The sequence below is a fragment of the Azolla caroliniana genome, unplaced genomic scaffold (genome assembly GCF_043228905.1).
Source record: "Azolla caroliniana isolate FFs.n. ecotype wild unplaced genomic scaffold, voAzoCaro1.0.p SCAF_7, whole genome shotgun sequence".
NCBI lineage: Eukaryota > Viridiplantae > Streptophyta > Polypodiopsida > Salviniales > Salviniaceae > Azolla > Azolla caroliniana.
Genome location: NW_028230442.1, coordinates 19,035,915 through 19,180,093, shown reverse-complemented (window position 1 = coordinate 19,180,093; position 144,179 = coordinate 19,035,915). Strand labels below are relative to the sequence as shown.

General features: G+C 40.5%; 6 protein-coding genes and 3 non-coding genes across 10 annotated transcripts; 3 read left to right on the top strand and 6 right to left on the bottom strand.

Annotated features, from left to right (window-relative positions):
• Positions 1 to 29,711: 29,711 nt before the first annotated feature.
• LOC147862206 (uncharacterized) lies at positions 29,712 to 33,779 on the bottom strand. Its single transcript, XM_087321965.1, has 6 exons — positions 33,422 to 33,779; positions 32,996 to 33,321; positions 31,209 to 31,429; positions 30,868 to 31,096; positions 30,277 to 30,693; positions 29,712 to 30,193 (listed from the first exon to the last, which is right to left on the bottom strand). Exons 1-6 carry the CDS (start codon positions 33,762 to 33,764, stop codon positions 29,891 to 29,893), a joined length of 1,839 nt encoding a protein of 612 aa, XP_087178091.1. The 5' UTR covers positions 33,765 to 33,779; the 3' UTR covers positions 29,712 to 29,890.
• Positions 33,780 to 74,512: 40,733 nt separating this feature from the next.
• LOC147862205 (pentatricopeptide repeat-containing protein At2g39620-like) lies at positions 74,513 to 78,335 on the top strand. Its single transcript, XM_087323109.1, has one exon. The coding sequence runs from the start codon at positions 75,252 to 75,254 to the stop codon at positions 78,063 to 78,065; it is 2,814 nt and encodes a 937-aa protein (XP_087179235.1). The 5' UTR covers positions 74,513 to 75,251; the 3' UTR covers positions 78,066 to 78,335.
• Positions 78,336 to 78,854: 519 nt separating this feature from the next.
• LOC147862204 (uncharacterized) lies at positions 78,855 to 81,381 on the bottom strand. The gene is made up of 2 exons (XM_087322943.1): positions 81,273 to 81,381; positions 78,855 to 81,126 (listed from the first exon to the last, which is right to left on the bottom strand). The coding sequence occupies exon 2, from the start codon at positions 81,082 to 81,084 to the stop codon at positions 79,069 to 79,071; it is 2,016 nt and encodes a 671-aa protein (XP_087179069.1). The 5' UTR covers positions 81,085 to 81,126; positions 81,273 to 81,381; the 3' UTR covers positions 78,855 to 79,068.
• A 2,920-nt stretch (positions 81,382 to 84,301) lies between these two features.
• On the bottom strand, positions 84,302 to 88,053 carry LOC147862203 (uncharacterized). Its single transcript, XM_087323007.1, has 7 exons — positions 87,399 to 88,053; positions 87,134 to 87,250; positions 86,153 to 86,331; positions 85,711 to 85,804; positions 85,214 to 85,291; positions 85,009 to 85,110; positions 84,302 to 84,926 (listed from the first exon to the last, which is right to left on the bottom strand). Exons 1-7 carry the CDS (start codon positions 87,864 to 87,866, stop codon positions 84,792 to 84,794), a joined length of 1,173 nt encoding a protein of 390 aa, XP_087179133.1. The 5' UTR covers positions 87,867 to 88,053; the 3' UTR covers positions 84,302 to 84,791.
• Positions 88,054 to 97,319: 9,266 nt separating this feature from the next.
• Positions 97,320 to 100,106, top strand: LOC147862202 (uncharacterized). Its single transcript, XM_087322697.1, has 2 exons — positions 97,320 to 97,685; positions 98,957 to 100,106. Exons 1-2 carry the CDS (start codon positions 97,536 to 97,538, stop codon positions 99,953 to 99,955), a joined length of 1,149 nt encoding a protein of 382 aa, XP_087178823.1. The 5' UTR covers positions 97,320 to 97,535; the 3' UTR covers positions 99,956 to 100,106.
• Positions 100,107 to 103,367: 3,261 nt separating this feature from the next.
• LOC147862201 (protein kinase family protein) lies at positions 103,368 to 107,502 on the top strand. 2 transcript variants are annotated; one of them, XM_087322891.1, is made up of 8 exons: positions 103,368 to 103,647; positions 104,527 to 104,644; positions 105,405 to 105,463; positions 105,552 to 105,616; positions 106,465 to 106,558; positions 106,796 to 106,876; positions 107,021 to 107,132; positions 107,290 to 107,502. In XM_087322891.1, exons 1-8 carry the CDS (start codon positions 103,402 to 103,404, stop codon positions 107,382 to 107,384), a joined length of 870 nt encoding a protein of 289 aa, XP_087179017.1. In that variant the 5' UTR covers positions 103,368 to 103,401; the 3' UTR covers positions 107,385 to 107,502. The 2 variants fall into 2 exon arrangements, with proteins under 2 accessions (XP_087179017.1, XP_087179019.1); XM_087322893.1 differs by lacking the exon at positions 104,527 to 104,644 and having other exon boundaries at positions 103,368 to 103,657.
• A 2,552-nt stretch (positions 107,503 to 110,054) lies between these two features.
• On the bottom strand, positions 110,055 to 110,157 carry LOC147862200 (U6 spliceosomal RNA). Its single transcript, XR_015530060.1, has one exon. It is a non-coding gene; the product is annotated as a U6 spliceosomal RNA (small nuclear RNA).
• Positions 110,158 to 117,108: 6,951 nt separating this feature from the next.
• LOC147862199 (U6 spliceosomal RNA) lies at positions 117,109 to 117,211 on the bottom strand. The gene has a single exon (XR_015530063.1). It is a non-coding gene; the product is annotated as a U6 spliceosomal RNA (small nuclear RNA).
• Positions 117,212 to 121,577: 4,366 nt separating this feature from the next.
• Positions 121,578 to 121,680, bottom strand: LOC147862198 (U6 spliceosomal RNA). The gene has a single exon (XR_015530059.1). It is a non-coding gene; the product is annotated as a U6 spliceosomal RNA (small nuclear RNA).
• Positions 121,681 to 144,179: the final 22,499 nt, after the last annotated feature.

The following is a 144,179-nucleotide window of genomic DNA, read 5'->3' as shown; positions in this document are numbered from 1 at the left end:
TCTTTCCACTCTCGCGTGGAGCTCTTTGAAGACGGATAGCACCTAATCCTTCGTCTTCAACGGTGAGGCCCACAGCTTCCGGCTGTGGTCATCTATGAACGTCACGAAGTACTGCGATCCGGCATGTGAACGTCACGAAGTACATCAGTATGCACCAACTCCAGTGGTGCATTACGTCTCATCGGTGGCCTCGATCGGAAGGAGGTCCGGTTTTGTTTACCGGCCAGACAATCAGTGCACTTCTCCAAGTGCACGTTCTTTACTGGAATGAGGTTGTTGTCTGCAAGCCTCTTCATCCCCTTCTCGCTCATGTTTGTGCCACAACTCACCAGCAGTGTCAGATGCTACGTTCACTTCCTCCGGGCATAACCGAGCATTCATCAGGTACAACGTGTTGACCTTCCGGGCCCGAGCCACAATCAAGCTCCCTTTGCTGAACTTCATAACACCGTTCCAGATGCTACACATGTAGCCTTCATCATCTAGCCGACCGGCTGATATTAGGTTCGGACGAACCTCCGGAACGTGTCAGACATCCTTCAACAACATCTTGCATCCGGTTGGTGTTGTCAACCACACGTCTCCTGTGCTGACAATTCGGCATGTACCTTCATTCCCCATCCGGACACAGCCGTGATCACTTGCTGAGTAGGATGAGAAGCATTTCCGGTCCGGGGTAAGGTGGAATGACGCTCCGAAATTGACCACCCAGGTCATCTCGTTGCCGACAAGGTTTAGCTCACTCTCCTCGGTGATGAGCATAAAGTCTTCTTCACTTGCCGCGATTGCCGTCGTTCCCTTCTGGTCCGGCCCCCTCCGGCCCCCTCCGGTCTTTACCGTTCCAGTCCGGTGTCCGCTTCGAATCGGTATCGTCGGTTTCCTTGTCTTTTCGGAAGTGCCGACAGTTCTTCTGGAAGTGTCCTGGCTTGCCGCAATAGAAGCAGGTAGGCCTCCCCCTTGACTTGGACCGTATCCCTGACTTCTCCCGGTTCTGGGGACTACGGTTCCTTTGTCTTCCGCGTTCCGATTCGGTAAGGAGCGCTTTGGAGTCGGAGCTCGTGTCCTTATCTTTCCGACGCGCCTCCTCATCTAGCAAGATCGACTTCACTCTTGCTAGGGATAACCGTTTCCCTTCCGGCCCGGCGTTGCCCAAAGTGACAACCAATGTCTCCCAGCTATCCGGGAGGGAACTGAGCAGGAGTAGCGCTAGTACCTCATCGGCGAGAGGTACTTCCAATGATGTTGCCTGGTGTATCAGCCCCTGGAAGGCATTCATGTGCTCCGCCATGTTGGAGCCATCTTGGTACCAAAGTCTTACTAGCTTCCGGAATATCGAAACCTGGTTAACAACATTTTTGTTCTGAAACATAATGCCGATCTTCTCCTAGAGCTCATGAGCCTTGCTCACTTCATTGAAGTTGTTGTATAGACTCATGTCGATGAAGCACCGTATGTACGCCGTTGTCTTCATCTGCATGACCTCCCATATCGTGGCATCGATTTTGTCCGGTCTCTTGTCCCCAAACTGAACCGGCAACCAAAGATCTTTGACCACGAGCATGTCCCTCATCTTCGACTTCCACACTGAATAATTGGAGCCGGTGAGCTTGAACATGCCGCCCAAAGAATCGTCCATTGTTCTATGTCGGTTCGCTCTGATAACACTTTGTAAGAAAATACGCGGAATAGTCTCCGGTTACAACCGAAGAGTACAACACTTGGCCACAACCAAGCTTAGAATCAAACATAGAAAAAACGGGAATGAATGCACGACACAATGGAGAGAAGAGTACACAGGATGTTTACGTGGAAAAACCCAAACTAGGGAAAAAACCACGACAGTCCACTGATTGCTAATTATCACTATGTAACAATATACAATAGATGAACGCAGAGGCAACGACCTCTTGTTCACTGTCTTCGCCATAGGCGGCGGTTACAACAGAGATACGAACTCTTCGTCTCTTTCTCTCTCTCTCTCTCTGTACACAGTTGCTCTCTCACAATCGCGACAACGACAATGGCAAACTCTGCACTAAGTTTGCCCTAAGTCATATTTATACTAAAATGACTTTTCGGCTATTTACAAATATAGCCCCGATGGACTCTCAAAAACATATTTAGGAATATGTCCCTTCATCCGGTGAGCACTCCTCACCGGGCCTGCATCATCCGGCGCTTGCCGGGCACTCGTCATCGGGTTCTCACCGGGTCTTCCGTTTCCGGGTACTCCTCATCCGGTTCTCACCGGGTCTTCCGTTGCCGGGTACTCCACATCCGGTTCTCACCGGGTCTTCACCATCCAGAGGGACTTGTCTCCCAACAGATCTTTGTAGAACCCAAGGTAACTACTCGCATCAACCCTCGATGGTATGAGACATTCAGGAGGTTTGGGTCTATCTCATGTCATTTCTAGGGGGTGGGTAGGTGGTTTAGTACCCCTCTTTCCTTTCTTTGGTCCATAATTCTTTATGTTTTTCGTACTTAATTAGTTAGATTCTAACAAAGGGTTTGACATAACGGTTGGGACTAGGATTGGGTTGTTTGGTAAGTCCAAACCATGTTTGGGATTGCCTCTTGTTTGGAGTTGAATGAGTGCACCACATTCACCTAGGTCTTCTAGAGCTTGAGTCTCCATAAGTGGAGTTGTTAGGTTTGCTTTTTCCAAGGAATCATGCTTTGGCGGGGAGCTTTTCCAATTGCTTATGCAATTCGTGATATGAATAGATTCATTAGGTTCACTTTTTCAAAGAAATACTACTTTAGTTGAGAGCTTTCCCAATCGCCTATGTACTCCATGATATAACTTGCTCCAGGTCCACTGATTCTAGGTTCACCACTTCCCTCCATATTAAAGGTCATAAACCATAAAGAAACCATTGCAACTAGTCAAAATTGTGCATGTTAGTAATTCGTAACATTAGTTTTCGATATTTAATAATCTACTCTTTGAGTTTCTAGAATTCTTATTTCAATTATCTCCATTCACGCCATAATTTACACAACTCATTTGGTGGGATGATGTAGTTTAACATCCTCTAATTAACTCCCTTGAATCCTTGACAGAACTCTTTTCCTCCGCCAACAAGTACCAATTATAGGTGTCTTCACTGAGGAATCGATTTGCTATATCCATCCATGCTTGACATTGAACTTCATTGAGGATTGGGATGTTTTGTAAGTTCCAATCATGTTTGGGACCGTCAGTTGTCCGGAACTTACTAAGGCACCACAATAGGCGTCTTCACACAAGAACTTCGGCAAACCACCTTGAAAGGCTAAGAGTCTCACTAAGGATATGATAAAATGGAGTAGTTAGTTCCATATTTATATATGAAGCCAAATGCTGCTTGATTGTCATGTAGGTACCTATGTTGTTAGAGCTAGATCCTAATGTAAGCATATGATAATGATATAATAGATAGATAGGAAAGAGAGGAGAGAGAGAAAAAGGGTGCTGATCCACCCGACCACCCCCAAGCGAAGGGATGGAGATGGACTCGAGCCTTGATCGACGTCCCCTACTACCACGGTGGCATCGAGTCGTACCTGGTATTGGTGCGCTCACTTCAAGAGTTGATCACCATGAGGACAGAGTCTCGACGTAGTTGATAATGTGTCAAATGAGGGTTGTTAGGCCTCATATCTATAGCTAGACCTAAGGCCCCCAGGCAAGTTCACACTTGACCTGAATGGGTCATCCCAATCCCAAGGATTAAAAGTGATCCTTCCCTTCTTGACACTCTCATTTAACTCTCACACTTTATCCACATGTATAGAATAATATGGTACAATCTTACCACGAGATATTATATGGTCATGCCCATAACACACTCCCCCCCTCTTTAAAACATTACACTCTTGCAATGAAAAGTTAGGGAAGTTAGTTCTAAGAGTATTTTCTCGTTCCCATGTGACATCTCTTATAGATTTATCCATCCATTTAATTTTAAATTCTAGGATTATTTTAGAATGCAAATTTTTCGTTTTAACATCGAGAATTCCCTTTGGTACATGTAGTTTAGAAGGTAATTCTTCAGAAGTAACTAGAGTTTCAGTTGTGACTGTATTGTCGCCAAAACCAAGAAGTTCCTTTAGACGACTTACATGGAAAATTAAATGGATTTCAACATCATCAGGAAGAGAGAGACGATAGGTTGACGAACCAATGCGTTTGAGGACTATAAAAGGTCCACAAAACTGTGGGGCTAACTTAGCGCTCTTACCTGTAGACAATGTCTTAGAATTGTGAGGTACACGTAAAAATACCTTATGTCTAGGGTTGAATACACGAGGTTGCCTATTATGATCGGAATAAAAACGTGCTCTATCTTGAGTTGTTTTTATATTATCTCGTGCAATATGCAACATATCTTGCATATCCCAAAGAAAGTTTTGCGTACTTCAAAACTCATCATGATGTATATTAACATCAATCAAGGCTCATGTCTGAAAACCATACATCAACATAAAAGGACTATATCCCGTTGATGTATGTTTGGAGCTGTTATAAGAAAACTCCAAAATTGGGAGATAACGTTCCCATTTTGTTGGCTTTGCATCAATGTATGCTCGAAGCATGTCCTCAATAATTTGATTTACTCGTTCTGTCTGCCCATCGGATTGAGGATGATTCGTGGAGCTCATGCTCAATATAGTTTCTAACTTCTTAAAGACTTGTGTCCAAAAGTTGCTAGTAAACTATGGATTTCGATCACCCAGATATCCATCGGTAACCCATAAAAATGAAATAACTCATCAACAAATTGGTAAGCCAATTTAGGAGCTGTTACCGTGGTTTTAGTAGTAATAAATCTAGCCATTTTAGTTAGTCAATCAACCGCAACCTAGATAACATCATGGCCTTTTTGGGTGTGAGGAAGCCTAACAATAAAATCCATGGATATACTTTCCCACTTATTGTTGGGAATTTTTAAGGGATGTAAAAGTCCAACGGCTTGAAGTCGCTCGACTTTGTTAACTTGACATTGGTGACATTTAGTCACATAGTTATGTATGTCAGGACGCATCTTAGGCCAGTAGAATTGAGTGGAGATGAGAATGAGCGTGCGATGTATTCCAGGGTGCCCTACTGAGGGTGCATCATGGCACTAAAACAGAATTCTCTTTTTTTGAACTCAACTAAATTTGGAACACAAACCTTCCCATTACGGTAGAGTAGACCATTAACAATGTGGACAGATTCCTTTGAGGTTGTGGTGATGTCTGTTCCATACTCAACTCTTGCCCAATATTTTCCAAAATAATTGTCATCAAGATGCTTTCCTTGAAGGTGATCATAAAGATCTGATGTTATTTTAGTGAAGCTAAGCATGTTAACTTCACAGATGCAACTCAGTGCATCAATGACAGTGTTCATGGAACCTTTACAATATCGTGTGGAAAAATCAAAGTCCTAGATGAGATCTGCCCATCGTGCCTTACGATCCTTGAGGTCTTGTTGGTCACAAAAATATTTCAAGGATTCGTGATCCGTAGTTACCACAAAACAATTTCCATAAAGATAATGGCGCCATGACTTTAGCGCATGGATAATTGCAGAAGAATTCTTTTTCTTGAACGGTATACCGACATTGAGTAAAATCAAGTTTCTTACTCTCAAATGCTATTGGGTTACCATCTTGATATAGGACATCACTTATAGCATAATCACTTGCGTCGGTTTCAACCTGAAAAGGTTTTGAAGGATTTGGTAAAAGATGCGAAGGAGCCTTGCACACATGGTCCTTGAGTTCCTTAAAGGTGAGGTCTAGTGTAGCATCCCATATAATAGGTTTTGTAGACTTACGCGTTTGAACTTTTAGAAGATCAGTAAACAACATCGTTAATTGAGAGTAACTGTGAAGAGATTTTCGCAAAAACGCGACAAAACAAAGGAATGATCGAACTCCTTGAATATTCTGAAGAGTGGGCCAAAGTTTGACTTTCTCGATTAGAGAAGGATCAATTTCAACTCCTCGTTTGGTTATGAGATGTCCAAGATAAGTAATTGATTTCTTGAAAAACTCACATTTTGAGATCTTCGCGTAGGATTGCTTGTCGTGCAATGTTTCTAAAACAAAGCGTACATGTTTAACATGTTCTTCTAATGTACGGCTATAAACTAGAATATCATCCAAGAAAATACCGACAAAATTTCCAAGTTGTTCTCGGAAAATCTCATTCGTTCCTTGTTGAAATGTCGTTGGAGCATTGGTCAAACCAAAAGGCATGACCAAAAACTCGTAATGGCCATAGCACGTACGAAGTGCCGTTTTCGGAACATCTTCCTCACTTATACGAATTTGATGGTAGCCCGTATGAAGATCAAGTTTCGTAAAATATCGAGCTCCCTGGAGACAGTCAATCAAATCTTCAGCTCGGGGAAATGGATATGAATTCTTGATCGTCACTTTATTCAAGCGTTGATAATTAATACACCAAGTGCACCCCATGGAGATTTACTATAACGTATATAACCCATTTGTAAATAGTCCTTGAGTTGCTTAGATACCATATCATCTTCAGATGGACTTAACTATATGGAGGTATACTTATTGGCGCAATGCTAGGTACAAGATCTATACGATGGTCTATATTACGTTTAGGAGGTAACCCATGTGGTAGTTCACTCGGAAAAACATCATGAAAATCATTTAAGATATTATCGAGTTGTTGTTGTTCATAATATGATAAATGACTCGAGACACTATCGATATTATAAACGTGAATGTTCAGATCAAATACACAATAAAATAAAGAAGAACAAGACAACTCAGATATTGATGGAGAGGAAACAATCGAAAGAGATTGTGTTTTTACACATTGAATAAATGAGTACAATCGTTCAGTACAAAAGTAATTGAATGGTGAACCTAATCAATAGATAAAGAAGAGTTTAAAGTGAAACCATGGGAATCAGAACAATTAGCTGTGTCCTTGACATAACTATTTAGCTATGCAAAAAGCTACATGTAATTTGCATATTTTGGCAGTTTTAGGGATTATTAGAATGTGATCTCAAATAAAGGCCAGCTAAAATATGGACCATAAATGGTAATACTTTCATCCCCATAATAAATGATATGTATATGTAAGATTGTCCTACTAAAAATTAGCTATAAAAAAACTACTTAGTTGTGGCCATTTTAGCTACATGTTACCTGTAATAGTGTTTCCATTCACATGCTTTCACAAATGATTAAAAAGCCAGGGATAACCCAGTATTACATCAATGGTACAAAGATTCATTACATGGAAATCTATTTCTTCTACATAAGTATCAATATAAATTCCCAATGAATGAATCGCCCCATTTATGTATTGTACTCTTCCATCAGCCAAGTGCACCTTATAGGTGTGATCACTTACGGTGGGTTGGATTCCCCATATTTGAACCAAATGATCATTCAAAATGTTATGTGAGCTTCCCGAATCAAATAAGAATTGTATTGGAGATCTATTAATATACCCGTTTGCACGTAGTAAATCATTGGGTCCCAATACATAGTGAAGGAAAGAACATTTACAACTACTTAAATGATGTGTATAGACCTCAAGGACATCAAGAATCTGATCTTTATGGTTTGCAACTTTGGTTTTGTTGTCGTGCTCTTTCCGTTGGAGCTTCCGATATTGCTCTTTCGTATCACCCTTCTTTTTGTAAAACACGCAAAAAGGATTTTGTCGCTTACGATCGCAATCCATGAATTCGTTGGGTGTCTTGCGTTTCCCAACAAATAACGCTTGCTTAGTCTTGGGCACTTCGGGTTTGTTATGGTCCTTCTTCGAAGGGTGTTGATAATGAAGAACTATTTCAATGGCCTTTTTTCGAAGGATTTTGGATCCTTATCGTGCACATCCAATGATAGTTCGAATTGGGGATGATTAACTAATTGCCCCTTTGTAGACTTGAGTTTTGAATTTGGGTTCTAACATGGTGAACATAATCTTCTAGCGAGGAAAACTTTCGGCTAGAGAGGTTCATTAATGCTTGTGCTGCCTCGGTACGAGGTGGAGGTTGCAGATATTGACCCTTAAAAACTGTGACAAAGTTTGTCCAGGTATCGGGCAATTTCCCCGTAGTGCGGAGCCCACGCCACCAAGCGGCGGCCTTACCCCTTAGTTCTTGACCGACATATGCAATCTTCGTACTACCTGGCTTGGGATAGAGCTCAAAATGAGACTCCCATTGGCCCAACCACGTGCATATTGCTTCTTCGGTTCTTTCCTTTTTTTCTCCCGTAAATGGCTTTATGACAAATGATGGTTCACCTTGACTCTCATCGGGTCTATTAGTATCACATTGTATACTAATGACACATGCCTCAAGAGCACTATGAGATTGTCGAAGTTCGGAAATCTCATGCAAGGTAGAATTAAGGGAATTTTGTATTTGTAAAAAATACGACTCAATGGGGATTGGCCTAAGATGATTTCCTTGAATTCCTTCTGCTTGGGCGAATGCCATCAGATTGTTATTATGAGCCATTGAATGATAATTTCTAGTAAAGAAATAGGATAAGGTCAGACAAATAGTCATAACATCATGTTGTGATGTAAACATATCATGGGCAAATATTAATTGATATCACGATCTCACGTAATACAACACGAAATCGAGGTGACCGCCAAGGATAAAATTTTTGTTGTTGTAAAAGGATGGTGACTACGCTATTCTCACAAAAATGTGAGGACAACCACCAAGATCCTTACCCCGAAAGACAACCATCGATCAATTAACATAACGTAACAAATTTCTAATATACACACATATATGTTGATGACATGTATACGATTAAATACGTATACGTGTAATCACATATGTATATATAAAAGAATCATTAACCAAACATAACCCAATCAATGATGTAAACGAGATACGTTATTGAGGCATATAGCCTCTATGCAGCGCGACATCCAAAAAGACAAGAGTGAACGTAATATGCAACAAGGTATTGACCTCTTACGCATAGGACACAAATCACATATCCAAAATATAACAATTGAGGTATTGACCTCATATGCATACGTTGTCGCGAAAATTTGCGGGTAAGTGTAGAAACTAGGCGGGACCAAGGAGCCAGTGAGGGAAGAAGGGTTGTCCATATCGGTTTCCGGATAACTTTGCCGAAGCAGTCCCTGGACACGTGTCCAAGCCGGAACGGTCCCCGAATACGGGACGGTGAGCGCACGGTGTCGTGAAGATTTTCGGCAATAGTGTGAAAATCCCATAAAACGTACGAAATCGAGTATGAATCACGTAATACAATAATTGTGAAGATAATATTTTTAATATCTAAGTACAAAATGATGGAGGTTTCGAATGCACTTTATTACACGAGAAATGGACAACTAAATGTCAAGATATGAGGGTATAAAGTTTGTGAAAAGAAAAGAGAAAATTGTGAGATATCCCACATAGGCACGACAAATACGGCTCTCATCATATATAAGGTGGAGCAAAAGATATTATCTTTGTGTCTATGTGTGGAGCATAGAGAGTTCAAGGTAACTTGAACTAAGAGTGGAGGTGGCTAGCTACTCGAAAAGGGTTTTGGCCAACCAAAACCGGACCGGCGATGGAGCCGGTGATCCGATGGCATCCGACCGCAATCCGGTGTCGGCATCCGGCGTCGGCACCGGTATCCGGCGAGGCACCGGTATCCGGCGAACCGGCGTCCGGCGACTAGATAAAATAAATATATAAATATATATACATATTTACATATACAAGGAGGGCAAGTATGGATTCAAACCTTGCACCTCCAAGTTAGGAGTCAATTGGCTTACCATTAAGCCATGCTATTTAGTTGAAATTATATTTCTATCATTGTACTTTTACATGTAAATTCTCATACATGAGAGCTAAAATGAGTGACATGGTTAGCATGCACCACATGTAATACTTAAGGATTCTCAAAGCTTGTATCGACTCTAAATCCTTCTGGTCCAGAACCCCGGCGGTTCCGCCTCACGATCCGCGCGTAGTGACGGATCTTCACGACATAATTAAGTGGTGAACCCGACGTGAAAGAGGCGGTAGGAAGGATCAAGTCGAGATTAATACTTGGAGATGGCGTCCTCAAGCAACCAAGCAGGAGAGCTCGAAAGGATGATGCTAATCGTCGAGCAAATGATGAGATCTCGGGACAACGACGCGAGCGTGGAGAAGGCTGTCGATCGTGTCGTAGAGCTCGAGGGCCAATTCGATGGAAGGAACGTTACGAAGTTTCTTGATGCATATAAGAGGGAGATGAATAAGAGGGACGTGTCCGAGGCACGTCAAATCGCAAGCTTCAAGAGAGTTGTCGCCAACAACATCCAAAGACGCGTCATCGAGCTTCAAGAAGGTAAGACAACATGGTCCAAGTTCGAGAAAACGATACTAGCGGAGTTCGTGACTGTAGACTCAACGAGGATGACTCGACATGCCCTGATGAAGTGGATAGAGAAGAAGAATAAGAAGATGAGTGTCTCGAGGGTGTACGACGAATTCGACCAGATGTTTAGTCGTCTCCCCAATACGGACCAAGTGTTGCTTGAAGAGGACAAGACTTTGTACTTCTTGAAGGCCGTGGACATAAAGGATAGACGGGAGTTGGGGACTCTTCTCGAAGATGATACCCAAGCAAATGGGCTCGTAGCGGACTGGATCGCGGTGAAGTGGGCATGCAATAGGCTCGACAAGCGTCGCCAATGGGTTGATGACACCGACTTGACGGGACCGACTACCACGGAGAAAGCAAGACCGCCGAAAGTAGCTGAGCCGCCGAGACAAAGTAACGTGGAAGAAAAGAAGATTGATGAAGACATCATTGAAGAGCTAGCGAAGAAGTTCGAGAAGGTCACGCTAGCCAACATGAATCGTCGGGGCCCTAAAGGAAAAGAACCCTTTAGATGCGTGTGGTGAGATAGCATGGACCACATGAGAAGGGATTGTGCGAACCTTCGAGAAGCGATTCGACAAAATATCGTATACATAGAGGACAACATGATCTGCTCAAGCGAGACTAGAAGACCCCTACGGGTGAATTTCGGAAGAGGAGGAATGAAGAAATCTATGGAGGATGCCGATGCGACTCATGTGGATGCGATGCACTATGTTGCGTCGGCCGGAATAAGAGTCGGGAAAGACAAGACTGAAGCTGCTAGAGCGGGAGCAAAGTTTTGGACCTCCGTTCTCGAATATGAGAAGAAGGGAAAAATCACATTGAACGAGGTAGAGCTTGCGGACCGAAACGTGCAAAGCATAACCGGGTGGTCGGATCCGGTGGACGACAACACCATACTCGCAGAGGTGATGTGCGACAACCACAAGGTGTTCGTCGAAGAAAAGAGAAAGAGAATAGAAGAGTAAGGCCCATCTAAAAGACATGAAACAAGGAACGCGAGAAAGAAGGACGATGCGGAGACGAGTCGACCTTTACAAACGGAGGAACGAAAATCAAGCCGAAAAGGGGAGCCGAGCATACGAGTTGAAGAAACGGTGCGGCCCGTGAAGGTTGGTGTCGAAGACCCCGCTCGGAGGACAAGGACCATACCTACCTATAAGCTAAGGTCGGACATAGAGCAGACGACGGACCTAAAGAAGATTCTCGAAGAACGAGTTCTTGATAGTCACGTAACTTGGTCCTTGAGGGAATTGCTTGGCATTACAAAGGAGTTCCATGACACGATCGTGGACCTTGTAAAGAGAAAGAGACAACAATCAGACGAGGAAGAAGAGAAGCCGCAGAAAGCAAAAACGAATGCCATAACGATGGCAAGAGACGAAATCGATGAAGATATGGTGGACAGCCACTACACTCGACCTCATTGGGCACGAGCGACAACGGAGACGCCGGTGAAGATCTGGGAGAAGAAAGAGACCGTCGTAGCCTTGATCGACCACGGCTCGGAGATCAACCTCATGTCAACCGACTTCTACAAAAAGGGAAGATGGCCAATCAATACAAACCACGGATGGAAGATTCGCGCGGCAACAAAGTCTACGGAGGACTTGTACGGAGCTTGTCCCAATGTCAAAGTCACGATCGGGGATGTGGAGATGGATCAACACTTCTTTGTACAAGAATCGGTGTCGCATCCTGTCATCCTAGGGCAACCTTATATCACATCATCTCGGATGGAGACCAAAGTGTTCGATAATGGAGCAGCCTTCGCACGAATAAAGAGTCTTGACAACCAAAGATCGGTCCAATTCCTAACGGTGCGAGCCAACCATGAAAGGAATCGAGATAGTCTCGGAGGCGAATCCTCGGATTTTTAGAGCGGACTATTGAAGCATGGGGCACAAATAGTCCGAGCAATCACAAGACCCCACAAGAAAGAAGAGTGCGTGGATTGCAAGGAGAAGCAACATGTGTCACACCTAGTGGCGCATGTAAACTAGTACTACCCGACAAGAAGCACAAGCACTGGACACAAGAATTCGAGAAGATGCTGAAAGAAGAGAACATAATAGAAGAAGGGGAGTTCGTGACTCATATTATGGAAGAAGCCTCATTTAATGACACCATCGGCGAAATCGAGGACGTCGTGGACTTGAGCTATCTTCACAACCAATGCGTGATTTCGGTTAACTCCGTCAACATGTACGCTATCATCGATGAATACCGTCGTGGCATCTCGATGAAGGAAGCTGACATCAACACGAAATATAAAACGGTGGATAAGAAGATCAAGCCAGTTGCGGTTCTGCTACCGGAAGATAGCTGGCAAAAGATGAAGGAAGTCGCTAACGATCCAAGCTTAAGAGATCCGAAGAAGATAGGTCATGTCTTCACCAAAGAGACGAAGGGGAAGCTACGAGTTGGAAAGGAGAATTTCCTTCTCCCTAAAGAGGACCGAATGTTTCGCGATATGCTTGAGAGACATGGGAAGGCTTTCGCATTCTTCCCACGAGAAATCGGATGCGCCGACCCAAAGGTTATAGAGTCGATGGTGATCTTCACGGTGCCTCATGTGCCTTGGAACTTGAAACCGATACTGGTTCCGAGAGCACACCTTCCGAAGCTGATCGAGCTCTTAAAGGAGAAGGTGAGTATGGGAATTCTAGAACCGTCGAATGCTCCTTATTCCAATAGGTGGTTCACGGTGCCGAAGAAGAATGGATCATTGCGATTCATCCAAGATCTTCAACCCGTCAACAAGGTGACAATTCGAAATGCCGGAATCGGTCCGAGCGTGGACGAATTTGCCGAAGTGTTTGCGGGCCGGTCCATCTACTCCATTGGCGATCTCTACTCCGGATATGACAGTCGGGACATTACAACCATGAGGACTCCGATCGGGCTTGTGCGAATGTGTACCTTACCCCAAGGCGCAACGAACTCGGTGGCTCATATGGTGAATGCCATGAATAAAGTCTTGAAGGATTGCATTCCGGACATCACGATGCCATTCTTGGACGATATTCCGATAAAAGGATGTTCGGATGAGGAGAAAGATGAATCGAAAGATAAGGAAGGTTGTAGAAAGTTTGTTGCGGATCATATGAAAGATTGCGAGAAGGTGCTTCAAAGGCTTGAAGATGCGAATTTGACATTTTCGGGAGAAAAATCCGCATTCGGGCAACCAGAGATCTTGGTGGTAGGACACTTGTGTGGAGCATACGGCCGGAAGCCCTCGCCATCCAAAGTGAACGCAATCCAAGACATGAAAGAAGAATGCGAAAACCAAACGGAGGTTCGAAGGTTCCTTGGAGCGTGCACGTTTTATCATATATGGATTCCTCACTACGCTCATGTCGCCGAACCGTTATATGGACTACTAAAGAAAAGAATAAAGTTCGAATGGTGAGACGAGCACACAGAGGCGATGCGAAGATTAAAGAAACTGCTTCTTGAAGCTCCGGCACTAAGGAAGGCCGACTATGCCGAAGGGAAACCAATTTACGTGACCGTAGATACGAGCCCAACCGGAATCGGGTGGGTCATCAATCAAGAAGGTGAAGATAATGCGCGATATGCCGTCCGGTTCAGAGCAAAGGTTCTCAGCGAACGGCAACAAAGATATGCCCAAGTCAAGCGGGAACTTTGGGGTATTGTGTCGGGAGTGAAGACGGACAAAGATTGCCTGATCGGGTCAGAAGTGATAATAGAGACAGATTGTCTCCCAATTCTCGGAATGGTCTCGGGATGTGCGACCCCAGATCTTGCTATGCTAAGGTGGATCGCCTACATCAAGTCTTTAAACCCAGAGATCCGTCACATCGCAGGGAAGAAGAACGCCATGGTTGACATGTTGTCGAGGGCAAGATTTTCAAATGGAAATAACATGGTTTCGGAAGATGAAGATGTCGCCCTCGACTTCTTCAAGATGGCTCGATTGTCGGCGGAAGACCAGGACATGCAAATCTTCCACGCCTTCAACGAGAATGAGTACGAAGGAGAATGGTTACTCATCGGTAGATTCCTAAGAACATTGACGACAGATGCTTCGTTGACAAAGGAGGAGGCCCTACGAATCCGAAAGAAAGCTTACCGATACTTCTTGAAGGGAGGATTCCTTTGGCGACATCCAAAAAGAAGGACAGGAATACCACGACGAGTGGTGGTAAAGAAAGAAGAGCAAGAGACGCTGATGACCGAATTCCACGAGAGTGCTTGGGCAGGTCATAGAGGAACATGGGCGACATTCGAAAAGTTGAAGGAGAAGTACTGGTGGCCAAGCATGTACAAAGATGTACTCCATTTCGTGTCCACATGCGAAACTTGCCAAGTATATTCAAATATATGTCATCGTGATGAGTTAAAGCTGACATACCCACTCACCATACACTTCAAATGGATGGTGGATTTGGTCTCGATGCCAATGGGAGTGGGACAAATGAAGTACTTAGCGTTGGCAAGGGAAGACTTGACAAATCAAGTGGAAGGACGAGCCTTGACAAATAAGACGACTTCAGCCGTTTGTAAATTTTTACTTGAAGATGTTGTTTGCCGATATGGATGTGTAGGGAAGATAGTGGCCGACCGAGGGGAGTTGGACGCGCACGAAGTGACGGAGCTCTTCGAAAGACTAGGCGTGAAGCTCTCCCTCACGACTGCCTACAATCCGGAAGCAAATGGGAAGATCGAGCGAGGGCATGGACCTATCGTTAAAGCCATCGTACGGGCATGCAACAGTCGAGTCGGGAATTGGCCACGACTATTACCCTATGCCTTGTGGGCCGATAGAACGACACATAGCTCGGTGACAGGGTATATGCCGACGGAGCTTATGTATGGACAAAAGCCGATTATGCCCATCGAAAGGACGATCGCCTCATGGGTAGCGATACCATGGGAGAACGAGATGAGCCGAGAAGAGTTATTAGCGGCGCGGATAAGGCAACTTGAAAGAAGACCTGAAGATTTAGAAAAAGCGCGAAAGATGATGAAGGCAGCCCGAGTAAAGAACAAAGTTCGGTTCGACAACACGCATCGACTTCGTCCCAAGAAGATTGAAGAAGGGGATTGGGTTTTGGTTTACGACAGCACCCTTGACAATCAACACAAAACAACAAGGAAGTTCACAAGAAGATGGTTCAGGCCGTATGTGGTGACAAGTGCCAACGATAATGCCACATACCACCTTGCGGAACTAGACGGATCAAGGTTGGCCGTACCCATTGCGGGAAAAAGAGTAAAGCTTTTCAAGAAAAGACAAGACAAGGATCCTGACCTCGATTACCTCGACGATGAACATAATAGGCCGGATGAAAATGAAGACATGGAGGAATCTAATTGATCATCGTAGCCGAAATCTCACTTCTTCTCTTCTTGGCACGTACCGGAGGACGTGTGGTTTGGTGGGGGTGGATGTCGTGAAGATTTTCGGCAATAGTGTGAAAATCCCATAAAACGTACGAAATCGAGTATGAATCACGTAATACAATAATTGTGAAGATAATATTTTTAATATCTAAGTACAAAATGATGGAGGTTTCGAATGCACTTTATTACACGAGAAATGGACAACTAAATGTCAAGATATGAGGGTATAAAGTTTGTGAAAAGAAAAGAGAAAATTGTGAGATATCCCACATAGGCACGACAAATACGGCTCTCATCATATATAAGGTGGAGCAAAAGATATTATCTTTGTGTCTATGTGTGGAGCATAGAGAGTTCAAGGTAACTTGAACTAAGAGTGGAGGTGGCTAGCTACTCGAAAAGGGTTTTGGCCAACCAAAACCGGACCGGCGATGGAGCCGGTGATCCGATGGCATCCGACCGCAATCCGGTGTCGGCACCGGTATCCGGCGAACCGGCGTCCGGCGACTAGATAAAAACATATTTACATATATAAGGAGGGCAAGTATGGATTCGAACCTTGCACCTCCAAGTTAGGAGTCAATTGGCTTACCATTAAGCCATGCTATTTAATTGAAATTATATTTCTATCATTGTACTTTTACATGTAAATTCTCATACATGAGAGCTAAAATGAGTGACATGGTTAGCATGCACCACATGTAATACTTAAGTGCCAAATGGCAAACATGCAATTTATGCATGTCTTGTACCCTCACATGCATCATATGCATGAGAGCATCTATAAAAGAGGGAAGGGGGAGGAGAAAAAGACGGTTTTTTTTATGAAAATTAAGAAGAAGAAATTCGTTATCAAATCAATCGTGTAATCTCATCTTCTCTCTTTCCCAATCTATCTTAAGTACTTTCTCGCCAAAGCTTGTATCGACTCTAAATCCTTCTGGTCCAGAACCCCGGCGGTTCCGCCTCACGATCTGCGCGTAGTGACGGATCTTCACGACAACGGGCTCAGAGACGTATATTGTTTCGGATCGGTTGCCAGATAGTGGCGAAGGGCTCACGGGGTCACACACTCCGATATGCACACGCAAGCAGGAATAGAACAGAGATAAGAATAGGACGCAACGAACACAAGACGAACAGAAACAATGCGGAAATTGCCTGAACACAAGGAGAGACTCAACAAATACGAATGATTAATAGAGAAGACAAGAAAATTACAACCGGACGCGGCCGACAAAGGAGTTTCGAGCTTGCTACAGGCACACATACAGACGATAGCGAGCCTCCGATCGGGAGCACATGGGTTACCAACGCGAAACAGAGGCCTCACACACAACGATAGAGATAGAAGTAGAGAATGGTGTAAACGGAAATCTGCTGAGCTCGGTCTGACAACACTTCGTCCTCCAAAAATCGTTGCCCCCCCTTCCACGATCTTCTCTCCCTCCTTTTATAGCTCAAGTAGGGAGAGGGGAGGGGTCGTTACATCAAGCTGTTAAGACATCCACCTCCCGTCCTTGATTCTCTACCATTAATCCCTATTATTTCTCTCTATTCGTGCGGGACTTAATGTACCCATTAACTACTCTACCTAGTACTTTAAATACTTTACTCATATTTACACTTATTTGTACACAAAGACATTTTCATGTGCATCCGTGCACACCCCCGTTCACGCACATCCAACCCCTCTTTCTCCCTATGCTCGGAATCCTCCACGACAATGTAACATGTGTAAGTGAACGTAATACGCAATCGAGGTATTGACCTCTTACGCATACGACACAAATCATATATAAAATATATGGCAATTGAGGTATTGACCTCATAAGCATACATATGTACGTTTTATACAACCAATCGATTACCACTACAACATATTTTAATGATTGAAATTAATACATAATGACATAAACATGATTAGAATGGGAGAAGAAAGAATAGAAAAAGAAAGAAAGAAAGGAATACCAAAGTTCTATTGTTGCTATGTTTCTAGATAAAGCTTGACCGCACATCGATTGATCACCATACAACAAAAAATAACAATCAACAAAACAAACATTAGGAATCAAGGCTCTGATACCAATTGTTAGAGCTAGATCCTAATGTAAGCATATGATAAGGATATAATGGATAGATAGGAAAGAGAGGAGAGAGAGAAAGAAGGGTGCTGATCCACCCGACCACCCTCGAGCAAAGTGATCGAGACAAATTCGAGCCTCAATCAATGTCCGAAACCACCATTATGGCATTGAGTCGTACCTGGTACTAGCGCGCTCGCTTAAAGAGTTGATTACCACAAGGACAGAGTCTCAACATAGTCGATAATGTGTCAAATGAGGGTAGTTAGGCCTCATATTTATAGCTAGACCTAAGGCCCCCAGGCAAGTTCACATTTGACCTTAATGCTTTGTCTCAATCCCAAGGATTAAAAGTGATCCTTCCCTTCTTTACACTCTCATTTAACCCTCACACTTTATCCACGTGTATAGAATACTATGGTACAATCTTACCACGTGATATTATATGGTCATGCCCATAACATATGTATTGTTGTTGACCATGCTAATTTAATTCAAACCCTAGGATAGTTATTGTTCATCATTTATTTATTTATGGTAAATTAGCTATTGTCCGCTGGAATAGTAACCGACGGACAGGAGCGCAGAAATATAGAATATAGTAAAAACGTAACGCATGTAACGGTTCACACGGGAAGCGTGAACGGCTAAAAGACCTTGTGTATATAAAGGGCAGAAATCCTTTGTAAGAGGTAGCGTGTAAATTTGGGTGCATAGAGTGTTATCTTAATAGAGTACTATCTTCTCTGATTCCTGTGCATATCTATGGTTAATCTAATTTGTCTCTGTGATTCTTGGTGGCGTATTGTAATCGTAAGGGCGTAGGCATTGTCTAAGGAGTTCGGTTGTAGCTGTCTCCCTTATACACTATTAGGATACGGGGGATGTATCCCATTACGTATTACGGTACGACGGTACCATTCATTGCAACGCAGTCACTTTGAGGTCTAGGTCGAAGGATCGACCGTAGACCGTGTTCCTAATCGGTAACACTTTTGGCACGCTTGGTGATCTGTGTCTTCTCACAGACGAACATCGACGAATGGATGTTTAGCCGTAGACGTCCCAGAGAACCAACACGACAAGACCGACCAATCACAAGGTCCATCACACGCCAGGCAGAGGAATGCGCACTGCAAAAACCTCGCCTCAGTGACCTTAGTGATACCTGTCGGGACCATAAAGACGTTTTCCCACTCACCAAATACCTCGGCGACAAGTAGGAAGTGCTCTCACCACAGAAGCACTGTGGTCTTTCCTTGACTGCCGTAGCGTCCAACATGGCCTTCTCTGATCCCCGCTTCATCGGCGAAACCGACGCCGCAACCCACATTCACTTGTTCCTAAATGTCTGGAATGCAAATCACATGGCTTAGAGCCTTCTCGAAGAAGTAGCGCACCAGTCCAAAATGACAGAGTTCGGATTAACCCTGGATGGGAGAGTGGCGTTTTGGCATTCGCAGATGGATCTACCAGCAATCACGACCTTCGACCAACTGCAGTCAGCCTTTCTGCGTTTCTTTCATCGGAGGGTGCCACAATACGAAATCCTCGGGTAGTTTTATAGAATTAAACAGTTGTCGGCCGAGACTGTAGCAGATTTCAATTTACGCTTCCAAAATCTACAACGGAAATTAGAACGGGACCCGACAGAGGACGAGGCTCGGGAGACATTTCTGGCAACTTTACGACGACCGATACGGACGATGCTCAACAACAATAGCGTGAAAGGAGAAACAACCGATATGGTCATAGAACGAGTGCTACAACTTGAGCTGGACGAAGAAGAGGAAAGGTTTTCCATGTCCTCATTACGGCAAGCGTTACCTCAAGACGAGGAACGACATTTTCGCCAAGCAATCCAGTGCACGATTTGCCTCAATTCTGGGCATTCTGCAGTGGAATGCAACATGCGGATCCATTGCCTAATCTGTCACTCGAAAGCACACACGGTCGAGCAGTGTGAGTACAATATTTTGAACAGATCCACGCCCACAGTACGAAGCGTGGAAATACAACGCCCACCTCACCGTAATGAGCAAAGGCGCCAAGAAGAACGACCCTGGTATACGGATCGGAACCCACACGATGACTAGGACTACCGGAATCGCCGGAATAACAACAATTCCGAGGAAGAAGAGCCGGAGGACGAAGACTACCGAGGCAACCATAGATATAATAAAGGAGGCCAACGCAACGAGAATTACCATCCGACGAAGAAACGTGGTAGCTTCAATGGGCCTCGCGGGAAACATCGTCAGTATTGGGACCAACGGCAGTACGACGAAAGTTCGGATGATGACCGGCAACAAGAGCTGCACCGGGACCAACAACAACCACCGTGAACGCTCAGAAGAACGAACCAAGACTGGGAGGAGCAAGTCACACTTGGGGATTAGAACACGCCACCAGCTGCCAAGAAAGGCAAATCTAGCGTCCATTGTTTCGTTTGCCAACAACCCAAACATTATGCCACACAATGTCCACTATGCAAGGGCAAGGGGCCCGCCGTCAATACGATTATGGCAGAAGTTCAGCAAGTCACGACAAGACAACAAACAAAAAATGTTGATTGGGCCGCGCAAGATGAGATTCGTCAGACGGCCCAAGCATGGGTCGAAAATGCGAATGCGACAAATACGGAATGCATGCGGCAGGAGTCCGCGAACAATTTGGGGCCATTGGAGGAAAATGTGATATCTCCGGATCCCATATGGCAAGCACTGGCAGGCTGCGAGATAACACCGACCATGGAGAAGCTACTTCAACTAGTCCCACAGTTCCGCTAGGCCGTGGAGGGTCGCATAACAGGTAGACCTAGGGTAAGCGTCTCCGCCAACTTTACGGACACTAGCGCCGGACCAATGGTGGTGGATCACCATAATCCGGCTATTAAGTTGATATTACACGGTTAGGAAATCACAGGATGCGTAATTGACGACGGCTCTGGCGTCAATGTAATTAGCGCGAAGACATGCGAACAATTGGGAATTTTAGAATGGGAAGCCAGGCCGTGGAGGGTCGCATAACAGGCAAACTTGGGGTAAGCGTCTTTGCCAACTTTACGGACACCAACGCCGGACCAGTGGTGGTGGATCACCATAATCCGGCTATTAAGTTGATATTACATGGTCAGGAAATCACAGGATGTGAACAATTGGGAATTTCAAAATGGGAAGCTTGCCCATTTTGGCTTCACATGGTGGATACCCGCTTAGTACGGCCTTTAGGCTTAATACGCAAGTTAGGCATTATTGTTGGCGGACATAACTTCAACGTCTCGATGGCAGTCCTTGCCCTCGACGCCCCAGGAGCGTATCCTATGCTACTTGGCAGACCGTGGCTTCGTTCAACGAATATCAAACAGAGCTAGCAACATAAGTGCATCAGCTTTCGACGTGGACGCACCAAGGTTCGCGTGCCAATAGAGGAAATGGCGGCACAACCCAAGGGCATAACACCGTTATACGTGGAAGATATAAATATGATGGTTGGGGTGGATGATACCGAATTAGAAGTATACCTCGATGAGCACCCCCGGATCATTCTGCTATTCGAAATCGACATCATAGAAACCGCGGCGGAATACGCCACGCCCACTACGCTCCACGACGAGGCTTACGAACCAGACCCAGAGTCAATATTAGAGTTAAGCAGAGCACGGGCGATGTTTGAGAGGGAAATGGAAATTTCACGACGAGTCGCTACCTTAGCCCTAAAAGAAGTGAACATGGGTACAACGTCAGACCCCCGATTCTTCTCCATCGCAAAAGAATTACTGCCGGATCAGAGAGACGCAATGATTGCAGTACTCAGGAAGTATAAAGATGTGTTCGCTTGGTCCCACGAGGACATGAAGGGATTAGATCTGAAGTTCTACCAACATAAGATCAATTTAGTGACCGGCGCGAAACCGGTCCAGCCGCGTCGATACCGCATGAACCCAAATTATGCGGCTCGCGTAAAAGCGGAAATTGACAAACTCCTCACGGCCGGATTCATTCGACCAATCAAACAAGCCACATGGCTAAGCCCGATAGTAGTCGTACTAAAGAAAAATGGCAAAATACGTGTGTGCGTGGACTACCGGAAATTGAATGCCGTAACCATTACAGACGCGTTCCCTTTACCTTTCACCAATAACGTACTGGATGCCGTCGCAGGGCATGACATGTACAACTTTCTAGATGGCTTCAGTTGGTACAATCAAGTATGCATCCACCCTGACAACCAAGAGAAGACGACATTTGTCACGGACTGAGGAGTCTATGTCGCGGTCGTCATGATGTTCGGGCTAAAGACGGCGCCGACTACATTTCAACGGACAATCACGGAGATTTTTGGGGAATATATACTTGCCTTCATGCATGTCTTTTTAGACAATTTTGCGGTATATGGGACAACAACCGAACATTTTACGCATCTACAGCTTTGCCTGGAGCATTGCCGAATTGCACGCTTAAGCCTAAATCCCACCAAATGTGCCTTCGTCGTCACCAACAGAGCTCTCCTCGGCCACCTAGTCAGTAAGGAAGGGATAACAGTCGATCCGAACAAAATCTCCGCGATTACTCATGCAAAAACATTGACAAATGCGAAAGCACTCAACTGGTTTCTGGGATAAATATGATGGCACAGCCGGATGATACGCTATTTGGCGGATTTCGCCACACCATTACATGCTGCCGTTCACCGTACTCCTTTCAAATGGACAACAACGGAAGAGAAGGCGTATGATGCGCTAAAAATAATGCTAACGCAGGCACCAGTCGTACGGCCACCAGTTTGGGCAAAACCATTTCACATGTTCGTGGATGCCTTGGATATAGCAATAGGTAGTGCGTTAATGTAGCTCACGGAACCGAATTGGTACTGACCAGTGTACTACACTAGTCAAAAACTATCAATGGCTGAGCGTAACTATTCCACAACGGAACGTGAAGTGTTGGGTATGATATACAACATCAATAAATTCCGGCACTATTTGGTAGGGCGGAAATTCATGTTTCTTGTGGATCATACGACATTGCTATATCTGGTGGGGAAACAGGCACTGATGGGAAAATTGGCAAGATGGATGTTGTTGCTCCAAGAATTCGACTATGTAATTCAGCACCGACCGGGGATGCAACACGTGGTGGCGGATTTCTTGAGCAGACTAGATAATGGAGAAATGGCGCAAAAAGATGACGACGACTTTCCGGATGCGGACATTCTGTGTATAGCAACTTTAGCAGAAAGAACAGAAAAGACTTTTCCGGATCGGTGGTTGATTGAAATGACCTACTTTCTAACCACGGGGTTACCGCCACCCCAATTAAGGACGGACGAGAAAAAACGGCTGGTCGTACGGAGTCGTAATTTCTGTTTAGTTGAAGACATCCTATATGACAAAGGCAATGACAACATCTAGAGGCGCGGAATACGACAGGATCATAAGGTTGCAGTTTTACGAGAAGCCCATTGTGGTACAGCGGGAGGACATTACGTGGGTGATGTTACGGCCCGGAAAATCTGGCAAGCAGGACTTTGGTGGCCGACTACACAAAAGGATGCGTATGAATATTGCAAACAATGCGATTTATTCCAACGACTGGGCCAGCTCACGGAGGTCGCAAGAATGCCACATCAACCGGTGTTGCCATTGGATCCTTTCCAAATGTGGGGGCTAGATTCTGTGGGACCCTTTACCCCGGCAGCTGCTCGAACAGGTAATAAGTATATCCTGGTGGCTATGGATTACTGCACCAAGTGGGTAGAAGTGAAACCACTATGCGAAAATACCGCGATAGTCACGACGAAATTCCTTTACGAACATATCTGGTGTCGTTTCAATTGCCCTATCAAGCTCATTCGTGACCAAGGGAGTCACTTTCTGAATACAGTCATCAGCGAGCTGACCCAACACTACATTATGGTTCACAAAAAGAGTATGCCGTATTACCCACAAGCAAATGGCTTGGCCGAATCCACGAACAAAACATTACAAACTATCCTCAAAACGATAGTCAATGAGAACAGAACAGATTGGGATACCAAATTGCACAACGCGTTATGGGCTTATCGAACCAGCTATAAGACTAGCATACAATCCACGCCTTTCAGGCTAACATTTGGGCTAGGCCATGGTGCATGTCGAATTCCAGATACCCAGTTTGCGGATTCAAGTACGAGCCCGGCTGCCAGAGGGCAAATCTGAACAAATACGACTACAACAAATGCTAGAACTAGGCGAAACAAGGTTACGCAGTATGGCCATATTGGAGCAGGAACAACGGTGGCGCAAAGCATTCGTGGACCGGCATCGACATGCACGTGAAAAGGATTTTACGGTTGGGAAAGCGGTATTAGTTTTTCAAACACGCATGGGGCAAATGCCAGGAAAATTAAGATTCCGCTAGACAGGCCCGTACTGGATAGTGGGAGCGGAACAAGGCATGTTTCAACTTGGCACTTTGGACGGGGAAGTGTTACGACAAAAGGTGAATGGGTTTCGCCTTAAACCTTACCTGGGACCTATGCCACCTAACCCATTCCCCACCGGATAGGCCAAAGCCGGGCAATCCGTGGAGTAAGTATAGGGCCCTACTTGTACTATAGTGTAAAAATAATATTGTATGTAACCGTTACAAAAGGAAAAGAAAAAGAAAAAGAAAAAAAAGAAAGAGAAGATAGTGACGTTATTAAAAGGACTTAAGGCATGCACAAACTTCTAGGCCAAGAACACGCGGCACCACGATGGCTCACCGACCAATGAACCCTAGGCCACAAAAAGAAGAAAATAGAAGGTTTTCTACACAGTGCAGAAACCAACCTTCTAATATGGTGGGCAGCACGGAACAACAAGCAGAGCCCCCTACGATAGCAGAAAGTGAGACTGTTGATCAGGAGGAGCCTCAACCCCATTCATCGGAGCATACGACTACGACCGACACCACGGAGGAAGTTACGAACGAGACAAACCCTCGACCTACCGAGAGCCCGCCGACGGTTGAGCCAACCATAGTAGAACAGGACGAGCTAGCGGAGCCCAGACCGCCCACACAGGAAGCCAACGACACCATGGAAAGCCCTATCGAGCAAGTACTAGAACCACGCAATGACGCGCCTACGGACACTACACCATCCCCGGACCTGGACACCGGGGTGGAACCAAACATCCGGGCCATTTTGGAGGAAGATTGAAGGGGTGGGTCCGACGTGCCATGGCATTGTCCCACATGCGTGACAGGTGTTGTCCGCCGGAATAGTAACCGACGGATAGGAGCGCAGAAATATAGAATATAGTAAAAACGCAACGCATGTAACGGTTCATGCGGGAAGCATGAACAACTAAAAGATCCTGTGTATATAAAGGGCAGAAATCCTCTGTAAGAGGTAGTGTGTAAATTTGGGTGCATAGAGTGTTATCTTAGTAGAGTACTATCTTATTTGATTCTTGTGCATATCTGAGGTCTAGGTTGAAGGACTGACCGTAGACCGTGTTCCTAATTGGTAACATTAGCTTTCACACTTTGACCTAAAGCTATGTCCATAACATAATCCCATCTTCAAGATATTGAACTCTCGCAACCAGAATTCAAGAAATTTTGGTTTGAGAGTATCAAGCTCTCCCCCAAAGTTTTATCCATCCAGTTAATTTTGAATTCAAAAGATTGTTTACAGTGTAAATTTTTGGTTCTTGTAGTGAATTTTTTTTCTAGTTCTTGAATGGTGATCATGTTATCACAAGAACCCAAGAGTTATTTTAAACGACTTACATTAATTATAGGGTTAACTTTGTCACCTTGTAGAAGATCAAGTTGATAGACTAATGAACTTATACATCTAAGGACAATAAAAGGTCCATAATAACAACGAGCTTAGTTTAGTACCCATGCCCATAAATAAAAACTATTCAATTACTAGGCACACGTAAAAATACCTTCTACCCATGCTTGAATATGTCATGAAGTTACTTATTATGGTTAACATAAAGACATGCTCTATCTCAAGTCATTTTAATATTTTCTCATGTAGAAAATAACATATATTGCATATTCATGAGGAAGTTTTGTGTCGTCTCTAACTGAGCACAATGAATATTTACATGTGGCTGAAAACTATACATCAACATAAAAGGACTATATCCAGTTGATGTATATTTAAAGTTAGTGTAAGCAAAATCAAGCATAGGAAAATCTTGTTCCCATTTACTTGGCTTGTTTGGTTTTTTCATTTGATTGAGGGTGATGAACATATGATTCAAGTTATGTTTGGCGTAGTTTCTCGTTTTTTAAAGACTCAAGCCCAAAGTTTGTTAGTAAACTTAGAATATCTATCATTAATTATATAATGGTGTGGTTGCATCACACTCTAGCTCTGTGCCAGATCACAATGAAGCTAGCGGCAACGATCGCATCACATCAATGACACATGGCTATAATTGCTTTGGGAATGTAAGGTTGCCCAATGGAGACCAAGAAGTCATGGGTTCAACCCCTACATTCCATAATGGCATCTAGTGATTTTCTCTAGCTTCGTCATTGTGTAATTATCCCCCACTTGGCTTAATATAGCTTAAGCTCATTAGTGTACAATTCTATCCCCTCCCATACACACAACATTACTGACTTTCACATGTATAACGTGTAATGTAATATTACTGGTAGACTCATAGGTCATATTTGACATCCGAAGATGATAAAAGATTCTATCCATCTATCTAACACACACACACACACACACACACACACACACACACACACACACACACACACACACACACACACAGAGTATGAACACACACACTTCGTGGTTAGGGTGTGTTTGTGACTAGTTTGCCCATGTTGGTTTATTTGGCTATTTTAGTACAGTGTATGGTCTTTGGTGTATAATTGCCTCCTCTTTTACATAGGCACACATCTTCATTTGATCTATTGTACTATAATGTCATCCACACACTACCAACTCTCTTTATCATAATTAGACAATGCACATAATACTATGCAAACTAATTCCCCCCCTTTTTTTATTAGTGTGTGTTTATGTATATATTTGTGTCTAGTATACATTTTCTTGCCATATTTGTGCCTATCCTTGTGACTAGCATGCATCTATTGGCGAGTTTGGCTATCTATTCCTTGTCTATGCATATAAAAGACCTATATACTCGTATGTTAATGACTATAACATTCTAGGAACTCTTAGCATACAAATGTAGCATATGTAGCATACAAATGTGTGCATGCATGTATCCATACTCATTCAAGAAATATTTGCCACTTATCCCCCACAATAAACTTGTACAAATAGGTTCCTAAAATATGTGACTACAAGACCAGAGTTGGTGATGCTTTTCAACATACATATAGGTACGCACTTAAAGATATTGAGCTAGAGAAAGAACAAATTTAATCGTGAATATGTGAACAATATGGTTTATATGTAGATAACCACGTTTTGACCAATGCTTCCTCAAACACATACACCCAAATTGCACAATCATACAAATTGTGACCCTCAAATGCTTTTTCCATGGATAATTTCCCTCCAAACTATACATGAGAATAAGATGTGATTTCATATAAGCCACTTTAAAGCTTTTTCACATATTTCATGTATACTAATTCTCGAGTTAAGGAGAATTTAGTTGGAAGAGATATGATTTGGAAACCTTTCATAAGTTGGTCTTTTGACAAATTCCACTTCATATGAGAAACATCATTATTGTCACAAGAAAAATATCATTATCATTCTTTGCTCTGCAATCCATGCTGTTCCAAGCAACCTCCGAAAATCAAATGCGTGCACTTGAACTAGAGTTGTGATGTTTTCGACACGTAGTGTGAAACCACCCTGAATGTTCGTGCCCATGCACCTCTCCTTTTCACAAAGGCGTCTGAACTTTCATGTCTTTCGGGACCCTTTGTGGGGTTGTTCTCGTGTAATTTCCCCTAATGAGTATACTAATTGGGCGCTCGTGCATTCAATGGACGTGGAGACCCTCAATGGGTGCACCAACCCTCTAGAGGCACGTGGACATTTTAGGGGGCTCACATTCATTCTAAGGGTGCATGAGAAATTGAAAGGGATTCATGGATTTCCATTGATTTGTTCATATCCTCCTCTTCGAATGCCTCTTTCTTTGTCTCTTCCTCCCCTTTCCAAGCAAGAAGAACTCTAGTGAATAACCTGTAGAAGGTGATGAAGAAGAAGTACCCGCATGCCTTTAGAATGTCAACACAATTCCACCAGAACTCCCATGTATCTCTAGAAGGCCAACGTGCCTATTTGAGGGTTTACACCCCCATTGAATGCACGAGCACCCATTGGTATGCTCACTAGGGGAAATTACAGAAGAACAACCCCATGAAGGATCCCACGAATGTCATAAGAACCTCGCCGACAACATTACGTCCTCCACGGTTCAAGGCCCTCACTATCTTGCTTGAGTAGCACATGCACCTGTGTTTACAATATAAAATATAACATCTTAAGGATAATGTAAAGTAATATTTAGTGGATAACATTTGGTTTCATGTGATTCTTATGTACTCCAAGAGCAAAAAAGCAAAGCTTCAAATCATGAGCATAATTTCCTTGATAATTTTGAGGTTTAGATTACTTAACATTTAAGTAGGTGTGTGTGTTCTTTTCTCAAACATTTATGAGAACTAAGTGCTTGGCTCATGGCATTTGCTCAAATAAATGGATCACTACTGAAGTACCAATTATACAAGAGTGAGTGGTTATCTAAAATATTAATTCATTCCATATAAAGAATCATATGGATTATAATACAAGAACATGTTGAGTGTGTATTCGCACATTAATATTGTGGATCAAATTGTTTCTCTACAATCATTGATTAAAAGTTCACAATTCAAGGACTGTCCCTAAAAGGGGACAACTAGGGTGAACGGTTAAACCCATAAGGACATGGATTTATAGTGCAAGGTGGGGCTCAATACAAGGACTGTCCCTAAAAGGGGACAACTGGGGTGAACGGTTAAACCCACAAGGACATGGATTTATAGTGCAGGGTGGTAGCGTGTTCCAATGTGATGGGTTGAGACTAGGTACAAATTCTGAATTTTTCGAGGAGATTTGGCTTATGGTGGCATGTTTAACGACTTGGCACATCTGGATAAGGCGTTGTAAGTTTGTTTTTCAACAACAAAAGCTCCCATGTGGGGAGATGATGTTAAATATCTGGTTTGATCTTGTGGCTTGGTTGCGTAGTCGGTATGATTCGATTCAAGGGGAATCAGAAGAAGCAAAAAGGGCAATGTCAAAGTTCTTACCGAAATGGAGCAACTCTCCCATGCTAGTCAAATCTTCATTGAGGCCTAAGTGGAATTACCAGGCACCTTGGTGGTTGTTTCCACCGATGGCTCCCAATATTGTACATGGGTTGTAATTATGTATGTATAGCTGACACAAGCGTGTGTTAGTATAATCATCTTACCTGGATAATGTTGTTAGAAAAGAGCTAGTTGAGAGTTGTGGAGTCGGGGTAAAATAGGGTTTATTTCAGTTTTGTTTGAGTTAAGTATTGGTTGAGTTTTTTGTTGTTTTTGTTTGATAGTTTTGGAGTTGTTCCTCCAAGTTGTATATGTTGACCCCATTGTGGATTTGGGTAAACTCTATTGTATTCTATTTGCTAGCTAATGTGAAGTAGTGTTTTTTTTGGAAAAAAGAAAGTTCACAATTGGATTTATGAAAAAACATTATCATTAAGGGCATAAAGAGAAGATCCCATGTGTTATATTGTCATAGAAACATAGAAAATATGATGTATTCAAGAGGATGAAGGTGTGGCTGAAATATTGCCAATGTTTGTGTGTAGAAGTGATGAGGAATACATTGTGGCCTTGCAAGATATGAGGCATTTAGTGACTTAATCAATTGAATTACATTTAGTTGCATGCTCATATTTAAAAAACTCGAAAATAATTAAGGTTAGATTGATATGATAGAATGGAAACTTTGGGGTATGTACTCAAGGATATGGAGGAAATCTCATAAATGATTATTGACTTAATTTTGGTCTTCGTCTCTTCGTCATAAGGTTACTACATGTTTCGCTAACATGTCTTCCAATGTCATTCTAGTAAGTTTGAGGGCTTGTAAGAAATTGCGATCATTCAACTTTCTATCAATACTACACAAAATTAGAGACATGAGGTCCGGAGGACAGTTATATGTCCAATTTCCTGTTCTCCAATCAAAAAGGTATGCCGAAAGTAGATGGTGGCCATAATTGGCTACCCATTCGATTGATGAAATCACATAGTTCACCTCCTCTTCTGACATGTTGTAACTAAAACTTACACGCGTCCAACTAGGTTTGAGCCCTTCATATCCCTAAAAATAAATTATCCAAATTATCGTTGGTAAGTTAGTCCCCATATTAACCCGGAACACGAGATATCTAAAAGCACACAAACCTTTTTTATCCCAGCCCGTATAAATAAAGATGTCTCTTTATCAATGCCTAACAAGTAATGTCCGTATGGTCCAGCACAAGCACAACCCCCACGAGACTGAATTCCAAACAAATCATTGAGAAGTCGAACCACAAATCGACCATGTAAAGGTTCGGAATTGTGAGGGAGAACATAAAATGAGAGGATAGAGGCCCGATTGTGCATGCTTGGTGTTGGGGCTTCACCTAATATTCTTATGTTTGGATGATTGGAAAGTTGCCGCATGGCTTGGTTTATGTAGAATGATTCGACTTGTTGGATGGTGTCAATTCCAACGAATTCTTTGACCCAGAATGTGAGGGCACACCGGATCTTCCCCAGAATCGGAGGGGTGCCGGCATCCTCCCGCGCTTCGATATCGTCGTGGTACAAAGTGTCCTGATGATGAAAGACGTAAGTGATGAGTGGTGAGTCAAAGGGCATGTGGTGTTTGACTTGGGACATACACACTAGAAGCGACAAGGACCGCACACACACACATATATTGGCTTCACCACTACTACTACTAGCATATGGATGGAAGGGTGGTTCACACACACAACTAACTATTACCTCTTCGTCAAAGCCGTTGACGTACGACACCGTGCCCCCTCCTGCCGTAGACGGCGCCGTTTGTTGCAGCCCATAGAGGGCGCGGCGCATGAGCAACAGCCCCGGTGTCCCCGGCCCCCCCATCATCTTGTGCGGGCTCATCACCACAGCATCATAGTACCCCACATCATCCTCCGTTTCGGACAATGCCGAAGGCCGCGACTTCATGTCGATCCCTTCGTGTGGAGCTATGCAATGGGGGTGCATTCATGGGGTTAATGAACCAACCGGAAACAACATTCTACTGCTTAACGAATACACAAAAAACATGAATTGTATCAATGGTAGGCAGTCAAATTTACCCTGCCGCAAAATCGAAGCAGGCGAATGCACCATACTTGTGAAGGAGGCGAGCCACGGCTCGGGTATCGGTGAGGAGGCCCGTCACATTGCTGCATGCCGAGAAAGAGCCCAAAAGCTTCCTCTTAGGGCCGTGCATGGTGGAGTACCTCCGGAGTGCATTCTCCAGCTCCTTCATATCGATCCTACCTTCTTGGCCACCATCAGCAGGGATCTCTATCACCTACATATTGAAATGCGCCGAGTCCGAATCATCAAACAAAACAACCAGTGTCCACCAACAATGACAAGATCCGATGGGCAAGCTACAAGAAGTAATAGCTAATACAACAAGAAACAATTAAAAATAGCAACCAAACACATGAGAGTTTTAGGTGGAAACCCCAAATCAGGGGAAGAACCATGTGACCTTTAGGTTACAAAAACTTCAACCATAGTATGTAATATACACATTCGTCTGCCCAAACGTTCATTTCATACGTTTGCAAAAGAATGTGTATATTATCCAAACATTCTTTTTTTTTCGTAAATCAATGTTTGTTATTAAAACAAGATGATAATAGAACCCTTTGCTATCTTCACTACATAAATAGTGATACTTCATAAATAGTGATAGTGCAAGGGAAACCCTCTCTAAGTACTGTAAAACTAGATGACGTAAGTCCATCTCCTCTTGGGACAACGTCCCCTTACAATATAGCTGTGAAAATTGCCAAATCAACTTCCCTTTCATCCTACGGAATTGTTTAGGGTTTAGGGTTCTTTTGTTTTTATTTACTTCTTTACTTTTCTTTTGCTCAGAGAGGGGCCGACGTTCTACATAGCGCACATCTTCTCCCCCCATCAGTTTGTGCACATCAGCATGATACCAAGCTCCCTTCCTCTCCCATCCAGCCTCGACATCCTTCTTGCATTTGTTTGTAGAGCTTCAAAGCCTTAGACACTTAGTTTTGTTTAATATAAGTAGAGCATAACGTTCCACGTAACCCACATCCCGATGAGGCAAGGAAGAGAACACATTCGCTACCTCAACTATATATCTCAACATTTCCTATACATACATATTAACTATGGAAGAGCCCATGTGAACATCATAGCAATAACCATTTCGGTGAGCATGCTCATGTATCTTCTTTCCTTCCTCAAGTGAATCTATGGTAGCACAAGCTTTGAAGAGGGAAACAAATGTATAATGGGTTGGTTGAACACCATTGCCAATCACAGATTGATAAGCGTCAAGGGCAAATTGGCCTTCTTGGTTCTCTATATATGCAGATATGATGACGGTCCATGTGAAAGGATTCTCACAAGATAACTTTGTGGATATCTGGTATGCATGGTTTACATCTCCCACATGTTACTAATGTCTTCACTAGGAGTTGACCCATGTATGCATTCATATCAACATTATGAAGGACAATATCGGTATATATATATATATATATGATTAGCATGATGAACTAATCAGACAACCGAGATTTATGAAGATTAAGCATTTTGGATCCTCATTACTAGAATTTATGAAAAAAAAGCATATGGCTATTAAGAAAGTAATGTGAAATTTGCAATGTCGTTAACTTTGTTACCTATAGAAAAAGTTTTACCTTATAATAAAAAAATGCATCCAAAAGTATGATATTTACCATACATTGAGGGTGTTTACCATATTCGAATGATCAAAAGATACTGGAATGTGAATACACATATGGTACATATGGTTAACTACGTTATAGTTAGCAGTTAATATTGATGGTATACCACTCTAGTTAAGCTAATTTATATATTGTACCTCTGCCAAACTCTGTCGCCAGGAGAGGAGATTGGAGTGGTGCTCATAGGGGCCTGTGAATACAACCCATCGTTGGATACTGCTAAAATCACTCTTTTCTTCTTCTTCTTCCAAGCTTCGAAGGACATGGGATCGGAGGAGTGGGGATATAGCAATGCCAATTACTTCCTGGAGCCGCTTGATGGCTGCGGTGGCGCCGGATCCACAGAAGAGCAACACATGCTCGGCCTCCGACCCGCCCAACTGCTCGCGGACGTAAGACCCCGATTCTTGGACCATCCGGCTCGTCACGCGGCCAACGTAGCTGTCCTCGGTGTGGGTGTTCCCTAGTGCCCCAAAATTAAGAAACCAACAAGGATTAGATTAGAATGTAGCCCATGATCTTAATGATGGTGATGATGAGATCTCCCGTTTCGATTTGATTACCGTAGAACGGGAGGACGTTGCGCAACATGAAATCCTCAAGGAAGTGGAGTGGTTTCCCGCTTGCGGTGTGGTCGGCATACACCATCTTGTGCCGGCCGAATGGCGTGTCCACGTGCGCATCACGCCCAATGACTTGAGATCTCAACCATGCGAGCTTCTCGTGGGCGCCCCAACCCGAGGGGGGCCACACCGATCCGTCTTCGTGCTTGAACCAAGAGCCCGTGCGGAGCAAGGAAGCCAAAGCTTGGTGGGCATCGGAGGAGGGAACATTTGGAGATTGGGGGTCACAATGGCGTGGAGACCCTTGTCGTTCAGAATGGAGGAGTCCTTGCAATGAAGGCATGATGAGTAGTAAAGTGGATGTGGTCGTGTTTCTTTAATGCAATGGGGGTCAAGTAGCAAGCAGTTCATATTCTTGTGAGTACACTCTTGATTCATAGATATACATATTGTAGCTAGCATCTAGAATGTCCACTTTGACATTTTGTTGGCTTTTGTGGCTACCCACACTTGATTGATGGATATACATATTGTACCTAGTATCTAGAATATCCACTTTGACATTTTGTCGGCTTTTGTGGCGACACACTTGATTCATGGATATACATATTGTACCTAGCATCTAGAATATCCACTTTGACATCTAGGATATACATATTGTACCTAGCACAAAAGCCGACAAAATGTCATGCAGCATGTTATGTTAGGTTGGGACTTTGGCCGGCCAATGTGTGGGACAACCGAAAGTGTTTCAGGCCGGACTTTCCAAAAATCCAGAGTCTACCATGTTCATATTTTCTCTTAACCGGCTATATAATTTATGTAATGTGTTTTAAAAAACGATTTTAAATCTTTCCTTGCCCTAGTCTTATTTGCGAATCGGTGACGGTTCAATTTCGGCTTAACCGGTTTGGCATTGTCCAAACCAAAACTGGTTTGGAAGTTTTCAAACTTGAACCAAACCGGTAAGGCTAATCCGCATTGGTCAAACCGGTTAAGCCTAAGCTGGTTTAGGAACCGATTTGGACAAACCGTTTATCCTTAACTGGTTTGTAAACATTACCATTCCTTTAGCTCATTGATCACAGCTCACCCATTGCTAGATCTCCTTCTGCTCAGGGCTCATTTCTCACCGATTGAGAGATTTCCTTCAGATCATTGCTCACCGACTCGAAAGCTTAGTCCATTTATATCATATTTCTCTAGGTTTTCTAATCATGTAGTAGTAGTAGGAGAAGATAAAAGAGTGATGAATGAATGAAGGAAGGAAGGGAGGAAGGCTTTTATCTGCAGAATCTCCTATTGGCAACCATAATTCTTGTAGATTTCCCAAGCATGATGCAAATGATATATATTTTTAGGTGTGGTTTGGCCAATGGATTTAGCTAAGAATGATGCCAAATCCAATCCTACTAACACCAGCTTATTTTACTATTTTTATTTTCTTGTGTATGAACTGAAATGTGAGTAGGTTTGGATTGTCTTACCTATGTTTAGGGATCTTGTTATTGTGGAACATTAGTATTATCTGTTAATTCAAGGCATTTCATAGACCTAGCACCATGCTGAATTGAGTTGAATAATGTGAAGTACTTTCTTTATTTGGAGTGCTTTGAACTCAAAAGGTATGGGGGTTTGTGAGCTTTTCCATGTTAAACTTTGGGGATTCTCTAATTATGGAACATGCCAAGTTATTTTATAAACTCTCTCTTGATGGTGGTTGATAATGTAGATAGGTTTACCATATTTCTCCATCTCTTCTCTTTGACACACATTTGTCTTGTTTCTAAGAGTTAATGAGGTAGTCAGATATCTATCGTATTTGTTACAATAGCTTATTGATGTGTTTTATCCAAGTATGTCGCGCTACTTATTGAGGATTGTTTTAGTCTTTCTTTTTGCACAACCATTACATTCATTCAATTTCCACTGATGCAAACCCTCGTATTTTGCTTATAGATTTTTTTAGTAAAGAATTTTCATATTGGTTTTGCGATTGAAGAATTTCACGGTGATTTGAAGCATATCAAAAACCACCCCCAACAAAGCCGAGACATTGGATTTGATTTTTACGGTTTACTGTCTCACAAAGTAGTGGAGAGTGAAATATTGGTGCTACTTCTTAATGGCTTCCCTTGTTCTTTTGTTCAAAATGGCATTTTGTAAGCTTAAGAATCAAACTCTATGTTAAAAGTTGACCTTTACATACATAGTGGGGCCTACAAGTATCCATTATGGGAACTTCTGTAATGGCACTATGGAGCTCAAATCTACGACATTGACGCATGTAGTGAAATCATCAAAATCAACTCCCATGCTCAAGTTTTCTACACACACACACACACACACACACACACACACATATTGTCAATGATAGATATATTGTACCATCAAAAAAGTCCATTTGAGATTTTGTGCTCTCTCTCTCTCTCTCTCTCTCTCTCTCTCTCTCTCTCTCTCTCTCTCTCTCTCTCTCTCTCTCTCCTTTCTTCAATGAAGTGAATGAGGCTAGTAGTGTTGTAGTTGGAATGAGCCTTTGGGGAAAACTTACTTATTGTCAATGATATATAGCTATACATGGAACGTCTAGAATTGCACATGGTATTATGTCTCTTCGTTCTTTTTCGCACTTTAAGTTTTGTCGGTTTTTGTGTCATCTTTTGTTGCTATCCTAGATTTATAGCGTCTTCCAATCATTTATGGCTTCTTTTGCTTAAGTTATGCCTTATTTTTATTTTTGGTGTCTCCCTCTTCCCTTCTTCCATTGCCTCTTCCTCTTTGAGACAACCATAACACATCAAATGATGAGAATGAGGGTGTGCACATGAGGGTGCCACCAAGATGAGGATGATATTTCAATGGGCTCAATGTGAGGATGAGGAATTCGATGAGGGAATCCAATGGAACAAATGTAAGGAGGTTTTGGGGGTCAGTTATTAAACATGCAACCAAGTTAAATTGGACCACATAAGGAACCCACGTAAAACATGTGCACCTAGAAAAGTGTAGAGATGAGTTTCTATATTAAATTGTCCGCATGTGCTTTTCATATGTGTAGCCTTTGTGGGCTTTTGTGTCGTCTCTTGCATTTGTTAAATCTCAAGAGGTTTTTGCTAATTCTGAACCTACCCTCATTTGAACATCACCTTCCAAACCACACAAATTTTTGATAAAGTGTTTGGAAAGAGCAAAAAGCTTGAACAGTCGCAACATCGATATCATATATGAGCACGTGTTGCTCATCATTTGATCATTGTCTAGAACCGGAATGTATTGTGTCTATGTGCCTTAGTTCTAGAGATCGGCACACAATGAAAAACAACGTGTTCAAATCAATTGTGGGGGAGTTCATCAAACGCTCATTGAGCATAGAATGGAAATAAATGATTCAATGATTTCCATTAATAGCGAACAACTAGACCCAAAATATTTAACAAGAAATTAAGGAATTTTGTTAAAAGAATGTCAAGTAAAAAGTATATACTAAAGCATTACAATCCCTTTGGTACTTAGTATGATTGCTTGGCATTGATTGGTAATGTGGCTAAGGTGTGTCGTAAGCCACCTCAAGGCCTAAGTCATTTCACATTCTACTTCCACAACCAAGTCTACTAAAGTTGGCCCATTGAATTTGAGCCAACCCAACCACCCATTTAAGTTTGGAGTACATGCAACATTCGAGGCAAACATCACAACTGAACCATTATCAACCTCGAGGCACATTAATGTGGCTCAAGGCATATGGATTGTCAACTCCCAACATAAGTATGTTTTTTCATGTCTTCAGTGCAATGATAATTGTGGTATGTATAAAGGAACGAAAAATTTTCTAGCAACATGTGGTAGTTTAATCTCCGAATTAATTGTCATTGAACACATCCCACTTGCACAATGAACCAGGCTTGGCTTTGACTGTGATCTCTATGATTGATGGGGCACTTCGTGTATACAATATTATAAATTAATATAGTTATTTTTTCATAAATCTCTAAATTAGCTCCAATAGGCTCATGATGTAAATACCATTGAGACATAAAAAATGTTATCAGTTACTCTTTCTTTTCAAACTCTTTAACCATGTACTCGTTTAACTAACCAAGCACTTTTTATACAAGCCCTGATGAGTGGGTTGACACTATCAGTACATTAATGCTCATGAATGAGCCTAACACTGATTAACCTATAATAGGTCTATTTACTAAAATAGGCATATAGGCTCACTAATGGCCTATCGAATTCCATCTGATTCGGCTTTCGGCTTATTTAGCCGATTTGGGCCTAGTCAATCGACCTATGTCCGATCCGGCTTTCAGCTTATTCAACCAATTCGGCCCATGTTGAGCTTGTTCACTCAACACTACCCCTCAAGCTCAACTTGAGGTTCCAATGTGTCGGCTCCAGTCGGTTCTAGCGTCCGGCTTCTCCAAGTGTCTTCTCGCCTTGTTCGCGCTCCTCGTCCGGTTCGGTTTTGTGTCATACAACCCCTCTGGTTCAACGCTTCTCGACCCATCTAGTTCCGTGCACCTCGACCCCTACAGTTGGCTCATTTGCTCCTAAGTCCCTTGTCAGCTCCATTGTCGTTGTGGCATTAGCGCCCGTCCACCCGTCAGCTCTAATAGGAATAGTGCTTGGTCACAACCGAGTCTTAATCACACAATGGAAGAAACAGAAAACAGAAATGAGATGACACAGAATGTAATGTGGAAAACTCTAATAGGCAAAAACCACGAGATCCCACAGACTCCAACTATCACTATGAGAGGAAAGATACAATGGGAGACTCAGAGGCAACAACCTTAAGCTTTATCTTCGCCAACCGGCAGTTACAACAAAGACCTTTCTGTGTGCGTGTGTGTGTCTCTCTCTACAATAACAATTACAATAATAATCATACATAATAATATTGTCCTAGTTATATTTATACTTATATAACTTTGGGCGATTTACAAATATGACCTCAACGATCAGGTCTAAACATATTTACTAATATGTTCCTATTTGTTGGTTCATACCGGCTGGACTCCTTCCATATCCATCCGATCCGGTATTTGGATACCTTTCAGATCCATCCGGTCCGGTTCCTTACTTCGTTCCGTCTGATCCGGCTAGTCCGGTTCTCATCTAGAGGAACCTGTTTCCCAACAAACTCTCCCTTCACCCTGGCATGGGATATCTCGTCAGTCTGATCCGTGTCCAACACACGTCCAACTTGTCGGCTGACATAACCTTGGTCAACATGTCCGACCCATTCTCCTCCATATGGATCTTCATCAGCAAGAACTCTTTATCTTCTACCTTCTCTCGGATCCAGTGATATCTCCTCTGGATGTGCTTGGTCTGGGAGTAGTAGGCCATGTTCTTCGCGAGGTGGACGACACTTTTACTGTCGTAGTAGGGCCAGAATTCCTCATGCCAGATCCTAGCTCTCCGATGAAGTCCTTCATCCAGATTACCTCTTTTCCGGCTTCCACGACTGCCATGTACTTTGCGTCCATTGTCGACAGTGCAACGGACTTCTGCAACCTCGAATGCCAAGATACAACTCCCCCTGCATATGTCATAACATATCTGGATGTAGACCAGTTGGTATCTACATCAACTGACATGTTTGAATCGGTGAAGCCTTCTAATAGGGGTTTACCGGAGGCGAATCAGAGGCACATGGTCGAGGTGCCTCTCAAGTACCGGAGTATCCACTTGACCGCGATCCAATGTTCTCTTCCCGGATTGCTCATGAACCAGTTGACCACTCCGACTGCATATCCGATATCCGGTCGGGTACACACCATTGCATACATCAGGCTTTCGACGGCAGAGGCATATGGTATCTTCATCATTTCCAACTTCTATACCTTTGTCTTCGAACTGTCTTCCGGACAGTTTACAACTTGCCGAAAGTGTCAATCCGACCGGCTTCACATGCGCCATGCTGAATCGTTGGAGCACCTTTGTCACGTACTTCTCTTGGGACAACCATTATTAATAGTTTCTTTGTTCGGTCCCGGATTGTGTGCATCCCCAATATTTGTCTCGCCGAACCCACATCTTTCATTGAGAAGGTTTTGTTCAAGGCCTTCTTTAGATTTGGTCCGGTCTGACGATCAACATGTCATCCACATATAGCAGGAGTATCAGGAAGTCACCTCCATCGAAATTCTTCACAAACACGTAGTGGTCGGCGTGCGTCTTGTGGTATCCTTGGTCGGTCATGAAGGAGTCGAACTTCCGGTACCATTTCCGAGGAGCTTGCTTCAATCCGTATAAGCTCTTCTTCAACCGGCACACTAGGTGCTCCTTCCCTTTCTTGACTAATCCCTCTAGATGTTGCATGTAGATCTCTTCTTCGAGGTCATCGTGCAGGAACGCCGTCTTGACGTCTAGCTGCTCGACCTCGAGGTCCATACTTGCCGGTGTCATGAAGAATGTGCTTCATGATATAAAAATGTAGTTAAAATATTGTATTTAGTAGTATTTGAGAGACTTGAACCCACACCTTTATATACGAAGTACAACATACATACCACAAAACTAGGCTATTTATTTTTAAAGGTATTGTAAAGAATATGCTTCATGATATAAGAATGAAACTAAATATTGTATGGAGTAAAATTGAGAGACTTGAACCCTCAACCTTGTATACCAAGCACAAGGTATACACCACTAAACTAAGTTATTTGTTTTAAAACATATATTTCCATCATTATACTTATCCTATATCTATTTTCATACACGAGAGCTCAAATGAGCATGATGGCTATCATGCATCACATGAAAGTCATGCATTGCATGCATGCCATCCTCCCACACATTACCATATGCATGACAATACTTATATATAGAGGGGCAAGGAAAACAAGAGGGGATCAAGAAAAAGTGAGAAAAATAATATGATCAAACAAACAAATTAGCTCATTTGGGAAGAGGCTCGTGGTTTGAAGTTGGAGTCAAGGGTTCAAATCTAGAATTCAGTGAAAGAAATGTCGCATCTTGTGATCAACATTGTAACTTTGGTAAAATATTGTGTTGTTAATATAAAGCTTGTTCTTATAATACATTTACACTTGTAAAATCATACATTGTCTCTTATCTCTTATCTATGCTCATCTATCTCTCGCACATTACTTCTAACTCTTGTTCTTCCTATCCTTAATCTTTCTAACATTGTTGCACAAGCCTTCTAAAATATATAGCCAACTCCTTTTAACTTTAGTCCCTGCGACTTCGCTGCACGAACCACAACTACCCCAACACATTTGGTGAACCCGACATGAAGGCGGCCACAATTATGTGTTTTGGAAGTGTTAAAAGAGTTTTCAAAAAGATTTGAGCAATTAAATGTTAGGGATAGAAACATAATAATGCCAGATAAAATAATATTATTTCTACAAGCTACTAATATTAAAGACAGGAAGGACTTGGGAATGCTTTTGGAATATCATAATAGTCCGAGTGGACTTGCCGAAAAGTGGGAGGAGGTGAAAAGGGCTTGCGCCCATTTCTGTAAAAGAAAGTTATGGTTTATGGAGCTGCCAGAGAGGAAGGGAGACGAAATGGGAAATGACTCGGGAGAGAAGAAAATAGAAGATTCACTCTTGCATGAGTTGGTGAAAGACATGAAAGACTTGTCGATCAAAGTGACGAAGCTAGAATCGGGACAAAGCTGAACTTCGTCAAGGCAAGGAGGTGGAATGGTCAGAAGGTGTATGAGGTGTGATAGTATCGACCATCAGAAGAAAGATTGTCAAGAACATAGGGATGATCTTAATCATGATAAAATCTATTATCAAGATGGTAAGATTCACTCGATAGAGACTCGACAACCACTTCAACTCAACTTCAGGTGAGGTGGAGTGAAAAAGCTAATGGAAGATGCCGAGAGAGAAACAACTCAAGCGATACAATTTGTCGCAACATTAGGGTTGCATGTAGAAGACTCGTATGGTGGATCTGGCTTTTGGTGAGAAAGAAAGTTATGATTTATGGAGCTGCCACAGAGGAAGGGAGACGAAACGGGAAACGACTCGAGAGATAAGAAAATAGAAGATTCACTCTTGCATGAGTTGGTGAAAGGAATGAAAGAATTGTCGATCAAAGTGACGAAGCTAGAATCGAGACAAAGCTCAACTTCGTCAAGGCAAGGAGGTGGAATGGTTAGAAGGTGTATGTGGTGTGACAATATCGACCATCAGAAGAAAGACTGTCAAGAACATAGGGATGCTCTTAATCATGATAAAATCTATTATCAAGATGGTAAGATTCACTCGACAGAGACTCGACAACCACTTCAACTCAACTTCGGGCGAGGTGGAATGAAAAAGCTAATGGAAGATGCCGAGAGAGAAACAACTCAAGCGATACAATCTATCACAACATTAGGGTTGCGTGTAGAAGACTCATGTATGGTGGATTTGGCTTTTGGCAAGATGTGATGGATTATGCAAGAAAAGGGAAGGTTTGAGTGGATGAATTAAAAAGAACAAGAGATGAAATACGAAACTTTACTGGATGGAATAATCCAGTAGACGCACTATCAGCATTCGCCCAAGTGAATGCACAAGAGGCAGTAGTGGAAGAGAAGCGAAAGAGAGCCGAGGTTGATCCGGCAAAGAAACATGAGACACGAGAACAAAAGAGATGGGATATGGAAAAGGGACACGCTTTCCCTGTCTATCTTTGCTAGGCGATTTGCTTGTTTCTAGAGCACCACTTGTTTGGCAGGTGGATCTAGAGTGCCAAAGAAAAGAAGAGAGATTTTCCGCTTCCCTCATGTATGCATCAGTAGTCCCTGTCTATCTTTGGTAGGCGATTTGCTGGTTTTTGTGGCAAAGAAACATGAGACACGAGAACAAAAGAGATGGGATATGGAAAAGGGACATGCTTTCCCTATCTATCATTGGTAGGCGATTTGTTGGTTTCTGGAGCACCACTTGTTTAGCAGGTGGATCTAGAGTGCCAAAGAAAAGAAGAGTGGTTTTCCGCTTCCCTCATGTATGCATCAGTAGTCTTGTCTATCTTTGGTAGGAGATTTGCTGGTTTCTGGAGCACCACTTGTTTAGTAGGTGGATCTAGAGTGCCAAAGAAAAGAAGAGTGGTTTTCCGCTTCCCTCATGTATGCATCAGTAGTCTTATCTATCTTTGGTAGGCAATTTGCTGGTTTCTGGAGCACCACTTGTTTAGTAGGTGGATCTAGAGTGCCAAAGAAAAGAAGAGTGGTTTTCCGCTTCCCTCATGTATGCATCAGTAGTCCTGTCTATCTTTGGTAGGTGTTTTGCTGGTTTCTAGAGCACCGCTTGTTTAGCAGGTGGATCCAAAGTGCCAAAGAAAATAAGAGTGGTTTTCCGCTTCCCTCATGTATGCATCAGTAGTATGGCCTCCAGGTCTACCATCTTTCATTTGGACACAATTAGAGAGACCTTTGGTGACGATGTTATCACGCCAACTCCGAAGCAAATCGACAATACCACATGACATTATTAGAGCAGAATTCAGTGTGCTCCCGATGTTAGTAGAAGCAAGATAGGATTTTCAAGTGGTAGTTTTTATTCATCGGATACATAGCCAACCACAAGATAGGATATCACGTCGAGCCTTTGAGGCATCCGATCCCTACATGCGTCTAGAGACACTAGCTCTTTGTATAGCACTGTGGTGAGTTGGTTCCTTGCAAAAGGGCATAAACATTTTAAATAACCTACCTCCCCTTAAGTACAACAATGGGACTGATCAAACTCTAATCTCAAGTCCGTAATAAAGTGATACGCCAAGAAATATGGCAAATTTACACTTGATATAAATGGATCGCCCCACGAGAGCCACTCCCATTAAAATGTTGTACTATAAGGAACACTTCTTGCACTTCTCTAAGTTAGGTTTTATTACACGACCAAGATATCTAGATACATTCTTATCAAATGCACTAAGGGTGGTCATTGGACAACTTAGGGTATCATCTCACCAACTTGAGATTGAGAATGGTCGGGCTAATAGAGTTTCTAGAGAGGAAAGGTTATGTAGGTTATGCCACATAGAGATAGAGGATGAGTATCACTTCACATGAAAGTGCCCAACTTATGCCAAGATACGGGCGGAATACCAAGACATATTAGGACCCTCTTCCGCCCTCTCCAAACTATTAGATACCCCGGTTGTAAAGAGACTAGGTAGGTATATCTTAGATCTAAAACAACATAGGGAGAATAAATTACAAAGTGTTAACCATAACCCTTTTACTATTCATCAACATGTAACTAGTGTAATTTTTCAGGAACAAGGGGAGATGATGAATGTGGATACACTTACGTCGCTCGGCCTCTCTGTTGAGGAAGCAAAAATGCAAAGAACAACCAAATGCCCTCGGATGTTGGGCTTCAAAACAAGTCGACATGGAGTAGAAAAGATTAAGAAGATAAGGGAACGTGAGCTATGTCGACTAGAAGCTATGGTTGGGGTACCTTTTACATTGGGACCACGAGCCACATCCACATCGAAACCCTTTGACCTCCCGCTTCTCTTCAAGAGACTTGGATGGAAATGAAATTAGGCCTAGTATAACATCATTTTCATTGTAGAACATGTTTTTTATATAGAACATGTTTGTTATTTTACTTGAACTATTTAGCTTAAAACTCTATTTTTATCTTATTTTTATTTTTATTTTTTACTTTCGATGAATGGGTAAATATCCCATTTTTTGTTGTAAACCATTTGTCTCATGGGCCAATTTTGGCCTTCGAAGACGTTAATATATTTTTCTTTCTTTCTTCCAGTCTTGAACGAACGAACGAATGATCCTCACACAGTCTTTTCTCTCCTCTTTACCACTCTAGTACTAATTCTCGCTGCCTCTAGTACGATTCATGACAAGTGGAGTGCGCATCAACGAGGGGGGGGGGGGGGGGGGGGTCTCTTCACTATTCGCTGGATAAAATCTAGAAGGTTGGCAATGACAATATTTCAGTTCGACTGAAATCTTGGGTTTGTTCCAAGACTTGAATTTACTTGGATTCTTCAAGGAGTTGAGACCAAAGATGTTGTTGAAGTCAGATAACTACCAACCGCAAAATACAAAACCAAACTCTAATACCAGATGTTGGAGACTAAGGCCTTCAATGCAGAAATATCAAATGCACTATGTGATGAACATCAACAAGTTGACAACAAAGATTAGAAAGGAAACTTATCAAAGATCAAGATCATGAGATAGAATCTAATAGAGAGAGACAGAGAGGCACACAATGTAACTGTCTTATTTCAAACGTGACAATACAAGAATTGTTACTCCCTTCTAGAGGAACACACTCTCAATTACTACTTTTGAGTAACCGGATCAAGGTATTGCGGTAAGGGGGGAAAGAGTTTCGGGTCATCCCGTCGACTGTGCACTCAGTCGAATACAACAGCTAGGGATAACTTTGCTCCAAGGACTACGAGATATCTCACTCTAAGGATGCCCACTCATCTGCTCCATACGACACTCAGAGACACAGATTGATTCCTATATACTCGCAAGGAACACAGGAATAGGGACCCTGTCGAATTGGCTATAACTTATTTAGGGCACGCAACTACACAATCACACGAGATCAACACACCTTATAACACTAATAGACCACATAGGGTTTCCCCACAAGAAAGAATAATATATCGATGGTACAATTCTGTTACTAATACCAATTGACTTTTTTTTTTAATAACACTTTTATTATAAGTGGGAAACCTCAAAGTGAGGTGAAAACCCACAAAGAATAAAGAGAAATATACAAATGTTGATTAGACACTAAAGAGCTTAGAAGCACTCAAAGTAATGATTGTAAATTTGTAGTGTAATGTCTCTAAGTTGCAGACAATCAAATAGAGATTGCTTGAGGGATTGCTTAAAGAAGCTAACTTACAAGTACAGATCGATTATCAGTATAGCTCTCTATTCTCTCAGAAATGCTCACCCCTCTTGTACAATTTCTTGTCTAAACACACTGCCACACCCTCTCATTCTTTCACACAACCCTTATATAAGATTCCATGCTTCCTATTTCTGGGAAGCATGGTCAGTTACAATCGTTTCCATTATTGAATAATTGGCATTATAGTCACGCCCCATTCGACCCTTGGTTGGCTTCACATGTTCGGCTTTTTGTGCTTGGCTTCCTGTCCCCTTTCACACCTTTAGCCGTCTTGTCTAGCCAACAAAACCCACTTGTTTTTTAGTTCCTTCTTTCCCTCTATCAACTCATAATCATGGTTCTCATGCAAGGATTCTATCTCATCTTGCATGGCACCATAGTTCTAGCCATATGTCTCAAACGTGTCATACTCATACGTGAATATTCGTATCATACTCATACGTGAAATGGCTCCAAGTATGATTGGAATCCATTCATCTATATTTATTTTATTTTTATTTTTATTACTTTAATTTTGTTTTTAAAATATGAAAAATAAAAAATAAACAAGATTTTTATAGAAAAAAATCAAGACCATAAATTCATTGAAAACTAACAAAGTAGCATCCAAAGTTCTAAACATGAACTAAAATTTATCCAAAGTTCAAAAATGAACATTAACCTAGAAAGTAGCTCTAAATTCATAGTACTAATAGTTAATCTCATCTCTCTACTCTTGAGGTGCATTGTCAATGTTAACATCTTGCCTATCATCATCATCTTCTTCAAAATCCTCATTAACCATAGTTGCATGTTGTCTTTGCAATAGCAAAAGCCTATCATCTTCTTCTTCTTTATTAATCATATCCAATGTCACTTCTATACGGCTTGAATCTCTTTCTTTGACTTTCTTTAATAGACGATGGTTGGTATGCAAGTATACTAGCTTCTCTATATGATCATGACTCAACCTATTTCTCCTCTTAGTGTGTATCAATGAAAAGGTACTCCAATTTCTCTCACATGGAGATGCACAAGTACCTTGAGAAAGCACTCATATCGCAAGTTTACTTAAATTTGGGGTTTCTCCTCCAGATAATTCCCACCACTTAACACCATCTTTCATTCTAGTAGGATCATTTGAAGGTGGAAGTTGAAAAATACCCTTCTCTTTAGTTTTATAAGCATGATACTCATCTAATAAATTACCTTGCATCTTAATGTCACCATTTGCATATCGCATAATGGTGTATATCCAACAAGCATTCACCACATTATCAAAAACTTGAACATTTTCCTACCAAATTGGATGTAAGAGATATCCAATTACATGTAATGGTGAATGTAACATTTTGCATCTATCCATGCATAATCCTCTAATTTCATCAAGCAACATGTTATTGATTCCTTGCATTTTATTTATTTCTTCTATCATTCGTCGTGTACATTCCTATATCAACCCCATTGTTGCACCTTCTCTTTCCACAAATCGCAACACTTTTAAAATTGGTGAGCATATTTCCACTATCATCTTTACATTTGACCAAAAGGAAGCATTCAATATTATTGAAACTACTTCTACTTGTTGCGTTTTAGATCCCTTCCATTGGCACCATTCTTCACTAACTACCATTCTTCTTAAACCACTATACACTCTATCATCCAACAAATTTGGTAGCACAATGAAATTATAAGCAAACCTTGTAGTAGAAGGCTTCAACAATTCCTTTTTACTAAACTTGTGAAACATTGCAAGCACATATAGCTTTCTTGTGAAGAACGTGGTAACCTTCAAGCCTAATCTCAAAGCATCATTAACCCAAGCACATTTTCCTATATCCTCGAACAACAAATCAAGGCAATGACATGTGCATCGAGTAAAAAATATCATGGGCCACTCTTTCTCTATCATATGTCCCGCTGCCACACAATTTGATGCATTATCAATGCATACTTGCACAACATTTGTTGGGCCAATTTCAAGAATGGTAGCTTTTAGAATATTAAAGATATACTCCCCCGTTTTACATTCTCCACTTGTATCCACGGACCTCAAAAACACTGAACGAAACATTGATGAAGCTAGAACATTAATTATTGGCCTATTTCTAGTATCTGACCATCCATATATTTTCCATTTCTCTTTAATGCATGAAAGTTTATCTTCAACAAATTTTACTTCTTCATCTAAGTGCCTCTTTCCCAATTGGAAAGAACTTGGTGGCTTATATGACAGACCAGCCTTTGCAATTGCTTGAACCATATCATGAAAAAATGAACTATCAACCTTAAGATGTGGAATATCCTCTACAAAAAAGAATCTTCTCACTGATTCATCGGCAATTTTATTCAAACTTTTTTGCCAAGAGATTTGTAGGGATCCACCAGTATTCTCAATTGTCAACTACAGATGAAGATGACATGTCAACTACAGATGCACAAGTAGATGGCACAACATTGGCATTAGATGTACTTACATCGACATTATTCTCACTTTCTGCAATAGAATTTTCATTAGCATTAGTATTTTCATGAGCATCAACATCCGATATCAAATTTTTTATCTCATCTTTTATTGCTCCAGTGACTTTGCGGCATTTATCCACACCTTATCCTTTTAGCCCCAAAAGATGGGCTTTAATTCGGTGTGGACCACCAGCAAATACATGCTTGCAATGTTTGCATTCATTTATATGCATTCCTTTATCGTTTCTCTTCAAGACAGTAATGTGGTCCCATAAAAAGCTCTTTGGTTTACCCATACTACAATCACATTGATTTATAAATCAACAATTTAGGAAGTGAGCTAATAAATCTACAATCTACAATCACGTTGATATGAATATATAAAAAAACATTAGAAAACTACAATTACATTGATTTAATAAAACTACAATCACATAGTCGGTATGACGAGCACTTAATTCATTGTTCTTGATTTCAGTTGTTTCCTTTTGAAGTGCTTTTCCTTCTCGGAGTTTATTAAGTTCTATTCTATTTCAAGCAACATTGCCTCAATGTAATTCATTTCTATGTCACTTTCTATGTTACTTTCTATCTTATGTTTCAAATTTCAATATCAAGATTTTCAATGACTGAAAGCCAAAAGGTTCAATGGTGATTATCTCTCTCCAGAGGCCAAATTTCAATTAGATGAAAAACGTGAACAACTAGTTAAATTCTCTACATTATTACGAATCCTATATGGCCAAGAGGTATCATTTTTTAGCACATTAAGACCTTCTCAATCCCATGCAAGACAAGTCACAAACCTACGATAAAGATGCATCATGCAAATTGTTGTTTCTCTTCCTCTTTCAATTATTCGATTAAAAAAACCAAAAAAAAGGGTAGTGAAGGGGCGGGGAAGGGCGGCATGTCTGGTTTTCTTATCCCTTGAATGATGCATCCATTATTTGAGAAAAACATGCATTTGTAGTATGTACAACCTCAAATTAAAGCTGATTTGCACATACAAACATCCATAATTCCATAATCCCATTTAGTGTTTTATGAGTTCTTGGGTATTTGTTAGGTTTTGATCTCATGCTCATTGATCAATGGACATTGGAAACACATGATTTAACAATTGTATAAACATTAGAAATACATGAATTTGACAACAATTTACCTTCACGCTTCCAAGAAGAATCAAATGGGACAAATTGGTAAGGCAGCAGGTTGTAGGCGGGTGAGCAGTGAAAAGTAGCACTGAGCACTGAGGAATCAGGAATTAGGAATCAGAAATTAGAAATTAGAATTGATGGAAGATTGCGCCCTGTTCTTTTCGTCCTTCACAAAAATCTGATTCTCACGATTTTCTCCTCACTACTCACTCAGAGCTCTCGATTCTCAGCTCTTGACTCTCAGTTCAGATTCACGAACACTCAGATTCTCAGACTCGTCACTCCTCACAACCCGTCAAAAAAAAAACCCCAAAAAAACCAAAAAAAAAAAACAACCAAACGAATATCGCGTTGTCGCGTTGTTACGCGCGTGCGTGGAGAAAGGCGGGACCACGGTGTCGTGCCTTTCGGCTCCAGATCGTTGCGTGAGTCGGGTGGGAACCGCTGGGGTTTTGGACTAGGAAGAGGAGAGTTTTAAGGCTAATAAGAATATAAATATGTTGTAAGAAAGAGTTATAGCAAACTCGTGAATCCCACGAGTGTATTGTATTAGATTAATCAATATGAATATAAGAATATAAACTTCGGTTGAAAGAGAATGATATAGAATTCTCGTGAATCCCACGAGTATAGTTTATTAATTGGTGTTTTTTAGAAACATATCTAGTTTCCAAATATTTTTCACACGCCTATTACATTGTGCTCCCCATCCTTATGTAGTGATGGGAGAGACTAAGCATAGCTACATGCTTTTTTTTTCTAATATGTTCATGCACACTAAATGTGCATGTGATGCTTTTCTAATCCTTGCTTTTATTTGCTAAATATAGTGCTCATGCACGCTAGATGTGCATGAGTCACTTTTTAGTTGCTTGCGTTTTTCTATAAAATATTCACGCACTCTAAAAATGCATGATTTACCTTTTAATAAAGGTAGGCGCAAATAAAGAACTTATAGTTATTAATCTATTTATAGAGCACTAAAGATAAGGTAGCATAATGGTAAAGTTGAGGTTTAGCTACGTGGAGGTACAAGGTTCAAATCTTGCCCTATGCACGTGATAAATATCTTGATATTCTTATTTTATTTATTGGTGATAAATATCTTGATATTATTATTTTATTTATTTATATGTAATTAAATCGGTTATATTATTTTTACTTTTTCACGTAGTGTACGAAATACACTACGACAACGGGGGTCTTGGACTAGGGAGTGATGGGGCGTAGGAAGTCGCGCTTCACCGTCTCTGGGGCATCCCAGAAGCACACCGGAAGCAACCGAAGAGAGAGAGAGAGAGAGAGAGAGAGAGAGAGAGCGCGTTTAACACCGACTCACGCACACACACTCGCAGGCCAACCCGACACCAACGAAGACGCGAATATACACAAACAGACGCAAACGTATATATATATATATAAACAGAAGAATACATTCCCGACATCGAGCCAGACCGGGGTAGGTTACAGTAGTCGTCAGCTGCCAAGCCGCCGGTCGGGGAGCTCACGGGCTCGTCCCGTCGAGCGGGGTCTTGCGCAAGAGATGAGCTGAAGCAAACCCTAAGCGAACACGAAGGGGGAGAAGAAGAAGAAGAAGAAGAAGAAAAAGAAGCTAACTCTAAACCTAACGGTATACCCTCTAATGCAAAATGGGCAACCCTTACACAAAGGGTGTTCCCTTCCTTTTATAGAACAAGGAAAGAGATGCATTACAATGTGGGACAAATCCCGACTTACATGGGATCGTCTGTCCCGACTTGACTACTCTTCGACGCCATAAAGGCGCCCTTGATATTCACACTAAATGTACACGGGTGCGTACACACGTTGCACCCCACCGATGTAGCCAATGTTTCCCGGTTTCCGCCTCTGGCCGAAATTCTTCACGACAGCGTACGTTTGCAAACGTTCGCGTACGTCCAATAAATTGGACGTACGCGAATATTAGGAACTATGCATGACATTATACCATTCCTAGCCATGTGCATCCAACTTTGCTTCCTCAAAGCATTCCGGCTCCCCTTCATCAGTCTGTAGGCCATATTCTCTAGCTAGATATCGAGAAGGTGCCCTTATTCTTCTTAGGGGATATCTCCTTCCTTCAGCAGTCGGCTCCGGTTCAGCTACCTCTGTCGGCTCATCATCTAAATCAGATTTTGCTACATCAATCAACTGTCGTGTGCCAGTCCGCTCAAGTTCGGCTGCATCAGCCGACTGTTGAGTGCAGCTGGTTGTGTAAACCTGGAGTTGGTAAGTGTTGAATCAATGACAGTAATCGGCTGGGAGGACGACCCTAGTTGTTGTTGTTCCCATACCTTGATCGTCTTGTCCTCCATAAAGAATATGTCCCTAGCCAAGTGAGGTTAGATGCCAAGAGCCTTGTGTGGTTAATACACTATGCATAGAGAGTGTTGTTTCCAATCTCCTCTTGTATTCTCTTGCGTATAGTGGAATCTTTGTTCCCGTGGTTCTTTTCCCGTTTAGGGTTTCCACATAAAAAGTTGTGCATTGTGTATTTTGTCCAATTGTTGTTTTTTCTCCTTCTTTGTTCCGAGTGTGATTTCCCGCATACCTTCAGCAGATTGACGATTCGTTATCCAACAAACTGATATCAGAGCAATACATGAAAGATGGAAGGAGGTTGGAGTGGCTTCCCAGGTATGATAGTTCTAAATTCTCAAAAGGAAATTGGAGTGACTGGAAGATAAAGATGGAAGACTTCTCATAGTCAACAACCTGTACGAGCCAATTGACAAAAAAAATACCCACGAGGGTATTAGAGTCTAAATGGAAACTTCTCAACAAAAAGGAGGTGGCCACCATTAGACAGTGCGTCAATATTAGTGTCCTTCTACATGTGGCGAATGGCACAAATGCCTACGAGATGTGGCAGAAGCTGTCGGGTTTATATGAGAGGAAGAATGCCCTCAACAAAACCTCTTTGATGAGAAAGATCATGAGGTTGAAATACAGGGACGGGGAAAGCATAGTGGAGCATGTGAGCAAATTCATGGGGTATGTGAATTGTTGAGAATCAAGCTCAACATAGTGCAACATGTGAACACACCTTTCGAGAATCTATGATTACTCAAAGGTCAAGAGTCACACCACTACTCTCTACACATTAACTATGTGTCATAGAATCATATTCTATGACACATAACTAATGAGTTACATATTCCCCATGACTATGAAACTTCACATTCCCCAAGAGAGAGTGGTTGTTGTAGTTAGTTAATGAAGAGAGAGAGAGAGAGATTATATATAAAGATGCTGACTATGCAACATGGGAGCATGCGGCAAGCCGAGTGATGTATTGATTGACGAAATGTGTTCACGACTACATGCTCGGCTACATTCAAGAAGCCGAGACGCCAAAGGAAGCGTGGGAGAATCTACGAAAGATTTTCGCCACCAACACAACCGCAAGAAAGCTTCAACTCTGCCAAGAGTTGAACAACATGCAACAAAGGGATATGTCCATCATGAGCTACACCTTGAAGATCAAGCAGCTTTGCGACTTGCTCGGCTCGATAAGCGTCAATGTGGACAATGATGAGATGGTGCAAATATACCTCGGCAGCCTTGCACCACGGTTCGGCGTGATGAGGACCGCCGTATTAGCACAAGAGAATCCGCCATCCTTCTTCGATCTTCAATCCATGTTGTTGGTCGGAAAAAACCATGTTCGAACAAGGAGCAATGCCTCGGAAGGCCACATGCTTTACTCACACTCAATTAGAGGAAGAGGATGCGGCCGTGCAAGAAGAGGCTGATTCGGCCAAGCACGAGAAGGACGAGGCCGTACTTATGAAAACAACTCTCAATTTCAACATCAAGACAGAAGCCATCGAGGAACCTTTGGAAGAAGGGGGAGCTTCCATTCCGGTCCGAACCAATAAAACTCAGTCTAATGCGGATATTGCGGAAAAATCGGTCACCATGAAGAAGAGTGTCGTAAGAAGATGCACGAGTCGACTTCCACTAGCCGACAACTCACCAATTACGCCACCAACTCTGACTATGACAATCACGGCAGAATGTTCGTGATGAGACATAGAGCAAATTCCTTCCACTAGCCGACAACTCACCAATTACGCCACCAACTCTGACTATGACAATCACGGCAGAATGTTCGTGATGAGACATAGAGCAAATTCTATGTCTGCTTCTACTTCGAATAACGCATCTAGTTTGGAAGACGTATGGTTCTTTGACTCCGGTGCCTCGAACCATGTGACGTCTCAACAAGAATGGTTCCGAGAACTTCGAGAGCCGGAGCGACCCGGCTATGTCGAAACCGGAGATGACACTATGCATCCAATTTGACACATCGGCAATGTCCCATTTGGCAAAGAAGGTAACCAAACTTTTATTAAGAACATCTTGCATGTACCAACCATTACGAAGAATTTGGTCTCCGTCGTCCAAATTGTTGAGCAAGGGATGCAAGTACGATTTAATCAAGGTGGTTGCTTCATTGAAAAAGAGGGCCGACTCATCGCTCGCGGACGAAGAGAAGGCCGAATGTTCATTCTCGACTTGCACGAGATGAAATCAGCCATGTTCGCAAAGGGCACGAAAGTCGATTCCAACATAGAGTTTGGAACAAGCAGATTGGTCATATCAACCTCCAAAAGCTCAAGGCAATGCAATCGAAAGGAGTCATCATCGGGCTCCCAACCTTCAAGGAGAAAGAGACCACGGGAGAGCGGGTAAGTCTAGCTAACGAGCGAGCGCAAGAGAGTCACGCGTAGACCCAAACACGGACAAAGACACTGAGAACGAAGTATGTTAGGTAGAAAGAGTTCTATTAAAACACAGGTGCACGGTGTTGTGAGTGGTAACAGCCGGATCAAAGCCGGTGATGGAGTGCGGAGCTTGGCAAATAGCCAGGTACCAAGAGACATCGGTGCGCAGAAGGTCGATCCCCAGGTCGGGAGCACTCGGGCGTCTGACGCGAGCAAGGGGAAGCCTCTTCTTCCGTGGTCCGTCCTCGGTCTTTCTCTGTGTATCCTTTCCTCTCGATGCCTCCCGCCCTGAAGACAGTCAAAGGTTGCCCCTTTTATAGCACAAGGAGTGATCGTTACAAGCATTCATGACCCGTCACTTTTGTCCTAGATTCTCTCCCCTGATTCACTCTCCTCATAACTCTCCCTACTTATGCGATGTCTATGCTCTAACTACCTAGTACCCCTCCTTATACTCATGCCTAGTACTTGCCCTATTTAATTCCCTCAAGGCGTGCACTCGCGTAAACCGGTGTTCCTACGCGTTTCACCTTGTTTCTACCTATGGCCCGGAATCTTCACGACAACGTGGCCTTCATCGATGACTTCTCCAGGCACACCTGGATCTACCCCATGCAACAAAAGAGCGAAGTGCTTGAACACTTCCAAAAATTTATGAATGAAGTCGAGAATGCCACGGGCTAACATGTATGATGTCTTCGGTCAGATGGAGGCGAGTACTTCTCCAACAAATTTTCGGCATTTCTACGGAAAGAAGGAATTCGGCGAGAGTTTTCATGTTGACATACGCCACAACAAAACGAAGTCGCCGAACGAAAGAATCGGCACATCCTCAAAGTAGCACGGGCCATGATGATCAAAAAGCACCTGCCGAAGTCGTACTAGGCAGAAGCGGCTAACACGGCCGTATACTTGATGAATCGATGTACGACATCGGGTGTGCACGAACTTACTCCACACGAGAAGTTTTACGAAAAGAAGCCAGACCTATCACATGTTCGGATATTCGGCTCCATTGCGTACATGCACATCCCCGACGAGAAGTGACAAAAGCTCGACCCGAAGTCGGAGAAATGTATCCTCGTAGGATACTCACTGGAGCAAAAGGGGTACAAGTGTTATAACCCCTCAAGTCAGTCATCGTTTTCGACGAGTCTACATCTTGGTACACACCAGAGACAACTTCGACTCCGATTCCACTCGACCCGGAATCCGCCAAAATAGAGATAGAAGCCGGAGATTGGCTCACGCACATGTTCGAAGAAATCTCGATTACGACAAGGCTTAGTGGGCCACAAGAGCCCCCCAATGATCAAAGCACATCTCAGCCGAGTCTGAGTATGAAGACGATCACTTCGACGGCAACGAATCGACTCACTCCCTCGATAGTGAGTTCAAAGGCCTTCACATCTAGACAAATGGAGCGAAGAAAGCCTTAGTATCGGCAAACGAGAAGCTCCACCGATCCACCCGTGAAAAAAACCCCGTAAGCCGATTTGGCCACAACGATTATATGGCGTACCAATATGCCTTTATGATGAAGGTAGCAACAGTACAGGTGTCGGAAATCTTTTCCGAAGCCGTGAAGGACCCGCGATGGGTCGAAGCAATGAACAAGGAGATGCAGGCACTTTGCAAGAACAAAACATGGGATCTCGTTCCCCACTTACCGCACAAGAAGGCGATCAGTTGCAAATGGATCTACAAGGTGAAGTATAATGTTGACGGATCCGTAAACCGCTACAAAGCTCAACTCGTAGCGAAAGGATACGCACACACAGGGAGTCGACTACAAAGAGACATTTGCCCCAGTGGCAAAGATAACGACTGTGCGAACCGTAATTGCATTTGCAGCGGCGAAAGTGTGGCACCTCCATCAGATGGACGTAAAGAACGTCTTTCTTCAAAGCGAATTAGAAGAAGTATACATGGTACAACCACCCGGCTTCGAATCGCATACTCATCTGAAAGCCGTGTGCCGACTCAAGAAGCCACTCTACAAACTCAAGCAAGCACCATGTGCTTGACATTCGAAGTTTACGCAATATCTTCATCAAATCGGCTTTCAAATGTCGAAATCTGACAACTCCTACTATGTATGAAACGACTCTAGAAGCTCGATTGTCATCATCCTATACGTGGATGATCTGGTCATTGGAGGAGAAAGTTTAGTTGACATCAACAAGGTGAAATCCCTCCTCTCCAACAAATTCAAGATGACGGACATGAAGGAACTTCATTACTTCCTAGGCATCGAAGTAATCCGGATTCCGACTGGCATTATGATATCTCAATGACACTACATTCTCAACTTATTATACAAGTTTGGGATGGCAGAGTGAAAATCTATGGCAACCCCTCTCAATCGAAACCTCAAACTAGATGCCGACTCCGGCACAAACGAGTGCGAGCTAACTCAACATTGACAATTGATTGGGAGCCTCATCTATCTCACGATCACTCGACCCGATCTCAACTATCCGGTCGGCCTCCTTAGCCAATTCATGAAAACTCCGCGAGATATCCATTTCGATTGTGCTAAGCGAGTATTATGATACGTGAGCGTCACAATGGATTACGGCATCCTCTACGCATCGGCCACACCAATTCAACTCGAAGGGTACACAAATGCCGACTGGGCCGGCTATAGAGCTGATCGCAATCGACCTCCGGATTTCTCTTCTCACTCGGTAGCGGAGCAATATCTTGGAGTAGTAAGAAGCAGCCTAACGTCACACAAAGCATATCGAAGTGCACTACCACTTCATTCGGAGATCTTGATCTTCTACACATCAACACGAATCTTCAAACAGCCAACATCTTCACCAAGTAGGAGCCGACAAGCTTCGGCAATTCATGTCAAACCTTGGATTGACAATCCCTGACTTGCCAAGCTTGAGGGGGAGTACAAGCGAGAACCAGATACCGTCCGAACCGGGTACGAGCCGAAGCGGACACCGGAGATCATCCGAGCCGGATCTTAGCCGAAGCGAATATCAATCAAAAGGAACCAACCCGAGTTGAGCTTGAGGGGGCATGTTGAGAATCAAGCTCAACATAGTGCAACATGTGAACACACCTTTCGAGAATCTATGATTACTCAAAGGTCAACAATCACACCACTACTCTCTACACATTAACTATGTGTCACATAATCATATTCTATGATAGATAACTAATGAGTTACATATTCCCCATGACTATGAGTCTTCACATTCCCCAAGAGAGAGTGGTTGTTGTAGTTAGTTAATGAAGAGAGAGGGTGACTATATATAAAGCACCCTCCTCATACTTCATACTAAGTCGGTTGTGACTCCTTGTAATGCTACATTTTTTTATCTCTTATTCTCCTTGTGAATATACATCTTCTTGAGTACTTCATTGTGTTCTTATCTATCTATCTTGTGTTTTCTCTTGCATAGAGAGTGTTGTTTTCGATCTCCTCTTGTATTCTCTTGTGTATAGTGGAATCTCTGTTCCCGTGGTTTTTTCCTCGTTTAGGATTTCCACGTAAAACATTGTGCACTGTGTATTTTATCCATTTGTTGTTTTTTCTCCTCTATTCCGAGTGTGTATTTCCTGCATATCTTCAGCAGATTGACGATTTGTTATCCAACACTTCTGACATTGATGAGCCTTCGATTCATCCATCCTCTCTAGTTCAAGTCCTTGGTGGCTCCCCTCAAGTAGCCCACGTATGCACGTGGCTTCGCAACAACGTGTATCCCCTTATTAATCTATCTTTTGCTACTTGTGTCACCGAAATTTTACCTGAACAAGCACTAAAAGTGACTCCAAGATCTGACTACAATCTCAAATTATCTATAAGAGAGCATCAGGTGACATTCAATCCTAACCTAAACATATGTGTGGAAGATAAAGATTTTAGTTTTCTCTAGATTCACTTGTACTTGTCCTCTTTGTGTGCAAACATTTTCAAAGGCATTAAGGTGCTTTTGTAGGCCGTGTTCAAACTTAGAGAACTAAACTATATGGTCTACATAAATCAAGAGATTGATTTGCACACCCCTAGGTCTACTCCGTTGCATTCCTTACGAGTAATAAAATCAATAATCTCATCAATGTCTATCCCAAAAAGTGTATGTGATAGGAGACAACCTTCCCTTACACCAATGATGCTAGTGAAGCAATTGGATAGGCCACGTGGACATCGTACGCACGCAAATACTTGCTCATATAAAGCACAAATGGCCCAAATCATGTCATCTAGTATTTCCAACCTTTTAAGCCTATTGAAGAACCACTCTCTAGGGACTGTGCCAAAGGCTTTGTCAAAGTCCACAAAACAACAATATAATTTCCTGTTGCGAGTCTCGTCTAGTCAATTAAGCATCTAAGTATGAAGATATGGTCAATAGTAGAAAAGGCTCATCTAAAGTTGGCCCATTCATGTGCTTGAAGATTTAATATCTCCAAATAATCGTTGAGCTCTACTTCCATCACTACACCATATAGTTTAGCGAGCATATGACTAACCATAATATTCCTTTGCCCATCCCTTACGACATGTCATCTTTCACATTTCCTTGCGATCATATACTAGGGTAATAGTACCACCAAGTCGACATACTTTAAGCTGTCTATATAAGTCTCTACAATCTTCATCATACCATCTATTTTGTGGGACCCTACTCCACCTTGCTTGGAGTGTTTCATGTATCAGAAACTATTAATCGATACGGTGTGAAGGATGTATGTGAGTTGTGTATTAATATTCTCTAAAAGGAAGGAAGAATAAAGAGAGGAGAAATGAGCTCGAACATATCAAGAGTGGATGTCAGAGAGCTCATGTGTAAAATGTATTGTGGTGTGAAGGTTGGTTTTGCTAGAGTTGATGGCATTGGAGATATCTCTCTGCAACTCGAAATATAAGAAGTAACTATGGTCGGCACAAATAGGGCTTGGGGCCACCCGAAAAGAGTTAATTGTGGATAGCCTTATGGTGTTTTATTAGATAGTCCATTGTGCTTTCCCATTCTCCATGCAAGAAACATGTGAGCTCTTTCGAGCCCGACCACTTAAATTGCTAAACCATTTTAATGATCATCGGGTGCCTACTTTCAAGTTCGAGAAGATGATGGCCAAAGCTTGTGGCATCCACATCTTGTTCTTTTGATACAAGTGTGATGCATATAGCACAAGGATCAACACTCACCATTTCTAGGTTTTTATCCATTTGAAAGATTGTGCACTATTGGGATGGGTTCCCACATCAAAATCCCCTACAAGGATGACTTCCCCTTGAGAATAATATTGAATTATGTCACCTGATAAAGGTTTGTATGGTTTAGAGATAGATAGATAGATTATATTATCATCTTCAGAGGTCAAATATGACCTATGAGAGCAAAAATATTACATTCTTTGAAGAGAAATGCGCGGAATATCGTTTGGTCACAACCGAGTAGTAAATCACTTCTTCCGGTTCTCACCGGCTCTCTTCCTGTTCTCACCGGGTCCTCCTTATTCATCACCGGATCCCATCCGGAGAGACCTATTTCCCAACAATCTCCCCCCTTCACTCCGGTATGGGATGTCTTGTAAGTCCGCTCCGCTTCCGGCATGTGTCCTGCTATGCCCAAGATCGTCCGAATGGATGTCATCTTTACTACCGGGGCAAAGATCTCATCGAAGTCCACTCCTTTCTTCTGTTGGAAGCCCTTCACCACGATTCGGGCCTTATACCTTGGTGGATTTCCGGTGTCTCCCGGTTTCAGCTTGTACACCCACTTGTTCCGGAGTGCCCTGTTTCCTTTCGGCAACTCCACCAATTCATATGTGTGGTTCTCATGCAGGGAATCCATCTCATCCTGCATGGCACTCAACCACTTGCAGTTGTGAGTGTCTCCCCTTGCTTCTTCAAAACTTTCCGGTTCCCCCTCATCGGTTAGCAACACATGCTCTGCATCCGGAAATCTTCGGGGGGCTCTTCTCTCCCGGAGAGGATATCTCCATCCTTGGTTTCTTACTACTGGTTCTTCCATTTGTTCCGAATTCGAATCCGATTCGGGATCTTGTCCGGTTCCGGTGTCTTCTTCTTCTTCTTCTTCTTCTTCTTCTTCTTCTTCTTCTTCTTCTTCTTCTTCTTCTTCTTCTTCTTCTTCGGTCGGTTCGGTTTCCTGTTCGTATCCGGCCGGTTCGTCGAGTGTCATCCGGTTACCGGCTAGCGTTCGGTTTTCAACCGGGTAAGTCCTTGTGTCCTCTGGCCGGTTTTCAATGGATGATCCGGAGTTCATTACCTTCTTCTCCGACTCCCAATCGGCAATGGTCCTGTCTTCCATGAAGACTATGTCCCGACTCCGAAACACCTTTCTGTCGACCAGATCCCACACCCGGTAACCGAACTCATCATCACCGTATCCAAGGAATATGCATGGTCGGGACTTCGGATCCAGCTTTTCTCTCTTGTCCTTCACCACATGCACGTATGTGAGACACCCGAACACCTTCAGAAGTCGGTAAGACACATCCTTACCGGTCCATACTTTCTGTGATGAGTCTCTGTCCAACAGTGTCGTGAAGTTTCGCGGTTACATGTAGAATTCTAGGCGGGACCACAAGGGTCTTGGACTAGGGAGTGACGGAGCGTAGGAAGTCGTGCTTCACCATTTCCGGGGCATCCCAGAAGCACACCGGAAGCAACCGAAGGGAGAGAGAGAGAGAACAGGCACGCAACATTGACTCTCTCTCTCTCACACACACCAACAGAGACACGAATATGCACAACCAAATGTATATGTATTTACAAGACAACGAGATTCAACACCGACTTCGAGCCGGACCTAGGTAGCATAGGATACAACTGTTGTCTACTGCCAAGCCGCCGGTCGGGGAGCTCTCAGGCTTGTCGCGCCGAGCGGGGTCTTGCACAGAGAACAGGGCAGAAAATAGAAACACTAGATGCCAAGGCTCGACACACAGAACAACAAAGAAGAAGCATAGGAGAACAAGAAGAAACCCTGAAACCAGAGAAAAGAAAGACGAAGAGAGAATGTTTCTTCCTCTAATGGTATACCCTACTACCAAAAATGGGCAACCCCTTCACCAAGGGCGCTCCCTTCCTTTTATAGAACAAGGAGAGGGATCCGTAGCATCGTGGGATAAATCCCTTATTACATGGGATTCTTGTCCTGCCTTCGTGTTCCCGGGTCCCGTTTCCCGCCGCCACCAACCTTCTCTCTCGGTCTCATGTTGCCACGTTGACCGAACTGCCGGAGTCTCTGGTTCTGTGTGGGGATCCCATAGGACCGGACTTCCTTATGCCCACTGACCTTGCCGGAAGATCCGAGATGGTCCGTAGCCGCCTCACCAGCCTCATACCTCCTTGTCGTTTGTCGCTTCCTGTCGTCCGATCACGTTCTCCTGCTGCCACCGTCCATCTCCCTAGGTCTCACGTCGGCTCTCGCTAGCCTGCCGCCGGAGTCTCCGGATCGGTGTGAGTGTCTTCGTGGGACTTCCTCTTTCACTGTTTTCCGCCCTTGTCCCCTCGCCGCCACCGTCAGTATCTTGGTCTTATGTAGACCGCGTTGCCGACTGCCGAAGTCTCTAGATCCGGTGTGAAGGATCCTCCTTGGGCCTCTGATTTGTCTTCCCGACCCTGTCTCGGGTCATCCTTCTCCACATGCCGAGAGGGCGGTTTGCTCCGCACCCTCTCCCGTGGTACCGACGTACCGATTTCCTTCCTTCCGGATTGGTTATCCGGAAACACATCCTCCCTGTTATCGTCTAGGTCTGTTCGCATTGGCCGTTCCCGTTTCCCGCCGCCACCGTCCTTCTCTCTAGGTCTCACGTTGCCACGTTGGCCGAACTGCCGGAGTCTCGGGATCGGTGTGGGGATCCCGTAGGATTGGTTGCTTTCATCCTCACTCACCTGTGCTTCTTTTGAACTCTTCGCCCTCCTTCTCGCATACCCGCCTCCATCTCCCATCTCTCCAGGTCTCATGCCGGCGCTCGTTGCCGGTTGCCTGAATCTTTGGATAAGACGTGGTGTTTCCGTCCCGTAATGATTTGCGGACGCTCGTTCAGGGTACCGGTTCCCAAGCACATTCAGTGAGAAGCATCTGGACTTCGATCGATCAAGTGCCGCCTGCACTCGATTCTCCAATGTCCGGAGTTTCGGGCAGCGGTGTCCGAAACCTGCCGGTCTCTCTCCGCAACCTCGATCGCTAGCTTCCCGATTTGCGGCCTTCGCCTGGCCGGCTTGTGTCCTCATGTAAAAGAGGGCGATTTGTTTTGCACCCTCTTCCGCGTCGGCACTATTGTACCAAACTGAGCCCTACCGATCGAGCTCTATAGCCCGTCCCTGGTCTTTTGCGCCTTGGGCCGGTTTCGGTCGAGTCATCCACGTCCGGATCACGCTCCATCCGAATCGGAAAGCCGATCTTTCCGTGCCGCCTCCGTCCTTGGCCTCCTCGCAGGCCGTTTCCCATCCCTCTTCGCTGGCATCGTGCCAGGATTCCTCGTCGGCGCCTTCCTTCTCTCCGGTCTCATGTCAACACACGGGCTCAACCACCGGAGTCTCTGAAATCCGCGTGGAGGGCCCTTCTCCACTCCCGACCTTGTCCTCAGTCGGCAATTCTCCGCAAGTCAAGAGGGCGTCTTGCTCCTCACCCTCTCCCGTGGTACCGTCGTACCCTCCCTCGGCCTCTGCCTGGGCCATGTCCGCCTCGTCCGGAAGGCCGACTAGCCCTGGTTCTCCGGAATCCGACTGCGTGCCAGATCTTTCTTCTTCTTCGATCATCACCTTCAGAGCCTCGTACGCTTCCCGGACCAAGGTCTTGACATCAAGCTTCCCCGATTCTTCTCGTCGCATGCCCACTTCCTACTGTGATGAAGTACTGTCGCGCGTCATCTTCCCCTTTCCGCTCGCGGACTGCTCCTCGTCCAGCCGTCCGCACACTCGTTCAACTTCCAACTAGTCCTCGGTAAGGACATTCGCTCCATCGTCATCCTCGAGCTCAATTCCGATGGCCTCCCATTCCGCTCGGTCGATCGATCTAACGAACAACAGGACCTTGTCCACCCCCACCGATCTTTGTTCCCGCTCTGGGAGCCGAGTGAAGCGTCGCTCGAACTCCTTGAACGCCTTCATCGCGCCCCAGTGGGTCTTTGCCGACGATATCCTCGGTAAGGCCATTCGCTCCATCATCGTCCTCGAGCTCAATTCCGATGGCCTCCCGTTCCGCTCGGTCGTTCGACCTAACGAACAACAAGACCTTGTCCAGCCCCACCGATCTTTGTTCTCGCTCTGGGAGCCGAGTGAAGCATCGCTCAAACTCCTTGAACGCCTTCATCGCGCCCCAATGGGTCTTTGCCGATGATATCCATTGGTCGAAGTCACGCCTTCCCCGACCTTTCGGCTGCCCTTCGTATGCCTTCAGGAGCGCCTCTTCGAAGGCCTCCCACGAACTATGAGCTTCACGGAGCTCCTTTACTACCGCATGCATCCGGACAGCTACGACCCGACAGAAGAACTCCAACCTCAACGCCTCGTCTACGCCACGCACTACCATTTCCGCGTTGTAGGCTTCCAAGTAAAATGGGACCTTGTCCCCATTGAAACGGCCGACTCTTTTGACCACTCGCTCAATAGATTGTTGCGCTGCTTCTCGCCTCATCACCACTCGTGCAAACTCCAACACCACTTCGGCCACCGTCTCCGCGAGGTCATCACCTTCCGACTCCATCCTCCATTGCCGCCTTTCACGTCGGGTTCACCAAAGATGTCGCGAAGTTTCGCGGGTACGTGTAGAATTCTAGGCGGGACCACGGGGGTCTTGGACTAGGGAGTGACGGAGCGTAGGAAGTCGTGCTTCACCATTTCCGGGGCATCCCAGAAGCACACCGGAAGCAACCAAAGGGAGAGAGAGAGAGAGAGAACAGGCACGCAACATTGATTCACACACACACACACACACACCAACAGAGACACGAATATGCACAACCAAATGTATATGTATTTACAAGACAACGAGATTCAACACCGACTTCGAACCGGACCTAGGTAGCATAGGATACAACTATTGTCTACTGCCAAGCCGCCAGTCGGGGAGCTCTTGGGCTTGTCACGCCGAGCGGGGTCTTGCACAGAGAACAGGGCAAAAAACAGAAACACTAGATGCCAAGGCTTGACACACAGAACAACGAAGAAGAAGCAGAGGAGAACAAGAAGAAACCCTGAAACTAGAGAAAAGAAAGAGGAAGAGAGAACGTTTCTTCCTCTAACGGTATACCCTACTACCAAAAATGGGCAACCCCTTCACCAAGGGCGCTCCCTTCCTTTTATAGAACAAGGAGAGGGATCCGTAGCATCGTGGGATAAAATCCCTTATTACATGGGATTCTTGTCCCGACTTGATTACTCTTCGGTGCCATAAAGGTGCCCTCGTTATTCACACTAAATGTACAAGGGTGAGCGCACATGCTGCACCCCGCCGATGTAGCCAATATTTCCCGGTTTCCGCCTCTGGCCGAAATTCTTCACGACAACGGTACTAAGGGTGATGTGTTTATCACATAGGTCGTCATCGTCAGTGCCTCAACCCAAAATGTCTTGGGTAACTTCGCATGTGCGAGCATGCTCCAGACTCTCTCCATTATGGTCCAGTTCATCCTTTCAGCCAGCCCATTTAGTTCCAGCATCTTTGCTACGGTAAATTCGAGCCGGATTCCCTTTGACCGGCAGTACTCCTCGAACTGCCCCCGGTATTCACCTCTATTATCTGCTCGAACCGCCTTCAGCTTCCGGCCGGTTTCTCTTTCCACTCTCACATGGAGCTCCTTGAAGATGGTTAGCACCTGATCCTTCATCTTCAATGGTGAGACCCACATCTTCTGATTGTGGTCATCTATGAACGTCACGAAGTACTGCGATCCAGCATGTGACTTTGTGTCTACTTGACACACATCGGTATACACCAGCTCCAATGGTGCATTCCGTCTCTTCGGTGGTCTTGACCGGAAGGAGGTTCGGTTTTGCTTGTCGACCAGGCAGTCCGTGCACTTCTCAAGTTGCACATCCTTCATCGAAATGAGGTTGTCTTCGGCAAGCCTCTTCATCCCCTTCTCACTCATGTGACACAGTCTTCTGTGCCACAGCTCACCGATAGTGTCAGATGCTACGTTCACTTCTTCCCGGCATATCCGGGCATGCATCAAGTACAGTGTGTTGATCTTCCGGGCTCGAGCCACTATTAAGCTCCCTTTGAAGAACTTCATGACACCGTTCCGGATGCTACCTGTGTAGCCTTCATCATCTAGCCGATCAGCTGATATCAGGTTCAGTTGAACCTCTGGAACATGTTGGACATCCTTCAGCATCAATTTGCATCCGGTTGATGTCGTCAACAACACATCTCCTATGCTAATAATTCAGCATGTCCCTTCATTCCCCATCCGGACACAACCGTGCTCACTGACTGCGTAGGATGAGAAGCATTTCTGGTCCGGAGTAAGGTGGAACGACGCTTCGGAATCGACAACCCACATTGTCTCATCGACGGCAAGGTTCAACTCACTCTCCTCGAATATGAGCATTAGTTCTTCTTCACTTGCCGCAATCACCGTCGTTCCCTTCCGGTTCGAGCGTCGCCGATCTGAACCGTTTTGGTTCGGTGACTTCTTCGAATCGATATTGTCGGTTCCCTTGTCTTTTCGGAAATGCCGACAAGTCTTCTGGAAGTACCCCAGCTTGCCACAATAGAAGCAAGTGGGCCTCCCCCTTGACTTTGACCGTGTCCCCGACTTTTCCCGGTTATGGGGACTCCGATTCCTTTGTCTTCCGCGTTCCAATTCGCTAAGGAGGGCTTTGGCATCGGAGATCACCTCCTTGTCTTTCTGACACGCCTCCTCATCTAGCAAGCTCAACTTGACTCTTGCTAGGGATAATTTTTTTCCTTCCAGCCTGGCGTTGCCCAACGTGACAACTAACGTCTCCCAGCTATCCGGGAGGGAACCGAGCAAGAGTAGAGCAAGTACCTCATCGGCGAGAGGTGCTTCCAATGAGGTTGCTTGGTGTATCAACCCCTAGAAGGCATTCATGTGTTCCACCATACTGGAGCCGTCTTGGTACCGGAGCCTCACTAGCTTCCGAAATGCCAAAACCCGATTAACGGCATTCTTGTTCTGGAACATGATGCTAATCTTCTCCCAGAGTTCATGAGCCTTGCTCTCTTCATTGAAGTTGTTGTACAGGCTCATGTCGACGAAGTACCGGATGTATGTCGTCGTCTTCATGTGCATCATCTCCCACACCATGGCATCGATCTTATCCGGTCTCTTGTCCCCAAACTGAACCGGCAACCAAAGATCTTTAACCACCAGCATGTCCCTCATCTTCAACTTCCACACTGAGTAGTTGGAGCTGGTGAGCTTGAACATGCCGCTGTAACATTCTTCCATTTCCTGTGTTGTTCGCTCTGATACCACTTTGAAGAGAAATGCACGGAATATCGTTCGGCCACAACCGAGTAGTAAATCACTTCTTTAAGAATCAAACATAGAAATGGGAAGTGGAGAGTACACAAGAAAATGACACAAGATGTTTACGTGGAAAACCCTAATAGTGAAAAACCACGGGAGCCCAAAGACTCTGAACTATCACTATGAAGAGAAGGGAAGGGGTACAATCAGAGACTTGGAGGCAACGACCTCGAGCTCTATTTCTTCACACAATGGCGGTTACAACAGAGTATCGCTTTGTATCTCTCTCTCTCCCTCTCTCTATACAACAGTTGCAGCAATATGACAACACAATCACCCACACACACATAAAGTGATTGCCCTAAGTCATATTTATAGTTATATGAACTTAGGGCTATTTACAAATATAGCCTCAATGGGCTTATTCAAGACATATTTACAAATTTGTCTTCCCTTCCAGTTCTCACTGGGTCCACCGATCCGGTTTCCGGATCTCTTCCGATTCTCACCGGGTCCTCCTTATTCATCATTGGATCCCATTAGGAGAGACCGATTTCCCAACACATTTCACATGAAATGTGTGAAAGTGAGTAGTGACTCTCGATGTTCAAGAACTTTACCAATGAATATTGCAAGAGAGAGTGCACATTGTGGTTGTGAGAGGAATTCATGCAAGGATTGGGCTCGGTCGAAGAGATGCAGAACACATGGTCGAATATGATCAAAGGCAGAGCATTGTATCAAACTGTGATACTCAAACTCGCGAACTTGTTTCGGGAAAAGTGTACATAACCGACCACTCTCATCACTTGTGCCCCAACGCCCTGTCTCTATGTGAGCTAAGTCGCATGGAAGCAATGGTTTGAATGGCAGATAACGGTATGGACTCTAACATGTATCGATGTGTACGGTTTCCCCATCCCACAAAGAATATGGTTTTGTAGTTAGGTGCAACATCTGTAGTATAATATGTGAAGCGTGAGCCTCCACATTTGTCCCATGTCGTGATACATTGGTGTTGCAAAAAGGCCTCATTTACAGAGGAATCTAGTGATGCATCATGAAGTAAGTGTCTCGCATCCCATCTACCAAACCATTTTTCTATATCTTGCATCCAACCGGAACACAAAATTTTGCTTTTATGCGTCTTTTGGATCTTTTTGCTTACTTCCCATGCAATTCTAGGAAATTGATGTGAGGAACTTTTTTGAACCTTAAGCATGTATTCAACAACCCTTTCCATGGCCATGATCTCAATGGGAAGCGATCCCGTCACAAGGAGGAGGGTGTTGGGCGTTTGATTCTTAACTTGTAGAAACTTTGTAAGAAAATGATTTTGGACATTTTCAAATTCTTTTCACATAGATTTAGGGATGCTACCGCCCCATACTTCCACCCCATAGAGAAGAACCAGTGTCACCAAAGTGTCGAAATGATATTTCTTAAGGACCCAACAATTAATATCTCCAAGATTGCATGTGTTCTCAAATGCATAGTATGCTCGCTTACCCGCCTCTAAGCGGCGTGTAGCACATTCATTCCATCTATGATTTTAAGGCACTTCAAGGCCAAGATATTTGAAGCTTTCCACACAATCAAGTGGCTCATTGTTGTACATAATGCATGTGTTCTCAAATGCATAGTATGCTTGCTTACCCGCCTCTAAGCGGCGTGTAGCACATTCATTCCATCTATGATTTGAAAGAACTTAAAGGCCAAGATATTTAAAGCTTTCCACATATTCAAGTGGCTCGTTGTTGTTTATCTCTTTTTTGGCTCTTCACAAGCATAATCTTTGTTTTAGAGCTATTGACACTTAATTTAGTATGCATGCAAAAAATTTCCCATGCCTTCATAAGCTTTTTTGCATCTCCTAAAGTATTTGCAAAAAGCACTACATCATCTGCATATAGCAAAAGCATAATCACAACATTCCCAATGGCAACTTCTTCAACAAAATCTTCCTTTACAAACTTGGTAACCATTTCTTCCAATTCTTCAATGCATAGACCAAATAGTGTTGGTGAGAGTGGGCATCCTTACTTAACACCAATAGTGCTTTTGAAAAAATCTGAAAGTTTATCTCTATACGCACACAACATATAACCTTCTCATAAATTCAGGAAATTGAAAACATATATTCCCTTGGCACCTCAAGTTCTTCCATTCCTCTCCAAAGATGCTCACTAGGTACCATATCAAAAGCTTTCTTGAAGTCTACAAAGTAACAATATAAGCCTTTACCTCTAAGGCGACTTTCCTCCATTAATACTCAAAGGGTGACAAGGTGATCAATGGTGCTATGGTGTTTTCGAAAGCTAACTTGTCCATAAGCTCTCTTACCATTTTTTTCAGCCCATACACTTATCTTTGATTCCATTATACATCCAAATAGTTTTGCCATTAATGAGCCAACCATGATGGTTCGATAGTTGTTTACATTATTTACATCTCCACTTTTATGTAAAGGTTTGATCCAATTTGTAGTCCAATCGTACGACATACCATGTTGCAATGCATCATTAAACATATCGTTTGTCATAGACATGACAACAGTCATGTCAAGATTTGAACTCTTGACCTCTTGACATATATAGTCAAGTGTTATGTTGTAACCAACACATTTAAATACATGGTCGTGTTATGTATATTTTCGTAGATTATCTATTTCAAGTTCTAGGAGTTTTTAGAAAGTTCTAGAACTAGAGGGTTCTAGAATATTCTCTCGAATATTCTCCAGAATATTCTAATGCATGTACTTGGACTCACAGTATAAATACTTGTAACCTCCTTGATTCCTTTCAAGGGATTCAACACCAGTCACTAACACATCAATCCAGTATTCTTGTTTAGCCCCATCTTCTCTCCTTGATTTACAACTTTATCTTTATGCTCTTGTATTTGCTCCTAGTGTCTTAAGTTCCTCATCTCATCGTTCCCAACTTCTCGAGTTTCTAGCCTCATCACGTCGAGTTCCACATTCGTAATAAGGTCGTAGCCTTGTCATCTGTGCTTTGTCGTAGTCTAGCGTTGGTGTGCCCGTGATTGTTTGAATCCCTTCCAACTAGAAGCATTACCCGTCTTCGTCATCGCCCTTGCTTCTAGAATTACCATCATCACTATCATTGGTTCTAGAGTTACCATCATCAACATCCCTTTGTTTTCTATCTTCCTTGCCATCTCTATCTCTTAGTTTCTTCTCATCATCGTCTTTGTCTTTTAGATTCTTCTCATCCTTCACATCTCTATCTCCTAGTTTCTTCTAATCATCATCTCTATCTCTACACTCCTTATCATCTTCCACATCCATATCTTTGCATTTTTTGTCATTGTCATCCTTCTCCTTGTGTTTCCTACCATTTTCATCTCTATCTATGTGTTTCTTATTATCTTCGTCCCTTTCTCTACGTCTATTATCACCTTCATCCCTATCTTTGTGTTTTCTGTCATCCTTTGTATATGTGTCTTTGTGTTTCTTTAGAACTTCAACATCTTGATCTCTATGTTTATTATCCTCTTCATCTCTTTCTCTGCTTCCATCACTACCATAGTCAAAGTCCTTGCTTCCAAAGTCGCTTCATCAACATCATTGCCTTCATTGCTTCGTCTTCAACATCATCATCTTCAACCCTCTTGCTGTCGTCATCAACACTACTTTGCCTAGCCTTCATTGTCGCCAAGTGTTCCAGTTCCCGGTGAGGACCGTGCAGGGTCGCTCACGTCCGTTGGTGTTCATGTCTCCGGTGAGGACCACACATGGTCACTCACGCCCTTTCGTGTTCGCATCTCCGGTGAGGACCATACTTGGTCTCTCACGCTCGTTGGTGTTCCAGTTCCCGGTGAGGACCTCACATGGTTGCTCACGCCCATTGGTGTTCCAATTCCTGGTGAGGACCGCACATGGTCGCTCATTTCCATTGGTGTTCATGTCTCCGGTGAGGACCGCACATGGTCACTCATGTTGGTGTTCCAGTCTCCAGTGAGGACCGTACATGGTTGCTCATGCCTGTTGGTGTTCCAATTCCCGATGAGGACCAAACGTGGTTGCTCACACTCACATTGGTGTTACAGTCTCCGGTGAGGATTGTACATGGTCACTCACGCCCGTTGGTGTTCTAGTCTCCGGTGAGGGCCACCCATCATGGTCTCTTGCGTTCATCCATGCTCCTATTTCTGGTTACTGCTCATGGTCACTCACTCCTCAACGTACACCACGCTTTCGAAAACACAATTGTAAAGGGGAGGATAATGTCACAAACATGACAACAGTCATGTCAAGTTTTGAACTCTTGACCTCTTGACATATATAGTCAAGTGTTATGTTGTAACCAACACATTTAAATACATGGTCGTGTTATGTATATTTTCGTAGATTATCTATTTCAAGTTCTAGGAGTTTTCAGAAAGTTCTAGAACTAGAGGGTTCTAGAATATTCTCTCGAATATTCTCCCGATATTCTAATGCATGTACTTGGACTCACAGTATAAATACTTGTAACCTCCTTGATCCCTTTCAAGGGATTCAACACCAGTCACTAACACATCAATCTAGTATTCTTGTTTAGCCCCATCTTCTCTCCTTGATTTACAATTTTATCTTTATGTTCTTGTATTTGTTCCTAGCGTCTTAAGTTCCTCATCTCATCGCTCCCAACTTCTCAAGTTTCTAGCCTCATCACATCGAGTTCCACATTCGTAACCTTATCGGTCGTAGCCTTGTCATCTGTGTTTTGTCGTAGTCTAGCGTTGGTGTGCCCATGACATCGCTTATCCATACATGTGCTTCCTTTCCCGCCCATTTGAGCATTTCAGCGATTGCTTGCCTTTCAAGAGGCCAATTTCGTAAATCTTATGCATATATCTTCAATTGTAAAGAAGGGAGACATATGTGAAAGAGAACCATAACACATCATCTTTCCAGCAAGAGATAACTCATATAAATTCTTACAATGCATAGACAAGTTGTGAAGAGTTAAGTCACCATAACTCTCAACACGTTTCCCCTTTATATCCCCAAAATTTAGCACATGCATGTGCTTTCTCTTGCGTTTGGATAAATTGTTGAGTAACTTCCTATATTATTCTCTTTCTTTGAATAAACCTTTTATACTCATGCAAATGCTTTTGGTAATTCTCTTTATTCTTAACTACATCCAAAACCATAAGGCACTTTCAAGCTTTAGGACATTCTTTATCAAACCATTTTTTCTTAAGTTTCTTGATGCATTTCCAAGATGTGCAGTTGGTCTAAAAACATTTGTTTGTATAGGAGAGAATGACTTTCTTGAAAGCTTCCCGTTTCCATTCTAGTGTGACACCATGTTGTATCTTTGTCATTTGTAACATATCCTCAACCATCTTGGAATACATGGGTGCTCGCTTAAGGTTCATGCTCAAGTGCGGTTGTTTATTATCTTCAATAGCCTTCTCACAATCAAACTTATGCATACATTTGAGATCAATATATAAAGGCCTGTGATCAGATTCCGGTGTTCATTCACCAAGTGAGAATTTATGTATACGATCCAAAATACCTTCAGAAAGTAGCACATAGTCAATCACACTATTTCCATTGCGTTTTCTACATGTAAAACCATTAGTGTTGGGCCATAAGGAAATACCATTTGTAATAAGCAATCCAGTACAATTGCACATTTGTAGGAGTAACTTCCCAAATTGGTCCAGATCTTTTTCAGAGAGAGATGTTTTCTTTATTGGAGCAAGTGGAAATTCTTTCCTTGGTGGAGTGTTCATCTTACTTATTGGCAATTCAACATGTTCCACTACCCATGTAGTGTAGTTAGTGGGTGACTATATCCCATTGTCACACCCATTGTAAGTGTTTTTTACACACATTTATTAATAAAATTGTGTGTTTTCACGAGAGAGAGAGAGAGTAAAGAAAATAAACTATAATCAACCCACCACACAAATGAGGGATTGGTTTATGTATAACTTCTATGGAAGATGGGAGAGTGAGTGAGATATCTAAGGTATCCACTTGGTTCAATGTAAATGCATCTCCCATTCTCAAATCAATCGTGGGCTCCAATACACGTGCTAATTCTCTCAAGGAGTGTGTGTTCACACACAAGGTGGATAGTTGATCTTATTATCTGAGCAATATATTTACCTTGAGTGTGATACCTAGTACACTAATTGTGCTTCATTCTCAATTCTCTCCTACTAGGGAAATATTCCCACAATGCTCTAACACCCACATGGTATATGGACCGAATTGTAATGGCAAGGTGTAGTACGAGTTGAAATCTCATGTGCAATTTTGTACTATGACATTAAACTTACATGTGTCTAGTATTCCACAACTACATAAAAAAAGTGTACCTCTTCCGCACATAAAGTCACTAAAGTTCTTGCCCCTTACACATTAGGTGACACAAACTATTTGGATTGTAGGGTACAACTTTGGATCGGTCTGCCACATGGTGTTGAATCCATTCATGAGCCTTGTACACACTCATGCCTATCAAATTGGCGAGGGCTCTCTCAATCTCAATCCAACAATATCAATGGAATAATGCTTGGCCATTTCATCAAGGACGGTATCTTGTTAGACCTTAAGAAACTAGAAGCGATTTCGGACGCCTTGGATAATACAAATTTGTTCCTTTGCCAAATTCGGTGGCACCATCAAATGTTGCATTACCTTATAGAATTTGTCACCCCTCTATACATTGTGGTTCATCAAACACCTTTCACATGGACAATGGTAGAGGACAAGACCTTGTAGGCTCCAAAAACCTTGCTTTCACAAGCACCAATGAGACAACCTCTTGATCAAAAATGGGAGTTTCACATGTTTTGTTGACACTTCAGACCTTTCGATTTGTAGCATGTTGTTGCAATTGTACGAACCCATGTGGTGTCGAGTATTTTATTGCACTAGATGATGTTTATCAATGGTCAAGAAGAACTACTCAACCATGGAGATATAAGTCTTATCTACAACTAATAGCACTATTGAACTCCTTATTGTTCTTAAAATTTAGGAGAGGGGGGGTCTAAATAGAAAGTCTAGTATTTTATTTAATAAAGTAATAAGGTTGGTGGTCATAATGTCTTTAATATTTTAGCATTAGGAAATATTGTTAAACTTATATCGGAATCATGCAGGGGAGACTATTTATATGGATTATAAAATCTTACGGGAACACTACTAATTAAGGAATGTTGGAATCCAATAAGATATTCTCTATTGTTTTTAATAAATTAGGTCATATTTTTAAGGAAACTTATCAAAACCTACAACCAATCGGTATTTATTGTATATTGTCGAGAAGAGGGCCTTTTCTCCAATTCACGTGTTGATGATCAATCTATCAACTTTGCCCTCCTCTTTGCCCCATGCAAAACTATAATTTTAACATGGGTTCGTCATTATAGACAAATTGGTACCGCTTCTCAAAATGTAATCAAGCATATATGTAGACTAAATAATTGATGTGCCGAGTGATTTTAAACTTACGTGTTTCGTAGTTTCATTTCTATTAGATGACATTTCTAAGGTTCAAACAAATATATGGTCAACATTTTCCAATTATATGTGCATTTCGAAGTTCATGGAGCTCATTGGATCTAGTGCTTACTCATTGAAGTGTTTTTCAAAATCTAGTTTTTCAAAATTTCTTGGGTGAACGCATGCAAATATAGACAGTACAACAAAGGTTAGAAGAATTAAAAGTAAGATTTGATCAATCCGACCGGCCATCCAACTAGTTTAAAACTGTGAGCATGTATGCAAATGATCATGCAAAATCTCAAGATGCACAAGGTTCCAAGTCAAGGGGGATCTCGTTTATTTTATTATATCTATCAAAGAGGTCAAAATGATCATCCTAATACCTCAGTTCAACAACACTCTTTGAATTCGAAGTTCTAAGTTTAACGTTTACCACACATTAAGCTACACAACATACACTCTTTTTATTTGAAGCTCTAAGTTTAACTTTACCATACATTAAGCTAAGAAAACCCACAGAACCTAGGTGCAAATGTCTTGAGGGTAAGTAAGAGCAGAATCATAACGAGAAAAAAAGACAAGGGTGGGCGGGGAACCGAACAGAGTTTTCCATTATTTCTCGAAACACCCCTATGTTTTCGTTATTTTAACTCGATAGAGGGCTCCTATCGAAGGATAGATAGGTAGATAGATAGATAGATATTCCATAGAGAGGCCAATATTGGACCGTACAACCAAATGTGAAAGAGAAAGCGATAGTGAAGACTTAGGGGCATGCATGGGAATAACGAGAAATCGATGGTTCGGGAGGGAAGGGTATCGATCGGCAATTTTTCGGAAGCTGAGAAGAACATTAGACATTGGGGTCCTGCCTCTCTTGAGAGTTTCAAAATATATGATCGAGTCCCCTGAAACTCATTGCCTTGATCTTGGGCATTAATGAGGAAATGGATCCTCTGTTTCACTCACATGGTAAATTGTAATTGTCAAGTGTTTTGAGTGCCCAAGCATGCTCTCTGATCACATCAACTCCTTCATAACTTTCACGTGTGAAGGAATAGGCTGACGCAGAGAAAGCTTGTGATGACAAAGGTATGCAAAAAAAGAATGGAAGAAATTTGAAGTGAAACATGTTAATGCATCTGCTTGAACCAGATATCAGTTTGATCTATGTTGGAACCTATGCTTGTTGGGCACTTTTCCTGCATATGATAGGACAGTATAGAAAAGACAAATCTCACATAGAAAATGATAGGGAAATTTGTGTTTCAAGAGCAATTTGTATTTTAATGTATGTGAATCACCCAAAGTGGTATGTTGGTCGAACGTTGAAAACTTTATGTTTGAACCTGTATTTGTTGGGCAATTTTGTTGCATAGGATGCAAGAATGGGAAAACCACCCTAGAAAATGATTGGGATTACCCTAAACCCTAAACCCAAACATCAATCTGTAGTAATGGATGGGAATCACACAAAGTGCTATGCTAGTAAATGACAAAAGCTTATATTTGAATCTATGTTTGTTGGGCAGTTTTTTCACATGATACAAAAGTGGACAAAAGACAAAACCGCCTGAGAAAATGGTAGGAATGTGTGTGTTTTAAGAGAACTGTGGAGTAATGTAGGAAGCTCAGAAAGTTTATTGAAAAGTTATGCTTGAACCTATGCTGGTTGAAGGCTTTTTGCACATCATACAACGGTGTAGAAAAGAGAAAACCCTAGAAAATGCTAGGAATGTGTTTAACAGAATTTGTAGCAATGGATTAGATTCACATGAAGTGCTGGGAAATTACATGATTCCCATGTTAGTAGATTGTGGATGCATGAGCGAAGCTTGGCAGGTTTTTGGGAAACTGGCAGACCCAAACGAGCATTCTTGGACATCTCTGATACAAGGATACATTGGATATGGTGATTTCCATAATGCTCTTGATGTATTTCATAACATGGAGAAAGCCCATGTATATCCTAGTGGTTTTACACTACAAGCAGCCTTAAAATCTTGTGCCAACCTTAAATACTTGAGCAAAGGACAAGAAATTCATGCAAATCTTGTTATGAAGGGGTTGGATGAGGATCCATTTCTTTGCAGTGGTTTGATAGATATGTATAGTAAATGTTGCATATTCGAAGAAGCTTCGAGAGTGCTTCTCGACATGCCATTCAGGGATGTGGTGTCGTGGAATTCAATTATTTCAGGCTATGCTGAACGTGGATATGTAGAAGAAGTATTGGAATGCATTCAAAATATGCAACTTGAAGGTGTTTCACCGAGTGCTATAACATTTGCTTGCACCATGAAAGGATGTGGAAATATAGGTGCGTTAAACAATGGTCAAGACATACATACTGAGGTTATCAAAACAGGCTTTGAAAGGAACCCATTCATGAATGAGATATTGTTATATATGTATTTGAAATGTGGTTCAATTTCCGAAGCTGCGGCTATTTTTCTTGCAGTGCAAGTCAAGAATGTTGTTTTCTGGACTTCTTTTATCGCTGGGCATGTCGAATTTGGGTTCAATGAGAAGGCCCTGAGCTTCTTAGAAGACATGCGATTGAATGGTATCTCTCCGAATGAAGTCACATATGTCTGTTGCGTGAAAGCATGTGGCAGCGGAGGAGAAAATGTGAAGAAGCTCCAAGAATTGCATCTGGATATTACCAAACAAGGTTTCGAAAAGGATACATTCATTCAGAATGCTTTGGTAGATGTTTATGGGAGATTTGGCCTCTTGCTAGATGCCATAAAACTGTTTGATGAGGTTTCGAACCGAGATGTGGTCACTTGGAATGCGTTGATTTCTGGTTATATAGAACATGGACACCATGAGGAAGCCCTAAACCTATCGTCATATATGTATGATGAGGGAATTCTTGCGAATGTGTCTTCATACATTCTGTGGTTAAAGGCTTGTTGCCACTTGGAGAATCAACAAAAGGGCCAAGAAATGCATATCCAGATTGCAAAAGGGCAACTGGAAGAAGACAATTCTCTTGGAACCAGTTTAATTGATATGTACATGAAATATGGGGCATTTGAAGAAGCATGCTATGTGTTCTATGAGCAAAAGGTCCGCACTGTAGTTTCATGGACATTACTTATTGTGGGGTATGCAGAACAAGGTTTTATTACTGAGATACACAACTCCATACAACAGATGCAACTAGATGGTATATCACCCAATGCTGTAACATTGACATGTTGCTTCAAAGCATGCACTCTTTCGGGATGCATGGACTTGGGCCGTGAATCTCATAACATAATTATTAAACTGGGATTCGATCAAGATACGTTTGTGGGTAACCATATAATCGACATGTATGCGAAATGTGGATCGCTTGAAGAAGGAAACAAGGTTTTTGAGCTATTGAGTATTCGGGATGATATGTCTTGGGGTGTCATAATTGCAGCTTGTGCAGAACAGGGTCTCGCTGAGGATGCATTTACTTGTTTGGAGCAAATGCAAGTTGAAGGTATGGGCACCAACACAAGAATTTTTGTGAGTATCTTGAAGGCATGTAATACCTCGGGATCTATACGATGGGGGCGTAAAGTACATACAGATTGTACTAAAATGGGCACCGACAAAGAGATATCAGTTTCCACGGCATTAGTCGTCATGTATACTAACTGTTGCTCTATCATTGAAGCTGAAATATGCTTTACAAAATCGACCTTGCACAATGTTGTGTCATGGACTGCATTAATCACCGGATATGTCGAACAAGGTTATTGTGAAAAAGCATTGAGATGTTTGGGAATGATGGCACTTGAGGGTATATCCCCTAATGCAGTCACTTTGCTTTCCATACTGAAAGCTTCAAGTAATAGCGGAGATATCAAAGGAGGCCAAGGAACACATATTGAACTAGTAAAGAAAGGGCATGAAGCTGACAGAATTATCGGAAATTCGCTAGTGGATATGTATGCCAAATGTGGCAACTTAACTGAAGCCCATGATCAGCTTGAAAGGCTACCAGACCGAAGCATCGTCACATGGACGACATTGATTACTGGATACGCCTCCTATGGTGATAAAAGTAATGTCATGTATCTACTCAAGAAAATGGAAGAGGAAGGTACAGAAGATGATGGAGTTATATTGCTTAGTATTTTAACCGCATGTGCTCATATTGGTCTTGTGGATGAGGGCTTAATGCTCTTTCATGTGGTGAACATGGATCCTAAAGGTGGTTCATCCTTTGATCATTTTAGTTCTATGATAGATTGTCTCGCTCGTGCAGGACAGCTCGAAAAGGCCATTATGATGATGAATCAAATGCCCTTCCAACCTAATCTTGTTTTGTGGACTACCATGTTGGGGGCTTGTAGAAATTGGGGTCATATTGGGCTCGGTAGACAAGCGTTTGAATTCGCAAACGGATTCAACGAGAAACAAAGTGCAGCTTTCTTGTTGATGCTGAATATTTACTGTACAAATGCAGATACTGGTGAACATTGACGCTTTTTATAGAAGCTTTATTGAAGATATAGGAGCAATCAGCTAATTGGAAAACAGTGCAGATTGTAAATGCATATTTGTATTGAAAGAGCAAACACATAATACAATAAGATTTATTTCCTCAATTCCCAGGGATAGAGATTCTCCATAAACATGATGCCATCATCATATAGGAGGTGAATGACAACTCAACTTTAAGAACATATTCATTATCACATCATAGTGATTCAAAAGAGGTGGTATGAAGAACTTTTCAACATGCATTGAAGAAATACAACAGCTCTGGATGGACACATTTCAATTCAGGCAGGGCACACCATTTAATTAATTAGCTCTGGATAAATTACTTATCACAATTCCCGTAGTCATTGAATTTTCATTAATTGACATATTATATAACTCAATTGGTACCTGAATCATGATGACTGAGTAATACATAATGGATAGGAATTCACAATTTGATTCAACCATTTCATTAATTAGCTATGAATAAATTTCTTACCACAATTCCCTTGGTCATTGAATTTTCATTACCTGACATAGTATAACTCAATTGGTACCTGAATCACGATGACTGAGTAATACAGAATTGATAGCTTAAGAATTCACTAAACATATTCATTAATTGAGACATTACAACACATTGCATCCGCTACAAAATTTATTTATTCATTCATTTGGGATGGAACATCACATAAAAAATCATCAGACCAAAAATGAACAAAAACATCACCAATCAATGTAGGCTACAATTTACACGAGAACAAACAGCACACTATACCACAAAGTAGCCACAAAATACAGGTTAATTTCAAAAAAACAAAAGATCTTTTGTTGCCTTGTAGTTGTTACATAGATTGGGGTGATCATCAACAAAAACATTCCAAAATGTATGTTTATGCATGAGACTGCTGGCCATTGAAAAGAATCCAAGAAGCAAAGATAGGAAAACAAAATACTTGGAGTCAAAAGCTACAGATTGAACAGGAGGACGAAAAAAAAGCTATTTCAGAGATGGAAAACGCACAGATCGGGCCAGGGAAGACGAAGTAGGAGAAGCAAAATTGCCCACAGTAGAACCAGAATCCGACTGCTTAGAAGGGGTTCTCACAGATGAAGGCTGAGTCTTCTGGAATGTGTTAAGAAACTCATCAAGTTTGGGAAGCTTGGATGCAACCTCTTCAATCTCCATCTCCAGCATTTTGAATTCGCTCCGAACCAGAGCTTGTGCTTCCTCTACTTCGAGCCCGTCATCTTCATGACCGTTTTCACCCCCATCACAATCTTCATCAAACTTGGGACCTATATCAACATGAGATTCTGCTACTGGTTTTGGGTTCCCCGAACATTCCTGATCCTCAGAAACAGGTGGCACAGGCCCAAATCCAATGGTTGGAGTGTGAGATACATTGCTGTTATTCGCTTTGCTTCGTGATTCCTCGATGAACTTACGAGGAAGCTTCGAAGAAGACATGGGCGAAGCATTGTTTGTAGGGATGACTGGTGGATGGGTTGAAGATTCACAGGACGATGCTACTGTTGGACACGATGACGATGATGATGAAGAAGAAGTCAGACAGGATTCTGACAGAAGTGATGATGAAGATGATGATGGCAACGACAATACAGTGGATTCTGATGATGTGCTCAACAGATCTGCCAATGACGATGGTTTGGGGAGTGATTGTGATGATGAAGTTGTGAATGCAATCTCGTCAGGCTCCAACGATGTCGATAATGCCGCCTTGGTATCAGACGATGCCAATGCAGGCCCCTCTCGACGAGATTTAGACTGCCTGAATGGGGAGAGGATTGATCTGTCCTTCTGTTTCTCATCTTTTCCGGAAGCTCCCAACACTTTCACTGCATTGATGATCCTTCTAGAAGCTTCCAGGACCTTCTCCGTAGATCCGGTTCGCGCTGTAGCAGCAGCAGCAGCAGCAGCAGTTACATCATTGCCATCGCCTTCATGTTGTATTATTCCGAGGCCTTTCTCTGCTTCCATTTTTAATACTCCACCGGCAGCGTCAGCTGAATCTGCATAACTTGCTTTCAGATCAGCGCAGCAGGTTAAAGCTCCATCGCTTGTCTCTACAGTCTGCTTGGTGCTCATCCCTTCTTCCTTTTCTTCTTTTCTTTCATCTTCATTTTCGTTGATCTGCGACAACTTGTTAGAGCTCACAGCCTGGGATAATGAAGGATTGACTACGAACTCTGAAAACGATCCTTGAAGAAGAGAGACAAGAGTTTCTCTGTCTGCAGGATCTGATAAGGCTACCCCTTCTTCTTTCAGCTTCTTTTCGAGCCAAGCCTTTCCAATGTCATTGAGACCGTTCATCCAACTACACCATGAATTCGTCGAAGTTTCCATGGAAGTTGCGGTATTCATAGGAGACGGAGATGAAGATGCGGCGGACGCAGAAGGTCCGTACATATTAACGGAAGGTCGAAATGGACTGGGTGGGTAAGAAATCGGCATGGAAGCTCTAGTGTTTGAAGCAGAAGCATGTCTTGCAGGAAGAGAAGGATTAAACGAAGTAGGAACGGATGACGAAGGACGATGATACGACGTGGAAGCAACAGGAGAAGAAGGATTAAACCATGCAGAGATCGACGAAGAAGAACTATGGAACCAAGAAGAAACCGACGAAGGAGAAGCAAGAAACGGAGCGGAGACGGACGAAAGAGAGGATAGAGCAGCAGCTGGATTCTTCTCTGCGGATTTGGTTTTTCTTTCTGAGATGAGATGGCTATGGGAGCTCGGATTACTGAGGCGAGCTTGCCTCTCTAATTCCGCGTCTGCGTCTGCGAGGTAGGGATTGACAGTGAAGAAGGCGAAGATGCAGAGCGACGTGGAGAGGATGAGAGGGGTGAAGAAGAGAAGGAGCGTATGAAGGAGGGGGAAGACTAAGAGAAGCAATAGGAGGAGGAAGAGTATGGCGCCGCCGCACCAGTAGAGCTTGGGATGCTTGCAGGAGAGCACGGAGAAGCTGTTGAGAAGCTTATCAGGAAGAGCCATGGTTGCAATGGAGCAGAGAGAGAGAGAGAGAGAAAGAGAAAGCTAACGCAGACGAATGAGCAGAAGTGGAGAAGGAAATTTGAGATTAAACTGAGAGAGCCGCCATAGCCATAGGTCTTTGTTCTCTTTTACACGAAATGAAGAGAAGGGAATTTGAGATTAAACTGAGAGAGCCGCCATAGACAGACAGAGATAGAGACAGACAGAAGTAAAGAAGACGAGAATGGGGAAGGTTCTGTTTTACACGGAGTGAGCCGCCATAGCCAGAGAGATGAATGAGGAAGAAAGGAAATGGAAACGTTATGGTCTACCTAGTGGTTAGGGCTAGAAAAGATCGAGCGCACACAGGACACAGGAGAGAGAGAGAGAGAGAGTGTGTGTGTGTGTGTGTGTGTGTGCAGAAGAGATGATTGGCCGAATGAAATTTAGGGTTTAGATGGATTTTTTAGGGTTTGCACAGAGACAGAGACAGAATGGAGGGAGCCGCCATAGCCACACAGACAGACAGAAGAAGAAGAAGAAGAAGAAGAAGCAGAAGCAGAAGAAGAGTGATGATGATGACGAGTTTTTAAAATTCTTAATTCTTAATATTTATTATTCAAATTCAAACTTATTCGAAAACTTTTAGTAATAATTTGTTTTATTTGTCGATTTAAATTTGAAATCATATTTAGTTATTTATTTATCTCTTTAGTTAGCTTATTTATTTATTTATCACTTTATCTATTTATTTATTTATCTTTTTCTATTTATTTATTTATTTATCTTTTTCTATTTATTTATTTATTTATCTTTTTCTATTTATTTATTTATTTATCTTTTTCTATTTATTTATTTATTTATCTTTTTCTATTTTCTTTATTTATTTCTCTTTTTCTATTTATTTATTTATTTATCGATCTATTTATATATTTATTATGTTTTGTTTGCGTAGACTTATTATGCCCCTTAAATTTCGAGAATTTGAAATGCTTTACTTTTTGGGTCAAAAGAAATAAAATAGAAATAAATAAAACTTTTGAGGATCGGACGGTTAACATTTATCTTGTACTGTGGAATCGGACGGTTAAGGATATCTCATTCGTTTTTTCCCATTTTTTTTGCTTTGTCAATTATGTCAAATTCGTATGAAAATAAATAAATTGGAAAAAAATAATTTGGGTGGGCTTCTGCATTGGTAGACGCGCCCACGTCATCACCCGCCTCGAATTTCTTTATTCCACGAATTTAATTTATTTATTCTGCATGCTTCACATTTATTTATTTATTTAGTTATTTGTTTATTTATTTATTTATTTATTTACTTATTTAGCTTTTTATTGATATTTCCAATTTCCATATCTATTTCTTTTCTTTATCTTTTTAAAGTTGCTCTTTTTTTTCCCATGGCTCGAAAAAGTAAAATACTATTATTATTATTTACTCATTTTCCCAGCTTTTCTTACGTTGCTGATTTTGAATTTGTTTTTGCTTTTTGTTTTTTGTTTTTTGTTTTTTGCTTTTTGCTTTTTGCTTTTTGCTTTTTGCTTTTTTGCTTCTTTGATTCTTTGGTCTTTGGTCTTTGGTCTTTGCTTTTTTGGTCTCTAGTATTTGGTCTTTGCTTTTTGGTCTTTACTTTTTTTATCTTTGGTCTTTGCTTTTTGCTTTTTGACCTTTGCTCTTTGCTCTTCTTTCCTTGGTCTTGAAAATGTTTTGCAAGTCCACAAAATCCCGGAAAAGCTCAATATACTTCCCCCCCCAATTCCCTTTGTTGGAACAAATTTTTGAACTCATTTTCGCCCGCCTCTTGCGCCCTAATTGCAAATAAGCTATTATTTATAACATCGTTGCATTCCTCCTTCACATTTTGTGCTCTCACTTGTCACATTATTCCTTTGCTTCTTGATTCCCGAAATCTTTCCATAATGTTAGGTTCGCCCATCAACCATTACGATTAATATATGCTTTCCATAACCATCATTTTCATTGGTTTATATATATATATAATGTCATACGTTCGACTTCCTTTGTTGAACCCTCAAAGTTAGCAAACAACTCCCCACATCACTTCATGTGCCATGTGATGCGGACAAGTCTCCTATAATAGATCGTGGATAGCTAGCATAGAGTCCTACTAAAAGAGGCTCGATCAGAGCATGCATGGTAAAAAGTTGAAACATCTTTGCCTAAGATTGAAGTTGAATGGATAGCGTAGAGTCTTCCTAATAGAGATTCAAAGGAGAGCGAACACATGCCTATGTTACAAATTGTTGATGCTCGAGTTGTGGTCAAATCCGTAAACCGAATTGCAATTTTTGGAATGCCAGACGAACCAGCTAACACATATCTTGTCTTGTAGAAAGGAAGGTAGGCTTCAAGGCCATTCCTCCCTAAGTCTACTCTCTTTTCTTTTTCTCGTCATGAACAACTTATTTAAATAAGAAAATGATTGACACATATTTGCATGGGATTTGGTGAATCGCCATTTGTTTTTAAATTGAGAACACATATTTTCTAAACTCCACAATGGCTTTCCTCTAGAGAAGAATGTCTCCAAAAAACTATCAAACAATTTACAAAAGCATTCTCAAATTTTAAGTGGAGGCTTGACTGGCAACACCTTAGTATGAAGTAGTATTGCTCAAACCTCTCATGGCCCCCTAGCAAACTTAAACGGACACCCCTTGACAAGTCAACAAAGCAAATAAAGTGAGATGTTATCAATCCTTCGTAGGACATAAATTAGTGCATGGTATTAAGTGAGCTCCAAAGTTGAATTTAGTGTTCTCCTATGCTTTTGGATTAGTAACATCCATTTGCTCAAAGTATATCTCCTAATTTGGTTAGCCTAAGGATGCCATATGAAGTAACACTCTAAATTAGCGTATTGGTCCTTCAACATGAAATCTAGGTAGTAAAGCTAAAGTCTTCATTGATAATGAGATAATCTATAGCTTGTTGCCAAATTCATGGGCCAATTGAGGAGTCAATCTTGGTGCATAAGGATACAAATAAAGAGATGAGATGATAGATAACTAACCTTTACAATCAATGACCTCAAAATTAAACGAGTACAATATGCTCAAGTCATTGACCCATTTTTCCTCTTACCTTACTATGGTACCAATGACAAGAATAATAGCGAAGAGAAAGGCGTAGTACTAGACCCTTTCAACCAAGGGATGTTCACAAGAAAACATGATTGTGCAAGTAGGATGCCTTGGTGATATAAGATAAAAAAAACCAATGTAAGTTAGGACGCTGTCCATCATATCAACTTTGTACATAATATTTCAAAACGAAGGGTTCAATACAAAATTTTGCAAGCTTTTTTTTGGGTGGATATTCCTTTTGAGAGACATAAAGTCAAAAGGGCCTTAGGTCTATACATTTATCCATATCCAACGCTCTTATTTTAAGATAGCAAAACCCAAGGCATCATAACCTTCAACAATAATTCTAGGACATGGATTGAAGTATACTATAGAGTCAGAGAGAATGGACATTATTACAATGGAAGAATACATTTTGCACAAAAATTCGGTGATTTCCCGAGTTTCGAAAGAAAAAGAAGGAAGCATGTGTATATATATATAATTATCTTACAAAGAAGGTGCCTACTCTTCTGTTACAAAAGGTAGACCTTAAGATTTCTTTTATGCACCAAACGATGAAACTCCTTGCTTGGAGATCGTGATGTTCACGGTTTGTTGGTACCCACAAGTTCTTCATGTGCACTTTTCATTGACACAATGATTTATGGAATATATCCTTTGGAGCCTATGTTCTAACTCTTCCATCACATCTTCTTGATGCTTTGAACGATGGTTTGCGAGTGAATCCAATGTCATCTCGTGGGCAACCTAACAAGAAATGGAGAAAGCTTGAATCACATGTGGTGAAAATGTTATAAAAAACCCATAACACTTGAGTACTACGAACTACCTTCAAAAGCTTATCGGGATCATAGAAAGTTCGTGTTGTCTCTTGTAAGAGGTTGACGATTTCGCCTAGAGTATGCTTGGATAAGATCTCATCTTCCTTTATCTAATGATATAAAACGTCTATCATTAAGCAACGGAACCTTTGAAACTTGGAGAGAAACTAACTAAAAACACAAGTCGTGGCACGCCTGCCTCTTATGCCTTACCTTGAATATGGCCAAGGCTACTTTAAGGAGAACCCTTGCTCCCTCATTGAAAAGCACATCCCACACTCTCATCACTGTCTGTATTACAAAAGCAAAACGATAAAAAACTTTGTTTAAAAAAGCAACTACACCGCGTCAACCCATTACCAACATTCAATTCTTCCCAAGTCCTAAGATTTTGTTTTTCAACTCCATCATACCACACATTTTATATTCCTAACGCGCATATAAATAAATACCTTACGGAATAACATTGTCTCGACTCTCTCATTATTGAGGCACTAGCCCCCCAAACCGTCCACAACGGTTTTGACTCTTTCCTTGATCCTCCACATTTCCATTTTAGATACCATACATACTACACCACAAATTTCCTTCATGTATCGAACTAATGAAAAAAACCCTGGTTCACCACAACTTTTAACACAAGTAGCTCGCCTATTCTACTATCGGCTGATCAATAATGCACAATACTCTGTGTTAAGAAAAGGAAGTACCTCCGAAGGAAGGCTCTTGGCAAAAAGACATAGAAACCATTCAGTGATAACAAGTGAGACATCGAAACCAACTTTGTCTAGGTGCTCCACCAACCTGCAACAAATAAAGATATCTTTCGATGGGATATTTATATCACACTTAGGGCTCAGTTCAGGCTTGACCTTCCTTAACCGGTTTGAGATCGGTTTGGGATGGCTCAAGCCGAACTGAACCTATTTGGGCCAAACCAGTTAAGGCTTAATCGGCTTGGCTAAACCGGTTTAGGAACCGGTTTGGTTCAAGTTTGAAAACTCCCAAAGCGGTTAAGGCTTAAACAGTTTGGTTTGGACAAGGCCAAACCAGTTAAGCCAAAACCAAACCGTTGCCGATTCCTAATCACAATTATTATTATTGAAATCCAAACGAGGGAGTGGCAAAGGAAACTGAGGTAGTTTCAATTACCTTGGACAATTATGTACAAGGAGATCTTTGAACACCCTTTGCTCAACATGACAACCAGAGAGATCATCACTATAGCAATCTTTGACCAATATATTTTCCAACAATACCGCCAGCATCGAGAAAGCCAACTCTTCATTTTTCATCACCAAGAGCAACAGGGCTGCTACATAATTCATTCCCTGTGATTTCATTATTACATAGAAACCAAGATTTCTTTTTAAACACCCCCAATTCATTTGCTATACAGCCCAACATTTTGATTTTGGTCTCTTAAAATCGAAGAGAGAATTGAGTTCACACCCCTTATGATCTTACATGGGCAAGGGAATGGAACCACCATGTATTATGCCAAACTCCCATCCCACCATATTATTATGTCTACTTCATTTCATGATGAAAATCATTAATGTTGAACATGTCTGTATTTCATGATGAAAATCATTGATGTTGAACATGTCTATACATAAAAACCATGTTCCAAACTACATGAAATGGCAAGTCTATCTTTGCCCTGTTTTTTGGAAGATCATCTTGTTATGCGATCCGAGCATAACCATAACCATGTCAGAGTCACCTAGCCAGAGATTGACCCCTGCTACATGGGTCCACATAACCCTAAAACACATGGATTCTTGGACAAGATAACCTTATAGAATTGTAATATATATATAATCAATGGGGTTCTTGGACAAGATAACCCTGTATTTCATGATGAAAACCATTGATGTTGAACATGTCTATACATAAAAACCATGTTCCAAACTACATGAAATGGCAAGTCTATCTTTGCCCTGTTTTTTGGAAGATCATCTTGTTATGCGATCCGAGCATAGCCATAACCATGTCAGAGTCACCTACCCAGAGATTGACCCCTGCTTCATGGGTCCACATAACCCTAAAACAGATGGATTCTTGGACAAGATAACCCTATAGAATTGTAATATATATATAATCAATGGGGTTTTTTTATCAGAATCTCACCTGACAATACCCAACTTGTGAGTCCCGGAATGAATAGGCAACTAGGATGCGTCGCAATGCTGCATGCCCTTCCGGGGTATCAAGCCGCGGATGTGATGGAAATGTGCGCGCAATATCCTAAAAAGGACCCAAAACAAAACAAGAAATCAAATCCTTTTCTTAGACAAGTTTACATGAAATCAAATCCATCATCCATGAGCAAGAAAGAAACCTAAGGTTGCAAAAAATGTTCTTCAAGTATATAGAATGCGTTGTGCACACATACTTGATCTATTTGGAGAGTTGAATCTGTACATTTTCCTTCAACAGCAGAGATAAGATCCCTATAATAAGTTTTGGGGACTGTAGAGATCTTGTTAGAAGCACCAGAGATGGCCATCCACAGTTTTGACCTTATTTCTGGATGTATACCTTTCCTGACCAGTTTTTTGAGCTCAATACAATCAGACAGATTCACAAGGTTAATCTCTGATATACTTGATAGACCAGGTTCTGAATACCATCCTGGGCCCTTAGTTCTTTCCCATAGAGACCATACTTTCCTTTGGTTTTTCACCCTCTGCTTCACCTCTCTCAGTGTCCTATACTCTTCAAGGCTCACCATTACGGAGAATTCATATAAATCCCTAGTTCTAATGGTCATGATCTTGCTTGAAGAGATGGAATATGCACTCCATTTCTTCTTTTGCTGGACCCATTTCTCTGCTATTTGTGATGACATGATAATGGGCATAATTATGGAGGAAAACTTGGATTCCTACGAGACAGGAAGGAAGAGAGCAAGCATGAAACAACACAGACACAAAAAAGAACAGGATGGATTTGGGCATTAAATCTAGCCGTTGATGCAAATGGGTATTTTTGTTCTTAGCCTCCTTTTTTGTGTGTTATTATTAAGGTTTCTTGATTTTCCATGTCTCCACCTTTCTTCTTTCTTCTTTCTTCTTCTTTCTCTTCTGAGTTTCTTCTGTAGCCACCATTAGAGCTGTGCGAGAGGTTAAAAGAAAGAGAGATAGGGACAGAGATGAAGTCAATGAGGCCATGCCCATGATTCGCCCACCATAATCCTTTTGAAAATTTCTTCAAAACTTGGTCCATGATATGTATATGGATCCTTGAGATGGACAGACCAAGCAAGCCCACACACTATTTACACACCTTTAGGCAGGCCAAACCAAGCCCAAGCCAGGCTCACACTATTTCTCGTGCCTATGTACAAGCCGATGACCCGCCCCATCATACATACACGCACGCACGCACGCCTGTGATCGAAACATTCCTCAAACGGACAAGAAAAGGAATCTCTATCGCCCATCAAGAGTCCAATGCGCTTTTTCAATTGCCTGCCTGCCTTGCTCATCCAAGCAAAGGAGTAACTACAACCAGAGGTTTGTCAAACCCTAGAATAACGTATGCTTATCATCATGCAGTAATTACACATTCTCATCAATTTACTAGAGGACAAAATCTAAAATCACAAATATCAGTGCACCTTCTAATAACTTCATGTGTGAATGTAGATAATTCAGATGCAAGTGTAATATGGAAAAGATTTATGGGGGGTGGAATGGTGTGCAGATGAGAGCAAATCAAAGGATTTATGGGTTGGATGAGGATGATGTGTAGTGGATCATGTTAGGAGTTAGGATGAAATTGAAGAGCGGTGGAGTGAACGAGAATGAGTAGGAGTGGATCATATGTGGGTTGTCAAGTTATTGTGTTGGTCTTGCTTAGTTAACTTATAGGAAGAGTTTACCTCGTTGGTTAATGTTACAAAAGGATAGGTTTGTTCATGTTGGTACGTATAATCATTATCTAGCACATCAACAGAATGAATTGGCTTACTTGGTTGGTTTATGATCAACATGTCGTGGGTGTTTATGCCTTTTGCACTCATGAGAGAATTTAACCTATTTGTGTGTCTTGTTAAAAGATGGTGGGCCACCACAAACCAACATGGAGAATCTTACAATATGTAATATTGGAGCTAAAATGTCCATCACCACTCTTGCAATGCTTTTTCTCAACTACGACAATTATATTGTTATCCAGTGTGCATTGTAGTAAGATATGCTCCTTGAATCAATCACAAAGGCATCCGCGTATCATGATAAAGGTTCATAATGCCTTAGCAAAGATACAATTGTGTATTCGCCTATATGTTGCAAGAACATGAGTCCCTCTATTAGTTCTCGAACAATGTTTGAACTTTATTTTGATATTGTGTCTATGGAGGATAGGGTTGCATCAAGTGCTTCATCATCAATGTCCATGGGCACTGCTATGTTATTTAACAAGAGAAATGTTTTGCCAATCCATGATCTTTCCATTTGCTTACCATGATCTCGAAGAAAAACTCTAAAAGGGTAGTTATCCATCATGATATTCTCATCCATGTATATGTCTTGTTTACTAGGTACAAGAGTGCTTGCCTAAAAAAGCCAAGTGGCAATGCCTAAATTTTTTAACTCTATATATCATGGCTAATGCTTCCACTTCCATGGCAAAGGAAATTCACATGATTATCAATTGGGAAGTCCATCTTTTCATCTCCATAAAAAAAGAAAACAACAAATTGTTTCATCCTTGATTTTACAAAGCATGAGGTGGAGAGTGTGTTGTCGCATTTGGCAAATGATAAAACCATGCTTGGGATTAGGAATCGACACCAATTCAGTTTCAAACTTAACAGGTTCGAAGGAGTTCAAACTTGAACAAAACCAAACCAAATACCAAACCCTAATCCGGTAAAGGCTTCACTAGTTTGGGCCAAAATGATTACTAACTTCTTTTTGGCACGATGTTTTTCTTCTTGAAATGGTATCTTTCTTTCCCTCTATCCCTCTCTCCTAGTTTTTGGGACATCTCTCTCTCTCTCTCTCTCTCTCTCTCTCTCTCTCTCTCTGTTGACATACAATAAACTTAGGATGACTTTATGGAACTATAATGGTGCACTTTGGACACACCCTAGCCGTCTAGAGGAGATTTTGAAGGTATCTGTCATACTTTTTTTATTAGAAACACATCAGAGCCCAAATCAAGGACTGCCACAAGTTGACGGTTTTCGTTGGGAAACTGTCTTTAGACAAACCTCACGTCGGCATACTACTAGAGGGTCTGGAGGGTTAAACAAGAGTGTAAAGAAGGGGAGGATTACTTTTAATCCTCGGGATTGAGATAACCCATTAGGCCAAGTGTGAACTCGCCTGGGGGCCTTGGGTATCGCTATAAATATGAGGCCTAGCTACCCTCATTTCATCATATCTTGACTATGTTCAGACTCTGTTTCGTGGTGGGTCAACTCTTGTAGCGAGTGTGCCAGCACCAGGTACAACTCGACACGATGGCGGTGGTATGGGACGCCGATTGAGGCTCGAGTCCGTCTCGATCCCTTCGCTCGGGGGTGGTTGGGTGGATCAACACCCTTCTCTCTCTCTCTCTCCTTTCTATATATCTATCTTTTATCCTTATCATATGCTTACTTTAGATCATAACTCTAACATTGACCATATCTTCACACTTGGGTGCTTAATTGACCAGACGAAGGCTCGTAAGAAGAAATTATATTGTTGCTTTGTGGACTTCCGCAAAGCCTTTGACACAGTTCCTAGGGAGAAGTTGTTTGATAGGCTTAAGAGCTTGGAGATACCAAATGACATGATCTGGGCCATTTATGCCCTATATGAGCAAGTCTCTAGGTGCGTAAGATGCCAAGGTGGCCTATCCAATTGTTTCACTAGCACCATTGGTGTAAAACAGGGTTGCCCCCTATCATTGACTCTTTTTGGGATCTACATTGATGAGATCACTAATTTTATTGCTTGTAAGGGAGGCAAGGGAGTAGCTATTGGGGATACACAAGTTAGTCTCTTACTCTACCACATGACATTATTAGAGCAGAGTTCAGTCTGCCCCTGATGTTAGTAGAAGCATTGTTTCAAGTGGTAGTTTTTATTCATCGGATACATAGCCAACTACAAGATAGGATATCCCGTCAAGCCTTTGAGGCATTCCGATCCCTACATGCGTCTGGAGACACTAGCTCTTGGTATAGCACTGTGGTGAGTTGGTTACTTGCAAACGGCATAGACATTAATAAACTACCCCCCTTAAGTACAACAATGGGACTGATCAAACTCTAATATCTCATGAAGACCGTAATAAAGTGATACGCCAAGAAATATGGCAAATTTAGACTCGATATAAATGGATCACCCCATGAGAGCCACCCCCATCTAAAATGGTGTACTATATGAAACACTTCTTGCACTTCTCTCAGTTAGGTTTTATTACACAACCAAGATATCTAAATACATTCTTATCAAATGCACTAAGGGTGGCCATTGGACAACTTAGGATATCATCTCACCAACTTGAGATTGAGAATGGTCGGGCTAATAGAGTCCCTAGAGAGGAAAGGGTATGTAGGTTGTGCCACATAGAGATAGAGGATGAGTATCACTTCACATGCAAGTCCCCAACTTATGCCGAGATACAAGTGGAATATCAGGACATGTTAGGGCCCTCTCCCACCCTCTCCAAACTATTAGATACCCCGGATGTAAAGAGACTAGGTAGGTATATCTTAGAGCTAAAACAACATAGGGAGAATAAATTTCAAAGTGTTAACCATAACCCGTTTACTATTCATCAACTCGTAACTAGTGTAATTTTTCAGGAACAAGGGGAGATGATGAATGTGGATACACTTACGCCGCTCGGCCTCTCTCTTGAAGAAGCCGAAATGTAAAGAACAACCAAACGCCCTCGAATGTTAGGCTTCAAAACAAGTCGACACGGAGTAGAAAGGATTAAGAAGATAAGGGAACGTGAGCTACGTCGACTAGAAGCTATGGTTGGGGTACCTTTTACATTGGGGCCACGGGCCACATCCACATCGAAACCCTTTGATCTCCCACTTCTCTTCAAGAGACTTGGATGGAAATGAAATTAGGCCTAGTATAACATCATTTTCATTGTAGAATATGTTTGTTATTTTACTAGAACTATTTAGCTTAAAACTCTATTTTTATTTTTATTTTTATTTTTTACTTTCGATGATTGGGTAAATATCCCATTTTTTGTTGTAAACCATTTGTCTCATGGGCCAATTTTGGCCTTAGAAGACGTTAATCTCTCTCTCTCTCTCTCTCTCTCTCTCTCTCTCTCTCTCTCTCACACACACACACACACACACACACACACACACACACGCGCGCGCGCGCGCGCACACACACGCACACACGCACGCGCACACACACGCATGCACACACAATTGCTCTCTATCTATCCATCTATTAGTTAAATATATATAAAAATGACTTAATTAGCGTCGGCTTGAGCCAATTAAAGTATGTCTCAAGCCAACCCATATTGACCTCAAACTGGTTAAGAAAACTCAAGTTTACTACGCTAAACCGAACTGTCAAACCATTTAACAACAATTAAATGGCTCAGTTTAGGCTTGAGCCAATTCATTGTCGACTCCTAGTTTGGATGGGCTTACATATGAGTTATTTAAGAAGTATGTACAAGAGATGAAGGGATCAATCATGTTATGTGTTCATCAACTTTGGAATTCAAGATACATACCATAATCATGGAAGATAGGTTGATAAATATATTGTTGTTACGTAATGGCCACCATCTTTTACTTAATGGCAATTGATTTCCTTAATTGGGGGGATTAATATACAAATTATGTGGCAATGTCCTTGCTAATACATTACATAAATATTTACCCATAACTATTCACAAAATCAAATTATGGTTTTATACCAAAAGGGATATTCTACATAATATTCTAAATGTACATATGACTATGGACTTTTCTAAGGAGACCAAACATTAGTTGCTCATGGTACATTTAGATCTAGAAAAGGCTTATGATAATGGGAATTGGTCATTTGTGGGGGATTTAATGGCTCATAAATGCATTTAGGGAGGGTTCTATTTCTTGTGTCATGCTTAATGGAGGAATTACTCAACCCACTTCACTTTTGAAATCAGTTGACAAAGATAGCCATTAAGTCTATTAATATTTGCTATATTGTAACTCATCTAATTTTAACAATCTTCTATAAAAAGGCTAGAGACATAGAGTTGGTAAGACTTGCATTACCATTGGGCAATTGCCTTTTGAGAAGACATTAGTGAGGAGAAGACATTACAAAGGCAATTGCCTTACCATTGGGCAAGTGCGTAAATTGTTTGTTACACCCTTGGGATTGAAGATAAACATGCAAAAACAAGTGTTCATTCCATGTGTAGAGAGAGAAATTTGGAGAATCTTGGTTACACATGGGCGGTAGTACAATGTGACATGATTTATTTTCATTTACGTTATCCTCTTGGTTGAGATGTGTCTAACGTGAAAGTTATAGGTTGTACATATGTATGAACAAATTGCAAACAAATTATTGTATTGGAAAACACAAGCATGGTCATTGCATCGGCATGTGAAACTAAAAGTGGTTCAATCAATCGTGATTCTTATGGCAAAATATTATTTACCATTTCTACCAAGGTATAAAAAACTATCAAGAAGTTAACAACCTCGAGGCAATTCACATTATGGAAGAGGAAAATAAAAATAGGCCTTGGGTGGCGTGAAATCATATTTGTACTCCAGAAAGTCTTGGTGGGGCGGCAATTTAAAATTTATATCTACATATGGTGGCTTGAAGTTTGTCCTTTCTTAAGGCTACGTTGGAGGAGCAATAACCATGGATAGGAATTATTGTTTACTTAACATATTGAGAAAGAAGGTATCGTGCATGAAAAGATAAAGATTTTAGGCTCTTAGTGACATGCCTGTGGTAAATAGTGATAGACAAATTAAATGAGTAGAGACTCAAAATTTATTGGCGACTCTTTACATAATATTGGATTTTTTAGAGTGGCATTGATTATGTGAAAGGGCAAATACAAATTCCTTGCAATTGGAGTGTTGGCATGATTGGACTTGGTTAATGTACATGATGCCATGTTAGGATACAAAGAAAGATAAGTACTTTACAGACAACTAGTTGACATTGATTTATCAATTGTCCAATGGCAAGGGCTAATTGGAAATTTATAACTACAATGTGGGCTTCTTTGAGTGGAGTGTTGAAATTCCGCTTCAATGGGTGGGTGGTCATGTGGAATTGAGATATCTTCACATTTTTTAGGAAGCATTTTAGTTTATAAGGTATTGGGGATCATTGCATAATAATTCGCCTTATGTAGAATGTCTTTGTTTTTATACTCAATATGGGGTTCAAAGACACGTTTAACGATTAAAAGGAAAACTAATATGTTAGTTCTCCCTATTGTACACTTTAGGAAGGTTGACACAAGAGGATTTAGGGATTTGTATGTTGACAAGGCATCATATCTGTCATTTGCATTGGCCTTTAACACATTGAATCATGTAGATCTATGCTAATATATCTAGAGAAGAGGGATGTTATGGGAACCCGAATTGGTTTCATGGTGAGTCAATAGGATATTATATCCCATTGATTTTAATTTCAACTTTCATAATTAACACATTACTATTTATGAAATAGATAGATATCTTCCTAATATCCCTAGGAGATCCATTGCAATCTATGAGATGGGGCATGGCCCACGGCAAGGATCAAATGGGCAACACATAAATGCATGTGCATGTGCTATTTGAGTGGGACCATAAAGGATATGAACTAGGGAAGATATGATGACGGTGGAGAGGTGCTTGCAATGGTGACTCCCGAATGTGTCATGCTTTGATTACCCATTTGTGGGTTGAACTCACGTAATCTCTTCATGGATTGACTTCGTGCAATCTCCCTTTCCATGCATTCTCTTCGTGGAGCCCCCTTGTAGATTTGCTTAATGGATCAAGGGGCACTCACTCATTCCATTCGTGGGACTTTTTTCATGGAATTCCCTTTGTGGAATGTCCTCTTTGTGTAATCCTTTACTAGATTGCCCTTTGCATTATCCCTTTGTGTAATGAACGAGTTCTCGTGGACCTGAAAGGACACTTAAGGATTCCCTTCATGTAATCCCTCTCGTGGCATTCGCTTCTTGGAATCCCTTTTGTGGAAAACCTCATGGAATTCCCTTAAACAACTTTTTGAGTGTTCTCTCTCATTGAAGTTGTGAATCTCTCTCTCTCTCTTTCTCAACACAATCACTCAATGAGATTTTAAGATTAAAGCTAATAACTTGTTATTACAATAGTAATTGATTAAGAACAAAACACTTGTTTCAATTACAATAATGAAATCCCATTGTCCATAGGGTATGTACAAAGGTGGGAATACAAGGAAATAGAGAAACAATCAATCAGGAAGGTCTTTGAGTTTGGTGGCTTCAACTCGTGATTGACGATTGCGCACCCTTTGCGGATGTAGCTCCCATGACTCTCATACTTGAACTTTGCCCCTTCGAGTACCATATATTCTATGACTCGCGTGCTCCTCTCCCAAGCAAGAAGAACCCTTCCCCACAACCCTTAAAGGATAACTTATTAGAAGAAGAAAATAAATCCCCAAACCCTAGAAACACAACCTAAGAAAAATAAGAAGTCGAAGAGAGGTTGCCCAATATGCACTTTCCCTCTCTCCACATGGGGAAATGGTGAGGACGAGAAAGCTCCTCTAACCAAACCCTCAACGAGAAGGATCTCACAAGTCTTCCCAAAACTGTCAAACTCTAACAAAAATGATCCAACCCCAAAATAAGCCTTCATCTATCCCCTTTTATAGAGACCCATCTATCGCAATAAATGTTCACTTACACCATGAGATATGAAAAAGGGTAAATAACTCTCACGTGCATATGCGCGAAGAATCAAACCTTTACCTTTTACCACGACAATCAATCGTATGCATTTCGTTATTAACTTTTAATTATTGTATTATTCCCTTCATGTATATACATATTACATTGTTTTTAATAGTTGTGACTTTCCCATACATTCCGTTTACCATCCTTGGACCCCCAACGACATCGGAATGATTTATCAATGTCTAAGGCACCTCGTTATATAACATTGTTGGACCCACACATGATTGCCACCTTGCATTGACCATATATGATCACAACTTGGCATTCATGCAAGCATGCCATTTGGGGATCATGTGTTAGTCTAATTTGATCATTTGTCTAAGTTATTTACTTTTTTGGAAAGAAGAAGAGTTATTTACAATATATAAGATTATAATAAGCTATATATATATACACCAGATTAGGGGCTTGATTCTCCATAATGATTATGGTATAATGTACATTTATAATATTCTACAAAAATGTTCATTACACTTGCTTGGACTTTTAAGTTGGTTATAAACTCTCTTTGAAACCATCATCTAGAGATCGATGGTTACATTGAACGTACAAATCAAACATCAGAGCACTCTCTTTATAAATGTTCTATCGACTATTAAACATGTTTACAATGAATCTATACATCCTTCTACTAGCTATACTCCCTTACTTGCCAATGACTATTAAACATGTTTACAATGAATCTATACATCCTTCTACTAGCTATACTCCCTTACTTGCCAATGCGGGTCAACATCCATCCCCTTGGGAAGAGATGCTTGAACATTTAGAAAATCTCCCAAAATCGTGTTGTTACACCAAAGGTAATAGGTTCTCTCCATAGAAGTCGGTGTCCCCCTCCTCTCCATTGGAAGCAACCTGTCAAGCAAGCTGAGGAGGGGTCTATCCCTCGGGTGTCAGTATCATTGGCCCGTCGTGTTCATAGGCAAAGGAATAGTAGTATCATCGACTCATCGTCTTCATAGGCAAAGGAATAGTAGTATCATCGGCTCGACGTCTTCATAGGCAAAGGAACAAAGAAATGTAAAGACTTCGTTACGTGATCGACATTGTCATTGCGAAATGCCGTTTTTTCTATTATATATCTTCGTTTTCTTCTTTGCTTCAATAGAAGCACGTGGGCAGAAAAAGAAGGAGAAGAGAGTTCTCGAGAAAGAGTCCAAGAAAAGAAGAAGAAGAAGAAGAAAAAGACGACGAGTCCTTTTCTTCCATTTGATCTTTTTTTTCGCACGTGGGCAAATTGGGATTGTCCGCTTTCACACGTGGGCGGCCAAAACGCGCTACACGCGTCCGGTCTGCTTTCACACCTGGCCAATTCTCATCCTCTCTTTCCTTTCTCTTCTCTCTCTCTCTCTCTCTCTCTCTCTCTCTGTCTGTGTCTGTCTCAGAGTTCGGCCTTGCAGAGATCCATCGCCATAGCTTCTCCCTTCATCTGCTCCAGCCCTAAGTAAAGAAGACTTCAGCTTACTCGCCATCGCCATCACCATCGCCATCTCCATCTCCATCTCCATCTTCCTCCTCCTGTTCATTTCTGCTCCTTTCCTTCCTTCGTTCTTTCGTTCTTTCTTTCTTTCTCCTCCTCATGGATTTCTGCCTCCGTGATCGCGTCGTCGACGACGGAATGCCCCTCGACTCCATCATTGCTCAAGGTGTCCATATGTGCCCTTTCCTCAGAAACATCAACGAATCCACCGATTTCTCCTTCGTGTCTTCTACCAAGGCGCCCAATCATGTGAGTTAATCCCTTGTTCATTCTGACAGTTGATCTCTGTTTCTGTTGATGTTTTTGATGACTTGTGTGTGAAAAAGCTATGAAGATCGCTAGCTTCCATAGGAGGATCTAAAAGATAGATATAGAAAAGCACTGCTTATCCTCTATATTCTGCACAGAGAGGGGGAGAGAAAGAACTGTGTTTCCTGAGAAATTTGTAAACAAGAAATATGGAACCATAGTTTAGGACCGAGCAGTTAGAAGAGGTGCAAGAAGAATGAAATAGTTAATGAATCCCATCTAGAAGTGTGTTCTCTTCCTGGAGAGCAGCAAAACAGGAAATGGAAGAGTTTTATAGGATTTTGAAGAGGAAAATTAAAAACAGTAAATATGACAACATAAGTTAGTATTGAGGATAGGAGAAGAGCAAGAGGAATAAATCACATCTGAAAGAGTACTTCATTCTTCATGTAGGACAAAACAACAGGAAATGGAAGAAATATGCGAGGCATCGATTTCTCTGATGAGGAAGAATGAAGAGAAAGAAGAATGAATGAATTATATATGGAGGTGTTATTCATGTTGTGAACAACAGCAAAATAAATAAATATAGATTCATTAATTTCTCCATTGAAAGCATTAGCTAAAGTAAAATACAAGCATTCCTCTGTCCAAAATCTCCAGGAAAGTGTTTGTTTTCTGGAACAAGAAGACAAATTATCTTAAGATAAACAAGCACAGAAATCTCTGAGAGATAGAGATAGAGAGACAGATTCCAGAGTTGTGAAAGATCTAAAATTGTCTTTTTGTATTGAAAATGTAGTTCCATATTGGAAACTGGGAGACTAGAATATAGTTTTTACTGTTCATGAGGAGGCCAAATTTGACCTATGGGACTGAATAAACAGCACAAGAAAGGAAGTGACAGTTTGTTTAGTTGATAGGTCGTCATTTTCGTCATCTGAATTAGTCTGTAGGTTGGGAGTAAATTATTAGTATTTAGAACTTAGACAAATCCAAAGTTTGTTGTAAGTTATTTTCTGTGGGTTGAATTCAAATTCATTGTATGCTAGTCAAGGTGGTGTTTTCTCTTTCGTAATGAAAATTATATATTTACTGAAAGAAAAAGAGAGGGAGCTGAAATGATCTCCTCTCAACACTGAAACTAGAAGTAATTTTAACTTTACTTCTCTTATTCTGTGTGGTTAAACATAAAGGAAAAGTATTAATAAAGGGAGTGCAAAACATTATGCAACAAGTATTGATTCAGGTTCTTTTCTTGTGTGTTTTAGTTGAAAGGACGACGTGGCCCTATATTTGAGGATGGTCCAAACTTTGACTTGGCATTCAAAGTGTTCCATGGCCATAGTGGAGTGGTTCCATTATCTAATAAACAAACACAAATGCACGGAGATGAAGAGAAAGAATGTGCTATCAAGAGCATGAGCTTCCATCCCTTGGCGGCATCATCAGCTGCAATAAGCTTATCAGCATTAGGAGCATTTGATCCATTTGGATTTGATGCTTTTATATCAAAGCAAAACAAGATGAAGAAGAGGACCCATAGGACGGATGATAAGCAAAAACAAGAGAAGAAACCCACCACATCTAATAATGGGCATGAAGCATTGGGTAATGAATGGCTACAAACGGGTAACTGTCCAATTGCAAAGTCTTTTCGAGCAGTTAGTGGAGTTCTACCTTTAGTTTCAAAGTTTTTACAAACCCCGCCGGATATGAAGATAAAGTGCCCGCCTGCAATAGTTGCAGCAAGAGCTGCCCTTGCACGAACTGCTCCTGTAAAATCATTGAGGCCACAACCATTACCCACAAGAGTTCTTGCGGTTGGCATGTTAGGATTAGCTCTTAACGTGCCTCTAGGCGTATGGAGAGAACATACTAAGAAATTCTCTCCTGCTTGGTTCGCGGCAGTCCATGCATCAGTACCATTCATTGCCATGTTAAGAAAGGCTGTCCATATGCCCAAGTATGTGATGGCATTCACATTTGCTGCGTCCATCCTTGGTCAGATGATCGGGTCCCGTGCGGAGAGGCAAAGGATTGCAAAGATAAGCTCAAGTCAAATAGCGTTAGAAAGAGATTCAGATTCGGAAATGATGGGGTTCTCAACTATTCACTCCATGGAAACAAGAGATTCCTCACTACTGTGCTCTGAAAATTTTAATACACATGATAATACAAGCGGCTCCTCTAAATTACTGTGCTCTAAAGAGACGGGGAGCTCATGGATGAAATCAGACCTGTCGTTTGACCCGTTGCGTGTTTTCTAACTGTTTGTTTGGAGGCGATTTTTTAGTATTGAACAATATTTTTGTAATTTGTTTAATGCTGATATTGATATATACAATATATATCAATTCATGATGATTGGAGGTATTTCTGGGAAAATAAAATGAGCCTTACCAATGGCTTTTCTATGTATCTCTACATTGGGATGTTGAATTATTTGGAAACATTGAGATATTCTTTAATGTTTCTTTTGGTGTGGAAGTGAGTGTAAAACTTATTAATTCTTGGCATGTTAGCGATTGTCCATTATGAGTTAATGCAACTAAGGAATGACCCAATTCCAATATAACGGTAGCCCAAATGTTCCTTTGCCCCCCTAAACATTATTTCAACACATTCCAATTCAGCACTTGCACAATACTATGTATTTGAAACCTTGAAATCTCAAGGCAATTAATCACTATTATAACTTTAATTGAGCCTTGACAAGAAGAGTTTTTGATGAAAAAGTTTTGCATTCCATGCTTTAAACTTTTGGAATAATTGCATAGAATCAAGATTTAGGAGTTTAGGTGTTAATCTCCTCTAAAAGGTAGTCAATTGTCTTAATTTGTATGTTTGTGTAACTAAATTACGTGATCTCTTTGATTTGCTTTACTTTCCTTGAGTTTCCTTTGGTTTCAAACTAACTACTTGTTAAAGGGACATTTGTTAATTATGCTAATAAAGAAGAAAGGAAGTGATGAGTACCCATGGGAGGGAAGGAAAGGCACATCAAGATGGTGGAATGTTCAATTGCAACAATTTCCATCTCAAACTTCAAAGAACAATATTGGCTAATTAGAATAACCACTTGGTTTTGATTGCATATTGGAGAATACACCGATTTGGTGGGGTTGGATGTTTTGTTGCCATGGCACATAATGTAAACCACCTCCAAAGTAGAGAAATTTCCAAATTCAAAACATTATATTAAATAAGCAAGATGCACAAGGTTTCAACGTAACACCTTTTTCTATTTGACAGAAGGTAAAACGCTTTGCACCCATCTTGATCTTCTCAAAAAAGAGTATCTCCAATAGTTTCACCATCTTGCAATATACTCCATGGCTCCTCCTTGGCCGTCTTAGAATGTCATAATCTCAATGGATTTCCTTAAAAATGGAAGAATTAGGAGCTTTGTATTGCTTTTGATTATTATCAACTCCTCCAAGTTGTACGCTACCAAGACAACATCCATCATCCGTGATACTTTCTTTCATCAACCAACCCACGCTCTTCATGTGGGGTTCACTAATTTATGTTGTGAAGTGCATGTCACATGTTTGCGGACAAGCACTACACTTCTATCCACAAGTGATGATTTAGGGGTGCAAATATGTTTTGCCAAGTTAGGTCTCGAACCCACGAACTTCAAGATAAATTATATGAGTTCTACCAAGGCTATATTAGATTATATGTGCTCCACCAATAAATTACAACACATGATTGATTATGCTTATTAAATTAATAACCCCCAACCTTTAAGCTAGATTCGATTATATGGCACACCACATACATGAATGAAAACAAAATTGCTATTATTTATTGACATGTTAACTGTTACGGGCATGACCATATAATATCCCGTGGTGAGAATTTACCGTAGTATTCTATACACGTGGATAAGTGTGAGGGTTAAACAAGAGAGTAAAGAAGGGGATGATTACTTTTAATCCTCGGGATTGAGACAACCCATTAGGCCAAGTGTGAACTTGCCTGGGGGCCTTGGGTATCGTTATAAATAAGAGGCCTAGCTACCCTCATTTCATCATCTTGTTGACTACGTCGAGACTCTGTCTTGTGGTGGGTCAACTCTTGTAGTGAGCGCGCCAGCACCAGGTATGACTCGACGCCACGACGGTGGTATGGGACACCGATCGAGGCTCAAGTCTGTCTCGATCCCTTCGCTCGGGGGTGGTTGGGTGGATCGACACCCTTCGTTCTCTCTCTCCTTTCGATCTAGATCTATCTTTTATCCTTTAAATTTTATGCTTACATTAGTTCATGTCTCTAACATTAACTTACACCTAAGATATATTCACCCTAAACCGTAAACCCTTGTTTTGAGAATTTGTGAGCCATGTTGCTCTTGTAATCTCCTCCCTCAGATATTCAATTGGCAAGAGCTTAATCTATAATGATAATGTCAAGGGTTCAAATCTAATCCTCTTCGGACATGAAAGGAGTTAATGGAACCTATTAAACTGGATAGAGGTTGGTTGGGTGGTATGTTCAACGGGTCCAAATACTTCACCTAGTCATCCTTACACAGTCGAGCAACATTGATCATGCGAGTTTGAGTCCAATCGGGGAGATCCACCCTAATCATAACCTCAACCTGTTGTAAAACTTGACATTTTCCCACTTTCCTTCCTTTGTACACGCCACATCACGATAATGATATTTACAATTGACTTTATAAATGATCGGCATTGCTTAAGTGCTCCACAAGATAGTTCAACTTCACATGTCTATAATGTACGCTACACAATGGTTACATGACTCAAACAAGTGAGAGTTTATGAGCTAGCTTCAACCTTGCGTCAACATGATGAGCTAGCATCAATTGGTCTACACAATAGACCAATTGTTTATGTGACCAAAGCAATTGCTACACAACGTAAAATAGTTGTCTACACGACAGAAGCAATTGTTTGCACGCCACAAGCTGGTGCCAACATAACAGAAGCAATTGTTCAAACTTTACACGATACAAACAAGTGCCTCCATGATAGAAGCAATTTGTTTACATGACAAACGCAATAGTTTGGATGACAGAAGCTGGTGCCTACACAACAGAAGCAATTGTTTGAACTTTGCACGACACAAAGCGGGTGCTTACAGAGCAGAAGCAGTTATCTACAAGGTAGAGAGGCAAGTGAGAAGTTATGAGCCAGAGTCAACACGGTGGGTTCCGATCAAACTGTATTTTCGGCCCCTACACGATAGAAACGAACGTCTATACGATAGAAGCGATTCATGTTTACACGGGATAAGCAATAGTCTACGACGATAGAAGCAAAAGTGCGAGAGAGGTCATGAGGCGGGGCCTAGCATAGTGGGTTCCTGTAGAGAAGTTCTGACCCTCGACACGAAGGTTTAATGTAGAGTTTGGACCCTCGGAGATGTCCACCTTCATGTCGGCCACAGAACCTCTTGGATCCGCAAAACTGCGGCGGCAAACGATAAGCGACTCCCCCGACAACGATAGCGACAACAGTTTCATGTATGTACATATTCTGGTGTTTGTTTTTCATAAAGAGTATAAATACTCCAATCATCAATGTATTCTTCTAAGTTCTGTTCTGTTTTCATAATATATATATATATATATATATGTGTGTGTGTGTGTGTTTAGGCAGATGCAGAGGGTTTAGGCAGATGCAGAGCAGGGGAGGGGCAATCTGAGGCAGAGGCAGGGGCAGAGAATGATGTGAGAGAGAGCATGAGCTTTGCCAATGATTATGTTATCCAGGAGAAGATCGCATCGGGTGCTTTCTCTGTTGTTTGGAAAGCCGCCCGGAAGAGTGATGGCAGAGATGTGGCCATTAAAGAGATCCCTTTGCACACCCTACACTTGAATCGAAGAATGCGAGGAGAGATGCGGTCGCAAGCGGATGAAGATGAAGAGGCTCACATCCTCCGGAGGATCAGTCACCCTAATGTTGTTCAGCTTCTCGACTTCTTTGAGGTTAGGTTCGGTTGTTTCGATTCTATTTTTCTTAAATGTCATTTCCTGCTTTGATTTTGTTTCTTTTTTATTTAAACGTCATTTAACTCCACCATTCATTTTTAGTTTTTGTTATCTGAAATTGGAGCTCCTTTGATTTTGCAAGTTCATTTGGTTGTCCTCTTGAAATTAGGGTTCTCATTCGTGCGTATGGCATTGATTTCCTTTGATTTACTTGAACTCTGAAGTCTGAGGTATTTTATGAGGAAGATTGCAATCATTTTTTAATTAAAGCTTTTTAGTTAGTATGTCTTTGTATTTTTTTTAGTAATTTCTTTATTTATTTCTATGTCCTATTATTGGTCAACTTCACGACTTCTTTGAGGCTCAGAATTATGGTTTCATTCCATTTCTTGCTTTGCAGGGAAATCTAAGCTAAGAAGGAGGAAAAGATTAAAGTCTCTTTTTTGTTATATCTATTTGTTTGTATACCGGCTGTTTAACAAGTAAAACCTACGGATTGCTTTCAGATAATGATTTTGTATATCTTCCTATGGAAACTTTCAATTTCCAATGTGTATCCTCGTATCAATATTTGTAAATGTACTATTCCGCATACCCTGTTCATGGCAGATCACCCTTAACCTGAGGTTGCTTTAAGGGAAGATTGTGATCACTTTTAGTTGAGTCTATTTTGATGTCCCTAGTATCCTGTACGTAAAGTATGCAATTTTTCTGGGCGTCACATCCTCTCTCTTTATCCATGAATGAATGAGATGCACTCTTAGACTGATGTGAAATGTTCATCTTGAAGGAAGTATAGCAATCCGAGCCCACCAGAATAATCAAGTTCATTTTACAAATATGTCTTCTTATATGTCAGGAAATTTCCTTGGTTAGGATGAAACTAGGGCATACCTGATTCTAGAATATTGTGGGGGTGGAGATCTTGCAACCTTTATCAAAGAGAAAGGAAGAGTCGAAGAGGCAACAGCAAGGAAATTCATGCAGCAATTAGGTGATTTCTATTCTCATTTTCTTTGTAACAGCTCTATGCATCTCCCATAGAGATACCTAATAAGTAACTGGATACATAGGTTAAATGCGGACCCCTAGTATGAGTTTTTCCTCTTCCCACATACTAGAAACAAAGAAGGGAAATCTCTCCATTTTTTCTTTTTAACCTTCACAACGTTTTATTTCAATACTCATATGTATGATGGATGTAGATGTTAGACGTGATAGATCATATAGGATGCAAACGTGATGGAAATTTCTCTTCTTGAATCCTGATTTTATTTTAACCTTTTTACTTGGGAATTGTTTGTTTCATTTCATCTTAGTTACTTTTTTACTTTGTTGCATTTATTATGGTTTGTTGTTCTCAAAGACGAGATAACACTTATGATGTAATCTCTTGTTTGGTCTTATAGGCCATTTTGGCCTCTTAAAAGAAATTAATATATTTCTCTGTTATTTATAGATCCTATTAGGATTTCAAACTTCTCCCGACCAGAATGTTATGGGTAACACACAATTTTGTCCCTATAAAATTAAGTTTTGTCATATATACAAGTGAAACATACGAGAGTTTCTAATCAGGTATCAAACATGTTTGGTTTCTAATTTCTAATTGGGTATCCAAACTAAAATAACAATCGTATGTGTATCTTGCCGCCATATTGGATTGTTAATTATTTAAAACAATATTTCTTGCTCAAAACTCTACTTTCTTATTCGACGTCTCCTTTTACTCCTTTGATCATTTGCTCGTACAGGTGCAGGACTGCAGGTGCTACATGCAAATAACCTGATACATAGAGATTTAAAGCCTGAGGCATGTTCATGAGTTATAATATGAAGATACTGAATCACGAAACTTGTTTGGAACTAATAAGCCTTCAAAATGATGGCAATGTTTGCAGAATCTACTATTATCTACTCATGATAATGATGCCATCTTAAAGATATCAGACTTCGGTCTTGCAAGGTACTCGTAGACGACTGTTTCAATACATTATATGGGCTGCACAAATTAAATGTTTTGAGACCGAATTTTCTTTCTCACCTTCCTGGAATGTGCATTACTTGTGCAACATCCAAGAGATGATATGAAACACTCATGCATTGTAATGGAATCTTCCCTTAATCATGCTGCTGCATTGAGTTGTTTTGTGACCATGATAGTTGTGGTATCAGAAAGAAATGAGAACCTCTTCTATCCTTGTCTAATGGTATGCACATATATCACACACTGCAGAAAGTAATTTGGTGCTTGCAGCTAGAGCATACAAAGATAATGTCATCTCTCTGATTTAAGCGGTTGAATATGAGGGCTGTTACGACAGCATTGTCCTTATTTTATTCACATTGATTTTAATGTATGATGGATTGTCACCCTGACATAAGATGGCTGATCATGTAGAGTGTTGCTTTTGAATCAGTTTCATATAACAGTTTATTTGGCTGTTATGCCTTGTTAAGAATGCTTAAGCTTTACAAGGCCATAACTCATTGGTTGAGAGCTGATTTTTGGTTTCAAATTGTATAGGCTTTGGTGGAGAAGGTCAGTATATCAATATATACATGTGAAAGATAGCACATGACACTGGAGACAATTACAACTTTATTCTATATGACCTCTCATTCATTCAGGAAAAGAAAGAAGAAATGAGAGCTAGACTATAAAACTTATGGAAGAGGACAAGATATACAAACACATGAAATTAGTAACCAAAATGATCCTCATTCACGTGTACACAGGCATATACGTAATCATTGTTAAATTCTGGTCATGTTATGAATTTTTGATTTTCACACTATAATATGCTTTTTCAGGAACTTGGATCCTGGAACATATGCAGATTTTGTCTGCGGTTCACCTTTGTATATGGCTCCTGAAATCCTGCAGTTCCAAAAATATGATGGCAAGGTATAGTTTATTAAATTTTTCAAAATACTCAATTAACTTTACTGTTGAAGTTTAGTAAATTATGGAATTTTTCTGAGAAAATACCCTGATTGTTTTTTATTTACCCTAATGCCCCTCTATTTCACTAAAGGCCCTTGGTCAATTCTGAAAGAGCAATGATATGTGCTATTCTGGTATATTTTGAAATATGATACCACCATCGGAAAGATTACATCCAGTTTGACATATGATATACAGGCCGATCTATGGAGTGTTGGGGTCATCCTTTTTCAACTAGTTACAGGAGACACTCCATATCATGGGCAAAATCATGTTCAGGTTTCTAACCCAAGAGAATATAAATTTGTTTATCTTTGTGATTTTTACTGGGGAAAAGCTGCTTATTTTCAACCTTGCCATGTCTCAATGTGTTTCCTCATATACTTTTAACATAAGATTTTGGGTGCTTCCTGATTTGTCCAGATTCTACGAGCAATGAAGAAATGCAGAACTCTTCACTTTCCTAGATATATAGCGGATGACTTGGATCCTTATTGCGTTGATTTATGTCAAAAACTCCTTTGTATAGATCCAGGTACTCTCTGAGTAACAATAGCAGTAGAATAAATAGATCAATGTTACTTTGTTGATGTAAATTTGCACAAAATCAGTTGTATATAGGTAGGTAAAAACATCATGCAGATGTTGTATATCACTTGTAATCTTTGTTCTGTCTTTTGTGTGTTTTTCAGTAAAACGGCTGGTTTTCAAAGACTTCATCAGTCATAAATTCCTAAAAGATGCTGTCGTAAGCTCTGCACTTCCTATCTTGTCATACGAATTCTGATTTTGTAACTTCATGGGCTTGAATATGGCTTGTAGTTTAAGCTTTGTATCATATACCAAATATGACTTACTGGATGAATGAAAATTGATAATCTAAATATCGGTGTATTTTTTTGTTCTTGTTTTCTCATGCAAAGGTCTCATGCAAATACTCAAGAAGAATAGAAACATTATTTTTCTTCTTTGCATATGGTGTGGAGGTTAATCTTGACTACTCGTGACTAGATATTATTTCATGCATATCTCTAATAACAATTGGAAAACGCAGATTAATAATGTAAAGCCTACGTCAGATTTTCAAATGAACAAAACATTTGCATTGTTAGAACGCGTTATCTTCTACTGTGTACGTTTTACATCTTGCATCTGTAAAATCTGAAACAATGACAAATATTGATGTGCTAAGACAACTCGATTATTCACAAACTGTTTGCTTGAGCTTGGATCTATGAAAGGGTGCCTGTACATGCATAAACTCGTTTTCCAAGGAAAACCTCAAAATGAGGTAAAGCCTGCAATGACTAGGTTCAAGATTAGGGCTCTTACTTAGTACTTATATTCAAACATACATGCACACACTAGTTTTTATGCAAACTTCATGTAAATGTCAGTATTCTATGGTTTTTTTGTGTTAAATTTAACCTGCATACATACTTCATAGCATCGAGAAACCAAAGAGGCACATGTTCTCATCAACAAAGTAAGATTGAGCATGGCCCTTAGATCCAATTGGTGGAGACATCTAATGTGTGTGATATGATGTCTAAAGTTGTCTTGTATTGAGGTTTTAATCTTTAGAAGAGCAAACATTTTATTAATCAAGTAATATTCATAAAGATGCAAAACATCCACTTCAAGACTAATAGGAAGAGGATGTCATATCTATTTAAATTTAAAAAGTTGCTGGATCGAATAGATGGGTGCATAAAGAAAGTCTCCTATGTAATGTATGAAGGCAATGATTTTCACATTGTGTTTTACCATGTAAAGTCTTGCGGTAGTACATTCAAATGTTTTTGTTATGTTAAACTATTTATCTACTTCAATGTATGTTTTGGAAAAGTATTATGAAATAATACATTCAAATGTTTTTGTTATGTTAAACTATTTATCTACTTCAATGTATGTTTTGGAAAAGTATTATGAAATAATAAGATTTTGATTCTCAACTCGCCTTTAACATTTAGATCAGATGGTTTGGTAAGAAGTCAGTTGTTCACTCATGAATGTGGTTAATGTCTACTTGGTTGTGCTGATATAAGATCTTATTTAATGCCACATTCTGCTAGTAAAATTCACTCACAATTGAACCACTAGTTCATCAACATCTTTTTTGTATTTTGGTCAATGGTGTATCTATGTACCATAGCCATTGTATCTATTCTTTATCATAATTATATATCTTCTCAATTGTATAGGTACATCATAGAAATAGAAGTTACAAAATCAAATAAGAATTCTTTACTCCAGTCTATCACTTGTGATTCTCTAACATTCTATGTTTGTTTGAACTTGAACTATATTTGCATGGTCACAATTCTAACTTTATGTGAAGATGGACCCAAAGTTTGTAGCTATCCGTCAACATGATGTAAAACTCACACATTCAAATGTGGATGTAAACATTAACTCAGTTTATTTAAACATTATGTGAAGATGGATCACTACATAGCTATTGCTTAGCCTTTTGTACACAAGGAACATGGACGACTTGATTGGAACAATCGAATAATCCAAACCATTTAATTATTTTGGAACCAATAAACTGTTAAACCATGGCTTAGTGGTTCGGTTTGAGCTGAAACCAGGCCCATAGGCTAGAGATCACAAGGAATCAAAAACCTCCCAAATTTGGAACCACAAGCCAAAATGGAGCAATTGAAACCTCACAATTAAACAGTCAGTCTAGACTATTGCTTAGATTGCATAATGAAATATTAGCATGTTGCAATAATCAAGCTCAATTGTTTGAAGATCGGGATGGGAATAGTGGAATCATGCTGCAACCATCAAGTTTTTACATTAAAACTTATTATTACAAGTATTTGACACCAAAAGTAGAAGAAAAACGTGATGGATGCTATAGTAGTAGATCCATGTATGGAGGAGCATATCCATCCATATATATATATATAATGCGAGAATTTCTGCACCATACAATGAATTCCATAGAAACAATGGCGTCCTAATGACAGGATTTAACTTATCCTACAGTCTAACAATTGTAAAATTAATAAAACCCTATAGATTAAAGTAAGAAATCCTGTTAACTATTACTTAATCGTGTGTATGCCGATTGATCATCTACTTCCCCTCTTCTGATTTAAGTTCCTTCTTCTGCCACACAAAATTCGTATATAAATTCCACTTGGTGATGAAAACATTCTGATTTCTTTCTTCTGGAAGAAAAACAAATCAGACAACAATGCACTTGTTAAAGAATCATTTTGATTTCTTTCTTCTGGAAGAAAAACAATCAGAGAACAATGCACTTGTTAAAGAGTCATTCTGATTTCTTTCTTCAGGAAGAAAAACAAATCAGAGAATAATGCATGTATGTGATTATCATTTCTTGACCATTCCAATTTCCGCCGCTGTAATATCATTTCGTCAAGAATCTCATTCCACAGTGACCTAATAAAACCAGCGATTGATGACTCTAGGGAAAAGAAAAAATTTGGACCATTTCTCGATTTGTGCGTGTCATCCTTGCGCAGGGGCCATGCTAATCTTCTCTGTATCGTTCCAATTTTATCAGATGTCCCCGAAGGGACAAAGCCATAGCCATTCTCTGCAGCTATATATATACTTATATATCTTATATGCCTTTGTATGTGGGACATTTAGAATACCTTAATCTTTGTGTTCATGTGCATGTGTCTACTCATTCATTCATTCATTCATTCATTCATTCATTCATTCATTAAGGTCACTTCCCACTGTGGCAATCCTACATATAAGAAGAGAAGAGTCCCACCAGAATCACGAGTAGTCGTGATGCTTTTTGTAATCTTCTTACATTGATTTTGTAACATTCGGAAAAAAAGAGTTTTGATTGTATCCTGTGATTTGATGTCATCCCAATTTAAGGATCACAAGTGTAGAAACTTCCACCTCGCGTGGAGAACGAAAACCTACACACATTGCTTGTCTTTTAAGTTTTTTGTGATCCCTCACATCGAGATGTTTGACACGTCGACATCTAAATTTGGTGATTCCGTGAGGTTTGTAGCAAAATGTTCGAATAGCAAGTATGAGGCTTGCTAGGACCAAACAAATTACGAGTAACAGAAAATCAATGTATGGTGGGAGCTGAAGCCAGGACACCAAGTCCCTAGGTACCCAATGCTCAGCCAACCAAGAGACATGTGTGCATCTTAGGACCTTTGGGTAAAGTTGTTTCTCAAAGTCCGAGGGTTATTCATTGGTAGTTGCAATACATGAATTTTTTTTGTGTCACAATGCACAAAAGTCCGTGTGTTGCTATCACACAAAGAGGACAAGAACATGAAGGTGCCTAAGCCATGAGGAAGCTAGCCACGTGAGTCGAAGAAAAGAGCGCACGACATTACAATCGTCCAATGGTCACTTAGCAAACAATCACAGAGGCTGAATTCATGAGCGCGTGTGGCTAACCCAACACAACACACAAAGAAGCAAATTACACAAGCTTGTGAAAAGTGGGGTTCTCACCAATCTTGGCTAACCGCTAACTAAAAACAAATTCATGGGCAAATACCAATGAAATGGCTCACTTACCACCACCTCACTCATGGGAACCTGAAATTCCTAAACCCTATACACCCACCCAACGACCGACTCAATGCAATGTACAAGAATGAACCCACAAGCACATGTGGTCAACCTTTCACACCATATGAAGAAGTTGGTCACATTGACATCACCCGACGATTGACTTACCAAATCATATAATTACATTTATATACCCACACCTAAAGACCATTAATGTATATGACTACATACCCTTACTAACATATGAAGAATCACATACTCATTACATGTTAACATAAATATATGTATCTATACCCATATATACATTCAAGTACACACATACACTTGAATATGAGTATTGTAACTTACCTCCCAAATCACATGGATAAAATGTAAATTCCAAATTTGATTGTATTGTCATATTGGTTGGAGGTGTTGAAAAGAATGTTTGTCTCAATTGAATTGCATGGGTTTGTATCCATGGAAGTAGCAATATCCAAAGAACCATCTTGTCATGAATCTAACATATATATGGGAAAGGTAATGTTAAGGATCTGAAGGTGGTGCATATATATATGTATATGATGTAATGTTTATAATCACTAATTCCAATCTGAGCTTGAGCCACGAGATCAACAAGAGAAAATGTTAAAAAGCTTTCTAGACTCAAGTGCAAGGTATGGAAGGTGTATCCAGAAAAATGGTTTCCTACCCAATTTATCCCACATTGAGATGTCTCAAACTAAAGCAAGCTTATAAATAAGTAAAGAACAAACAATTCTATTCAGCAATGAGGAGATTGGTGGATGTCAGCCAAGCCCGGCTGTAGAGTTAACTTGACTATACTAGTGAAGCAAGTTTCCACCCATTTCTGAGCTTACAACTTTTTGCCTTCCATAAGCTATCTCCTTCTCTATAATAAGCTATGTCCTTCTCTATGTATGGAGAAGATTGGACTACTAAATGTATGTCATGGAGATGCCTTCCATAAGCTATGTCCTTCTCTATGTATGGAGAAGATTGGACTACTAAATGTATGTCATGGAGATGCCTTCCATAAGCTATCTCCTTCTCTATGTATGTATGGAAGTTTCCACCCATTTCTGAGCTTACAACTTTTTGCCTTCCATAAGCTATCTCCTTCTCTATAATAAGCTATGTCCTTCTCTATGTATGGAGAAGATTGGACTACTAAATGTATGTCATGGAGATGCCTTCCATAAGCTATGTCCTTCTCTATGTATGGAGAAGATTGGACTACTAAATGTATGTCATGGAGATGCCTTCCATAAGCTATCTCCTTCTCTATGTATGTATGGAAGTTTCCACCCATTTCTGAGCTTACAACTTTTTGCCTTCCATAAGCTATCTCCTTCTCTATAATAAGCTATGTCCTTCTCTATGTATGGAGAAGATTGGACTACTAAATGTATGTCATGGAGATGCCTTCCATAAGCTATGTCCTTCTCTATGTATGGAGAAGATTGGACTACTAAATGTATGTCATGGAGATGCCTTCCATAAGCTATCTCCTTCTCTATGTATGTATGGAAGTTTCCACCCATTTCTGAGCTTACAACTTTTTGCCTTCCATAAGCTATCTCCTTCTCTATAATAAGCTATGTCCTTCTCTATGTATGGAGAAGATTGGACTACTAAATGTATGTCATGGAGATGCCTTCCATAAGCTATGTCCTTCTCTATGTATGGAGAAGATTGGACTACTAAATGTATGTCATGGAGATGCCTTCCATAAGCTATCTCCTTCTCTATGTATGTATGGAAGTTTCCACCCATTTCTGAGCTTACAACTTTTTGCCTTCCATAAGCTATCTCCTTCTCTATAATAAGCTATGTCCTTCTCTATGTATGGAGAAGATTGGACTACTAAATGTATGTCATGGAGATGCCTTAGTGAAGCAAGTTTCCACCCATTTCTGAGCTTACAACTTTTTGCCTTCCATAAGCTATCTCCTTCTCTATAATAAGCTATGTCCTTCTCTATGTATGGAGAAGATTGGACTACTAAATGTATGTCATGGAGATGCCTTCCATAAGCTATCTCCTTCTCTATGTATGTATGGAAGTTTCCACCCATTTCTGAGCTTACAACTTTTTGCCTTCCATAAGCTATCTCCTTCTCTATAATAAGCTATGTCCTTCTCTATGTATGGAGAAGATTGGACTACTAAATGTATGTCATGGAGATGCCTTCCATAAGCTATGTCCTTCTCTATGTATGGAGAAGATTGGACTACTAAATGTATGTCATGGAGATGCCTTCCATAAGCTATCTCCTTCTCTATGTATGTATGGAAGTTTCCACCCATTTCTGAGCTTACAACTTTTTGCCTTCCATAAGCTATCTCCTTCTCTATAATAAGCTATGTCCTTCTCTATGTATGGAGAAGATTGGACTACTAAATGTATGTCATGGAGATGCCTTCCATAAGCTATGTCCTTCTCTATGTATGGAGAAGATTGGACTACTAAATGTATGTCATGGAGATGCCTTCCATAAGCTATCTCCTTCTCTATGTATGTATGGAAGTTTCCACCCATTTCTGAGCTTACAACTTTTTGCCTTCCATAAGCTATCTCCTTCTCTATAATAAGCTATGTCCTTCTCTATGTATGGAGAAGATTGGACTACTAAATGTATGTCATGGAGATGCCTTCCATAAGCTATGTCCTTCTCTATGTATGGAGAAGATTGGACTACTAAATGTATGTCATGGAGATGCCTTCCATAAGCTATCTCCTTCTCTATGTATGTATGGAAGTTTCCACCCATTTCTGAGCTTACAACTTTTTGCCTTCCATAAGCTATCTCCTTCTCTATAATAAGCTATGTCCTTCTCTATGTATGGAGAAGATTGGACTACTAAATGTATGTCATGGAGATGCCTTCCATAAGCTATGTCCTTCTCTATGTATGGAGAAGATTGGACTACTAAATGTATGTCATGGAGATGCCTTCCATAAGCTATCTCCTTCTCTATGTATGTATGGAAGTTTCCACCCATTTCTGAGCTTACAACTTTTTGCCTTCCATAAGCTATCTCCTTCTCTATAATAAGCTATGTCCTTCTCTATGTATGGAGAAGATTGGACTACTAAATGTATGTCATGGAGATGCCTTCCATAAGCTATGTCCTTCTCTATGTATGGAGAAGATTGGACTACTAAATGTATGTCATGGAGATGCCTTCCATAAGCTATCTCCTTCTCTATGTATGTATGGAAGTTTCCACCCATTTCTGAGCTTACAACTTTTTGCCTTCCATAAGCTATCTCCTTCTCTATAATAAGCTATGTCCTTCTCTATGTATGGAGAAGATTGGACTACTAAATGTATGTCATGGAGATGCCTTCCATAAGCTATGTCCTTCTCTATGTATGGAGAAGATTGGACTACTAAATGTATGTCATGGAGATGCCTTCCATAAGCTATCTCCTTCTCTATGTATGTATGGAAGTTTCCACCCATTTCTGAGCTTACAACTTTTTGCCTTCCATAAGCTATCTCCTTCTCTATAATAAGCTATGTCCTTCTCTATGTATGGAGAAGATTGGACTACTAAATGTATGTCATGGAGATGCCTTCCATAAGCTATGTCCTTCTCTATGTATGGAGAAGATTGGACTACTAAATGTATGTCATGGAGATGCCTTCCATAAGCTATCTCCTTCTCTATGTATGTATGGAAGTTTCCACCCATTTCTGAGCTTACAACTTTTTGCCTTCCATAAGCTATCTCCTTCTCTATAATAAGCTATGTCCTTCTCTATGTATGGAGAAGATTGGACTACTAAATGTATGTCATGGAGATGCCTTCCATAAGCTATGTCCTTCTCTATGTATGGAGAAGATTGGACTACTAAATGTATGTCATGGAGATGCCTTCCATAAGCTATCTCCTTCTCTATGTATGTATGGAAGTTTCCACCCATTTCTGAGCTTACAACTTTTTGCCTTCCATAAGCTATCTCCTTCTCTATAATAAGCTATGTCCTTCTCTATGTATGGAGAAGATTGGACTACTAAATGTATGTCATGGAGATGCCTTCCATAAGCTATGTCCTTCTCTATGTATGGAGAAGATTGGACTACTAAATGTATGTCATGGAGATGCCTTCCATAAGCTATCTCCTTCTCTATGTATGTATGGAAGTTTCCACCCATTTCTGAGCTTACAACTTTTTGCCTTCCATAAGCTATCTCCTTCTCTATAATAAGCTATGTCCTTCTCTATGTATGGAGAAGATTGGACTACTAAATGTATGTCATGGAGATGCCTTCCATAAGCTATGTCCTTCTCTATGTATGGAGAAGATTGGACTACTAAATGTATGTCATGGAGATGCCTTCCATAAGCTATCTCCTTCTCTATGTATGTATGGAAGTTTCCACCCATTTCTGAGCTTACAACTTTTTGCCTTCCATAAGCTATCTCCTTCTCTATAATAAGCTATGTCCTTCTCTATGTATGGAGAAGATTGGACTACTAAATGTATGTCATGGAGATGCCTTCCATAAGCTATGTCCTTCTCTATGTATGGAGAAGATTGGACTACTAAATGTATGTCATGGAGATGCCTTCCATAAGCTATCTCCTTCTCTATGTATGTATGGAAGTTTCCACCCATTTCTGAGCTTACAACTTTTTGCCTTCCATAAGCTATCTCCTTCTCTATAATAAGCTATGTCCTTCTCTATGTATGGAGAAGATTGGACTACTAAATGTATGTCATGGAGATGCCTTCCATAAGCTATGTCCTTCTCTATGTATGGAGAAGATTGGACTACTAAATGTATGTCATGGAGATGCCTTCCATAAGCTATCTCCTTCTCTATGTATGTATGGAAGTTTCCACCCATTTCTGAGCTTACAACTTTTTGCCTTCCATAAGCTATCTCCTTCTCTATAATAAGCTATGTCCTTCTCTATGTATGGAGAAGATTGGACTACTAAATGTATGTCATGGAGATGCCTTCCATAAGCTATGTCCTTCTCTATGTATGGAGAAGATTGGACTACTAAATGTATGTCATGGAGATGCCTTCCATAAGCTATCTCCTTCTCTATGTATGTATGGAAATTTCCACCCATTTCTGAGCTTACAACTTTTTGCCTTCCATAAGCTATCTCCTTCTCTATAATAAGCTATGTCCTTCTCTATGTATGGAGAAGATTGGACTACTAAATGTATGTCATGGAGATGCCTTCCATAAGCTATGTCCTTCTCTATGTATGGAGAAGATTGGACTACTAAATGTATGTCATGGAGATGCCTTCCATAAGCTATCTCCTTCTCTATGTATGTATGGAAGTTTCCACCCATTTCTGAGCTTACAACTTTTTGCCTTCCATAAGCTATCTCCTTCTCTATAATAAGCTATGTCCTTCTCTATGTATGGAGAAGATTGGACTACTAAATGTATGTCATGGAGATGCCTTAGTGAAGCAAGTTTCCACCCATTTCTGAGCTTACAACTTTTTGCCTTCCATAAGCTATCTCCTTCTCTATAATAAGCTATGTCCTTCTCTATGTATGGAGAAGATTGGACTACTAAATGTATGTCATGGAGATGCCTTCCATAAGCTATCTCCTTCTCTATGTATGTATGGAGAAGATTGGACTACTAAATGTATGTCATGGAGATGCCTTCCATAAGCTATGTCCTTCTCTATGTATGGAGAAGATTGGACTACTAAATGTATGTCATGGAGATGCCTTCCATAAGCTATCTCCTTCTCTATGTATGTATGGAGAAGATTGGACTACTAAATGTATGCTCTGTGACCTAAATGTAGTGAATGACATGATTGATGGGAGAAAGAAAGAAAGAAATATTAACGCCTTCTAAGGCCAAAACTTGGTCCATGGGAAAGCAGAAGAAGATTTTGGAAACACTATATAGTTGTGACCTAAAATATAAAATATCGAATGATTGATAGATATGGAGTGAGAGGACAGAACAAGGGAGAAAAAATTTGGACCATTTCTCGATTTGTGCGTGTCATCCTTGCGCAGGGGCCATGCTAATCTTCTCTGTATCGTTCCAATTTTATCAGATATCCCCGAAGGGACAAAGATTAAAACCATTCTCTACAGATATATATAATTGTATACACTTAATTTGCCTCTGTATGTGGGACTTACAGAATGTTACTCTTGAAGACATGTTGGGTCACCAATCTCTGAGCTCAAACTCCTTTGCCTACCATAAGTCCTCTATGTATGGAGAAGATTGAAAACTAGTGCTAATTGTATGTCATGGAGATGGAGATCACTAATGAGGCATCAAAAACCTCCCAAATTTGGAACCACAAGCAAAAATGGAGCAATTGAAAACCTCTCATAATTTTAAACTTTGTCATCTAGCACATTGTGCTTACTGTGGGTTGCATAATGACATGTCATTAGCATATCACAATATCAAGCTTAGTTCCTTGAAGATCATGATGGGAAGAGTCGACTGATTAGCGATTTAGGTTGCATAATGAAACATTAGCATGTCATAGTATTGAGCTCATGAGTTGCTTGAAGATCATGATGGGAAGTGTCGATTGATTTGCGATTTGTCGGTGATGTATATTACGATCATCAACCAAAAGAAATTCCTCAATTGCTTGACAATGTGTCGATGCCATGAACCAATCGTAGAATCGAAGCACGAGCACCTCTTTCATGTTTAAATTGTTTCATATTCACTACGTGCAAGAATGTCACATTGTAGACATGTAATCGAGAAATGCAAAGAAGCTATGACACTGAGCTTCATTTTTACACATTGTTTTTGATTTCTTCTTCCAATAGTTCGTGACCTCATATTTCTTAATCTCATTATTTGTGTCCTTTTGCTACTTACTGTTATTTCTAGGCTAAAGCACCATTTCAGGTCTTCTACAATTGAGCACTCATAGAGAAGTTCCATTAATTATTGGGACATCAAGAACCTTAATTTCTAATTCCTTGCAAGGCTAGTGTGACCATACCAATTGGCATTCCCATGTGACCATAGCTAATGAATGCACGGAAGTGAATTCTTGGTTTCCTCATAGTACAATGTCCAAATTGCTTGCTGATCTACCAATCCTCTCCTTAATGTGTAATTGCTTGAAAACTTGATTTTTTGCACCCATTTCTTATGTAATTACTAGAGACATGAGGAATGGACATGCTTATTACTAATCCAACCATACTTAAACGATCGTAAATAAGCTAGATTCATTATCTCAAGAGAGGACACATTACATAAGAGGAGGATCATAAATGTATTGCACTTTGTATCCAAAAAACATAGTAACAAGATTTGCATTGGCTCAATAGATAGTTAATAATGGTGACATGGGAATCTAATCCCTCACAAGGCTAATGTGACCATAGCTATTAGAATTCCCGTGTTACCTACCATTGGCTATTGAACCACAAAACAATCGGATTACTAATGACTTAATTAGTGATATATATATATATATATATATATATCAATTACTTAAGATAATTAAGACATATTATCCCTAATGACGAGAATTGGACCAGCATCAAATGACTAATTGTTTGAAGGAAGGGTTTTGCAGGAAACAATTATCCCACATGCAAGCATTACAAAATAAGTGAGCCCTATAAATCTAAGGAAGACTACACTTTGCAATCAGTTGTGAAGACAACGGTGCATTGCAGCCATAGCCCGGCTGTGTGATTATCTTTGATTCCGCATGAAAAGCGGTGATGGCATCCGAATCTGAGCTCATTTTGCTGCATAATTAATATATACAGGCATCGTATGTAAATTCATTAGGACCGTGGTACCGTAATTTATTTTGCAAGGAGATAACTCTGGGGTCCTTCCTTTTGAAAGTGTTTGGATTGTGTGTGTTTTGTAAAGGAGAGTTAGACCATATGTCGGAAAGCTTGATCCGAGCGGAAAAGAGATTATGTGTGAGCATGGACGTACATTTCCGAGAGTTGGAGCCGTAATTTATAAACGCGAGGTAACTTCACCCTTTGATGACTCAATTGAGATTGAAAATATGCGGGAAGAAGGAGATAGTGGTGAGAGGTTGCCGAAAATAGGATCAATTCTTTTGTTGATCGATCCCTACACCAACTGAGAACACAAGTGAGTGAAGAAGAAGGAAAATAAGAAGAGCCAACTTGTATGTGTTAGGGACTCGAGCTTAAGGGGAGCTAAAGGTACATATATATACCAAGAGGACTCGGTAGAATGAAAGAAATATGTACGCGTCTGTAGTGCCACTTGTGCCCATCAAAGTCCCATGTCCCGACTTGACTCGACTTCTGAAATACATATAGAACTCTCGAATCCTGGGGAAACACAGGTGATATGATTTCCTCGCCTTCTAGGTTTTGGCTTTTAGCTCACATCCTACATTTCTCGGAACATCTAGACCAATGATATGTCAATAATTCCATGGAGGGAGGTGTTGAAAAGAATGTTTGTCTCAATTGAATTGCATGGGTTTGTATCCATGGAAGTAGTAGTATCCAAAGAAGCATCTTGTAATAAACCTCACATATAAGCAAAGGGTAAAGTTAAGAAGAAGGTGGTGCATATATATATATATATATATATATATATATATATTGTCAATTGTCACAAATTCCAATCCGAGCTTGAGCCACGAGATCAGCAAGAGAAACTATTGAAAAGCTTTTAGACTTAGGTCTTGAGAAGTGCAAGCCTTAAAGTATGAAAAGTGCATCCAGAAAAATGCATTTCTACCAAATTTATCCCACATTCAGAAGTCTCAAACTAAAACAAGACTATAAATTAACCAATAACAAATTATGCCTATCAGCAATGATGAGATTGGTGCATGGCATCCAAGCCTGGCTGCTCCTCTATCTAGATTACCATTGAAGAAGTGTTTGCACCCATTTCTGAGCTCATGTTGACTTCCATAAGCTCTCTCTATGTACATATGGATTAGATTGGACTATTACATGTATGTCATGGAGATGGAGATCAGTATGAGGAATCAAAGACCTCCATACTTTGGTACCACAAACAAATGGAGCGATTGAAACCTCAACCTCATAATTAAAACTTTGTCCTCTAGCCCATGCTTAGGTTGCATAATGAAACTTTGTTCAGTTTCTTGAAGGTTTGGATGAGAAGAGATTATTGATTTCTGATTTGTTGTGACACATATTATGATCGACGACCAAAAGATGTTTTACGATTACTTGATATGTCGATGAAATGAACCCATGGTAGAATCAAAGCACAAGCATTTCTTTCATGTTATTGTGCATATTCAGTAAATGCAATAATGACACATTGTACCCATGTAATTGAGAAATGCAAGAAGCTATGCTACTCTTGGTTTTTCCACATTTGTTTTTTATTTCTTCTTCCACCAATGCTCTTGATGATTTGCATTAAATGAGGCATTTTGGGTCCTCTATGATGTAGCACTCATTGAAAAGTTCTATTAATTTGTGGGACATCAAATGACCTTAATTCTAATTCCTTAGAGAACTATAGTGTTTGTAGCTATTAAATGAAAGAAATTGAATAATTTACTAATTTCCTCATGTAGAGTGCAATTGCTTGATGATCTATTGATCCTTTTTTGTATGTAATTGCTTGAAGACAAGATTTTACACCCATTCATGAGCTCATTTTGTTTGTGGCTAATTGGACCTTTGACTCACTCATAATTAGGATAATAATGAAATATTATTAACATGTTGAAAATGTATAGCTCAAAATTGAGTTGTTCAAAGAGAATGGCTAAGGTTTCATTATTGTATTCTACCCATATTTAAATTGTGCTAGTGTTGCATTATGCTTAAACCTATTTCGATTTACTTCTTTTGTTATCCTTCCAAAGGCCATCTCCATAACTCATACAATCAAAGTTTTGATTCCTCACCTTGATGTCCACCTTCCAAAGACCATTTGCACAACATATAATTGTAGCTTCATAAGGTATATAGTAAGCTCATAAATCAATGTAACATGTCCTCAAGAATAATCATCATAATAATCACTAATCCAATCATTCATAAGAAGCCAACTATAAATTATCATGAGTAAGCTAGATTCATTATTTGAAGACAAGACACATTACAGAAGAGGAGCATAAAGGTATAATTACACTTTGTAACCAAAAACATGTAACAAGAATTTTATCAACTTGATAGCTATGGTCACATGGGAATCTAATTCCTTGCAAGGCTATTGTGACCCTAGCTATTAGAATTCCCATGTGAATATAATTATGAAGGTCTCAATCCCTCCCAACATGTCATGTCCTATCCTTGTAGCAATCTTTATGAATCCATGGACTCCAACTCCATAATAAACACATGGAATTTGTCATTTGGGGTTTCATAAACCAAGACATGCATGAGTCTAAAGCTATTCAATCTTATGGAGGAGCAACCCTATAAAATGGCTTGTTATAATAATAATGACACAGAAAAAAATTTGGACCATTTCTCGATTTGTGCGTGTCATCCTTGCGCAGGGGCCATGCTAATCTTCTCTGTATCGTTCCAATTTTATCAGATGTCCCCGAAGGGACAAAGCCATAGCCATTCTCTGAAGATATATATATACTTATGTATCTTATGTGCCTCTGTATGTGGGACTTATAATAGAATCCTTTGATGGAGCATTCATTCATTAAGTGATAGGTTCTTTTAAGGCCCTTTGATTCTTCTTCTTGTAACTTCTATGGGGTCACTCTCTCGTATATGCCAAGTGCAATTTGTGGTTCATGATCACGATATGATTAGGGGGATATAATATACATAATCTCTACATCTTTGCATCCATATGCATTTTTCCACACTCGAGATCATTCATATATGAATATACCACCATTGTATGTGGAAATGCAACTACTATTTTTCGATATCTCTTGCATGCTTAAAATGGAAAAGGAAGAACCAATATACATGTGTATATATAATGGGGAAATTGGTGGGCCTAATTAGAACACACTTGAAGAAGAGTTCAATGTTAATACATTACCTAATGTTGGGAAAACCAAAATACCAATTGACAAGCAAGCACAATGAAATCAAATCTTCATTCAAATCAATTTTCTTTGTTGATTAATATGGGAATGTGCAAATACAAAAACTCCCTAGAACATCTACGACACACCTTGGTTTCAAGTCACAATGACAATACCATATACTACATCATCGTGATTCGTCACTATGGAGTCATGCAACCATCAAGTTTACACTAAACCTTGTATTAAAATAAAAAACATGTTATCACCATAAGTGGAAGAAAGTCACAATCAAAAGCGGGAGATGCATTTTGCACATTGATGTGAACGTCTCCCTAAAATGACATCAAAATTGGACAACCCTCTATTTCACTATACTCCATCAAGTTTGGATATGGTTTTTTCTCCTCCCAATGGTCTCTATCCTACTTCCACCCAAACTATACAACTATATAGTGCAAAGAAAGAAGTAGGAAGATTTATTGTGTCTCACGCTATCACTCTCTAATGTCGAGTGCACAAATTGCACGAATAGGCTTCACTTGAGTGGATAAACCCCCGTACCTATCACCTATCATGAAGATAGGAATAATCGAATTCTTCACAAAACGATCATCAGTAAGTTGGATTCAATGTCTAAATAGAGGAAACATTACAAATGAGGATCATAACACAACTTCACTCTATGTTCAAAAACAGGTAATAATCAATAACCACTATCACATGGGAAATCTATTAATGTGCATCAATTAAGATTTACTAGTGATCAAATGTTCTCTCATCGCATCTCTAACGATGCTAAAGGGGTTGTCTCAGATCAAGAATACATCTATTGACTCAACATCCATTGAATGAATTGTCATAAAGGGAATTTAAAACCGAAGCCAAAATTTAACAAATCATAACCAATACCAACAAAACAACAATGGTCTCAAAGCAAAGCATTTGTATCAAGACTCACCAACATTGACAACACAACTGATTTCCAAACCAAAAGGCAAGGGTGGAAGTCACTCTAGACTAGCACATGTAAGGGTGGAAGTCACTCTAGTGTGCCTTGTGCTAATGCAAGTTACAACATTCACTTGGATCAATGTTTGAGCTTTTGAAGAAGGTTCTTTAGATACAAGAAAATATGCCTCATATTGAAATGTGGCAAGCAATCATAATTTTGCATTAACAAGCTCTTGTGGGCTACCTTCATGCTTTGTTATTCTTTGAAAAGAGATTGCGATTATCTATATTTGAATTAACACACATTTAGTGCAAAACTCATAATCGAGATTGGTACAACATCAAGACAATCCAATCTTTTTGGATTGTTTGATTAATCTATTCATCAACATTGTTTTTAATTGGTGTGTATTTGAAGGTTATTAGTTGTTAGGAGCATAATTGTAACCCTTCTTCTTCGTGGAATTCAGGGTTCTTAGTCTTGTTTTTAGTTTTGAAATATTATCACCATTGTAATTGTTCACCCCCAAAATCTTGTACACCCTACTTTATAAAGGGAATTGTGTTCTTAAACCAATGCTTTTAACCTATAAAGTGGATAATCTTGACTTAATATTGTAAAATCTATTTGCAATATCATTGTCATTGGGCTAATTATGTGTTTCAATCTTAATCTCGCGCATAATTCGTTGTTCGGCTCATCGCTACCTTCGACTATGAAGAGCCTTTGATTTGAGGAACCCTCAACTTTGAAGAGCCTTTGAGTCAAAAGAGCTTTTGATTCTAACTTACCTTCCACTCTGGGTTACATTCGACTCTAACTTACCTTTGCCTCTGAGGAATGTTCGACTCTAGACCTTCGACTTCGAGGAGCCTTCGAGTTTGCAGAGCATTCGACTATGAGGTGCCTTTGACTCTAAGCATTCTTCGACATTGATGAGCCTTCAAGTCTAACGACCATTTGACTCCTAGGAGCTTTTGACTCGGACGAGCCTTCGAATCTAAAGACCTTTACAATCAATGGAGATGGAGATCACTATGAAGAATCAATGACCTCCTATTTTGGTACCACAAACAAATGGAGCGATTGAAATCTCCTCTAGCCCATGCTTAGGTTGCATAACGAAAACATTAGCATGTCACAATCTCAAGTTTAGTTCCTTGAAGATCTGGATGGTAAGAGTAAATTGATTGATTTGCGATTTGCCCCGAAACATAGTATGATCGATGACCAAAAGAAGTTTTACGATTGCTTGATGTGTTGATGAAATGAGCCCATGGTAGAATCAAACCAAGAGCATTTCTTTCACGTTATTGTGCATATTCACTAAATGCAAGAATGACACGTTGTACCCATGTAATTGAGAAAGGCAAGAAGCTATGCTACAAACTCTTGGTTTTTCCACAATTGTTTTTTATTTCTTCTTCCAATTTAACAGTTCTCTTGATGATTTGCATTAAACGAGGCCTTTCGGTACCTCTACTATTTAACACTCGTAGAAAAGTTCTATTCATTCTTGGGACATCAAATGATCTTAATTCTAATTCCTTACAAGGCCATACTGACTTTACCTACTAAAATGAAAGAAATTGAATTTCTGGTTTCCTCATGTAGAGTGCAAATCACTTGATGATCTATTGATCCTTTTTCTTATGTAATTGCTTGAAGATATGATGTTATGCCCATTCCTGACCTCATTTTGTTCGTGACAAATTGGTCCTTTTGACTCACTCACAGTTAGGATACAAAATGAAACATTATTAACATGTCAAAAATGTATAACTCGATTGAGTTCTTCAAAGAGAATGGCTAATGTTGCATTATTGTATTCTAACCATATTTAAATTGACATGCTTAAACATATATTTCAATTGCTTCTTTTGTTATCCTTCCAAAGGCCATGATCTCCATAACTCATACAATTGAAGTTTCCATTCCTCATCTTGATGTCCACCTTCCAAAGACCATCTCCACAACATATAATTGTAGATTTAGAAGAAGAGTATATAGTAAGCTCATAAATCAATGCAAACATGCCTTCAAAAATAATCATCATAATAAGCACTTGAGAAGATGCTTGAAGAAGTCACCTCGATTTAATAAATTACATTACCATCCATCATGGAGACACGGGGAATGGAAATCCGCACTAATCCAATCATTCATAATCTGAAGCCAACTATAAATTATTATCATAAGTGAGCTAGATTCATTATTTGAAGACAATCTGACACATTACAGAAGGAGGAGCATTAAGGTATAATTACACTTTGTATCTAGTAAAAACATGTAATGTTCGAGATTTTTATTTGCTTGCTTGATAGCTATGGACACATGGGAATCTAATTCCTTGCAAGGCTATTGTGACCATAGCTATTAGGATTCCCATGTGGACATAACGATTGAGCGACGAAAAATTGAGTTACCGATTTTCTCACAATAAGAGTGCAATTTGCTTGATGGTCTACCGATCCTCTTCTTCTGTAATGTTTCCTCATGGATCCATATTAATCCCTTGGAACATCTAGGGGCATACCATATTCACAATGTCAATACTAGATATTACATGGCCATCATGGAGGCATGAAGATCAAAGGGTTCAAATCTTGTAATGGAACAGGGAAGTAGCAACATCCACAAGAATCATCTTGTCATAAACCTAACAAATAAGAGATTCAGGGTAATGTTAAGGAGAAGGTAATGCATATATATGGTGTAGTTCAATAATCACTAATTCCAATCAGAGAAAAACGGTTAGAAAGCTTTTTAGATTGGAGCCAGTTGATAACACTCAATTGAGCAGAAAATTCAAGAGATAATATGCTCTTAATCGAAATACACAGATAGTGAAGGATGAAGGGATGAACAAGAGGAATAGAGAGGTGGATGACAAAGGGGGTTCAACTCTTGCTAGGTGGGGATTACAAGGGGAGAGAGAGCTGAATCTCTGCAACACAAAAAAGCAACAGAGAAAAGGGGGAAAACCACACACAGAGAGCACAGAGACACTCGCTCTCTCACACACACAAACTCACCCTCTCTCACTCCCCACACAACTAAGTGAAAGACCAGTTTTGGCCTTTTCACACTTACATGTATCGGGGATACATGTATAACAATCTCCCACTAAAAGGCCTAAACTAGGAGTACAAATAATGGAAGGTTGACTTCTACACAACCTAGACCTATACCTCCCACCTGATGGGCATGTTACACAATGTACATGACAAGTGTGTAACGTAAGGTACTAAGTAATGCCCATCAAGTAACAACAATGCTCCAATGCATCTTGTGGTAAGGCCTTAGTCAATGCATCTGCAGCATTTTCGCGAGAAACAACCTTCTCAAGGCTAATACAACTATTAGCTATGCATTCCCGAATAAAATGGTATCGCACTCCAATATGTTTAGTCTTCGCATGATATACCGGATTCTTCGCCAAAGCAATGGCACTTTGACTATCACAAAACAGTTTGGGTACATGTTGCGGTATACCCATGTCGCTAGCTAAACGAGACAGCCAAACCGCTTCCTTACATGCCTCACTGGCTGCAACATACTCAGCCTCTGTTGTTGACAATGCGACACAATCTTGAAGACGAGATCTCCAAGCAATAACACCTCCCATAATCTGAAATATGTACCCTGAAGTAGATTTCCTACTATCAGCGCATCCGGCATAATCTGAATCTGTATATCCAATGATATAGGCATCCCCTTTGCCCAAACAAAGGCACTTATCCTTAGTGCCACTCAAATATCTTAGTATCAACTTGACTGCATCCCAGTGTTTCTTACCAGGGTTTGACATGAATCGACTTACGGCTCCCACTGCAAATGCAATGTCTGGTCTAGTAGCCACCATGGCATACATAAGACTCCCAACTGCTGATTGATAAGGAACCTTGGACATGAACTCCTTGTCCTCATCAGATGTGGGGCAATCACATGTACTCAGTTTTACATATGTAGGCAATGGAGTGCTCAATGGCTTCGCACTCTCCATATTAAACCTCTTGAGCACTTTCGATATGTACTCAGCCTGAGACAAGTAGATGCATCGCTTACTCCTATCACGAGTAATACGCATACCAAGAATATGTTTTGCATCTCCCAAATCCTTCATGTCAAAATTCTGGCCCAAATTTTTCTTCAACAAGGATAACTCACCCTTGTTTTTACCAACTATAAGCATGTCATCAACATATAGTATCAATGTGATAAAACTCCCATCTGAACATGTTTTTGTGTAAAGACATGCATCCTCATTGCTTCTAGTATATCCTTGAGTCTTCATAAAGGCATCAAACTTTTGGTACCACAGTCTAGGGGACTGCTTAAGCCCATACAAACTCTTCTTGAGTTTACATACCAAATGTTCTTTTCCAAAGACTTCATGTCCTTCCGGTTGTTCCATATAAATATCCTCATCAAGATCCCCATGTAAAAAGGCAATCTTCACATCCATTTGGACTAATTCCAAATTCTGATTTGCAGCCAATGAAAGCAACATACGCAATGTAGTCATCTTAACTACAGGAGAAAAGGTTTCACCAAAATCAATTCCATGTTCTTGCTTGAAACCTTTGGCAACCAAGCGTGCTTTATACTTTGGGGAAGCATTATCAGATGTATACTTATACTTGTATACCCATTTGCATGGCAATGGTTTCCTGTCCTTCGGCAAAGGTACTAAATCCCAAGTACCATTTTTATAAATGCTGTCCAATTCATTTTTCATGGCACACTCCCACTTAGCATGATCATTGGCCAAGATAGCTTCCTTATAACAAGAGGGTTCACCACCATCTGTTAACATCCCATAGTCCATGAGCTTAGTAGGTGGCCTAGAGACACGAGTAGATCGTCTCACTGGTTGCTGAACCGGAGTCGGACTATTTTCAGATTGTACAAATGCATCCTCATTTTGAACATCCTCATATGGCTGAACATTTATAGGATTGTTCATCATAGGTGCGGGGTTATCCTTTTGCACACTAATAGAGGGTGTAACATCTTGAAATGTCACTTTCCTCACTTCCACTTCTTTAATTGGCTGTTTATGCATAATCTTTTCGTTGAAAACGACGTCACTACTTCTCACTATAGTGCGCGTTTCAGGATCCCACAAACGATATCCAAATTGACCATCTACGCCATAGCCAAGGAAAATACATTTCCTGCTCTTAAAATCTAGTTTTTTGCCTTAATTGTTTTGGAACATGAACATACGCTTCACATCCAAATACCCTAAGATGATCATAGTTTGGTTTTTTTCCTGTCCACAACTCTTGCGCTACTTTCAAGCCCTTGGCAGTACTAGGTGATAGATTTATCACATGGACTGCTGTCCGAACTGCTTCAGCCCAAAAACCTTGCGGCAAATTTGCATGATGCAACATAGAAACAACCCTGTCCTGGATGGTTCTATTCATCCTTTCTGCCACACCATTTTGTACGGGAGTGTAAGGGGCAGTAAACTCTCTACGTATGCCTCTAGACTCACAAAAATCTCTGAACTCATGAGAGGTATACTCACCTCCATTATCAGATCGTAAAGCCTTAAGCTTTATACCCTTTTCAGTCTCAACCGAGGCAAGCCATTTTCTGAAAATAGAGTATACATCGCCCTTTTGTTTTATGGGATACACCCAAACCTTTCTTGTGGCATCATCAATAAATGTAACAAAGTACAAAGCTCCACCCAATGATCTTGTGAGCATAGGGCCACATACATCTGTATGAACTAGATCCAAGGGTTGAGTAGAAGAATCAGAATTAATATTCTGATGCACACTTCTAGTTTGTTTACCATATTGACAATGCTCACAAACTGAAAAATTTGCAAATGATAGCATAGGTAAATAGCCAAAACGTGATAACGTTTCCATTCCAGTGCGAGACATGTGACCTAAACGCCCATGCCAAATACAAGTCATAGGCTGTTCTGTGACTGTCAAAAGATGCTCCTTTTGATGGACAACTAAAGGATAAAGGGAGCCAACTTTGTTCCCTTTGGCAATAACCATATTTCCTTTCGTAATACGAAAGGACTGAGCAGAAAAAATCACTTTGAAACCAATGCTATCAAGCTGTCCAACAGACAATAAGCTACGAGTTAGCTCAGGCACATGGCGTACATTTTGTATGGTAAATTGAGAGCCATCAGAAAATTGTACCATGACATCTCCGATGCCAATCACATCACACTGATGTGAATCTCCAAGCCGTACTGTACCAAGTGATTTAGCTTCGTATCGTGTGAACCACTCTCTATGTGGAGTCACATGGAATGAAGCACCAGAGTCTAACAACCATGTATGAGAAAGCACATGAGCGATATTAGCCTCAGCATAGGTAGCATCATCATCCATGACCAAGATGTCACCACCATCTTCGCATGCAACATTTATTTCCTCTATCTTCAACGAAGATGTTGAACCAGCCAACTGTTTAACATGCCCATCACCGTGAGTTTTACCCTTTTCCTTCTCTTTGTTCTTCAAGGCATAACAGTCTTTCTTAATGTGACCCTTCTTGTGGCAATAATGGCATTCCAGAAGTCTCTTCCTAGACTTACTTCTACTCTTGTCATGATTTCCATGACTATTTCTGCCTTGGCTTCTTCCACGTTGTCGGTTTTTACCATAACCAGAGTCTCGAACGTTATATGCATCTCCAACTTGTGAGGAAACCATAGATTTCCTACGTATTTCTTCCCCCAATAATGCTCCACTTATATCATTATACACCAATTTTCCGTTTGGTGCACTAGCGCTAATAGCGGTACAAAATGTATCCCATGAGCTAGGCAATGTGCATAACAAAAATACAACTTTCAGCTCATCATCCATGGTCATTTTCTGAGCTTGCAATTGCGACCATAATGCATCAAACTGATTTAAATGAGACGCAATACTATCCGTATCCTTCATACGAAGGTCATATATCTTTCTCATCAAATACACCTTGTTTGCTGCAGTCTCCTTCTCATAGGTGTTGCATAGCTTTTTCCAAAGTTCTTCGGAGTTTTGGCTGTCTAAAACAGTAAAGTACACACTATCCGCCAAGTGCAATCTTATGGTGGACATGGTCAAGGCATCAAGCTCCTCCCAATCATCATCATCCATGTCATTCGGTTTCTTGGCTTTCCCGCCTAGAGGCCTGGTTTGCTTTCTTTGAACCAATACATCACGCATCTGATTCTTCCACAAAGCAAAATTAGATCCATCGAATTTCCGGATCTCAATATGATCTTTTCCTAGAAAAGAATAGTTCTTACGAGCAACATAACTGCTACTAGATACATCCAACATATCAGACTCCATGGGAGTGAGCGACAATGTCAAGCAACGATTGGGCAACCCAAAAAAAAACTAGTAACCAACTAGTTTATAGCAAACTGTGAAACAATTTGATACCCAAATTTTTCCGTGCAACACGCACCAATGAAAGCATACAACTTCCAAGATCTCAGATGTGAACTGTCAAAGAGGGCTGATACCACTCTTGCATAAAATAAGCACCACTTCAAGACATATAATTTTCAAACTGTCAACAATATTGGCTAACATACATCTTCCAATCACAAATGGTAAGCAACCGCTATGTTATACATTTACGTTGACCCCAAATTTCTCTTCCAAATGTAGCAACGGCATTTAGTCACATACATCTCCGGAACCACAAACTGTAGGCATCGGCTTTTCTATGCATTCACATTAACCCCCAAATCTCTCTTGAAATTGTGGCAAATGTGGCAAGGGTATCTCCCACCACAACTTATTTCCACTCAAACGAATTTCGAATATGACGGACAATAAGAGGGTTTAACAAAGGGAAATACCTGTGAATAGCATGTCCCTTTCTTCAATGTCGAAGATGCCCAACAATAGATAGACGCTTCAGCCGAGCCGGATACTCCAATGCTTGCCACACGAATCTCCTACGCCGCTACGAATCTCCGGCGACGCTATGAATCTCCTACGCCTCTATGAGTCTCCTACGCCTCTATGAGCTTCTCTCACTATCTCTCTCAAGCTCTGATACCACTGATAACACTCAATAGAGCAGAAAATTCAAGAGATAATATGCTCTTAATCGAAATACACAGATAGTGAAGGATGAAGGGATGAACAAGAGGAATAGAGAGGTGGATGACAAAGGGGGTTCAACTCTTGCTAGGTGGGGATTACAAGGGGAGAGAGAGCTGAATCTCTGCAACACAAAAAAGCAACAGAGAAAAGGGGGAAAACCACACACAGAGAGCACAGAGACACTCGCTCTCTCACACACACAAACTCACCCTCTCTCACTCCCCACACAACTAAGTGAAAGACCAGTTTTGGCCTTTTCACACTTACATGTATCGGGGATACATGTATAACACCAGTAAATGTGGTACACTCTATTTTAGGTTGCTCATTTGAAAATCTTGTATGAGTTAACAATTTGTTTAATGAATGCCGATTGATCAATCTACTTCCCCTCCTCTAATTTTAAGTACCTTACTAAGAAAATATTCTGATAATTTCTCCATTTAGAAAAGAAAAAAACAATCAGACAACAAGGGAAACACTTGTGACCCAAAATATTGAATGATTGATAGATATGGAGCAAGAGGACAGAACAAGAGAAAAAAATTGGATTTGAATGATTTCTATCAAATTATGGGCTACATTTGAATGATCTTCCATACATCTCATTGTGCATATAATCGCCAAATTGTAGAAATAAATCATTTTCGTGCAATTCTTCACACCCTTTTGCATCATTCATATATGAAAATGCCACTAGTTGTATGTGGAAAATCATGCATTGGGGCCAAGTATTGCCATTTCCATGCAACTACTATTTTTCAATATATATCTCTTTTGCATGCTTAGAATGGCAACCACATAATCTCTTGTTTATTACAGATTTAGCTTTTATCTAGCAATCTAGATTTCTCACAAGATCTATTAATAGATAATTAAAGCATGGATAATTCCATTGAGGTGTTAAGAAATGTTTGTCTCAATTGCATGGGTTTCGTATCCACATAAATGTTGGGAGACAAGTCCCTCCGGATGGGAAGGGAGAAGAACAGTGCCTATGAACAAACTCGGCCGAGGCCGAAACCGTATGAAGAGGACCCGGTTACGGAGAGCCGGATGGTGCAGACCAAGTATAAATCGGATGAGGAGGACCCGGCTACGGAGAGCTGGATGGTACAGACCCGGTATGAACCAGATGAGGAGTACCTGGCTACGGAAAGCCGGATGATACAGACCCGGTGAAGACCGGATGAGGAGTCCCCAGTTACGGAGAGCCGGATGGTATAGACCCGGTATGAACCGGATGAGGAGTACCTGGCTACAGAGAGCTGGATGATACAGACCCGGTCAAGACCGGATGAGGAGATATATTCGTAAATATGTTTCTGAGAGTCCATCAGGGCTATATTTGTAAATAGCCGAAAAGTCATATTAGTATAAATATGACTTAGGGCAAACTGTTGTTACTGTTGTTGGTTGTTGTCATTCTTGTTGGTGCAAGAATAGAGTGAGTGTGTAACAGTGTACAGAGAGAGAGAGAGAGAGAAAGAGGTCGTCGCCTCTGTTGTAACCGCCGCCTGTGGTGAAGATCTGTGAGCACGAGGTCGTTGCTTCAGTGAACTCACTGTTATATATTCTTACATAGTGACAGTTTGCAGCCTGTGGGCTGCCGTGGTTTTTCCCCCTAGTTTGGGGTTTTCCACGTTAAACATCCTGCGTACTCATCTCTTCTTTGTGTCACGTTTTATTTCCCGTTTTCTGTGTATCATTCTAAGCTCGGTTGTGGCCGAGCGTTGCGCATAAGGAGCGTTGAGTTCCCGTCAATAAAGTAGTGCTATACTTGAGAACCATCATGTTTGTCTTAATCAAGGGAAAAGATGATATAAGGAGAAGATATATATGGTTTGTCCATTACCTACTAGCTTCGATTCGAACTTGAGTCGTCGAGAGCAAGAGGAAAAGATTGAGCTTTAGGACTCTTGTCTTGATAATGGACCGAAAATGACATATCCATGAGTTCCCAAGGGTACCAAAGATGGAGAATGGAATCCATGCATCCCAACCGATTGTTGTATGGATACGGGATGACATGTTTGAAGAGACATGGGGATGACATGTGCATATAGAAAATGGTTTCCCTAGCTAATAACAAGAGTTTAACGTATACCACACTCAGAAATATCAAACTAAACAAAGTTAATAAATTAGACGAGGACATCAACCTTGTACTAAATGTGAGGAGAGTTGTGCATTGCAGCCCTAGCCTGGATACTTGACTAAATTGATTCTAAATGATGGCATGATGTGTCTGGATACTTGACTAAATTGATTCTAAATGATGACATGATGTGTCTGGATACTTGACTAAATTGATTCTAAACGACGACATGATGTGCCCATACCTGAGCTACTAAAAGATAAGTTGGTCCCATGAAACATTTGTTTTGTAAAAAATATTAGACTTCATGAATTCCTTGAAAAAAGGGGGGGAAAGAGTGGAATTGAGTTGTGGTGACCATATCATGACCAACAACTTTCACAATTGCGTCATTTGTCGATGCAATGAACCAACGGTAGAATCAAAGCACGTCACCATTTTTTCATATTTATTGTGTGCATTCACCAGATGCAAGAACTACACATTGTGCGCATGTAATTGAGAAATGCAAGAAGCTATGCTACACTTGGTGTTGGCACATTGAGTGATTATGGAACAAGTGTGGGATTCAAATACAATTAATAATCGCCACACGTAGTATCCCTCCTTAGAGAGTTGTCCTTTGCGAGTTACCTACCATGTGTTTAGTTGAACTCTTTCAACTTGAGAAATGGAAGAAGAAATTCTATGGAATAGTCATCGTGACTTAGATATTAACAATGACCAAAAAAGAGTGTGTGTGACTATTAATTAGACATCCATGTATATGATTACTTATGTATTCTACATTACTACATGGATTGTCTATGCAAATTTCCATGGAAAGAAGACAAGAAGAAGAGGAAAAAATCTTTTAGACTCAGGTCCTGAGAAGTGCCTGTAGGGTAAGGAAGGTACATCCAAACAATGGCTTTCCTATCTAAATTTATCCCACATTCAGAAGGCTTAAACTAAACCAAGCTTATAAATTGGATAAGAATGACAATTTTGCTACGAGCTATGAGGAGGTTAGTGCATGGTAGCCTAGCTTGGCTAAAGTACTAACTTGACAATTTGAGAGCTATGAGGAGGTTAGTGCATGGTAGCCTAGCTTGGCTAAAGTACTAACTTGACAATTTGAAGTCATGTTGCACCCATTTTTGAGCTTATCTTGCCTTCCATAACCTCTCTTTATACCAATTTTCACTTTCAATGAATGGGTAAATACCCCATTTTTTATTGTAAACCAATTGTCTCATGGGTCAATTTTGGTCTTAGAAGACGTTAATATGTCTTTCTATCTATCTATCTATATGATTTCAGAAGATTGGACTACTACTAACTAATTGTATGTCATGGAGATGGAGATCAAGTCGATGAGGAATCAAAAACCTCCCAAATTTGGAACCACAAGGAACCTCACAATTAAACTTTGTCATCTTTGCTCGTGCTTAGGTTGCATAGTGAAACATTAACATGTCACACAATATCAAGCTCAAATCCTTGATAATCATGATCAGAACTATAGTGTAATCATGCTACAACCATCGATTTTTTTACATTAAACTTGATTACAAGTGAAAATTAGAAGAAAAATGTGATAAATGCTAGTAGTAGACACATCATCTATGGAGCATATTGATATATAATGCGAGAATTTGGCACCATACAATGAATTTCGTGTAATATTTGTACCTACTAGGCTTGGTTGCTTGCATCAAGAAACAATGGTGTTCTAATGATGGGGATTTAATTTAAAGTCTTTTGCTTGCTTGCAAAGTGGAGAAAATGCCCAACTCATCAAGCTCATGACCCATTGACTGGTTTCGTCAAGAAATCCACCCGCATCATTGTTGTAGAAATAGAATGTAGAAACCATATTTGTCATAGACGATTGTGAAAGTATTTCTTCATTTGTTTTTGTTTGATTTCTTTTTCTATCATCTACTTCACGCGTGAATGCTTGAATGCAGTTGTCTTCTTCTTTTCATGGTTCCCTTTAGAGAGTTGTAATGAAGCACTATGTGCTTGTCGAGGAAATCTTCCTCCTTTTCCTCTTCAATTGTATTGTATCTTTCTAAAGTCACATCCAAAATTGTAGATACCTACATATAATTGTAGATATTGAGAACTTTTGAACTTTTGGTTTGTGGATTATATTGCCTTAGCCATATGACTAGGTTTAGATTGACCATTTAGTTTCTTCCTTCACAATCCCTCTAGTTTGATTTTTATTATTAGATTTTGCAGATTGAAAATTTCATCTGCTTACAAATGTGACCTAAGATGATGGTAAAGCACCTTGATGTTTCATCAATGATGTTATCGATTGTGTCTAATTGTTTTAGTCAAATTACTAATGATGCTGTCAATTCGTTCTCCTTCACGCCTCTCCATGTTCGTCAAAATTTGATATGAGAAGATTTTGGTAGTGCCATCACAAGGTGTGATATTGCTTTTGATGTTTCATCAATAATGTTATCATTCGTGATGGCCATATCTAATTCTTTCGGTCAAATTACTAATGATGGTGTCAATCGGTTCTCCTTCAAACATCTCCATGTTCGTCAAGATTCAATATGAGAAGATTTTGGTGGTGTAATTGCTTCAAGTGATCCCACATTTCTTTTGTGGAATTCAGATTTTTCTAAGATTATCAACTTATGGATCACTTAGATGCATGATTATCTCCCTCCCTCATAACTAGGTCTTTACTTTTCCACGGACCAAGTGTGGCTTTCGATATAGGAGACAAAGGAATTAGGTAAGAGAGATGATGGAGGATAAAGTACAAGAGAAGATGAAGGCACTTTGCTTTCTCATTATGATAGGATGATTCATATATACAAAATAACAAATGATTATAAGTTATAACCACATTATAATACCATATGAGAAGTTAGTTATGATATTCTAAATATAAAAAATGCTAGAAATAAAAGTTATACATTATTATAATTTATAATCTAATAGCTAACTCAAGCTTTCACGTCAACAATATTGGCTCTAACATAATGAACTTGTCCTCATCTAAATTGATATATAACTTGACTTTAATGTGGCATCAACATTTGACTTTACTTTCACGTTGGCTTCGGGCACGTTTTCAAGAGACAAGCAATAACTAGTAGTTGATTGTTGAGTTAAGAGTCAAGACTTGATAGTTAGATTGAGAGATTGCAAACAACAAACAACGAATTATCATATTGAGGAGAAGGATGATGAGTATGGATATGCAACACAAAATTACAATCAATATGCAAAGATATAGATACAGATAAATATATGATATTTTACATGCTCTCGTGGCCTAATGGAAAGGCACTTTGCCAAAATTCAATATGTACATGAGAGTTCAACAAAGCCACGAGGGTTTCAAAGCAAGAGAGATAACTGGTGTTCATTGGACTCTAGGCTACCATTTGGCCCCTAATTCTCTTCATTTCTAGGCCATCATTTTACTACTAGACACTTTTTTACACGTAACTCTCTTGATGGGTTCCAACACAAGAGAGACATCTCCATTCATAGTTCTTTGGACTCTAGGCTACCGTTTGGCCCCTAACTCTCTTCACTTCTAGGCCATCATTTTACTACTAGACACTCTTTTACCCGTAACTCTCTTGATGGGTTCCGACACAAGAGAGACATCTCCATTCATAGTTCTTTGGACTCTAGGCTACCATTTGGCCCCTAACTCTCTTCACTTCTAGGCCATCATTTTACTACTAGACACTCTTTTACCCTAACTCTCTTGATGGGTTCCGACACAAGAGAGACATCTCCATTCATAGTTCTTTGGACTCTAGGCTACCATTTGGCCCCTAACTCTCTTCACTTCTAGGCCATCATTTTACTACTAGACACTCTTTTACCCTAACTCTCTTGATGGGTTCCGACACAAGAGAGACATCTCCATTCATAGTTCTTTGGACTCTAGGCTACCATTTGGCCCCTACCTCTCTTCACTTCTAGGCCCTCATTTTACAATCACACGCTTTTCACTCCTAGCTCTCTCAACTCTAGGCATTTATTTCAATGTTATTTCTTTTCATTGATGGACTTTTATTTCTATTCATTGTCTACCCTCTTCAATCATAAACTCACGTTTCACACCTAAACAATCTCTTCATTGTTGACACATGTTTAACGCACAATAAATTACAATATAATTTCAATTAATTAAGGATTTATCACAATGAGTGAGATCCCTTTCTTTTCTCACTAGACTCCCATAAATGAGTTTCTTTTGTAGCTCGTATTACTATTTTTGGTTGTCATGTATGATACAAAACAAATTATATTATAAGCTCAATTTTACTCTAGCCAAGGTTCAAACCCATTACTTCCAATTTAACAATCGTAGACTCTAACCAATTGCAATAATACTTAATCATAATTTTGCATAAAACATCTTTCAAATCTCTCTTTGTGTGTATGTATGTGTGTGTCTTACATTGCCCCATTGGATATGAACATTAATATTTTCTATAGAGTCTTGAATGTCTCATTAATGGTGTTAAGTCTTGGCAAGTACTTATGATATTAATTTTTGAATTTCTCATTAATTATGGTCGAGCACATATGGTATTAATGGGAAAATATGGCCATAGGAAAAAGTATGGTAATAATCAAAGGCAAACAAATGGAATTGTGTGAAATATGTGGTAATAATCAGTGGCTAGAAAAATTTAGCACAAAACTAATAGAAACTGAAAACAGTACTAAACAAATGGAATTGCGACAATCAAGGAACCTAAACTTATTAGTTTACTATTTTAATTTTATACAATATATCATTAATCTTATCGATCTAATGCTCAATTTATATTGTTATGCTCAATGCACACTTTCTTCTTTGTGTTTAACTTCTTCACCTCCCTCAACAAGATCATTTTCCTCAAGTGCTTATGAAATAACTTCAAAATATGATATAGTTCCCAAAATCAATGCCAAAGAGTTGTACCATTCTTGAGGGTGTTTTTTAAAACACGCAACCTTATTGTAGTAGTTTACAAAAACCTCACCAAAAGCTTCAAGAGAAGATCTAGTCCCCAAAATGAGTGACGAAGACTTGTATAGTGCTTGAAGGTGTTTGGTTGGAGTTCTTCCTCCTTTCCAAGGTGGTGTGGAATTGGAGATTCACTTACCCCTTTGTTGATGAAATGTGTAGAAGTGGTTATCAATCACTTCTAAGCTTCTAATGATCATGTTTCATACCTAGATGAAATCTATACTTACTCTCTCATCTTGCAACTTGATTAAAGGCAATGGAATCAAGAAGAGGAATAAACAATGATTTTGATTAATCAAGCTCACACTAATACAAGTTAGATTAAGGTTGAGCAATTAAGAATTAAGAACTTAATCATTTAACGAGAGAGAGAGAGAGAGAGAGAGAGAGAGAGAGAGAGAGAGAGAGAGAGAACTCTTAACTAGCTTATAGAAAGTGGCCCTTATAGTTTTTTACATTGACATTAGACTTTTTCACGCTTGTCTTGCCACAATGCCCTTTTATCTTAGCTTCCAGTGTTGCTAGTTTGTCCATTACAACAAATCTTTGGGGTTTTGTACTATTGTTGATGCCATTAGAAGTGTGTGAGGAGTGAAGTTTACTACAATTACTTAACATGATTGGTGATGGAATTTTGCAACTCTATCAAGAATATTGGCAACATTCTTTGTAGGTTCTGAAGTATAGTCGCAAGGAGAAAAGCCTTCCCAATCCAATAAATATAAAGATGACACTTCAAGAACTTGGAGTCCAAATTTACTCAAACATCAAAATTTTCATGATCATCAATTGTCACTAACAATAGAAGTAGTGATACTCGACCACAAGGGGACTTTCCATGTAGCATTCCAACAAAAAGAAACTGAACACTTGCTGAAGATAAATCAAAGGTGGAAGCTCCAAACAAAGAAAAAAACATCACCAACTTAGTGGATGATTAAATAAGGCCCCACACATATAGTAAGCTTGTTGTAGGGATGATTTGTTGGAAGTCCCATTGCAAGAGTCAAACAAGGTTGCCAACTGTTAAAGGTGGGGCATCTTAGTGATGTTGATATGTGCTTGGGCCTAAAGAATGTAATGTTGAATATCAAACTAGAGTGAGAAAAACTTGGATTGAGTATCAATTGGTATAGATTGAATCATACCTTGGATTGATAAAAGACCATTAAGTAGGAGCTTCAAGATTACAGATGACAACATCTAGCCTATAATAAGCATGGACACAAAATTTTCACGCAAATTCTTCTAAGGATATGCAAACGACCCAATGATATTGCTAGTAATAGAAGACACATCTCAATAATGCTCAAGAGTGTTATTAATATGTTTTAAGTACTCATTGGTCTCGAGTGTTGTACATATAAAAGATAGAGAGAATTCCATATGCATGTGGAATGTTGCAAAAGGTAGTTCCAAAAACCGGCAACAAATTAAGGCCATAACCAATAACAATGTTATTTGTAAACGGAGATAAGTTGTAGCTTCAATAGAGATAGATGTGCTACAAGGAATGAAATGCATAATTTTGGAAGGTGTTGATGACAAGAAAGATGACATCATGGTGCGAGGAAGATTAGAGCTCTATAATGAAATCTATTGGAATGATCTTCCAAGGATCCATTGGAATTGGTAAAGCCTAAAGTAAGACCCAAACCCATAGAGCATTGTCATGCAATAGTATTGGTCAATTGAGACCAACAATTACCTAGGATTATTTATCAAATGTTGGCTCCATTATCTAGGTTCTAAATATAGGCGAGAAAGAGCATCCAAATTCCCTTGAAGTTTGATAGGCCAAATTTTGAAGATGAAATCAAAGAGCAATAACTTTTGTGTACGCTATCATGCTTGGCAACAATTAAGCACTTGTGCAAGCTGAAAATACTTCAAGTTTCAATGATCAATGTATGTTGTAGTGAGTGAGAGGAGCCTTCACGAAATCTTTGCCACTTATGGAGAAAACCAATATTCATTAGAAGTTCTTCATCATAAATAACATACGTGGTTTCAACAAGAAGGAGCTTTCATTATTTATAGGTGATTGGGTGTAGCTTATGGTCATCTTTATCTTATGACAAGATACTAATGAGTGTAAAAATCTAAGGTGTTATCTTCATGGTACAAGCACAAGGGATTTAGGTGTGTAAATCATAAGTATGGTACTCATGAAGCTTACTTTGTTAAAAACATCAATAAGATTTCGATACTTATCAAGCAAAATAGGGGCATATTTCACTAAAGCAAATCCAAATTATGGTTAACTTCTTTTATTTCTTGTCTCCAAATAATCACTAAATCTATTTTAAATTTACCATCCTTTGTGATGTCATATGAATTCAAGTAATAAATCATGCCCCAACAACATACAATAACTCCATGTATGGGCCTTCCTTCAATGTCCTCCCAACCATCAACAATCAATGATACAATGCACATGCAATGTATCCAAAGTCATTGTTATCTCCTTGTTCTTCATACTTAGGATGTTTCATTTTTGAACTGTCATTTGCAACCTCAAGAATCATGAAAAGGGATGGTTACTTCTTATCACATTGGAAGGGATATTGTTGTAAATGAAATGTCTTCCAATCTCCTGCCATGATCTACCTTTCACATCAATTGTACCTTGATTTATTCTTTATCTTTTTATTGTAGTTGGTGATAAGAAATGCCTTTCTAAACCTAAAGTGTAAGTTCTTGGGAGTGCCTTTCTTGAGGTAAGAACTAGGGATGAAATTCTAAATCATATATAGAAATAGGATGAAACATTGCCTCATATTGCCATGTCTCTTAAATATCGTGTTGCCTCTCTTATGCCACAATGCAAACTAACTCAAAGATTGTCTCGTGAAAAGAGAGCAACAACTTGACCAACTATGGCATGATAACTTAGATATTGATGAGGATGGGGATTGATAATCTATTGGGGTTTATTTAGTAGCTCATGGAGCTTAGACTAAGTTTCATCAACTTTCTTAGGTAAACTAATCTTAGACTTTGATAATTTCACTTTAGACTACATGCATATGCATGCGAAGTTACTTTCTCTTCAAGTTCTTGGTTATCTACTTGCAATTGTTGACATATTTGAGCAAGTTGTTGAGCCTGTTGACTTGCTTGTTTCTCATATCACAACCTCCATATTAATAGAAATACAAATGTGCAAAAAGAATAACTTACATTCAAAGTACATTAAAACATTCTACTGAATTCAAGTTTAAACGGTCATGAATTCAAGTAAGAAGGAAACAAGGAAAGTTTGTTGCAATACAAAAGAAATACATGAAAAGCTAGCAAGAGATCGAACACATAATCATGAATGCAATATCCCAAAAACAAGGAAGAACATGAGACAAATATCTAAAAGGATCGAGACTAGCGTTGAGCAAAAACGGTTTGACAAGAATGAGTTGCAACATATATATGTCTTGACTTTTAAACTAACATTTATGATCCCTAATTTAAAGAAAAGATTGTGAGAATTGTTGCACATGTATCTAGGTTTTTAAGTGTTTTTGAACCTTTTGTTGTAAGGGCATGTCCTAGCAAAGGTGTATGTCTTTCCTCTACAAAGTTGTGAGTTCAAATATTGCTTCTTGCAATTATGTTTTCTATTCATATGATGACCATTTATATGGTTATCACAAGCACGAACTTGCATCCAACCCTTGCATTAGCTAATGCAACTAGTGTCACATATTGCTTCTTATGAGAGTTTGGAAAATGTCGCTAGAGTCATTACATCTCGACAAGTTGCAATGGATGTTTTCCATGTCGTCATGACCTATGATAATAACCATGTTCATTCACCCTCACACCACTCTCATATCCCTTGCATAATCTACAAGTTGCATGCAAAGCATAACACAAACCATACACGCATGTGCAAACTGTAGGACAACATCTGATTCTTCTCCAAATCAAGATTAGGTAGACCCATATCATTCCACCAACCCACACCTTTTTGTTGAGAAAACATAATAGTGTATAGCCATAACACAATTTTATAATCTTAATCGTGCACCCTCTTGTTTTTTGGCACATGATTGTCTATTATATCGTTTGATGAATGACGGAAGCAACAAATGTCGTCCTCTTTTTTAGAACCTGGTGTACATACCTACTCACATAAAGCCCTTTTACCATAAGATTGGAAGTATATCTACTATATATAACCTTTGTGCATGTGACATTCAACATATAAATGTCAAATTGACATCCGATTTGAAATAGAGGCTATATATAACCCTAGTTTGTGTGTGTTGGTATGTCCCACATGCTATGATATATAACCTTTCCATGTGTGTGTGGATTTATAACTTCTTATCCATATTGGCTATTTAGGTTTTCCTTATGAGGATCCCCTTATGTTTGTTATTTTTCTCATGACATGGGAATGCTCACAACCTATTTCCTTAATGTCTCTAAGTCATTTTGAATAAAGTTTGAACTATAGGCTATATATAACCATGATGCCTATGTTGTTGAAATCCTATTATATATAACTTTTCATTTTGTGTGAATTTATAGCTTTTAATCCATATTAAAATTAGTTCGGTATTTCCTCCGAAGATAGTTTTATGTTCATTGTGTCTCTCGTGATAATGGTGGGCATGTTTATGACCTATTTTTCTAGTGTTTCTAATTCAAGCATACTGTGAATAATTTTTGCAAATCGTCATCCTGCGTTGTGGTTTCCTGACACTAACATAATGCTTGGCTAAAAGAACGTGTGCAAATTTAATAGCACAAAGTTATTATGCCAAAAATGGTGAAAACCCATTAATAATGCATAGAAATTTCTCTCATAAAATCTATTTTGATTGTTTCTACACTCATGTGTGTGTGTGTGTGTTGGTGACATACATTCGTATTAACTACATAAAAAGTCACATTGACGTAAGTACTATCGTCCAATGTTCTTGTGACACAACAAGATAGATTTTGATATTGTCACTCAATTCGAGGGATGGAGAGTGGACAAAAAGCATGCCTGATGTTTAAGCACAAGTTTGGATTACGTGATGTTAATGACCTTTCTATGTCGTGTGAGTCAGTGTGTTGGTATGGTACAAACTATGTTTAGGTTACAGACTATCTACAAAACCTTTGCCATGTGTACCCATGTGATCATGGTACACACATAACACGAGGTTAAACAGTAGATAATAAAGACAAGAAACAAAGGAGCAACTTTAACCCATAGAAGAACCCTTCGCAACGCCCAAAAGCTTAAACAAATAAAGAAGCTCGATCGGGATTAATAGACCAACACAAAACAATAAATTGATAAAGGTTGGGGGAGCCACTGAAATACGGTAGCATTTTCAGGTTATTTACTTGACGTGTCCCCCTATTCACATGAAGTGTCCCTTGCGTTTTTCGTCGCATCGGTAAAACCACGAGAGAGGGGAGAGAGTTGTTAGAAACGTGGTCAATTGGATCCTCTCTATGAAATATCGTCTACCTTTTCTGTTATTCACTTCTCGGAAAAAGGCCCTTGGATTTTCACGACCCCCGCCTCTTCTCACCCAAACAAAACCTCTAGGAAAACAAAAAGACCGGTCCTTGTAGCCCTTGGTTCGTACCTAAAGATCCTTCTAGGGAGACTTCAATATATATATATATATATCTCGGATCACAATCGGTCTCTTGTGGATGTTAAAAAATATATCTACCTATCAAGATATCTATCTATCTATCTATTTGTCTGTCTTGTCTATCTCTCACTTTGTGTTGTTTTGTTTCCTCTTTCGGCTTAGTCGGGGCCGGGTTTTCTCGGCGAGGGCATTTACGGGGAGATAAAGAAAAACATGAGCTGGGCATAATATTTTTAGATTTAAAAAAAACTAAAAAATATACAATAGAAATAAACAAAAAATAAAAAATAAAAAATAAAAAATAAAAAATAAAAAA

Bases quoted from the DNA above. Each gene is read 5' to 3' on its own strand.
- LOC147862205 (XM_087323109.1), top strand. From the start codon at position 75,252: ATGCTTGAACCTATGCTGGTTGAAGGCTTTTTGCACATCATACAACGG.
- LOC147862206 (XM_087321965.1), bottom strand. From the start codon at position 33,764: ATGCCTTCATTGCAAGGACTCCTCCATTCTGAACGACAAGGGTCTCCA. The intron at 31,430-32,995 runs GTACAATATATA...TTCAATATGTAG, and splicing joins GGCGACAGAGTTTGGCAGAG to GTGATAGAGATCCCTGCTGA. The intron at 31,097-31,208 runs GTAAATTTGACT...CCCCCATTGCAT, and splicing joins TGCTTCGATTTTGCGGCAGG to AGCTCCACACGAAGGGATCG.
- LOC147862201 (XM_087322891.1), top strand. From the start codon at position 103,402: ATGAGCTTTGCCAATGATTATGTTATCCAGGAGAAGATCGCATCGGGT. The intron at 106,559-106,795 runs GTATAGTTTATT...TATGATATACAG, and splicing joins TCCAAAAATATGATGGCAAG to GCCGATCTATGGAGTGTTGG. The intron at 107,133-107,289 runs GTACTCTCTGAG...TGTGTTTTTCAG, and splicing joins ACTCCTTTGTATAGATCCAG to TAAAACGGCTGGTTTTCAAA.
- LOC147862203 (XM_087323007.1), bottom strand. From the start codon at position 87,866: ATGCCCATTATCATGTCATCACAAATAGCAGAGAAATGGGTCCAGCAA. The intron at 87,251-87,398 runs GTATGTGTGCAC...GGTCCTTTTTAG, and splicing joins CAACTCTCCAAATAGATCAA to GATATTGCGCGCACATTTCC. The intron at 85,111-85,213 runs GTAAGGCATAAG...TTATATCATTAG, and splicing joins TAGCCTTGGCCATATTCAAG to ATAAAGGAAGATGAGATCTT.
- LOC147862204 (XM_087322943.1), bottom strand. From the start codon at position 81,084: ATGGCTCTTCCTGATAAGCTTCTCAACAGCTTCTCCGTGCTCTCCTGC.
- LOC147862202 (XM_087322697.1), top strand. From the start codon at position 97,536: ATGGATTTCTGCCTCCGTGATCGCGTCGTCGACGACGGAATGCCCCTC. The intron at 97,686-98,956 runs GTGAGTTAATCC...TGTGTGTTTTAG, and splicing joins CTACCAAGGCGCCCAATCAT to TTGAAAGGACGACGTGGCCC.